The sequence below is a fragment of the Chionomys nivalis genome, chromosome 4, assembly GCF_950005125.1.
Source record: "Chionomys nivalis chromosome 4, mChiNiv1.1, whole genome shotgun sequence".
In the NCBI taxonomy this organism is placed as follows: domain Eukaryota; kingdom Metazoa; phylum Chordata; class Mammalia; order Rodentia; family Cricetidae; genus Chionomys; species Chionomys nivalis.
In genome coordinates this window covers 118,942,169-119,045,522 of record NC_080089.1, presented here as the reverse complement: position 1 = coordinate 119,045,522, position 103,354 = coordinate 118,942,169, and the positions used below count along the sequence as shown (strand labels likewise).

Below are 103,354 nucleotides of genomic sequence, written 5' to 3'. Positions count from 1 at the left end.
ACATACCAGGGACTGTCAAAGATTCGTTCTGAGCATTGGCTTCACCTGCCCTAAGGGTGACTCTTTCCTACTTGATCTAGCAAGTGAACCCTGAACCTTTAAGGTCAACTTCTGGGGGTTAAAGTGAGCAGTAGGCAACGTCCTTGGTCATTTAGCCTGCAGTACTTTGAAAGGGGTGTGTCTGTGTGCACACATTACATAGAGCTCCATGCAGGCACAAGGTTCGTACTCCATTTGTGCTGTTAAAATGCCTACTCTAGAACCAGGATCATGGGTGTCTTGGATAGGGGCTTCCTCGTGTAGGAGGTCCTTTAGTCTATGTGTTGCTTTTATTGGCTAATGAATAAAGAAACTGTCTTGGCCTGATAGGGTAGAACAGAGCTAGGGGAAACTAAATGGAATGTTGGGAGAAAGGAGGCAGAGTCAGAGAGAAGTCATGGAGTTGCCAGAGACAGACGCTGGGAATTTTACCTGGTAAGTGACAGCCATGTGGTGACATACAGATTAATAGAAATGGGTTAAATTAATATGAGTTAGTCAATAAGAAGCTAGAGCTAATGGGCCAAGCGGTGATTTAAATAATATGGTTTCTGTGTGATTATTTTGGTTCTGGGCAGCCAGGACAAACAAGCAGCCTTCCTCTTACAGCTTCCCCAGGCTTAGACCTGCTGTGTCTCTACAGAAACATCTGCACAGCTGGAGACTCCAGCTGTTTTGAGGAAACTCAATTTATCACCCAGCTTTAAACCTGTGCCCACCAGTGGCAAGTGTGTCAACCTCAGAATGTTTCAAAGCCAGGAATGATGACTCATGTCTGTAATCCCAACACTCAGGAGGCTGAAGCAGGAGGACTGCCACCTGTTTAAGGCCAGCTTAGACTGCAGAGACCCTGTCTCAAGAGAAGAATGTTTTAAAATTTCAGTCTTTGGGGGATGGCAAGACTCAGCAGGTAAAGGCAGTTGCCCCCAAGCCTGAGCACCTGACTCCCAGAACCCAAAAGGTGGAAGGAGAGGACCAACTCCCTTGGAATATCCTTTTACACACACACACACACACACACACACACACACACACACACACGAGCACAGCAATTATACCTACATATGTACATAAATATCAATCTTTATGATATTTTTATTTTGAAATGTATGTATGTATGTATGTGTTTGTAAATGTACCCATGGAGGCCAGAAGAGGGCATTAGATCTCCTAGAATTGGGAGTTATAGGTGGTTGGAAGTTGCCTGGGAACTAAACTCAGGTCCTCTGGGAGAGTGGGAAGATCTCAGAGCAATTAACCAGCAACCAGAAGGAAAAAAAAACCCAAAATCCATGTTGTGAATAGCACACCGCCCTGTGTATTTGTAACAAAATGGCATTTTGTTAAATGTAAGCATGTATCACTACTTATGTAGCCCTTGTAGTGGTTCCAATGAAGATGGCCTCCATAGGCTCATAGGGAGTGGCACTATTTATTAGGTATGGCCTTGCTAGAGGAAGTATGTCACTCGGGGTGGGCTTTCAGGTTTCAGATGCTCAAGCCAGGCCCAGTGTCGCTCTGTTCCGACTGCCTTTGGATCCAGATACCTCTCCAGCATGTCTGACTGCATGCCACCATGTTTCCCACCAAGATGACAATGGACTGAACTTTTGAACTGTAACCCAACCCCAATTAAATGTTTTCCTTTATAAGAGTTGTCATGGGCTGGGCAGTGGTACCACACGCCTTCAATCCCAGCACTTGGGAGGCAGGGGCAGATCTCTGTGAGTTCGAGGCCAGCCTGGTCTACACAGAGTTCTAGGGCAGTCAGGGCTGTTGTACAGAAAAACCCTGTCTGGAACCCCCACACCCCCTCAAAAAGAAGAAGAGCTGCCATGGTCATGGTGTCTCTTCACAGCAACAGAAACCCTAACGAGACAGCCCATTTAGCAGTTTGTCACTCTTTAATTGCTTCAGTGGATTTATGGTTTAACAGGCTGGGAGCCAGGCAATGATGGTACACTCCTTCAATCCTAGCACTCGAGAGGCAGGTGGATCTACAGAGGAAGTTCCAGGGCTGCCAGGCTATACAGAGAGAGAGAGAGAGAGAGAGAGAGAGAGAGAGAGAGAGAGAGAGAGAGAGAGGATTGGAAAATATCTCCCAGTCTGCTCTCAGTATATGGTGTCCCTGCAGGCTTGATGTTGGCCCCTAAACCGTTACTCAGTGGCCCCTGGCAGTCATTCAGGAGGCTAGCAACCGGACATCATCGTCTGTCCCTTCTTTTCTGTTCTTCCTATTATTCCTTTAAGTTTCCTGCCCCCAGTCCAACCCTTTGTAGTATTGGGCTTAAACCTGGGGCCTTGTACATTCTAGGAAAGTACTCTACACCCCAGCCCCATTTCCTGGATTGTTTTCTAACCTTTGGTAGTGCAGCAATCAGAGCAGAGACTATATATCAGGCCTCTTATGTGCAGTCTGAACTTCTGTGCAAAGCCACGGGCGCACAAGTTATAAGAGTAACCCTGGTTCACTTATTGCCCAAGCTAATCTTGGGTCTGCAAAGCATTCATATCCTCACATCCACCTCTCCCTGCCCAGGTGTGGGGCACCAGCTGCAGCTGACTCCAGAAGGCCATCTGGAACCCCCCCCCATCCCCACCAACTACAGATTTGTGGCACTGTCCCCATCACGGGTCACGGGAGAGCAGGCAGGGCTGGTTTTGGCTGGGACAGACAAATTAATGTTTCTCCAAGGAAACGTGTGCTAAGTCCTCCGCCCCCAAGGCAGTCTTTTTTTTTTTTTGCTAAATGTCCAGCGCAGAGAATAATCTTACCAAGCTTAGAGGCAGAAACCTGTGAAGAGGGTGAGGTGCACAATAACTTTCCAGGGCTAGGGTTTGTTTTTTTGTTTTTATTCAACCATATCACCCACCCACCCCCAGCTTTGAGAACTTTTAAAAGTTAAGAATTAGACCAAACAAGATCTGGGCTCCCCACCCTTATCTGCCCGAACATGAAAACTCTGGCCCAGCAAGGAACTGGCCCTCGCCCAGCCCTCACAGATGTTTCTCTTCAGCCCTGCTGGCCCTGTGTCAGCAGCAGTGCGGCCTAGCCTGAGGCCAACTTCCCAAACCCCTTCAAAGGCCAGAGCTTTCAGAGAGTGGTCCCACCCTTGGCCGAAGCCTCGGACCCTGGCTCGGGGACCTGCGGTGGTGCCTTGGGAGGACAGCAGCACGCTACAGGGCTTGGCCTCAGGTTCTCAGGGAAAGAAAACCAGGACCCCACGTCCCAGAGAGACACCTGGCTGCTTTGTCCGGGGAGACACACACACACACACACACACACACACACACACACGGACAGACAGACGGGATCATTTCAAGGGCACACGGGAGCACCTATGGGAGACAGCTGACAACCCACAAGGTTAACAGAACAAGGGTAGCGCTGAGGAGCAAGACATTTTCTCTGCTCTCCTTTACTGGGAGTTCCAGAAAAGCAAAGAGGCACACAGAGCTGACCAATGCTCCAGGTGCCCCCTCCCCTGAATCCGGTCTGTCTAAACTCACTCTTTCCCCACGCGTTCCCTTAGACTTTGGCAGGTGTGAACCCAGCAGACTGAAAACCATTACACAAGCATCAAAGGTAGCCCACATCCTAAGTCTACAAATGCCTTGGGGGAAAGACCAGGATTTTAGGCCACGCCACCTCTGTTTCCAGAGCATACGCCTTCTCTCTGAACACACTCTGCTCTTTGGGGACACTGTCTAGTGACCCAAACACATTTCTACTAGCTAAGTACTCTTTTCCCTTCATGCAAAACAAACCACCACGTGTTCTATGCTCTGGCTCCCTCACTGCTGTCCCAACATACAGAACCGATTCACCCACTAACCGGGCCTGGGTTTTCTTCTTTCAACTATTTTCCTATGGAGTCAGATGTAGGGGAGAGGTGTGTGTAAACAGGGAGGTGGCGTAAAAATCCGGGTGACCAGTTCCATGCTTGTGCCTAACCTGAATGTTCACTTTTATTACCCACGGCAAACACAAAGCACGGATTGTCATCTACCAACCCCAAAGTGACCCTTGGAACTGAAGGAACATGTGTGCACCACCACTGCCAATCGTTCCTTGTGGGTGCACTAGGCACAGGGCAGAGGATAACACCTGCCTCCTGCCCTATTGGGAATACCACGCCATGGCATCGGAAGTAGCATGCACTGGGAAAATATAAGCTAATAGCCCAGAATATAACTATGATACATCACATTATAAATATAACAACTATGCTATCAACAGGTCGGCAGCTTCCCTGGGATACACAAGTCCAGCTACTTTGCATGGATGAAGCTGGTCACACACCAGGGGAGGCGCCTACACCCGGGTGGCTGAAGGTAACGCCTATAGCTGAAGGTTACGCTATGTCCTTTCCACTACACGGTAAATTCCTATGAAGAATGCAGATGCCACTAGCTGAACATTCTCTGTAAACCAGCTACTTCGCTGCCTCCCAAGGGACCTATGAGATGGACTTAGGAGCTGTGGTTCTTCTGGAAAACATGTACATGCGCGCGCGCACACACACACACACACACACACACCTCTATCCATGGCGGCTTAATTCCACCATGCAGCACTGTTAGTAAAGTATCTTTCTTACCATCCCCAGAGAATGAAAGCTGGCCGGTATGTCAGATGACACCATTCCTTAAACAACTGATATAGTGCTGATAAAACATGGTCATCTTACGAAACATCTGGGAGGGGTTATAACACACAAAGGAAGTCAGATGGACTAGAACACGCCTGCAACCTATTCCCAAGCAGGAAGACTGGGAAGCCAAAGGCATCAAATGATGTAAAATCACATTTACTTTAAGACTCTGACTTAAAGTAAAAACAAGAAAAATCTAAGAATGTTAAGAAAGGCTGGCTAATGACCCAAATGGCCACTAAGCCCCTGACCTAAGGGAGGGTCTCCTGGATTTCTTGGCTGGCAGGACCTGGTGGACACACAGGCAGGAGCCTGGGCTCTCCTCTGTGGCCATGGCTTCCTTATTCCTGACCTGCATGGAAAATGAATTGCGTTGTGTTCTCTCTCTCTCATCTCACCACATATCCTTGGCTGGGCTGGAAGACACTACTCAGACTAGGCTGGCTTCAAACTCATAGACATCGATCTACCTCTGCCTCCCAGGTACTGGGATTAAGTGTGTGCCACCGTACCTAGACTTATAATTCTTACTATGAAAGCTTTATGAAGAAAAAATTGTTCACAAAATACTTACAAGCCTTAAATCACTTTCTGCAAGGAATCTGTTTTGGAGGCTGGGCTTTGTTAAATAGGCTCAAGATTGAACTCCTTTCCAGTGTATGCCACCATGCCTAGCTTCTACAGGGCCTTTACTTCCAGGTTTGCTATCATCCTCTTGTACCTGGGAAGCAGGCAGCTACCTGGAGGACAGAGACCCTCTTCACCTCCATTCTTGGCAGCAAATTGTTAAGTCACAGTATAAAGCTGGAGAGTTGGAGATGCTAGTAAAACCAAACCAGACCAGAAAATAGACTTTATTTTTACATGTACAAATGTTGACTTAAATTTTAACAATTAAGAAAAATATATACAAACCAGTCTCAATGCAAAAGTGAAATAACCACAGTCCGCCGGAGTGGTAGCAACTCATCCCAGGAACCCGACCTTCGGCCTCTTGGGCCCCAGGCTTTCTTCCTTGTGCAGAACGCTCTGCAAGGACATGTGCAGCACCTTGCCCACTCGCTTGCTGCTCTGCAGATGACAGGGACGGACAGAGAGTTGGAGAATATTATTCTAAGATGCGTTACGTCTGTTTATGCTGTGGAACATTTAATGATGCAAAGATGTGTTGCATTCTTTTATAGTCCATCGTTTAACTCTGTGAAGCTGTGTTGCTTTGCCTGTCTAAAACACCTGATCAGTCTAACAAAGAGTTGAACAGTCAATAGCTAGGCAGGAGAGAGAAACAGGTAGGGCTGGCGGGCACAGAGAGAGAAGATCAGGGAGTGCAAAAAGGAAAAGACACCAGGGGCCAGCCACCAAGTCACCCAGCTACACAGCCACCCAGCCACCCAGCTACACAGCCACCCAGCCACCCACCTACATAGTCACCTAGCCACCCAGCTACACAGCCACACAGCCACCCAGCCACACAGCCACCCAACTACACAGCCACCCAGCTACACAGTCACCCGGCCACACAGCCACCTGGCCACACAGCCACCCGGCCACACAGCTACACAGCCACAGTTACACAGCCACCCAGCTACACAGCCACCCAGCTACACAGTCACCCGGCCACACAGCCACCCGGCCACACAGCCACCCAGCCACACAGCTACACAGCCACACAGCTACACAGTCACCCAGCCACCCAGTTATACAGTCACACAGCAAGAGTAAGCAGTAAAGAGAGGCATACAGAATAGAGAAAGATAAAAGCCCAGAGGCAAAAGGTAGACAGAATAATTTAAGAAAAGTTGGCTAGAAACAAGCCAAGCTAAGGCCAGGCATTCGTAAGAAGAAGACTCCATGTATTCATTTGGGAGCTTGGTGATGGGCCCCCCAAAACCAAAGAGTAAAACAAAACAAAGTCTGTAAGAGAGGTCCCCACTGGTGAGGCACACACTGACCAGAAGCTCCCCTGCTTGCCAGCCTGCCCAACACACACTTGTCTGCATCACTGACATTTTTGAGCAGCTTTTCATTTTCCCCACATGTTAGACACACATTCCACTGAGCTACACCCTAGCTCACCCGAGAACTTTCAATGAATACAAAATGAACCATAAATCCCAATAGCATCATGGTTACATCTGGAGATCTTCTACACACACAAATAGAGCACAGAGGGCCAGAAAAGGCTGCCAACTGTCAATGTTCCCGCTGCCACAACAAACAGCCACACTGCCAACCAAACCTGGCTGAGGCACACTGTCTTATAATAAGGCATAGAGATCACAAAGAACTCTCCTGCTGACGAAGGAGCAGAGACCAACCAGGCCATTTGAATAAGTCATTCCTAACCCACCTGGCACCAGACCCCCAGGCACAAGTGTGGTGATATCTTGTTTGTGCTTTAACAAATAAAGCTTGCCTGAAGATCAGGGTGTGGAGCTAGCCACATTAGTTAGTCATAGATGCCAGGCAGTGGTGGCACACACTTTTAACGCAGCAATCAGGAGACAGCGGCAGATAGATCTCTATGAGTTCAAGGCCACCCTGGGCTACAGGAGATTAAATCAGTCTAAAAAAGGATTAGCCAGGGGCTGGAGAGATGGCTCAGCGGTGAAGAGCATCGCCTGCTCTTCCAAAGGTCCTGAGTTCAATTCCCAGCAACCACATAGTAGCTCACAACCATCTGTAATGAGGTCTGGTGCCCTCTTCGGGCCTGCTCGCATACAAGCAGACAGAATATTGTATAAATAATAAATCAATAAATACTTAAAAAAAGCCAGAAGGTAGTGGCTCACACCTCAGCACTAGGGAGGCGGAGACAGGAACGAGTAGGGCGGGAGGAGACAGGAGCTCAGGGAATTCAGTCTGAGGATTCAGTAGGGGTAACAACTACTGGCTGGCTGCTCTATTTCTCTGATCTTTCAGCACCTATCCTGATATCTGACTCCAGGATTTTATTATTAAGAACAATCAGAATTGGTGCTACACACAGGTGCTCAGGGGTTTGACGTGAGGTCAGACTACCCTCTAGTTCAGTAATTAGCAGTCTCACAACAGGCAGCCAAAAAAAAGACTAAATGAACACGTATAGAATGTACCAAGGTCCCCCAAACAAAATCTTTATTATCCTATCTTCAGGTTCATGAATCATTTTAAGACTTACAATGCACCAGCCAGGTGGTAGTGGCGCACACTCTTTTTTTTGTTTTGTTTTGTTTTTTGTTTTTTGAGACAGGGTTTCTCTGTAGCTTTGGAGCCTTTCCTGGAACTAGCTCATGTAGACCAGGCTGGCCTTGAACTCACAAAGATCCAACTGCCTCTGCCTCCCAAGTGCTGGGATTAAAGGCACAGCCACCACCACCCAGCAGTGCACACTCTTGATTCCAGGTAGGCAGAGGTAGGTGGACCTCTGTGAGTTCCAGGCCAGCCAGGACTACACAGAGAAACTTGTCTCCAAAAAACAAACAAAAACAACAAAGAATACTACACACCAACCCCAAACCTCCATGGCAAGCTCTGAATGCTCCCATAGCCTTTGCTCCCATAGTGACTCTGCTACTATACACTGGATCTCAGTGCCAAAGAGAGACACCAGGCGTATACCAGCCCCAGGCTGGTTACAACCCATCACAACCTTTGTGTCTATCCTGGCCCACCGTGAATATCATGCAGGGTGAGTCTCCAGGCACGACTACTTACGAAAAGTTATTGGAGACTGGAGTTCAGATTCCCAGCACCCAGTAACCATTGGGCAGATGTGGTAGCACACTTGTGATCCCAGCTCACAGGGAGCCGGACAGGGATCCCTAGAACAGCTGGATGGGCAGATGTGTAGCACACCTGCGATCTCAGCTCACAGGAGCCAGACAGGGCATCCCTAGAACAGCTGGATGGGCAGATGTGGAAGCACACCTGAGATCTCAGCTCACAGGAGCCGGACAGGCATCCCTAGAACAGCTGGATGGGCAGATGTGTAGCACACCTGCGATCTCAGTTCACAGGAGCCGGACAGGGCATCACTAGAACAGCTGGATGGGCAGATGTGGAAGCACACCTGAGATCTCAGCTCACAGGAGCCGGACAGGCATCCCTAGAACAGCTGGATGGGCAGATGTGGAAGCACACCTGAGATCTCAGCTCACAGGAGCCGGACAGGCATCCCTAGAACAGCTGGATGGGCAGATGTGGAAGCACACCTGAGATCTCAGCTCACAGGAGCCAGACAGGGCATCCCTAGAACAGCTGGATGGGCAGATGTGGAAGCACACCTGAGATCTCAGCTCACAGGAGCTGGACAGGCATCCCTAGAACAGCTGGATGGCTAGACTTCTTGGACTGATGAGCTCTGGGCTGGAGTGAGAGATTCTGCCCCTATACATGCAGTGGAGAATGGCTGAGGACTCCTTTGTCAACTGATGGAGGAAGGTCATTGGTTAAAAAATAAAGAAATTGCTTGGCCCTCATAGGTTAGAACATAGGTGGGTGGAGTAAACAGAACAGAATGCTGGGAGGAAGAGGAAGTGAGCTCAGATGCAGGGTAGCTCCTCTCAGAGACAGACGCAATGCAGCTCATCGCCAGGCCAGACGCGATGAAGCAAGCCACCAGGTCAGACATGCTGAATCTTTCCTGGTAAGACTGGTGCTACACAGATTATTAGAGATGGGTTGATCGGGATATGAGAATTAGCCAGTAAGGGCTAGAGCTAATGGGCCAAGCAGTGTTTAAAAGAATACAGTTGGTGTGTTGTTATTTCGGGGCATAAGCTAGCCAGGCGATCAGGAGCTGGGGTGGCAGGAACACAGTCAACTCTGGTCGCCACGTGAATGCACACGTTATGTGCACAAGCACCTCCCCACATGTGCGCCCACACAACATGCAAACACAAACTAGAAGGCTATCCAATTCTGTGAAATAGGAGGTCTGATTACTTATGCAAGTGAAGGTGGGAGAAAGATGAGGAGAGGTGGGAGCAAGGACAACAGGGGTGGAGAGCAGAGGCCTCAGTCTGCAGTGCTCCTCAGAGGTCCCCACTGAACCTCCAGGCAGTCAGAACAGTCACAGCCAACGGCTCCCTGAGCCAAGTTTGCAGGCCTCACTCCCAGTCAGGGAAACCTATGCTCAGCTCACTGATGGAGCTAACTTCCCAGCCACTGAAGCCCTGGCCCTAAGCTCATGGCAAAAACAGGCTGACAGTCCTGGAGGTACAGCTATAGCACTCTAAAGAGATCTGCTTTTCCTTTATAGGCCTCAGGTTCTTCATCTCAAACAGTATGAACTGTGAAGGGTAACAGATCAGGAAGAACACGAAGGACAGTCCTGGCATGCAGTGCACAATAAATCTTTGCTATTGTTTAAAACACCCAGACGAAGTGAGCCCTCTCTAAGGAAAGGTGTGAGCTCCTCTTGCCTAATGGGGTCCTTTGGAGGGAGGGGGGTCCTAACAGCATGTAGAGAAACCCAAACCCAGGCTGCTGAAAAGAGCAGAGAACAAGAGCTGATGGGCACAGACAACACGTCAGGCGAGGACACACTAGCTCTCCCCCGGCCCTTCATGTCCTCAGAGCAGCTCAGGCAGTCATCCTTCCCACCCTGGAGGAGACACCTGTCGCCCTGAGCTGGCACGCACAGCCTGGGGGACCCCTGGATGCAGAAGCCTGCGTAAGAAAGCTATGAGCTATGGATGGAGCACAGCATGGAATGTCCCCCCACAGGAGGCCTTGTGTAAAGAATAAACTATAAGTGAACGCACTTGAGAGCAAGGGCCTGAAGGGAAAGCCCTGGCACGTCCACACTGTCTCTGTGGGAGGAATATTCTCAGCTCTTTCTTTCACAAGGTGGATTCCCTCCTTGTACTGGTGTTTGCTTACGCTAACTGTAAACGTCACATCATCTTTTGTTTGCTTTAATATCAAAAGACAAGTGCTCTGTGTATACTACTCTTGAGCTCAAATGCCTGGAGTCCTGGCATGCAGGTCTTTAGAAAATCCTTTGCTCCTCAGAGACAGCCTTGCTGGCCAAGGGACAGGTTACGCCTGGGACAAGGCACACTGCCCGATATGTCCTTTCATGTGGAGGCCAGAGGTCAACATCACTCTTCCCCTTCGTTTCTGAGACAGGGCCTCTCACTGAAGGTGAAGCTCACCTAACTGGTTAGAGGAGCTGGCCAATGAGCCCCCAGATCTACCTGTCTCTGCCTCCCAGTACTAGGATTACAGACACACACCACTCTGCCCAGCTGATGTGGGTGCTGGGGATCTGAACTCAGGTCCTCATCTTGTGAGGCAACCGCTCCACTCATCGAGCCATCTTCTCACCCATCCCCAGAGAGTCTCACCTGACGCTTGCTAGCTTTCCCCAACACCCCCAGGTTGTGGAGAACCTGAGATAGGTCACTCCTTAGTGCCGCTCTCATCTACACTCTTTTTGGAAGGGACAGGAATTCAACTCCTCATCTTGTGATAATTATGTTGATTTTTTACATGGTCAAAGTCAATATTCTCAGACCAAAATGCAGCCACTGGGGATTAGAGGAGAGACTTGCTGAAGATAAAACAGTCACTGGCAGGGCCCTCTGCTCTCCCAGGTCCAGGCTGAGGTCCTGGGTGTGAATGGGGAAGACACATGGAAAATGAAGAGTGGGAAGCAGCGAGCTCCCCTAGCTGGGCTTGCCCAGCACCATGGTCTTACCTCCATCATTTCAAAGATGCTCTCAGGATCCAGGCTTCCCTTGCCCACTTTCCTCATGCATGTCACGACTCCCTTGCTGGTCACTGACACTAGCAAGCTGGCCAAGGAGCAGGCTTCCTCTTGAAGTGTGGCATCTACCACATGCCGACAGCCAATCTGCAAAATCAGGGCTTCTTAGAACACACGCAAGCGCCAGGTGGTGGTGGCGCACGCCTTTAGTCCCAGCACTCGGGAGGCAGAGGCAGGTGGATCTCCGTGAGTTCGAGGCCAGCCTAGTCTACGAGAGCTAGCTCCAGGACAGGTTCCAAAGGTACAGAGAAACCCTGTCTCAAAAAAAATCAAAAACCAAACAAACGGACAAAACAAACAAAACCAAAACACATGTGAATGCTACATCAGAGACCCCAGAGTTCCCCGACAAAAAGTCTACAAAGACTGTACATGCATGGCTCATTCCAGATCTTATTTTAAATTCTGCCCATCTGAAAATTGCTGGAACATTGTTAACTGTTAATGTGGTCCACTGTGTGAATAATATAACAAAAAGACAAAATGGAAACAAGGGAGGTGGGAGCACAGTCATCAGGACAGAGGCCACGAGGCTTTCCAACAGGGGACAGAGGTGAGAAATGCGTATGTGAGGCCATGTTACATCTTCTTCACTCCAACAGTGAATCCAGAGAGCCACGCTAAGGGACGGGCAAAATGATGCCACCCTCCAGAGCTAGGTTCAGTCCCAACACCCTGTGAACATTTCTTTTTTTTTTTTTTGGATTTTTCGAGACAGGGTTTCTCCGTAGCTTTTGGTTCCTGTCCTGGAACTAGCTCTTGTAGACCAGGCTGGCCTCGAACTCACAGAGATCCACCTGCCTCTGCCTCCCGAGTGCTGGGATTAAAGGCGTGCGCCACCACCGCCCGGCTCCTGTGAACATTTCTTTACAGTCCCAATTCTCAAAGGACTTTCAGTGGAATCAAATGACTGAAACTTGGCTTTTGCTTTGTTTTGGAACGAGGTCTTGCTGTACAGCCCTGACCAGGTACTTGTTATATAGACTAGGGTGGTCTCAAGCTGGTAGTAGTCCTCTGGTCCCCACCTACTGAGTCCCGGAATTATAAACTTGAGCCACCACACCCGGCTCAGTTTCATTTTTACATAACGAGTCTCTTGTGGAATCAGTCACAAGCCCAGCCAACACAGGCCTGAGGCTATGGTAGATGTCAGGCTCTGCAAACCTCAGGGCTCTGTGGGACCCATACCTGACATGTGACACCTAGGGCTGGCCCCAAGCCCCCAGTTCCTGTATGTGGACATCAGGGTGCCAGAGGATACTGTTTGAGAATCTACAGCGTTCAGCTGCCTTGGACTCTGGGGTAGAGGAGCTGGGGAAAATGAGTTAGCAGTGAGATTCTGCGCAGGGTCTGCAGAGGGAGCGTGGCACCCCACTGCTGATGAAGCAGCCTTCTCTGGGTACTCCTCAGATGATGCTTCTAATGTAACGGAATTATGAGATCTGGGTTAAACCTACATCTATATGGTTTGTACAACTACAACCTCTCAGCCTGTGAAGGCATCTCAACAGGCCAGGGTTGGAGGAGGCCCACCACCCCACAGAAGGCAAAAATGCTAAGAGACAAGCTCACACCTTGCACAGGGTGACGATACAGGGGACATTCTCTACACTTAGTCGTATGCAGTCATAAGGATCGTCAGACAGTTCGATGTCCTTTGCCCCCTCTTCATCCTCTAGAACGCGAACCCTTGGGATCCTGGAAACAGAGGCACAATTAAAATGTTCATCTACTGGAAGGAGGAAGCATAACCTTTTTTGAGAACAGGAGTTGAAATTCCCATCTTACAAGCAGGAGTTTCACTAACTCCATCTTGTTTTCATCCTTATCACCTGTCAAAGGCTAGAGCTTCCATGTCAGGGCCAGAGTACTAAATAATATCCTATCTGACCTGGGCGGTAAGCATTTGAAATGGGATTGCTATGTCAAAAAAGAAGCCTGTACACACACACGCACGCACGCACACATACACGCACGCACGCGCGCACACACACACACACGCATGCACACACACGCGCACACACACACTGGAGGGATGGGGAGGGGAGAAAAGAAGGGAAAGGAGGGAGGGAAAGGGAGGAAGGTATATGGAAAGACAACACAGTGGGGCAAAGGGTCGGGGAAGACAGCTGGGTGGCAAATGCTCTTTCAGACGACTCCATGTACAAAGGCCTTTCCATCCTCTAAGGGCATTGATGGAGGAAGGTCATTTGTCAATAAACAAACTGCCTTGGCCCATTTGATAGGCCATCCCTTAGGTGGGTGGAGTAGACAGAATAGAATGCTGGGAGGAAGAGGAAGTGAGCTCAGATGCAGGGCATCTGCTCTGAGAGACAGACGCCATGCTCCCCTCTCCCAGCCAGACGCGATGAAGCTCCGACCCAGGATGGACATAGGCTAGAATCTTCCTGGTAAGCGCACCTCAAGGTGCTACACACATGAATAGAAATGGGCCAGGCAGTGCTTAAAAGAATACCGTTTGTGTGCTTAAAAGAATACCGTTTGTGTGTCATTATTTTGGGGCATAAGCTAGCCAGGCAGCCATGAGCCGGGCTGTGGGAAGAGGCCCGCAGCTCCCTACTACAGGGCATCATGGCGTCACTGCTCTTTGTTGCATGGGGGTGAGACTGACAGCTGTTCAGTATCTGGGTACCTAGGCTTCACAAGCTGGCATTGATTTTCCTAGGACGCCCTCACAGCAGAACAGCTTCCCCGATGCCTTGGCACCCATGGGAACCAGCTAGTCAAGCAGACTCATCCCACTTCAAGCCGCTTCTCATGACAAGCCCCTAGCTCCTTTCCTTTTTTGACAAAACCCGGGTGCTGGCTGCTGCTGGTGGGATCTAGCACGCAGAGTCTCATCAGGGTGGAGGGCATGACAGCTCCTGGTCTTATCAAAACTCCACCTTGCAAGCTCTTATGTGAGTCTATGTTTTTACTTGTTCTGTAGTCGACACTTACAACAGAAAGGGTATAAAATCTGTGTTACACTGTTCATAACATGGGCACTGAAAACTAAAAACAGTGACCATCTGAGGTCTTCCCAGACATACCAGACACAAGAGCCAAAATCAAACTAGAACAACCGTCTAATGGGATGTGAAAGCCGCACTTAGTGCTTTTCCTTGTTAACAAGCCTCTGAAGATGCTGCTGTGTGTATTTTAATCTCCATGTTATAAGACTCAGGTTGTTCAACTTTCACCATTAAAAAAACCATGTTTCAGAATAAATATATTTGCTCACTTACTCAAAGTTTTCTCTTTCTAGCAGCTTGTGCAGATGGTGTGCACAAGTTTACACATGTGCAGAGGTCAGAGGACCTCAGGTATCTTCCTTGATCTCACCTTATTTTCCTGACAGGGTCTCTCATCAGAACCCTAAGCTTGCTGACTCCACTAGCCAGGCTGGCCGGGACTGCTATGGATCCTCTCATCTCTGCCTTCCCAGAACAGGATTACAGGTGTGTGCCCTGGGAACTGAACTAAGGTTCCTCAGCCTTTTACCAACTCAGCTACTCCAACAGCCTCAATCACTTTACCCAGGATACCTCAGGAAATGAACCCCCACCCACCCACATTTTCTCAGCTGCCAGACTCTCTTTAGACATAATAAAGAAATGTCAACACAAATTAGCTAGCTCCCTGTGTGCGTTCAGTCTTATCTAGGAAGGAAACCACAGTGGGAGAACCAATGTCCATAACACAAACCAAGTTGCTCCCCTCCTAGAACATCCATACACACCCGAGGAATGTGTGAACACCTGCTCTGTGCTAGGTGCTACGGGCAGAAGGGGGACACGAGAAACTGAAAGGCAACTTTGAGGGTCCATCCTGTAACAGGCAGAGGACCTGAAGCCAGGGTATGCGTCTCTGGTTTCCTAAAACTGTTTACATGGTACACGCTTACCAACGAAATCAATAAAGAAATAAAAAATAAACAAACAAAAATATTCATATCTTACTTAGTTTTAGTTTACAAAATCTCTTTCCTGAAGCTTAACATTTTAGACAGTATGATTCCTTGTAAGTTCTCCGCAGGCCCACAGGACTGGTCTTTAGGGAGACTCACCTTGTATTGAAGAGAGCAGCCTTCACAGCAATGGAAATAGCATCAAACAAATTCCCACCACATTCAAGTAGCTGAGAGGCACAGAGAGGAAAGAAAAAGTCAGCATTAATTATCATGAAGTATTAACCCAGCTAAGAAACAGATTCCTAGGTCATGCTGAATGCATATTTAAAAAAAAAAAAAAAAAAAAAAGACATGAACCCAGGTGTGACAGCTCGTATTTATAATCCCAGGAGGCAGTGGCAGGGGGATCTCTGTGAGTTTGAGGCCAGCCTGGTTTACAAAGTGAGTCCCAGGATAGCCAGGACTACATAATGAGACTCTTGTCTCAAAACAAACAAAACAAAAAATAAGCCACAACAAAATCCATAAATTAATCAATTAACTAAAATAAGAAGGTGGGCTGCCCTCCATGGCTAGCCCAAACAATGAGGAGCGTGAATGCCCCCTAACTACGGTGCTGCTAGTCCACAGCTGCAGTTACACAGGCACACACTCAAGGTCTAATGTTCTCACAAGCAGGAGGGTCAGCACCTCAGCAGTGGCTGACTTGCCCCAGACGGCTCCCAGCGGCACTGCCCGCCTCACTTCGGCTCTTGCTATCGGATGACTGACAAAGGACACTGCATGTATAGGGCAGGGACTCTTCCAGCATGTAAGTAACGAGACACATGCCCAGTGCTCAGACCCGTACCACTCCATGTTATACAGGATTATGAGCGCCCAGGTAGACTCTCGCAGGTGAGAGCAGAGCACACCTCACATGGAAGCGGCAAACCTGCCCTCCCAAGAGGCCTCTGTCTGAGGTTCTGAGAAAAATAGCCAATGGCCAGACTCCTCACGGAGATGGAGAAGTCACGAATCTCTTTCTGGTTTTGACGGGCATGACGTTTTATGTATTTGTGCATTATCATCCCTGCTGAGAAAAACCCTTAACAGCATCCAGCTGTACAGAAATGCCCATTGCTGGCCACACACTTAAGACCCAGAAGAAAATAAAATTCTGGAATTAAAAATTGGATCCCTTTCTCAGGTTTTTGAGCAAAACACACAGCACACATTCCCAAGAGTCAGCTCCCGCACGTAAGCCCTGGGTGAGTTCTAACAGACTACACTGAAGGTGAACCCACAGTTCTTCCTGACAATACAGTACAGCAGCTTCTAATCCCCAACAAGTCTTGTTGTTACTATTTCCTGCCATAGTTGTCTATGTGTGTTTACATAGAACCTAAAAATACCGAGCAGCAGTGATTTCAGGTGATTATTTATGTCCTAGTCAGAAAAACAGGAACAGGGTATTCAAATCCTATTGTATGTTCCAGCCTCCCTTGGAAAAACCTTCTTTCGGGCTGGAGAGATGCTCAGAGTTTAAGAGACCTGACTGCTATTCCGGAGGTCCTGAGTTCAATTCCCAGCAACTACATGATGACACACACACATCTATAATGAGATCTGGTGCCCAGAACACTATATACATAATAAATAAATTAAAAAAAAAAATAAACCTTCTTTGTAGGTGAAGCCTAGAATCTGGCTCAGCCCTCCCAGAGAGGCCAAGCACAGGCGCTAACACTGGCTGAGTTCTTTTCTCCTTCTCCTTCTTCTTTTGGTTTTGTTTTTTCAAGGCAGGGTTTCTCTGTGTAGCCCTGACTATCCTGAAATTCACTCTGTAGACCAGGTTATCCTAGAACTCAGAGACCACCTGCTTCTGCCTCCCGAGTGCTGGGGTTAAAGTGTGGCCACCACTGCCTGGCAAGGTCTTTACTTCTGTAAGTCTCTTTTTTCCACTATCAGAGACGACAGTTTGGTTTCTTTCTTCTTTAGGTCTCTAGTGTCTACTCAGAGAGCTTATCATTCCACACAAAGTGCCAACTTGCTAAACTCTGACATGTCTGGTGTCTTCCAGAAGATCTTTGTTTTTAATTCCCTGATAACTCCTATGAGTAATCTTAGGTATAACTCTGCTGTGACTACAATGTTATTGTAGAATGGTGTTATGTGTACCACTTACTAATGTTCTGTATTTATCTTGTAAATAAAAGATTACGGGAGACTACCTCTTCCCAAATAATCCGACAGTGGAGGCTGAAAACACTTCCCCACGAGGAGGAAAGAAGCAAGCAGGTCCTCAACAAGGGTGGTGGCGGGCGGGGACAGCAGGTGACTCACCAGCACATCCACGTAGAGGACCCAGCAGTGTTCCTGAGGACTGATGCAGAGGGACCCCAGGTCTATGCTACTCTTGTTGTTGAATATCCGGTACAGGGTGTTAGTGATCTCGGTGCCAAGGTCATCACCTCCTCGCCCTTCAAATTCTGGGGTAGCATTGGCTGAACTACACAAGACAGCAACAGAAAAGCTGTGTGAGTCTCTACGAACACAAGGAACTTGTTCTCTGTGGAAGGTTGGAAAGCCGGCACAAAGAATATCACCAGGGGAAAAAGGCAGAGAGCTGTCCTGTCCTGCATCAGGCGAAAGGGAAAAAAGAAGCCGCTGAGATGAGAGAAGGTATTAGCTGCTTGGGCCTACAGGTATGTGCAGTGACCTAGCCCGGTACTGGGCCCTGCATCCGTCAGTGGGTGACAGGCTTTCAGGCAGAGGCCTTCTTCAGCCAAGGAGGAAGAGACTGGGGTAATGTGAACCTTAGCTGGTAATGAGCTCTTATCTTCAGAGTAAAATGAACACTTATCTCAGGTTGGCCTGTGGAGCTGGGAAGTCTCACGACTGTGACGTATAGCTCAGAGTGGTCTCTCACCCTCCACACCCTGGCTTTCAGGGTAGCATCAGTGTCAAACCCTCTGGTACGTCTTAGAAGGGACAGATGACAGCAGGACAGAGAAGGAAGAGGAACAAAAGCAGAACACAACTGACCTGTTAAGTATCTGTATTTGATGTCATCTGGTATTTTTTAGGAGGGAAAACACTCCTTTTTGGACTCTTGATACTCACTACGCCCAATTACCTCAACAAGAGTTCACATGCACCACTCGGGCACGACTCAAAGGCATTATAGGACTTTCTGAGAGTCTTGCACCGACACAAAGCAGCCTATTAAGTCTGTGAAGTAAGTAAACACTACTCACCATGTAATAGGAAAGGTAAGGGGCAGCTGCTTCAGCACAGACTTGACAAAGTCAACTGTAGAAGTTTCCTGACTCCTGGAAATCAGCTCACGCTAGCACAGGACGCTGGAGACTGGGAAAGTTGGGTGGGGGGTGGTAGTGGGATATATGTGGATAAATATCTCTTATTCCTGGAGGGCCGAGAAGTTTCAGACCCCAGGAAAGTAGTTATCAAAGCAGCAAGAGGAAAGAGGGGCTCCGGGAAAGCTACACCAGCATGGTGGCCCAATCTGAGTCCACGTATCTACTTAATGATGAAAGGAATCTTGCTTAGTGATACAGTCTAAGAGATGTAGAACTTGGTTACCTGCTCTTTCCTTTACTATTAGCAAGCAAAAATAGCCAAATTTAAAAACATGGAGAAGTTTCACTGCTGCCATGATGGAGGAGTTACTTTCATTGGTTAATAAAGAAACTGCCTTGGCCCATTTGATAGGCCAGCCCTTAGGTGGGTGGAGTGGGCAGAACAGAATGCTGGGAGGAAGTGAGGCAATCGCCATGCCTCTCTTCTCCAGGGCAGACGCGATGAAGCTCCAGCCCAAGATGGGCTACACTAGAATCTTCCTGGTAAGACACCACCTCGTGGTGCTACACAGATTATTAGATACGGGTTAAAGCAAGATATGAGAGTTAGCCAGTAAGAGACTAGAGCTAATGGGCCAAGTAGTGTTTAAATGAATACAATTTGTGTGTTGTTATTTCTGGGGCTAAGCTAGCCGAGCGGGAGCCGGGTGGGACGAAAAGCAGGCCTGCCCACAGCTCCTTCTACACTGCCATAGCAACACAGTGATTTCTAAAACTTCTTGTCAACCTCAGCTACAGCAGTGAAAAATAGTTCTGTTGAGGAGAAACAGCCAAGACCAAGGACGGCACCTTTACACAGCCAGCAGCACCCACCCTGTTTCTAATCTCAACACCAAGCAGTCAATATCAAATCCTATGTTCCCTACGTGCACAAACCAATCAGAGATGCTTGTCCTCAGGGCTTGTTTGCCCAATGCATCAGGCACATGTCCAACTTCCCAGCCCCTGGGTAAAGCAGTAATCTACAGCCCCGGGAGCCGTTCACAGCTCCCCCAGTTCAACTGCCTATACTCACCTGATCTGCCCACAAAGCCAGGCCCCATTGTTTCTTTAGGACTAAGCTAACTTAAAGAAAACTTTACCCATTTTATTTTCGAACATTTCATTCTTTTAGCATAGTTCACAATCAGGTAGAGAAGAAGATTAGAGATTCTGCAACCATGGCCCAGTACTATCTGCATGGCCCCTAGCTGTAGGGTGATAACAGGAGGTGAAAGAGAGAGAGAGAGAGAGAGAGAGAGAGAGAGAGAGAGAGAGAGAGAGAGAGAGAGAGAAGAGTTAAGTGTTCAGCATGGGAAACACAGCACATGCTTTGGGTAGCACAGAAAAGCCAGGGAGGGCCTGGAGATGGTTCAATGGTTGAGAGCATTGGCCACTCTTCCAGAAGACTCAGGTTTAGCCAGGCATGGTGACACATGTATTTAATCCTGGCACTTGGGAGGCTGAGGCAGGCGAATCTCCAAGTTCAAGGCTAACCTGGTCTATGTTTCTACAAACTGAGAATTTTAAGACACCCGAGACTATAGAGAGAAACCCTATCTCCGAAAACAAACAAACAACAAAAAAAACCAACAGAAGGTTCTTTTCCTAGCACACACATAGCTGCTTACAAAAACTTGTAACTTCGGTCTCAGGGGATCTGACAACCTCTTCTGGTCTCCATGGAAAATACATACTCATAAAATAAAAATAAAGGGGGCAGAGACAGATTACATTCTGGCAATGAAGGACAGGCAGAGCAGAGGTGAAGGTTCTGTCCATCACTGGGGCTCCTAACACACAAGAGACCCTCTGCAACAGTTGAGCTGAGAGAAAAGGGCGACAGAGACCATCTCCAGTGAATAAAAACCAAACGCCTCACAGGTACTAGTCAGGGAATGGCATGCACCCAAACAAAGGGCCCACACAATAGTGAGCGACACATTCCACAAGAGAGACAGTAGCATTTCTCAGGTCTGACTAAAGGCATTTTAATTCTTTGGTAGTGGAGTAGGGTGGTACACACCTTTAATACCAGCACTCAAGAAGGTAGAGGCAAGTGACTGTGAATTTACGGCCAGCCTGGTTTCCAGTGGTTTCCAGACCAACCAGGGCCACACAGTAAGTAAGACCTTGTCTTTTCTTCTTCTTTTTTTCTGGTTTTTCGAGACAGGGTTTCTCAGTGTAGCCCTGGCTGTTCTTGAACTCAGAGGTCTGCCTGCCTCTGCCTCTCAAGTGCTGGATCAAAGGTGTGCCCCACCACGTCCTGGCAAGACCTTATCTTTAAAAAAAAAAAAAAAATCCTCTGGAAAAATAAAGCAGCACCACATAAAAGAAACTAGAACCTCTCAGGTGTATGTGACCTAGGGCCCAGGAGGCATTTCTCATCTAACAGGGAGGCAAACACAAACAACTTCACACGTGGCTACCATGTGCCATGTGCCACTCTGAGCACTTCAGCTGTACCGGGCCATTTCATCCTCACAGCAATCATAGGCAGGGCCAACTATCTGATCTTTTTTTTTTTTTTAATTGTGGTACTGGGAAATAAAACTGGGGTTTCACAAATGCCAGGCAAGCTCTTTACCACTGAGCTACACCCTTAACCTCTGAAACAATTTAGATAATTAGCGTCAGACATGTTGCATAACCTGCTGGAGGTCACACAGAGCCGAAAGAGGTCAGGGTCTACCTCCGGCAGGCACTGTAGGCCTTACCTTGATGTGTCACTGTGGCTCGCTGGCAGTATGATCTAAGATTGGCTTTGCCTCGGGCTTATATTTTGCCTCTGATAACGAATGGGTGTTCTAGTCATGGGACTTATTATTAGACCACAGATACAGTCAAAGAAAGCAAGTCTAATGAAAACCTCTGTTAAATTAAGACAGACAGAGAGAGTGGGTGAGAGAAAGAGAGAGAGAATACATACAGGTCATTCCAGGCCTCTGCTTACATGTATCATCACAGTAGATCATAAAATCAAATGCTATTAGTTACCAAACCAACTCAAACCCTCCATAAAGCATGTGCCAGTTCCTCTCCCAGAGCAGCTGGAAGAACATGGGTCCTCCCAGATCTCCACCCTCTGACTCATCCCCTCTACTCGGTTCCTGCTGCCGCACTTCTATCGCCTAAGTGGAGTAGGGTGAGATCGAAGCTATGTCTACTTGTAGTGAGACTCCTGACTCTGGCCCCATCGCTCCCTTGTCACTAATATAGCCTGAAAAATCTATGCGCCCTACGGACAGGACAGGCTACTGGGAGAGTGGCTGACCTTGGCTGACTCCTGTGTGTGCACACACTCATTTTTGAGACTGCAGAACCTCCCGTATACATGGGGTGGTAAGAACAGCAGCACATTCTCAACCTTGCCTTAAAATCTGTTTCTGCCGACGAGACCGAGAACAGTCGACTCAATGGCGTTCTAAGCCAATTCTCTGCTTTGTCACCGCCCCCAGCCCGTAGCCAAGAATGGGGCCCCCCCACACACAGGCAAAGAACAGACACACAGTTCTGCCCACCAGTTCCAAAGACTGGTTCTGTGCTTGGGAAAAATACACGCGGTCATACCAAAACTCAGTTACGATCCCAAAGGGAAATAACAGACACTTGGCATGCTGAACCCAGGCATGACAAACATTCTCCTGGATTCCTCAAACAAAACCCTAGCCTTTCCCAGGTCCAAAAGCTCAGATCAAAGTCAGCTGAGCAGAGTCTCAATAGGCTGCCACCTAGTGGCAGCTCAGACTGACATGCAGCCTACTGAATTCTTTCATCCTGGAAACCAACTTTTCTTAAAGTTTAAGAGTTCTCACTTGAAACGGACCTTTCTCAGTTACTACAAACAAGGCAAAGGCCCACGAAAAGGTTTGAGGTCCTTTTTGTTTCCAGATTAGTGTCAGAGCAGCCTGGCATTGCTGCAGTCGGGTTGGGTCAGGGTAGCTGGTGCCTTTCCAGTGAGCTGAGACGGACCGAGGTCTTTCACCTTGGCAGGAAGGAGCATTACCTACCCGGGTCCATACTATCATCCCAAAGAGATAAACCTGAAGAGAGTGAGTTAGCAGAAAAGCAATCTGCTTTGAGAGACCAGGACAACTGAGAACTAAAACAAGAAAAACCTGGAAGCTGCTGATAAGGAATTAAATCAAGCTGGGCCCAGAGTGGCAGGAGGGGCTCCATGCCAACACCAATTATAAATCTTTCCTCCCCATTGGGGAGCAACTGCTACAGGCTGCAGATAGGAGCTCTCCAGCAGAGCTCTTCAGTGAGGAATACATACTGCCGGGCACATCCACGGGCACCCGAGAGCCGTTTCTGTTTTCTAGGCAGCAAGAAAGGGACTGGCCTCCAGAGTCTCACGTGAGTTCTAGAACAGATGGCAGCCGCAGGGCCTGGCCGACTCCACTTCTCCATCAAATGGTTTTATGACTCTTAAGGAGCCCAGCACTGATAAGGGGGAATAAGGAACGGATTTACTTGTGTTACTGACCCTTCTCTGTTTCTGTCTTGTCTCCTCTGAGAATTTTTTTTTATTTATTTATCTATTTTGAGTGACTAGGGAAGGAACCTAGTACCTCCCATATACTAGGCAAGAGTTCTATTACTTACTGACCTACAAACCTCAGCTCCTCACTGTAGATTCTAGGCAGGCCCTCTACCACTGAGCTAAGCCCCCAACCCTCTTTTTACTTTATTTTTATTGATAGTAGAGTTGGAAGTCTTATTAAAATTATTTCAATATAGGCTTAATCATGGGAATTAGGAGAAAAAGACTAAGAGGAAAGGAAGGCACACACACCCAAGAGCACGGGTGTGACTGCCTCCAGGGCCAACCACGCTAGCAGAGCCGTGTAAATAAGCTAGGACTCACTACCATCCTGACAGGCTTCACAACTCCCTGGGAAGCGGAGCTCCGAGTGAGGTCCTCTGAGACTCAGAAAGGAGGAAAACAGACCAGCAGGCAGCCTTCACAGCCAGCCAGTGAGGCTGCATCATAAACTAAATCCTGAGAGGAAGCAGCTCAAACATGGCAGTCACCCTGCTTTGACATCTAGGATAAGGAAGGGGCCAGCACAGCGGCTAAGCAGAGCCCCTTCCTCATATTCAGACACACAGCACATAGTGAGACGAGTTCTCTGAATTCTGGCCAGAGGGATTCCACTTTGCAGCAAGTCATGGTATTTTTGCACGTCATACTTCGGGGAGAACACTGTGATTCCCATGCTAGACAGTGTTTCCTGAGACCAGCAGGATCTCTGCTAAGAGCAAGGATGGTGCACACACAGACATAACTGTTTCATTCTGTATCTAGGCTGTGTGAATCCACGGTCACCTCAACGTCAGGCATCTCTCTGGATGTATCGGTGTTGTCACAGACTTCAGTAGAGATAAAACAGGATCTCGGCAAGAACTCGGGGAAAATGCAGTCAGTCATCCACATCCTTCCAATCCCGAGGCAGGCACCATTAACTCACTTTACTAGGATGAACATGAACAAGTCGTTCTCTGGGCTGTCGCTGTGCATCCCAGGGGTAACGAGGAACAGATCATCTTACATCTCCTGGAAAAAGCCGCAAACCAAGAGTCCAGTGAAACCCTTCCTTTGCTGCACCCCAGCATGGGAGTGCAGCACTCCTTATGATGCAGCCAGCATGCCGCCCAGGACGAGGAGGGCAGAAAACACGGGAGGAAAGGAAAGCAATTACAGCTCCTCTATCTGTAAATAATGGGATTTGCAGATGAGGCCGGGAAGCCATTCTGCTTCCTGCAGCAGCAAAGCAGGCGATGGCACCACCGTCCACCTCACTGCAGGATAAGTCAGCCCCACGATAACCGACTGGAGATGGCTGGAGCTGCGGGTGGAGGAAGGGATGAAGAAAACTGGCCAGAAAGAGGAACGGACAGTATTCCTCCCAAGCTCAACATCCTTAAAGTGGCCTCTACTTTCTCTACTGCAGAAAGAGCAAGAAACAGTCACATTTCCGGCCACCTGACCCGGGCAGGCGCCTCCTCTCTAAACACGTCACTTGTCTTTTTCTCACAGGGGTCCAGCGAGGACCAAATTTGTGTTTGGAAATGAAGACAGGAAAATTAACTACCATACCAAGATGGGCCCACCTATGTGGCCACTGTGCCTAGATTTGCTAATTGGTTCTATACTTTACTTCTAGGAGTCTGAGCCTATGTGACTGCACCTACTAAAAATCCTAGGTGAAAAATCTGAGTGGGAGAAATGTCCTAAGTCAGTTGCTGCATCTGCAAAGCTAGGACAAATTCCAGCCATGCTCACAACCATGTGCTAAGTCCTATGGTCCCTCTAACCAGCCTCCACATGTGGAGGAGGTCTTAGGACCACAGGATATACAGAAACTGGGAGAATGGAGCCTAAAAACGCAATAGCTAACTTTATTTAGAACATCAGAAAATTTCTACCCTGAGGGTTAAGAAGGTCACACGAGTAAAGCTCTCGGGAGTTCAAGCTGTATATAATCACAAGGACAAGTTGCACATGGCAAAAACATGTTTTTCCATAAAGTCATATAAACAAATAACAGTCAGTGGTAATGAATAATCTGAATTAAACTCACTCCCATCTGCTACACCTGGGAGGCACTGATGCACATTTCAAGAACAATTTTGTGTTTTTGAAGAAACTGAGGTCACAAGACTCTTGTCTAGTTTTCTTAGAGTCTCCTCACAGGACTTCATTCCTGGGCTGTGTTCCGACAAAGGCCTGCTTTGGTCAACACTAGTTTCTAGAACCAAAGCAGGGGCCATACAATAAAAAGTCCCAGCCCTAGGAGCTACAGAGTTGGCCCAGTGGTTAAGAGCACTTGTTGCTGTTGCAGGACCCAAGTTCGAGTCCCAGCATCTACAACCGTTTGTAACGTCGGCTCCAGGGGTCTACCGTTCTCTTCTGGTCTCCAATGGCACCAGGTATCCAAGTGGTGCTTAGATATATACATGTGGGCAAACCACCCATACACATAAAACAAAATAAAAAATTCCCAAGTCCCAATTCTGGAAAGGGAAAAGAAATAAGGTTTCTGAATCTCACGAGAGTTGGTCACCGTCTAGGAGCTGCTCTGTTTTCACTTATCATCACGTGTAGGCCTCGCCCTTTTAGAGGAAGAGATTCAGGTACAGACTGAGGTCACACATTCTGGCCCAGGGCTGGACGCAGATACCACAGAGCCCTGGTTCTTCCCAGCACACTTGCTGCCGATACTATGGCCACTTTCCCAGCTTGCCAGGCTGTTTGGTCCCAGACCCACCTCCCAAGCAAAACAAGTGTTCTTTGCAGAGTAAGAGCAGGAAGAGACACAGGGTATTGTGGATCAAATGATCCATATTTACCCTTGCTTGGTGCTTTCCAAAGCACCTTACCATTTACAACTTCACTTAACCCTCAGCAAGAGCCAGGGGATTAGAACAAGGTCAGGTACTTCTACTGCCTAGCACTTTACAAGTGAGTAAATCCTTTCTAGGTAAATGAATGGCTGAACAAACCTGACCATCACGCCCTGAATCTTCATCTTTCAATCTTTGCTTTTCCAATGGGAGGCAGAGATTGAACCCAATGCCTCCCACGTGCTATGCATCCCCCGCACTCCTCTTCCTCTCAAACCACCTGCACGGTACTGACCAGTCAACAAAGAACTCCAAGTAGCCTTCATTTGGCTTCTCCAGCTTCGGTGTCCCCATTTCTGCTTTCACTCCCACCAAGATGTCTGTATGACCCTGTAGACACATACAAGAGTCCTTGCTCAGAAACGACCACACTCCTCTTCCAGACAAGCACGGTGTTGTGGCTTGGGCTACGGGAGTCTGAGATGAGGGGTGCTTTGGATCTGGAGAGATGTTGCTCTCCCAGTATGTCTTAAGGACTGGGTCTCCCCAGGACCAATGTCAGCAGGGTCTGTAACCGACCCTTAAGGCTTACCCACCTCTCCACCTGGGTATGAACAATGCCCACAGCACTTACCAGCTTGACTCTGGCAGACCCACTGGTGTTGGACACCACATCCGTCTCCACCTCCACACATCGGTAGTCCTCACAGCCACGGCCGTCCACCCGAAGGTCTTCCTAAGGGAACAGCAGCTTTCAGGTTGTGATCCCATCTCAGACAGACTCCCTTCCTCCCCTAGAGAAATACAGTCAATTGCCACTTTTCTCAGGGGGTCACCCCAAATTCTGCCCTCACTATTACTAACAATACTACCAGGTTAATATAAGGAAGAGACTCAGGTGACTTATCCTTCACTTAATTTTGACAAGGCAATGGTTTCATGTCAGATCTCTGACCAAAGGCCTGCCACATTGGATGTACACAGAAGCAAGCCAAATGGACAAAACAACAAAGTCACCCCACCCTCTCCAAATCCTCAAGGCTATTCATCCCAAATTCAGTTTACAAGACCTGTTATGCACACCCTGAATACTTAACCTTCTAAAACAGGGTCGACACACTAATGCAGCCATGCCTGTTCCCTCAGGCACTCTGAATGCTCTCCCAGCATTAGCTGAGGGGAACGTCCACTCGTTCCTCTATAGTAGCGCTCCATTAACCCTGCAGCACGAGATGGCACCAGAGTGGCTATGTGCTGCCTGTCCCTCTGTCCAACTATTTGTTTCCCGTTGTCTACAACAGCACAACTCATAGATGTCCATTTCATGTCGGATTCTAATGTTTGTCACTCAATGCAGGTTGGTCCCTTTAGGCTTGCTCTGTGCTCTCAACTCTTCCATATTTCTGACAATACAACATGTTGTGGCAATTGGTTAGCTTTCCCTTCCCCAAGGAGCCCTGGATCCTCTTATTGGCATAAAGAACTCAAACAGCAGGATCTGGGTGCTAAGCTCGCTGTTTCTAAACCTTCATCGCAAACAGAACTGGAAAACACACACACACTAATTAACGCATCGTCATTTAGTTCACTATCTATCAAGAAGCTAGGAGTTCAAATCAATAGCTCACTTCCATCTAATGTTCATAGTTCATTCCAGACTTCATTTTTCTTCTTTGTAAGTCTCCTCTCTGAGTTCCACTACCAAATCCCTAGAGGTGGAGGTAGGGAGCAACCTGGCTGTCATTATCTACCCCCAACTTCCATATATTCTCTCTCTCAGTATATACACTGTTTCAGGGCTGCTAACCATTCTCCCCATAGGAATAAACTTTGCAGTAGAGTACAGTTAGATACCATATTTTCTTTTGCTCTTACCTGTCTATGTCTATTGTTAGTTTTCATTTGTAACTCAAACTCATTTGTCACTATTTATATTTCAGTTTGGGTTCACTGAATGCTGGTTTCTCTTAATTACTTATTTACTCTTCCGTGTGTATGGAATACCAGTGCAACATCCTTTGTTTTATCTGCACTGTCTGCCACACACACACCTCTTCTCACCTCTTTCCCATCCACCCTTGGTCTCTCATTCAGATCTGTTTATCTTGTTTCTCTCTCTTTCTCCCTCCCTCCCTCCCTCCCTCCCTCCCTCCCTCCCTCCCTCCCTCCCTCCCTCCTTCCTTCTTTCTTTTTTCGAGACAGGGTTTCTTAGTAGCTATGGAGCCAGTCCTGGAACTTGCTCTGTAGAGCAGGCTGGTCTTGAACTCACAAAGATCCTCCTGCCTCTGCCTCCCGAGTGCTGAGATTAAAGGTGTGTGCCACCACCGCCCGGCCTTATCTTGTGTTTTATCTATTGAAATGAGCAGATAAATAATTTTTAACTGCTTTCTTTTAAAATTAAGCATTATTACAAAAAGCATACTTGTGTAAGTCTGGAATTTGGACCCCGCTATAGAAACAACTTGGCTTTCTTGTGATAATGGTCTACTTTTGGGCAATAATTCCCTTTTCATATATGAAGGGTAGTATATCATTTTACATGTTATTTTTTAAAAAAATTATTGTTACTTTACATGTATGAGTGTTTTACCTGTGTACCACATGCAAGCTTGGTGCCCAGGGATGTTAGAAGGCAGCACTGAATTCTGGGAAGTAGTTAAATATGGTTGTAAGCAGCTGTGTGAGCTCTCTAAGAGTTGCAAGTACTCTTAACTTCTGAGTCATCTTTCTAGTCCTTTAATGTTCTTTTTATACTTCTCTTTTTTCAAACACACATTGCACACAATAATACCCCAAATCATCTCATCGAGATCGTCCTCATTTTTCATAAATACCCTTGAAAGTATTTTTTATTCTGAATTTTTAAAAATTAGATTCATTCACTTTATATCTGAGTCTTTTGCCTGCATGTATGTCAGTATGTGAGCCATGTGTGTGCTTGGTGCCAGAGGAGGTCAGAAGAGGGCATCAGATCCTGGAGTTAGAGTGATGGGTGGCTGTGAACTGCCATGTAGGTGCTGGGAAGAGAACTCTGCAAGAGAAACAGGTGATCTTAATCACTGAGACATTCCTCTAGCCCACTTTAAGAAAAAAAGAAAAGAAAAGAAAAATAGTTAACAAGGGGCTGGAGAGATGGCCTGGTAATTAAGAGCACATACTGCTTCTCTAGACTGAGTAGGGTTCCCAGTACCCATGTCGGGTGGCTCACAAGGAATCCAACAATTCTGGCTTCTGCTGGCACCTGCACTCATGTATATAACCACACATATAATTAAAAATAATAATAAACTTCACCAGGTCCTCAAAGGGTTGATTCTCTCAAAAGGAGAGGGGAAAACAAAGAAAGACTATTGCTCTTAAATATATGATTATCAATTCTTTAAACTGTCAGGCTAACTGCCTATGTATCTGACTTTATTTTGAGAGGTTAAACAAACAGAAAAAAACAAAACATTGCTGCATGCTCCCACCACACAATACTACACTGACCATCCGTCATATCTGCTTCAGCGTGTTAACCCTCTCAGCAACTTCTGAGAGGAATTAAACACCTAAATCATGTGAAGTCCACGTGCAGCCATCTGACAACTCTTTCACTGGAAGAAATCCTCTTGCATCGGGAGACGTGTTTGAAGAGCAGCAGAATTTAATGTCTAGGAAAATGAGCCCTCAATGAGCTACTCTTTACTGCCACGTCTACTAACTTAGTGTCTTAAATCCCCCAGCCAGTGAGCAGCCTTTGAACTCAAGGCCAGAGTTCGTACCCACCACTCTACGCAGCCTGTACCTTCTCAAAGGGTCTCTCCGCTTAACAGTCAGCACAGACTTCCTTCCAGAGATGAGGTGGCCAGCTCTATGAGGTGGCCCTGATCAGGATGGGGCTGACTCTGAATGCAGCAGGCCGCGCCATCAATTGCAGGGCTTCAAGGGCTGCCTTTAAAATGTCATCCTGTGACTTGATTCCACGTGGGGTGGCGTGGTCATCAGAAAATGGGACCTCACTGGACCGTGCCTCTCCATCCTCTAGTAACCCTCAGCCTTCTAGGGAAGGCCAAGTGGATGAGTGAGCTGAATGAAAACTTACATGTTTTCCTTTCATGTTTAATGGACGTTCCAGTCTCTCCAAAGTAACACAAACAGAAAACAACCTGTCCATGCATGACTGAACTAAGAGCACTTTAAAAAAATGACTTTTCCTTATAAAATTCTGAGGGAAGTGTCTGGACCTGCCTGGCTTGGTTCAGCATCTGAAGCCTTACCATGCATTTTATTTATTTATTTGCAGTCTGAGAAGCAAAGGGATCAATCTATATATTGAATACCTAAGACAGTCAGTCACCCAAGACTGAAGGCTCCAGTCAACAGGGAAGGAAACAGCTTCTGGACATCATGATGGCATGGACCCTGCCCTTCTCAGCAGGGACTGAAGCACCTTAGACTGGGGGTTTTTTGGCTGCTGGGCTAGCTCCTGGAGACTTGCATAGCTATTACATTTGTCATTTTAACAACTCTGCTACCTGGATGTGATACAAGGCAATTGGTGTTACTACTTCAACATACTCAAAGGCGACCCCTTCATCTTCCTTATTTTGACATGTCCAGTACCTCATCATTTCTTAACGGAGAACTGAGATTTAAGTGTTTTCTTAGTAGAAAATAACCTTATCTGGCCCGGCTTTGCGGGACCAGGCCCAAGAAATGCCAAGTAAAACTAGATAGCAACTGTTGCTTCACTCTCCGATCCTCCTGAGCAGCTCTGCATCCCTTTGAAAAGATGTGGCCCAATAAGATCACAGGCTTTCTGTGCCATGGGTTTGTGAATAGAGAAGGCAAAGGACTAAACAGGAAATGTGCTGGGGTCTGGTTTCAGTTCTGAATGGTCAGACTGAGTAGCTGATGGCTTCTCAATCTTATCATTGAAGACCAGACACAGACATAAGCTAAAAGGTAAAGCCATAGAAAAGGAGCAGAAATACAGAAAACATCAGCCGAGCTGTCTTCCTCCGATAGCCAAGAACAAATCAGTGAAACAGCTGACAGAGCCCTAAGAGGAAAGTCTTTGAAAACCTAACCAACAGTCATGACCTAGTTTGGCTATGAGGTTACAGTTAAACCACTCAGTGGGACAGACAACGAATATCCCACGGGGCTTAGAGCTCTGGAGTGGCCACCTGAGTTACTACCCATCCTCAACAGGGCCAGCAGAGGTAGGTGTGTAATCCAAAGCATGCCACACAGAGGGTGATCAGCTCTTATTGTAACAAACCACTAGCAGCCCAGACCAATTCTTTCAGTGGAACTGGATCTCTAGAGTTGTTCGGCTAGCCCAACATGGTAGCACACACCTTTATTCCCAGCACTTAGGAGGCAGAGGCAGGTGGATCTCTATGAGTTCCAGGAGAGCCAAGGGTACATAGTGATACCCTGCCTCAAAAAAAGTAAAGAGTTGTTAGGCCATAATGTGATACAGGGAATGGAGAAGCCACGTGAAATTAAAGGCACAGGGATGGGGGGGGCGGCAGATTTCACCAAGATGGAAGGGAAGCTGGACACAAGTGGCCGCTGAGAAGGACACAGCTTGGGAAAGAAAAGCAGATGAATCACCAGGGCCAATCACTGCTTGTTATGGTTATTATCAAAGAGGGTGTTCTGCAGCTGGATGGAAGCTTTCCAACTCTTACAAGGAGCCTCCTTTTTCTTCAGGTCATTTAACAGTTCCTGTCAATTTGAAGGATTTAAATCCCAGCAGCTTTTAGCGCAGTCACCGTGAAGACTAACGATGTGGTATGAATGGTTTAGGACAAAGCCACAATTCTGACAGAAAAAACAAAAACAAACCTGAAAGGGAAGCACCATTTCCCCCCAGGGCTGACCACCTTATTTTTACATTCCCCTCACAACACCATTCTGCATATACCCCGCTGTTCCTAATCTTGAACCGAAAAGATAATGAGTGGGGGGCTTGGATTTTATTATTCAGATTTAATATGCAACCTATTGATTAAATATTGGCATTTCTACCCTATAAGGAGCACAGAAGAGAACAGAACGTCATAGGATTTTTAAAAAGACCATGGCCGTCACTTGTATTACAGAGTTTAAAAGGCGACACGTTGCTTTAATCTGCCGGCTACATCGCAAGATCAACTGCAGGGAGGAGGCTTGCATGATACCAGAGAGATGGTTGCCAGGTTAACCCTCTTCACCTCTTCCTCTTGAATGTCCAAAAGCAAGACTGAGTACACATCATGTATTCATTATAGCTACCCAGGAATCTAAGCTAAAACGACTAGACCACTGTCTACCAGTCTCGGCCAGGTGGTGATGGGACATGCCTTCCGTCAAGGCAGAAGGGCGACGTGAGTTCCTCAACAGCCTGGAATACAAAGACGCGTCTCCCATTTTGCTCCCCCAAAAAAACGAGAAAAGAAGGGCTGGGAATGGGGCTCGGTGTAGAACGCATGCATAGCACGTAGAAGACCATGACGATAAACCCCCAGCACCGCCAAAAGAAGAACAAATCACCTCCCCACTCTTCTCTATTTGTCAGCAATACACATGGGTCAGTGCGACTTTTCTTGAGACTGGGTCTTTATAGCTCAGCTGGCCTTAAATTCCTGATTCTCTTGTCTCCACTTCCCAAGTGCTGGGATTACAGGAGCCAGCCACCAACACCTTCTGCATGGTAGGGCAAGCTCTCCACTACTGAGCTGCAGTCCCTTCTCCACCCCCTCACCCCCCGCCATTCCCTTTTTGGAGTGGGGGAGTGGGAGGGTTGCTGTTAGTTTATGTTTTGAAGGCCTTTCCCCTCGGATGCATCTCTCTCCATCGCTCTCGGTGCGAAGCCTGAAGACGTTCATCCAAGGGCCGGGATTCCGGTTACTGGATCGCAGGCGCAGGCCCCTCAGCGCGTGGAGGCCATAAGGACATTCCTCCATTGAGCAGCAGCCTCAAGAGAGGCCCACCGCTCCCTGATAAGCTAGGAATGAATCTCCATCCCGAGAGCTGTGGAAATCGAGGCATGCGGGATGCACTCTCGCCGCGGACCGCAGAGGCCTCGGCGCGTCGGTCTCGGCCACGCAGCCGCCCCGCACCTCCTCCCTGAGCGCTACGGCCTGCACCCGTGGCCGCTACCACTACCTGCACTCCATGAACGATGTAGACCTTCTCAGCCTCGCTCAGCGACACCGACGCCATGCCGCTCAGCTCACCGTGTGCGCTGACGCGTCATCAGCCTGCGCCCTTCCCCACGGTGCCCGCGCGTCATTAGCCCGCGCGGCGGCCGCTCCCGCAGCCGCGGCTGCCGCCACCGCCTGGAGCTCCATGGGCCTCTCCTGCGCGCTGTCCGGTGTGAGGCCGAGTCCGGCAAGCCGCGCAACCCGGTGCCCGAGCCATCGCGGACGCTGGAGGCTGGGACCCGGGGTAGGGGCAGCGGCTGGCGGCGTGGGACTGCGAGCTGCCTTCAGATTGACGGTCAGTGCGGAGAGGAAGCCCCGGGAGGAGGGAGACGCGGGGCCCCAGCCGGGACTCAGCAAGAAGCGCGCACCCTTGCGCGCTGGGGCCGGAGTCGAAGTAGCCGAGCTCGCGCACGTGAGACGCCTCGGGAAGGCGGAAGTCGTGCTGCCCGTGAGGGACCATCTCCTAAAGTCCCTTAGTTGGTCCTTAGGATGGCTGAAGACACCATGGATCCCTCGTTAGGTCACTCTGGTTCGGAAGCCAGGAGCGGGGCGCCGGCTTCTCAGTTTGCTCACTCCGCGCTCCACTCCAGTGATCGCTCTTTCTCTGTCCTCTCCTCCCTTATCCCTTCCTCCCTTGCTGCCCGTCATCAGATAGTGACCCAGGGCTTTGTAAGTTAGTTGCTGGAGTATTGTCCCAGAGAGAGTTGGGAGAGTGTCTTGCGCTTCGAAATGCCTGGATGGAGGAGATAGCTGGGGGAGGTGTATGGGCAACTGCCTGCAAGACAACCGACCCCGGGAGGATGCGGGAATTGGATATCCAGAAAGAAATGCCTGCAAGGTGAAGCTGGGGTCATCGTGGGAGCCCTTTAAGGAAGAGTGATAGTATATGAACCGAGTTTGAAAGGAGCGATGTGGGGAAATGGGGGGAGTTGGTTGACACTTCACTTACCAGATGCTCTGCTTTTGAGGAAAGTGACCCTTCACACCTTAATCATCAAGAAATAAAAGGTGCGGGTCACACACGTCTTTAATCCCAGTGCTTGGGAGGCAGTAGTAGGCAGATCTCTTTGAGTTCAGAGCCAGTCTGCGTTACATAGTGAGTTCCAGGATTGCCAGAGCTGCGTAGTGAGACACTGTTTCAAACAACAGCAACAAAAATGGAGAGGCTTTTCTTCTCTTTGGCCTCACAACTAACTGAACAAATAAACGGAACTTCTGATCAAAGACTCTTCCAGGGCATAGCCACAGAACACGGTGATTAGAGATGTAACAGAGGATTAGCGGCTATAGTGGGTGAGGAACGCAGCAGGAAGTGCCTGACTATATTCCTAGGTACTCTTAATGGAGCCCTCAAATGGATGGTCTTTCCCACTGATAGACTGGACATGAATTTCCTGTGTGCACACATAGTACTACAGGTGCTCCTGAGAGAAGACTTCTTGCAGGGTTGAACTTTGCCCTCCAGGGTAACTGGGAAAGGCGAAACCGGAAAGGTTTTCTTCCTTTTGTGGAGGAACAGGTGCCACACTTAATACAGCACCTATACCCTATCTCTCTGTGTGTTTGATTGGACAACTAGAATCTGTATGATGAACTGGCGAAATAACAAGGACTCCTGTTTGTTAGGGTACCCTGTGCCGGAGATTATTGGGAAGACAGGCCATTTTAGTGGTATATGGTGGAAGGCGAGCTGAAGGTTGGGAAGATGAGAGAGAGAAGTTGAAAAGTCAGAAAAGAAAGACACCGGAAGAAAAGTTAAGTTTGACTACCATGGAGTCATTTTCCTGGAAGAAAAATATTTCATCATATCTTTAAAAATACATAATAGTGGTAGAACACTATTGTGTGCAAAAGGCCCTAAGTTCCCTCACCAGTACCACACACACACATACACACACACACACACCGTACCCTCACAACCAACAGCAGGTTCTTTGTGGGGAAGGGTCAGCATTACTGATTTGGTGACTAATTTTCTGGGTGGTGGCTGATAGTAGGTTCAGAAGGCCTAAGGAAACATAAGAAGTGGCATTTATAATCTCTGCTAGAACACTGGTGCTCTTCAGTTACTCCTCAGTGCCGCCAGGTCGTTTTCATTATACTTGTCAAGCTCATTAGACGTCTTTAACGCTCATCAACCCATAGCTCTTTTTTACTGAAGCAATTCAAAGAACATGTTAGAACCAAAAAAAAAAAAAAAAAGCCAAGGATGGCAGGTTTTTTGTTTGTTTCATAGTGTTTTGTTGCTGTGTCTTTTTATAAAACCCTGTGCTCTATTAATTTTCTATGGCGCTGTGTGATGCTTTTTGTGTGTCAAAAACTTTACAGAGATTCACTTCTCCAAAGAGCCTTATGAGGACAATTTTACGGTTTGGGAAACAGGCAAAGTCACAGATCACAGAACTAGTAAGTAACAGAGGCAGGATTTGAGGGGAGGCTTTGTGGCTCCCAACCTGTAGTCCTAAGTGTCAACTTCTATAGCCCCTCACAGTCTCTGTCATCCATCAGGAAACTTAATGCAGAAAGCCCATGTTTGTCTATCATTGAATTATATCCCCAGGCCACAGGTTTAATTTCTAAAGCAAGGATAGATATTCTAACATGAACTCACTTCTCTTGAATCCTCTTTAGAGAAACATGGAATGTGATGTTGATAAGTCTTGTGCCTGCTTTAGTCCACCTCTTCAGATAAAGGGAAAGGTTATAAGCAAACAGCGTAAAGCTAAACTCCACAAGCAGCTAAGACAAGAGCCCTCCAGAATCTGAGAGATTCTTAGAGAGCCAAACATTCAGGAAGTGTTCTAGTGCCTTTGAATGCCTGACAGCCTCATGGACCTAAAGACATGAAAATTCAGGCACTTGCTTAAAAGAAGTTTAGGATTTATTGTAGCTGAGGTGTTCAGGCCCTTGAGCTAGTGCATGAACCAGATGGTAAAATGAAATACTTAATTGAGCCAGTTAGTAATTAAGGCTGTAATAAGGTGCTAATTGTGCAGGCCAAGTACCAGGTACAAGAGAGAAAGAGCTGCTGCTAGCAGCAATAACATTATGTAAAGCAGAAGTAAATACGTCCCACCCACCCAGTTCATTAAAGCTATAAAAGAGCCTGGAGCACTGCTGTTAACTCTGAGAAACTCAGCCGGGGAGGGGGGGTATTTTATGTCCAGTCCTAGGCAGACCAAGGCCAGATTTTAGGTCTTTTCCTTTGTACCTTCAGCCTCACAGAAGAACACAAAGTGAGCTGCTGCTTTTCCTAAAGGTCTGCTTGCTTTGCATACTTTGCATTTGTCCCGCCTGGCTTTGTATGAATATTAGATATAAACAGTCTTTCATAATCTTGTCCTAGATTTTGTGATTTAGGATTATAGTGATAGAAAAATTGTACATGAGCATGCATATTCCCCATTAGAGGAAGGGTCTGCCATGTATAATTTTAAGAAACTGGGCTGCCTGTTTGAGTCTCATGAAGTCATGTGAGCAAATGAGTCACACATACCAATTTCCAGGTGTAGAATACACATATAAGAGCTGTGCTCGGGCTGGAGAGATGGCTCAGAGGTTGAGAGCACTGCCTGCTCTTCCACAAGTCCTGAATTCGTTTCCCAGCAACCACATAGTGGCTCACAACCATCTATAATGAGATTGGGTACTCTCTTCTGGCCTGCAGGCACACATGCAGGCAGAGCATGATACATAATAAATAAATCTTTAAAAAAAAAAAAAAGTCTGTGCTCAGAGTCTGAGGTCTAAACTGAGGGTAATACTTCAGTATTGGCCTAGAAGGGAAGAGGCTGGCACCATGCTTCTGGTAGTTACACCTTTGAAGATCGTTTGCTTTCCTCTTGGGAAATTTCCTGAGATACTTAGCCAGGTCAGGTGAGAGAGCCAGGGGCAAATATCCTTGCTTTCATCATCCCAGCACTTGAGAAAAGCTAGGAAATCATGTTTTTATAGTCTCCAAACTGTAGTCTTCAGGATGCACAAACACTTGATTGAAGTCTGGATTTTCTTTGCTGCCTGAGGACATTGTCTCACATTCAGGGCAAGGGGGCTGCTGGGATACCTTTGTGTGAGATCCATCCCTCACCTTAACAAAGTAAGACTAGTGCCCACCTGGCCACAGTCCTGCTGTCCTAAGTCTTGACCTTGGCATATAAAGTCTCTTTCTAGATCAAGTCAGTAGCAGAATCCAGAAAGACAGGTTGGTTAGAAGATACAGATCTGTTGAACAGACTCCCGGGCTGCTTCTAGTGGTGTTGACTGGGTTCGCTGCTGACTTGCTTTGTTTCTATAATCTTTTAGCATCAATTTACTCCCAAGCTAGTTTCTTGCTAGGTTGTAAAACTCAGTCTAGATCCTGGATGTACAAAGATTTAAATATCATCTAGATAGCTCAGAGGGTAGCAGTGCCAGCCACAAGCCTAACAACTTGAGTCTGACCTCCAGAACCCACATGGTAGAAGGAGAGAAATGACTTCTATGAGTTGTCCTCTTACCTTTCCATGTGTCATGTGTGACATGTGTGTACACACATGCACACACACATAAATTAATAAATGAATTAAAAAGTAAACTCTGAATAGACAGACCTGTGAGTTCAAGGCCAGTCTGATGTTCATAGTGAGTTACAGATCAGGCAGAGATAGTGAGACCCTATCTTAAAAATACCAAAAAAATGGCTCAAAATGGTGTTCAATTTAGAGTGCTTGTTTGTTTGTTTGCTTATTTAAGACAGGGTCTATTTGTGTAGCCCTGGCTGTCCTGGAACTCACTGTGGACCAAAGTGCCCTAGAACTCAGAGATTTGCCTGCTTCTGCCTCCTGGGGACTGAGATTAAAGGCATTGCCACTACACCCAGCCTAACTTTGGGTACTTAAAGACTTCTCACATTTATCATTTTGTAATATTTGATAGTTATTTTGCTGCTATTGTTTGTTAAGGTGTTTGAGGCAGTCAGGTGCAGCCCAGACTGTTCTGGAACTCACTAAGTAGCCTAGGATGATTTTCCTGCCTCTACCTCTCAAATGCTGGGATTAACAGGCTTGTGCCACCACACATGGGTTATTAGTGCTTGGGATTGAACCCAGGCCTTTCTGGATGCTAAACAAACACTCTAGCAACGGAGCTCCAACCCCTGTTCACTGTAGTTTGATAATGCTATTTATACCTGTAAAAACTAAAACTGCTTGGGAAAGTCTAACAATTACTAGTGGCTTTCTTTTGAATATTAGTGAAGGATAGGGAAGGAGGGTTAAATTTTTAGTTCAGAAAAAAAAAAATCAAGAACATGTTCAATTTGACCGTGACAAGATTTCAGAATTGAATCCCTGCAAGGACCTTTAAGTTAGCTTCATCTTTGCCCCCCCCCCTTTTTTGTGACCCTAGAACTAGTGAGGCTGAAGCAGGAGGACTGCAGGAGTTTGAAGCCAACCTCAATGTCTCTGGTCCCCCCGAAGCTGTTCTTTCTGTTTTCTTGCAGATACCTGGTATAAAGTGGGCATCAGAGACTGGAAAGCTGACCCCTGTTGGAGGCTAGTGATCCTTGAAAGCTTCTGCTTTTAGTACTTAACAAAAGTCAGGCCTTTGCTTGGGTGATGTCACAGTAGCTGTGTGTCTGCACAGGGCACAGTGTGAGGCCAGGGGCCTTGCTCAGCACCCTCAGGTGGGAACCTTTGCTTGTTTGGGCTTTCTCAGAAAAAGCTGTGTACAGATACTGGCTCCTTGGGAAGTAATTCCCAGCAGACTGTAGGGATTCAGTCTTAGCCCGACTACTGATTTTTAAGTGTCATGGCCTTCCCACGTCCGAGGTTAGAACAGGATCGGTCTTCTAGATGTTGGACCCTGCATCAGTCCAGAATGCTTTTGTTCAGTCCCGTGACTTCAAACTCTTCTGCAGGGGGCTAGCCCACACAATAGCGCCTCTTCTTCATACCATGTGAGGGCGAGATGGCAAAGCTGTAAGTAACCCAGGGCCTTGGTGCCAGTTTTGACGTCCCTCCCCTTTTCTGTTTTATTCAGTAGTTGTGGTGAGCAGCTGAAAGCCAGCTGTGGAGATGGACCCCATCTCTGCTGCTTCCCGGAGCTGTGAACTTAGCCAGAATCTCCATGCTTCAGCTTCCTCATCTCTCAGGGAAGGAGGAAAGTGGACATAGAGCCTACAGGACGGAATGCACTTGAGGATGGGGCAGCACTGGTGCTTGCTAGTTAATAAACGTTTAGTATCAGTTGGGAAGAGTCCTAGCCCCATCTCACCTTCATCAGCCCCCAACCCCACCCCAATGTAGCAGCAGTTTAGCCTTTTGGAAACTACCCTGAGAGGCAGAAGACAGTTCCTTATCAAGTAGATTATACACTTGTTTATGAAGGGCTTTTCAGATTGTGAGGTTGTCTTACCCATTGGTATATATTCTTATGTAACTAGATCAGTAACTATTTATTGTTGCCAATAGGAAGCATTTCTTTCTGCATTAGACTGCCTACAAGTTATAAATTCAGGGCAGTTGCCCTAACAGCCAGTCCAGCGGATTGCAACAGGTACTGTCGGCCAGTGTAGAGAGTGAGTCGTTTCATAGATACCCAACAACTCCTTGAGCTTCGTTTCTGAGCTCTGAACAAGCTGGCCCACCCAAGTTTGGAAGGGGCTAGCTCGTCTCAGTGGGTTTCCAGGAGGCTGTGTTTCAAAGGGCTTGTGAAATGGCTTCTGGGAGAGGGAATCATTTATTATTGTTTTGTTTTTTTTTTGCTTTTCTTTTTGTTATTATTGGGTGAAGGCAGGTGTTGAGGCCCAGGCTGACTGGAGCTTAAAGAAGTATCATCTGTGGACTGTTGGACATTTTCAGTGGTTAAGTGGAAAGAAACTCTGGCTAGGAATTAAGGCGGAGTGTGTGGTACACCTTCAGTTTTAGCACTCAGAGGAAGAGCCAGCCAGAAAGGTAGAATGAGACCTTGTCTCAAAAACAAAGAAGATGGCCAGTTGTGAGGCAGGACAGGAAACTTGGCTTACCATTTTCTGGTTTTGGTGGACTTTAATTTTGGTGTTTCCACACCTCCTCCACTTTTGTTTTTATGTTAATTGAGGGTTGAGTGTGGCAGGCAGAGGGGCAGCAATGCTGATTGTGTGGAATTCCTGTAAGGCAAGACAGCCAGGCCTGCCTGCCTGGACACCTTCTCTGGCAGATAAGATGCCTTTGCTCCAGCAGGCTGTGGCCACACCCTTACCTTTGTGGAAAGTTCAGTGAGTCATTCTGTTATGTTAATGAAATGTTTTAAGCATAGTAATTCGTTGTTCATTACTGGAATTTTGGAGTCTCATCAGAAAATGAACATACATTTCACAACATTTGGTATACTTATACAAATTTATTTATGCATGTGTATATGTTTGTACCTGATACAGGTGCTGGCAATCTAACCAAGCTTCTCTGCGAGAGCAACAAGAACCCTAACCACTGAACCGTCCCCCCAGCTTCTCCCCCAACTCCCATTCGCTTCTAAAGCATAGGACCTAGGCCGTTCACCTACCTTTAAAGCTGCTTGGCTTGCTTGTGAATAAATGCTTTTGTAGAAATCAATGATTGAGGGCTGGAAAGATGGCTCAGCCGTTAAAGCCCAGGCTCACAACCAAAAATATAAGAAATTGATGATTGACTCTAAAGTGGCCATCAAGAGTCCGATATCACATTCTTAAAACAGTTCCATTAAATGACGGAGTTATGAAAAGATGCCACAGTGTTTGAGATGACGTTCTGAATGACTGTGATGATAGACAGTCACTTAACTCCAGAAGAAACTCGTTTTAACAGGAATTAAATGTTCAACGTTGGAACTAGCCGAGAGCTTCCTGTTTAGGAGTCCTGTACCTTACTGATATGCATAGGTGGATGGAACAGAGTTATCTATATAGTTTCTACCTGTAGAGACCCAAATGGTTTAATCGTGATATTTGTTTTGTTGTTGTTGTTGTTGCATATATATTTAGGTGATCCTTGTCTGAGACTAGGGAAAAGAATTGCAAAAGGTTTGAGGCGGCCTTACCAGCTTGGCTCATTGTCTTTTGCTACCAAATGTTACTTTACACAGATCCACTTCATGCTGTTGAGGAATGCACTTGTGGGTGGAGAACTAGAGTGGGTGTAATGTTTGAGAAACAAAATCTTTCCACAGTGCTTTAAAAAGGGATTCTAAGGATTTGGTATCAGACCTGTCTGAAGCATTTCATGACTTCATGACTGCATCTTGTCCTAGGACAGCAGATGAAGCAGAAAAGGATCTGGAGTATTTGCTGGAATGAAAACTGTGGCATGTGGTTGGTTTTCTGTTTTGTTTTTGTTGTTGCTATTCAAATATAACATTTTCATTAATACCTTGAAATTGTCATACATGCTTATAGTGTACTTTGAGAATATTGTTTTATGCCTTTGACTCCTGTCCCTAAAGCATGGACTGCCAAGTAGTAGACTGAAAGGGGTTTGCCCTCATCCAGTAACCACAGCCATGGTAGCTGGACTCCGCCTGTGAGTCCAGCCAAGCCTGAGTAGTGAGTGGGTCACAGAGGGCAGGGCCTGTGGGCCTGGCCTTCACACAGCCATTCTCAGCCCTGGAGCTGCCCATCTATGAACAGATGAGCAGCTCACCTCAGGAAGCAAGCAGCATCAAGCCCCAGGAGCTCTGGGCTGCAGGCTCTGCTCCATACATGCTTGTGTCTGTCTGCCTGCCAGTCTGTGATAGAGGGGCATGCTTGCTGTCACACGTGCCTGTGTCTGTCTGTCTGTCTGTCTGTCTGTCTACCAGTCTGTGATAGAGTGTAGTAAGAGCTGCGGGCCTCTTCCCACAGCCCGGCTCCTGCATGGTTAGCTTTATACCCGAAATAACAACACACAAACTCTATTCATTTAAACACTGCTTGACCCATTTCTCTTCATGTGTGTAGCACCCCAAGGTGCGCTTACTGGGAAGATTCTAGCCTACGTCCATCCTGGGTCAGAGCTTCATCACATCTGCTCTGGAGAGGAGAGCATGGCGTCTGTCTCTCAGAGGAGCTGCCCTGCATCTGCTCACTTCTTCTTCCTCCCAGCATTCTGTTCTGTTTACTCCACCCACCTAAAGGCTGACCTATCAAATGGGCCAAAGCAGTTTCTTTATTAGCCAATGACCTTCCTCCATCATTTCCCCTTTTTCTGTTTAAACAAAAAGGAAAGGCTTTTACTTTAACATAACAAAATTACATATAACAAAACAATTATCAAGTAAAAATTACAGTATTTACATCTATTTTATCTTTATCATAACTAAGGAAAACTATAACTATCTATATATTCTTTAACTCCATCAAAGACTCCAGAAGGATATAATATTAGCTAAGCAAACAAGAAATAAGCAACTTTCAAACTCTAGAAATGACAGAGACATCTTGCTGCCTGGACAGCCTCCCAAAGTTCCTCTGTACTGTTGGGGCATCCATCTTCGGCTTACAGGTCCATAGTGTCCAGCAGACATTTCCATGAAGCAGGAAATTTCAAAGGCAGTTCAGTCACTATCTGCTGTATCCTGCAGAATGTCTTGCAGACTCTTTCATGAATCAGGAACCCCAAAAGGTCATCTCACCTTTAGGCAATTTCAGCAGTCCTCTCTCTCTGTGGGTTCTCTGTGTCCAGTTTATACAATAGTCCAGGCAAGAGCAGTTTCTTGCCCAAATGGTTATCAAACTTCATAAGGATCCTCTTCGATGCCCATCTTCTTCTTGAAGTAGATTGGTGCTGCCAGGAGCAGAGTGTCTCATTGTCATGAAAAGTCCTAAGTTATTAAAACATTTAAAATGCCGTATTTTATAATCTTTGAAAGATATGAAGAATGCCTATCTAAAATATATCTATGTACATCTAGAAAATCTAACATGACTACAAACTTGACTATTATAGATGATTATCCATTAACAACCTATATACATTACATTTTTACATGAACTACACAATCACAATACCTTAATCAATATCAGAAATACATATACATATAACAAGATTGACCTTAAATTTATATCAATAAACCAAGATTCATATCAATGCAAATTACTCACATCTATATCATTTCCCTCTTTAAATGTAAAAGAACATTTATAAACAATATTTGGGAACATGGGCGCAGTTTTTTCTCTCCAAACTGCTTCCTGCTAAATGGGGGCGCTGTTATTCAGGTCTTTTATGGGATAATCTTTCTGCTAGGTTCATCTCAGTTGGCAGTTGAGCGAAGCAATTTTTTAAGGGTGTTCACAGCAACCCTTCAGGAGGGCATGGTCTATCATACCATATTGTGATCGAAGAAGCAATCCATAGAGTCTCTTTCTCTGTGAAAACAAAAGAAGAATCTCTTTTCCAAAGTATCATATCCTTAGATCCAAATTCTGAAGTCAAGGTATTTTCAAAATATCTATGTTGGATTAGTTCAGTAGCATTTATAAACAAATATCTTTTAGCAGCTGTTGCTCCTTCCTCAGCATTAAAACAATTCAAAGAAAGCATAATACTCTGTGTATTTTCCATCTTTGTGCAACTTTATTTTAACCTCTATTTCGTTTATTTTTACTTTTATTTTTTGCTTTTTGAGACAGGTTCTCTGTATCTTTGACCTGGAATAACTCTTACAGACAGATTATAAAAATATATACAGCTTTAATGAGGAAATAGACTTACAGGACCACAGGTTCCCACGGAGAACAGGAAAGCAGAGAAAAGGGCTGCTGGGATCAAGCCCGGCAGATTTATCAGTAAACATTAGCCCGAGACGAACACGCCACCAATGGGTGGGGCTTATCCCTACATCTCCTCCTTTTGTCTAAATAAGACAGAACTAAACCAAATACAACTATATACAATAATAACAAATAATAAATATAACAAACAATATTGAGAACAAAAGTTTTGCTAAACATTCTATCTCAAGGAGTCTAAATAACATAGAGAGTAACTACGCCCCACCAATTGGGGGCGTGTTCGTCTCGGGCTAATGTTTACTGATAAATCTGCCGGGCGTGATCCCAGCAGCCCTTTTCTCTGCTTTCCTGTTCTCCGTGGGAACCTGTGGTCCTGTAAGTCTATTTTCCCATTAAAGCTGTATATATTTTTATAATCTGTCTGTATTCATTTACTTCATTACATTTTGGCGCCCAACGTGGGGCGCCATTCTGTAGTAAGAGCAGCGGGCCTCTTCCCACAGCCCGGCTCCCGCATGGTTAGCTTTATACCCGAAATAGCAACACACAAACTCTATTCATTTAAACACTGCTTGACCCATTTCTGTTCATGTGTGTAGCACCCCAAGGTGCGCTTACTGGGAAGATTCTAGCCTACGTCCATCCTGGGTCAGAGCTTCATCGCATCTGCTCTGGAGAGGAGAGCATGGCGTCTGTCTCTCAGAGGAGCTGCCCTGCATCTGCCGTATGACCTATTTATTGAGTGTGGGTTGTAGTTGATGGAATTCAGAGTTTTAGAATTTGCGGAGCACAGGTCAGTCCCCAGACACTCTTGGTCTGCAGTTTTATAGAGTTCTGTTCAGTTTTCAGAAGGTGAACTTACATCTTTTAATGATTGTATGTTGTTCAAACACCACTGAACTGCCTGCCACTCTCCTCTGGAGAGCAAGCACAAGATTGATCTAGAAAATCCTGGCTGATGACCAAAACATTGTGTTACTCTGTATGTCACAACTCTGTCCCCAGCACTGGGTACCTGCTGTAGAGCAGTCTCTCTGACTTGTTACTCCCGTGATCCTTTAGACAGGCATGTGGTGCACTCCGAGCTGCCCACCTGTCTTCAGCCTTGTACTACATTTGGAGCAGAGCTGAACTATGCATGATCAGTCTGAGCAACATTTCACTCTACGTGGCCATACTCTGTTCCGTCCAGATGTTCTTTCTCATAGAAAAAGGAGAATTAGGTTAGTTAGGGTGGGCTAACAGCCTTCAGAAGATCCTGGGGCCAGGGTCATTTCTTCTGCTGTAGAGTGACTTACTCTCCCCTGCCCACCACCTGTGCTACGCGTGACTGTCCATGGTTTCTATACCCAGGAATGCACTGAGCCATTACAGTTTCTCACTGAGAGTTCTGGTTGGTATTACGACAAGCTAGCAGCTGAGATGAACAGAGGAGATCTACTCTCTGTACTGTAGTCCATTATGGATGAAAGGTATGCAATATTGATTCTTAGTTACGTCTCTTAGTGCACGCCTTTAGTCCCAGCACTCTGGAGGCAGAGGCAGGTAGGTCTATGAATTTGAGACCAACCTGGTTTACATAGCAAGTTCCAGGACAGCCAGGTCTATTATACATAGAAACCCTGTCTCAAAAAGCAAAACAATCATAAAAATAGTGGGTTTCCTTATAGCATTCTCATGCTTGTACTTTACACTTATACTTTGTACTGTTTGTTCTGGTTCATCTCCCAGTTCTTAGTTTTCATCTCCAAAGGTCAGTGCTGTAGCTCTTAGGAAGAAAGTTGCTTACCCATCATTTTTCAAATGGAAAGAATGTCTTACCAAGAGAATGCTTGTGCGTGGCCATGAGCTATGCAGGATGTTCAACACAAGCCCCTCCCCAAAGCCCTCTAGCTCTGGAAACAACAGCCCTGGTGGGCAGTGCCTCACAGGTGAGGAAGTGGTGTCTTGTACTAGGAACCATTGAATACACTGTCACCATCTCTCCTCTTTGCCCTGTCACTCACAAGCCATTCTGGTTCAGTGCTCCTCTGTTTTACAGGAGATTGTCCCCAGCACTTGCTGTCCCAGATTTAACTGAATGGACCATTTGCCCAGAGGTGCCCTCATAGCCAAGGGGACTTAGGCTCTAGCCCCACCTCCCGTCGCTGTGCTCCTGTCTGATCTGGCTACCCTTGGGTGTGGTCTCTTTTCGTTCCCACCCCTTGGCAGCGTTTGTGCGAGATCTGTGCACACACACCATGGCTCACTTGGGGGGTCTCCTTATTGCTGAGCTAACACCATATTTCTGCTCCCTTTCCTTTCAGATGCCAGTATGGACAGAATAGCTTATGATGCTGACCCCCAACCATCACTTCCGAGACATTGAGCGGAAACCAGAATACCTCCAGCCAGAGAAGTGCGCCCCACCTCCCTTCCCTGGTCCTGCGGGAACCATGTGGTTTATCCGTGATGGCTGTGGCATCGCCTGCGCCATTGTTACCTGGTTTCTGGTCCTCTACGCGGAGTTTGTAGTCCTCTTTGTCATGCTGATTCCATCCAGAGACTACGCATACAGCATCATCAACGGAATTGTGTTCAACCTGTTGGCCTTCTTGGCGCTGGCCTCACACTGCCGGGCCATGCTGACGGACCCCGTGAGTATGTCTGTCCCTCTGGCCCTGGCATGGCCATAACCCGCAAACACCGTGGATCTTGGGAATGTGAAAGAAGGGCAGCCAGGCCTGGGTGGAAAAGTGAGCTACCTCTTGTTAGAGTTTTGGGGACTCCAACCTGGGAAGGGGGCAACACCTGTATTAAAGCGTATAGGGTAAGTTCAATGGCACTGTCTGCATACTGCTGTATGTATTTGTTGAGCCTGCTGTGTCAAGGGTCCTGCTAAACCCAGCCTCTGTTTGGGAAATGCATTCAGATAACCCTAAAGACTGGCCAGATGGTCAGAGCAGAAAGCATTCTAGGGGAAGAGAAGACAGAGAGAGAATGGAAGTGGGTCGACTTGATCGACAGCCCAGCCAGTTTCAGGGTCTGCATGCATTTAGCCTTTACTTGGCTTACACAAGATTACTCTTTTTCTAGGTTGGGTAGGGTGACACACACCTTTAGTCCCAGGGAGGCAGAAGCAGGTAGACGCCTGTGAGTTCGAGGCCAGCCAGGGCTACATAATGAGACACCTTGTAGTCAGGGAGAAGAAAGATTCCTCTTTTCGTAGAAAACTGGCCAGGCCTGTTTGGCACGACGGTAGACACCTTTGGGTATTGTGGATAAAACTTGTTCCATTTAGTGACTTAGATAAATATATCAGGTGAGGCAGAGGCCCCTGAATGTTTTCATACCCCGATATCAAGCCCTCCTGTTCTCATTGTGTCGTATGGGAAACAACCATACAGGTAACTTGGTAAAGCCCTCCTGTGGGTGGTAGCCATTACATTGGGAAAGAAAAACTTCTGTTAGTAGCCACACACAGTTTTTGTGAACCCCAGAAAAGCAAAGCACAGACCATAGGACTGAACCAGTCCCCTTCTTGAAAGTAATTGTTAATCCCTCCCAAGGAAAGGCAGTTTCCTGGCTCAGTTACCTGTGTGGCTGCTCCAGAGGGAACGGAGCCTGAGGCTCCGTGTGCTGGGGCCTGTGGACTGGTGCAAATATTACAGGACAGAGCAACATCAGCACCTGAGGAGCTGAAGTGCTTAGGTTCTTAAATGCCACAAACACAAAGGTATAAAAAAGTTTAAAAGAACTAAGGATCTGTCCAGAAGTTTGTGTGATACCCTGTGTTGGAGACAGTAGAAGAAATTACGTCTTCTGCTCAGCTCACAGTCCAGTTCCAGCTCTCCCATCAAGATGCCTCTGTTGAGAAGACAAATGAAGGCAGCCCTGGCAGAGGAAGTATAGCTTGCTGTGGACAAGCAGGGAAGGGTATCTATCGGTCAATAAGGTTGGTGGTGAGAGGCGGAGAATAGAGTCGGGAGCCTCCTATTCAGAAAAACAGGCAGTGGCTCCTCGGCATTTGGTTGTTGGGATGGGAAGACCACATAGAACATGGGTTTACCTTTGCTGTCTGTGGTTATGGAAGAAGAAGCAGAACAGTACAGAGTCTAAAGCCCCAAGAAGTTATTTTTTTGAGACAGGGCCTCATTTATGTAGTTCTAGAACTCACTGTGTAGACCAGGTTGGTCTCAAACTCACAGAGATCCATCTGCCTCTGCCTCCCTAGTGCTGAGATTGAAGGTGTGGCCACTGGGTCTGGCTGTAGGAATTTTTAACTCGAGTGACCCAGAGTCACTGGACAAGGACGGCTGTAGCAATGATGGGCAGGGCCCTGATGAACAGTCGTGTGGACTGGGTGCCAACCCTGCAGAAGATTCCTCCATGAGCAGCAGGTACAGCTGAGAATAAGACAAACAGAACCCCTGCCTTCTGGAACCTCATATTTCAGTGATAAATGAGGTGCTGACCAAAATCCCTAATTGTGTAAGGACAGCAGGACAGCAACAGGAGGTGTGGTGGGCTTTAGGAGCACCCATTAGGCCAGGATGGCCCAAGAAGGCCTCTCCGTGGTGCTGCCATTGGAGCCGGCCTGAATGGCTGAAGCTGCAGGCCAGAGCATGCAGAGGTCTGCAGGCAGATCCAGGCAGAAGAGAAAAGGGGTACCGAGGTCTGAGCTTGGAGTGAGACTACAGCATGGTGAACAGGGAGAGTGAAACGGTCCACAGAGGCAGGATCATGCCGGACCTTGTAGTTCTCAGAACCTTGGTGAGACAGGTGTAATAGCAGTGTGCTTGTGGGTGAGGTTCAGGTAGGAGCCGCAGAAGAATACGACAGGGGCATTGACAGTGGTTTAGGCAAGACATAGTGCTAGCTCGGATCATGATAGAAGCAGAAAAGCTATTGGATTTGCAGTTTATTTGAGTCACTGATTGATTCTGAAGTCTGGCTACACAGTAAGAACTCCTTAGAGAGTTTTTAAAGTACTGGTGCCTGCCTCCTGCCCTCAGGGGTTCTGCTTTAATCAGGTTAGGGGCAGAGCTCTAAGTATTGACACACTTGAAAATGCCCCTGCTCCCCGTGAATTACCAGGGCTGAGAGAAGCTAACAAATGGAGATGGGCCACAAAGAAAACCTTCAGCCTAGGAAGGAACAACTGTGGATGCTGGCACTTGTTGCTTGAGGAAGACTAGTGAGGAACAGAGGCCAAACCAAAGCTTCTTTGTGGCAAAACTGCCATGTATTAGGTGCAAACAGAGACGTTAGGTGAGCCAGGCAGGACCGGAGGGTAGAGGATGGACTCACTGTTGTCTAGAAGGCTTAGAGGGCTGAGGAGCTGGGTGTCACCAGGAACCTCCTGCTGGCACCTGGGCTGCTCTCACAAACCTACGCTTTCCTCCTTACTGCATGGAAGCCTCTCCAGGGACCTCCTCAGGCAGCCCTGCAGCAGAATTTTTCCTGATTTTTACCTTGCTTTGTGACTCAGCTTCCAATTCTTTTTTTTTTTTTTTCAGCTTCCAATTCTAAGTAGCAGCCTTAGGTTTCTTTCCTGTTGCTGTGATCAAATGCCCTGACAAGCAATTTGGGGAAGAATTTATTGTAGCTCAAAGTTCAGGTTACGCTCATCATAGCAGGAAAGTCAACGCAGGGGACTCTTGAAGCGTCCGTCTGCAGTCAGAAGCAGAGAACAATAAGTGAATGTGTGCATGCTGTGCTGAGCTCACTTTCTCCACTCTCGTACAGTTCAAGACCCAAACCCAGGGAATAATGTTGTCTGCTTTGGACGAGGTCTTTCCCTGTCAGTTAATGCAATCAAAAGTTATCCCCTCCCCCAGACATGTTAAAAGGACAATCATATACAGACTGTCCCAAATTGAGAGTCTCTTTCAGGTGATTCTAGACTGGCATTTAAAATTGCCCATTACAGTAGGCAAGATCCACAGTCCTGAGCCCCAATCACCCCCCATGGATGTAAATGGAGAATCTGTCCTGGAACTGCCATGTGTGAGACAAATGTTCAAAGCATGTGCTGTGTACAAGCCCCGTTGCAGGATCTTCATGCCTCTGCCTGAAGCACATGATGACTTAATGAAAACTTGTGTGTAACGGTGAAGTGGAGCTGTAGAAATGGGGCCTAGAGGGTACCCCCTGGCCACTCTGGCTCCTAGGAGGCGTAGTCTGGAGTCAGAACTCGGGTCAAACGCAGATCAATTGCGGGGGGGGGGGCTTGTTAATCAGCAAATGGAGTTCTGGGGAGTTTTCCTAATGGAGGGATGATGATTTATATCTCAGGAATGCATATTATCCATAATTCGGGGGGAACAGCCTATACCCTGCTTTTATAAACAATATTTGCCTTGTATGTCATTTAGGTTAGCACTGAGAGGGTGGGGAAAAAGGGGGTGAGAAGAGGAGACAGGAGAAAAAAAATGTCATGGTCTCCCACTAGATAATATTGCACCCTTCTAACTTGGACCTTTTCACTCCATATGTAACAGGAGAGCAGTTCAGCCATGGTGCTCTCTGGACCGTTCATCAGTTAGTTGACTCTGGCACAGCATTAGTTGAGTCCACACAGCCAGGGAAGAGAGAAACTGCTTCTAAGTATGTGAGAAGCAGAAATGGTACCATTTGCAGTTGGGGAAGAGAGATGCTTTTCAACAGAGAGAAAGGACAGCTAGACCAAGAGGCATGAGGACTGGAAGTGCGCGGTGAGAGCAGGCCGTGTTGGTGGTTGGTCTCACCGTGGGCTGTTATTGCCCGCTCTGAGGTTGTAATGTCACCCACAGCACTTTTCTGTGTCCTGGAAATCCACATGAACTCACCCTGAGTTATCTCCCCTTCTCCAGAGTATATCACTGCTGTAGATGGACTAAAGCTGACAGAGTTCCCACGTCGGTTCTCTAACCTGTGGAGTGAGGGCTGTTATGGTTGGAAAGGCCAAGTGGAAGCAATTGGATTCACTTCTAACAGAGAAAATAGTGAACCAAAACCAGTATTACATCTCTGGAGGAACTGCAGAAATTAGCGCTACCATCAAGGACATGAGAGATACAGGAGTGGCGGTTCCCACCGCGTTGTTCTTCGGTGCTCCTATTGGGCCTGTGCAGAAGACAGATTGTGGGGAATGACAGTTGACTATCACAGACTCGGTCAAGTAATGATTCTGATTGCAGCTGCTGTACCACATGTGGCGTCCTTACTTGAGCCAGTAACACACATGGGGTGTGGGTGTGTGTGGTATGCAGCTTTGGTCTAGCCATGCCTTCTCAGTACCTGTCTATAAGAACTAATTTGGAATTGTTGGTAGGACATATGAACATCAAAGGATAGGAAATAAATCCAGCCAGAATTCAAGAACCTTCTACATCGGTGAAATTCCTAGTAAACCAGTGGTGCAAGCATGTAGAGATATTCCTTCTAGGGTAAAGGATAATTTACTGCACCTGGCTTCTCCTACCACCAGGAAGCAAGTGTGACACTCAGTGTGCCTACTTGATTCTGGAGACAGCACATTCCCCTGTTGGTGTGGTACTAGAGCCCATATACTAAGTGACTGGGAAAGTTGCTAACTTTGAGTGGGGCCCAAAGTAGGAAAAGGCTACTGTGCTGTGCCTCGTGTGCCGTATAATCCAGTAGGGCCTATGGTAACTGAAGTGGCAGCGGCAGGGATGTTTTGTTGGAGCCTTTGGCAGACCTCTATATGTGAATCACAGGAGAGACCTCTGGGATTTGGAGCAAGGCTCTGCCATCATCTGCAGACAATTCTCCTTTTGAGAGATGGCTCTTGGCCTGTTTTTGAACCTTAGTGGAAACTGAATGTTGACAATGGGTGTGGTAGCTTGAGAGGCACTATTAGGAGGTATGACTTTGTCGGAGTAGGCATGTATGGTCTTGTTGGAAGAAGTCTGTCACTTTGAGGCAGGCTTTGAGATCTCATATATGCTCAAGGTACCACCCCGTGTTTTAGACCATTTTCTGTTACCTGCAAGATGTAGGACTCTTAGCTACTTCTTCAGTGCCACGTCTGCCTGCAGGCCTCCATGTCCCACCATCATGATAATTGACTGGACCTCTGAACTGTAAGCGAGCCACCCTAATTAAATGTTTTCCTTTATAAGAGTTGCTGTGGTTATGGTGTCTCCACAGCAATAGAAGCCCTAAGTCTGTCGTGCAACCTGAGCTGCCTATCGTGAGCTGGGTGTTCTCTGACGCACCAAGTCATAAAGTTGTCCTGCACAGCCGCACTCTGTTATCAGATGGATTGGCATATGTGTGATCAGGCCCAAGCAGGTCCTGGAGCACAAGCAAGTTGCCTATATGCCTATGGTTTCTAGAGGAGGCACCCTTGAAGACAGCCTGGACTTGGGAACCCCTCCTATCTTGGAGTCCATCCTTCCTGCCCATCACCTTGCTTTCCCCACCACTTCCTTTCCAGCTCCGGTTACATTCTGGTTCTGCATTTTGGGACAGTGTCTTTCCCAGAAGACACTGAACACTGAGGTGCAGTCCCCACCCAGGAAGTTCGACGCCCCACATCGCACAGTTGCCACAGTTGCGTGACTCCTTGTGGTTGGTTCATTTCCGCCTCTCCTTCCCCGGGCCCAGCCACTTGTTAGCCCCCTTGAAGGCGTAGAGATCCATCCACTTGTGCTGCTGCTGCTGCTGCTCTTTCTCCTCCTCCTCTTCAAGTTCAATCTCTTGTTAACGGTTTCTTATCTCCACTGCTTTCTTTCTGTGTGCCCTAATCTAGACATTGAGTCAGGCCTTCTTGTTTTAACCTTCCTATTCATGTACTGTTGATATAGTCATTGGCAGTAGAGTGTGATAGATAGCATCAAAGCAATAAAGAAAAAGAACACTTTTCCAAGTCTCTTAGTAGAACTACCTGAAAACTATGTTTGTGTCTTGACTGTTGCCTGGGCCTGGATCCGCAGTCTGCTTCCCCTGAACCACATTGTCTTAGGAGATGTCTGACTCTGATTCACTCACTTGTGTTATAAAATGAGGGAGCACCCAGTCTGTCTCACAGATTTATTGTCAGAATTAACTGGCAAAATGCTTTCAGTCACAAAGCATTTGGAACTGTGCCTGAACTGTATAAGTCTCAATAAATGTCTGTTGTATCATTATTATCTGGCTTGGGTATGTTGAATGCAGGCCTGATGCCAGGCTCTGAGCAATTTGCTAGGTTGGAAGACATTGTCTCTGTCCTCTTGGGAATTCACAGTCATGCTGGAGAGTCAGTGTGTAATCTCATGGTGTGTGTCCTGCTGTGGGCAGTGCCGTGCCTTCAGGCAGTCAGGAAGACGTCAGGGAGCCCCGGTGGCTTTGAAATGGGTACAGAGGACTTCAAATACTGGCTGCCATGCTTCCTAGAGGGCTTCAGGTGGTGCTCACATGTCGTGGAGGCAGAGGAGAAGCCTGAAGTGTATGCAGTGCCCTTGCAGGCCCAGGCATAAACAGGGCAGCACAGTCAGGAGGGGCCCAGCGCGAGAGTGGGGCCAAGGTTAGGTATGGCCTGTGTTCCCAGGCCAGGAGTTCAGACTCTGATCCATGGTCACCAGGGAGCTATTGGAGGCTTTATGCCTGGAGTCATGTGGCCATTTACAATGTAGAATGTTTGTCCTGGAAATAATCAGAGGCAGTAAGGGCTAAGAAGCCTGTGACGGTGATATGGAAGGAGCATGGGATTGAGGACAGTTTTAGGGTTCAGATTTAGATGGAAATAACGCAGCAGAGGGGAGGCAGAGTGAGAACACCAGAAGGTGGCCACTAGGTTTCTAGCCTCGATAACGTGGCATCCAGGATACCACTGAGCAGGAGGGTAAAGTGCTACGTGTGCCCGGGCCAGGAAACCTCCAGCAGCTTCTCTATGCTTCCTATGGGCTGAGTCAGCCATGTTTTATCTGACTTTGTGATGAGGCTGATGCATATTTTGTAACTGTGACTTTAAGCGTTTACAGCTTACTGTGTACCAAGAGAAAAGACTCTTAGTATATGGCTTCACAGTGTAGGTAATACTTCTCTTGGGTGACCAAATGAGGTTTCCCTATTCTTATCTATATGTCCTTTTTTAAAAACCATAAACAAGTATTTATCTCTTTGGAAAAGAGAGGAAAACTCAGTATATTTGGATAGGCAGGCTGCAGGGATCTGCAAGCTTCAGGATATTCCCATGAGATGGATAAAGGTAAGAGAGGGTGAGTGTCTCAGACACCGAGTTCCCACCCATGCCCTGCACTAACAGGGACTACACTCAACAACAACAACCACAAAAACTCCTCTCCGGGAGGGAGTAACAGTTTCTAGTTCTGAGACTGAAGCCAACAAGTGTGGAATAGCCAATTCTGGGGTGACAGGGGTGGGGAGGGGTCCTCACCAGGGGCCAGCAGCTGGTCCTTGGTTGGGACTGGCTCAGGTGTCTGGACAGCTGGGGTCTTGCCCTGATGGGAACAAGTCTTCTGGGAGGTTTGTACAGTTGGAAGCATACCAGAGAGGCACACTTTCAGGAAGGCTCTAATTACCAGCTGGCTAATAAACAATAATGAGAATAGTGCATAAGGCTCCCATTACCCTTGCAAAGTGACTTCCTCTGGCAGCCCTTTGTGGGCTCTCTAGGGTTTATAGCAAATTCTGGGGGCTGGAACCTTCACTAGGTACTCCCCTGTGCCCTACAGCTCCCATCATAGCCTCTGTTCTCAGCACAGAACTGTTGCTTACCCAGTGTCTGCGGTCCCTTTAGCCCGAGTCTGTCCCCTGTGAAATTCCTTCTCTGCAAAAGCAAACAACAATTGCATGCATCTTGGCATTTAAGTGGTTATTCCCTTCCTGACGTTCTGTTCTCTCACAGGACAGATCCTGATAACCAGTTCTTGTCCCTTCTGCCCCACTGGCTAGTTGAAGTTTGTCAGCCGTGGGGGTGGGGGGGCGGGGGGGTGCTATGCGAAGTCCCCTCCTCCACCTTCTTGGACCCTGTGGGAGTTGTTGTGCAGCACGGATGTCCAGGCTTTGTTCCTTGCTGTCTTTGCACAGCTTAGAGTCAGGGCATACCGTAGAGCTCCACAGCTTTGGTGCACAGCTTGAGTCTGGGCATACTATAGAGTGCCACAGCTTTGGTGCACAGCTTAGAGTCCGGGCGTACCGTAGAGTTCCACAGCTTAGAGTCCGGGCATACCGTAGAGCTCCACAGCTTTGGTGCAGTACTGGACTCCTGATGTGAGCACCCAGCTGTGGAAAGTGCACCCAAGGGCCTCCCGTAAGCTTCCTGTGTGCTGCAGCCCTTACCATCATTCCAGGCATTGGAAGTGGATCCTGGCTCCCTGTTAGGAAGCAAAGGCACAGCGGTGGAACTTCGGCCTAAAGCAGGCCTGGTAGCCTCTCTGGCTCCACATGGTTCCCAAGTTTACAAGCAGCTGGGAGTTCATTTATTTGTGCTTCTCTCCTCTCCTCCTATGCTCACCCAGCCACTGTTGCAGCTCGTTCTACTCTGTATGTATGCTTTGTCATGACTGGTGGGAATTTCCCTTCCACTTCTGTGGTGTCCTTAGAGAACCATCCATCGTCACTCTGTCCGTCCATTTCCTTATCTGTCTCACAGAGCTCAGGGGCCTAAGCCTCTGCCTGCAGCCTGCATGGGCTCACAGTTCCCCTTTCCCATGGCTCCACCTGGAGCATGCCCTTCCATTTCTAGCAGCCCTAGACATTAGCGTCTTAAAGCGTCTGCCTTCTGGTTATGAGTTATTGGCTGCTGCTTCCTCTGATCTCCCTCTCTCTCTTTGGGTTTTTTGAGACAGGGTTTCTCTGGGTAGCCATGGCTGTCCTGGAACTCACTCTGTAGACCAGGTTGGCCTTGAAGTCAAGAGATCCATCTCCCTTTACTTCCTGAGTGCTGGGATCAAAGGTGTGTGCCACCACAGCCCAACTTCCTCTGATCTCTTAACACAGTAACTTCTACAGTACACAAACCCTTGGACCTGTTGGGGAGGTAAGCAGGAGGGGGACATATGGGAGGAGTCCATAGTGATGAGTGTTGAGCCCGGGGCTTAGCTCCAGGTAGGTACTTGGTGGTACTGGCTATTGAGATCCTGTTCAAGTTGGTATTCTGTCTGTCCTTCTGTCCAGATTGGTGCAGAGTCCAAACAGACTCTGGAACCAGAGTGCCAAGTATTTGTGTATTGCCAGCATGAAGTAACATGTCAGATATCCAGGGGCCATGGCTTCTATTACTGAATACAGAGTGCCCATCCTTCAGAATAGTCACACAGGTAAAAATAAATAAATAGATAGATAGATAAATTAATAAAATAAAGCAAAACAACCCAATGAATGTCAAGCAGCACATTTTGGCATGGAAGAGGTGAGCTGTGAGATATGGCACTCACCAGTTGACCCTCCCAAGGTCAGAGCTCTTCCCAGATATCAGAATCGTCAGTGAGCCAAACTACTACCGTGATATTCCCAGGGGGGAAAGAACAGATCAATAAAAAACAGTGTTGGCTAATGAAAATAAGAAATTAATCATGGGGTCAGTGTGACCTAGGTGCAGTTTCTTGGGAAAATTCTGTGTATTGAGGTGATTTGGACCAAAGAGCCCATGTGTGTGCCTCCAGTAGAGTGACAGCTGACCCTGATGTCTTCCCTCTTCTCTTAGGGGGCAGTGCCCAAAGGAAATGCCACTAAAGAGTTCATCGAGAGCCTCCAGCTGAAGCCTGGGCAGGTGGTGTACAAGTGCCCCAAGTGCTGCAGCATCAAGCCCGACCGGGCCCACCACTGCAGGTACCGTGGACCCTCCTCAGCTCCAGGCCAGCACCGGGACTGCTGAGTGTCCCACCCAGTCAAGGAGTGACCGCTAGGGTGGAAAAGGCATTTGACAGCGAGGGACGCCTGGTGTAGCCTCTGTTTTCGTGTCTGTAAGGCTGAGGGACTCCTGATTTCCTGGTAACCGCACAGCTCTGACAAACCTGTGAGGTGCGGTGCTTGAGACAGACGTCTCTCAGACTTTCCTCGAAGCAACACTTGTGGAGTTGGTGACAGGAGCAGCTCCTAAGCAGAAGTCTCTTTTCCCTCTGAGCTGTTACAGGCATCCCTTTGTACCATCATGGTTCTTTGAGTCTTCTTGGTGAGAAAACATCTTGCTCAAAATTGCGTTTTTCTCATTACACGGGATCTATAAGCGGCCAGTTACAGAGACCTCCAATGTCATTTGGGCCCTTTACAACATGCTATATGTTTGGAGTGAGGAGGGCTTGGAGGATGAGCTTTGCTAGCTGAGATACTGGGAGAGAGATTGTACCTGAGCAACAGATTGTGGAGTGGTTTCCTGTGCTGCCTTATGAAACGATCTGTTTCTGTCACCCAGATCGGTCAGCTCCCCAGCCCCTGCTGTGTTCCAGGAACCTCGGTCTCTATTACCTCTATTTCCGCCTTCATGGCCACCCCTGGAGATCCGGTATTGTTGCACAGGCGATGCCCCTGATGGGGACGCTAGCCTCGTGTGTCAGCTGACTGCTTTAAGGTCACAGAGCAAGCGGATACCTGAGACAGGTGTGGATCCTGCCCGTCTGGTTCTGAGTCCTTGTGGGGCTCTAGCTTTACTTAGAACTCCAGTATGAAAGTGATTCACACAATGGCAGCTGTGTGATTGTTTGACTGAGAAGCTTTGCTTTTCCGGGGGACTTTGTCTTGGATTGCCTCTGAGGTCTGTTGAGGTTTACTTCTTGTACGTGAGATGGCATTTATTACCCTTGGCCACCCTGGAGGCCTGACTCTGAAGCTGGAGAGGTTGTGTTTTAAGCCCGTGCAAAGTCTCTCTGGGGCACACTTTTCCTCTCTAAACAGGGGTGACTGGTTCCTTCCTCATTTTAAGGATTTAATGTATGTAGCTATGGAGCGGCCAGCAGGAAGTGAAAGCTCCCCGTGAATGGAACCATGTGTGGGGTTAGAGACATGCGCAGTTTCTAAAGACTGGGCCAGAAACCAGAGGATAAACCTTATTAGGAAACAGCTTTCCTGCCACGCAGTGGTTCTGTGGTTCTTTTCTCTTTCCTCCCTATGGCCCAGCACCTGGTGTTCTTTTTCTTCCCTGCAGCTACCACGCCTCTTCACCTCCTCCCCAAAGTGACCCAAAGTGGGCACCCAAGTGCTAGCAAACAGCTGGAGCAAAGCAAGAGCTCCTGGTTTAGGGTAACCTGTGTCTGCCTCAGAAAATGTGCACTGCTCTTTCGTGATGGTGCGTGGAGGCCCAGGCTTTCCCAGAACCCTGGTTAGGGTAAGCAGGGTCCTGAAACGTGAGATAGATTGGGGTTTTTTGATGGTCTGTTAGCCCAGAGGCTGCTACCTGGTCACGGTTAGAGAGAGCTGTGTTTGTCTTGTCCTTGGGAAGAGGGCCACACGTACACCTGTTTCTGCATTCTGCTCCTGGTGGAGTTGATAATATAGTCTCTATTCCCAGAGCTCTGCTAGGGATTATAGCTGAACACAAACCTTCCGCCTAGAGTGATGGTTCTCATCCTTCCAGATTACAGCCCTTTAATACAGTTCCTCATGTTGTGGTGACACCCAACCATAAAATTATTTTCATTGCTATTTTATAACTGTAATTTTGCTCGTAATGAATCTTAACGTAAGTATCTGGTGTGCAGCCCCTGTGAAAGGGTCCTTCGACACCCCTCCAAGGGATGGCACCCCCTCCAAGGGACGACACCCCTCCAAGAGATGAAAACCACTGATCTAGAGTCTGCCTCCTAGCCGTGCTTCTGTAGGTGGGCCTTTCCCTCCAGGAGCAGCCCTATAGCCCCAGGCGACTTTATTCTGTTTGAGTCCTCCTGTTTGTTAGGACTAGGGAAGCAGGTGAAAACCCTGTGTGGGTTAATGTAGAGCCAAGGCCTTGGGCTTATGTGATCGGTTCCCAGGGGAGGCCAAGCCTGGCCTTCGTTGGGCCGCACACCCTGGGCTCCCTTTGATACACATACACTAAGGCTGAACCCTCATCAGCTTCCTAGAACCCTGAATGGATTCCTGCTGCTTAGTCTTCCAGTCCTTAGTCGCCGAACATATCTTCATGTGACCTGGTGTTCACCTGATGAACAGGGTGATGATCCGGATTTATTTGGACGGCCTGTTTCTTCACCCACACACAGAATAGAGATTGGTGTTCTGTTCTTCCCTTGCCCACACTGTCTCTTCAGAACTGTTTTGGTCTAGAGTGTAGGATGCTGTTTGTTTGCCTACAATTTTGTCAGTCAGTGAGGTGGGTAATGAAAACCTATAAATGAAACCAGGACTCCCAAGGTCTCTCACCCTGCTCCACTGTGGTTTCGCTTATTTTGTCTGAGCTCTAAGCCTTAATGCTCAGACCCAGCCAGGCTAAGCCTTGGGCTCAACCCTAGCTTGTGGTGGGCGAGAAGTAGCTCTAAGCCCATGCAGGGCAGGTGTACCTATGACAGTGTGGTAAGGGGTGCTACAAGGAGAGGTAGTTCTGGGTGACATGGTTATGTATAACTAATGTTGGTCAGCACCCAGGATAGATCAGAGAACTTATGTTGGCTGCTTAAAGGCTACACAGTGAAGATGGGTCCTTATGCCTCCCGGAGACGGAACACGACCCACGAGTGTTAATGCATAGAAGCCAAAGAGCTTGTGAATGTCTCCTCAGAGTTGGGTGTTGAAAAGTGGCAAGGAAGTGGTAGAAAGAAGGGACGAGAACCATTGGTTTTTAAAGCAGTGGTGTAAAAGATAGGAGTGAGGGAAATCTAGAGGCCACGGCACCAGGAAATACCTCCATAGAGTACATTTGATGTTTTCAGTGACTGTTGCTTCACCCTCAGCCTCCATAGCTTGGGCCCCAGAGCCCTGCCTTTCCTGTATGAAGCCTTCTAGCCCAAGAAGAGAAGTACTGCTTTGGCACTTCATGCCCTTGAGAGCAGGAAACATTGGACCCGCCCGCTTATGCAATTCTCAAGTGCTACAGTCACTTCCTGTCCCTCAAGCATGTGTTTGTGTGACCTGGTTGCCCAGTGCCCCTTAGCCCCTTGTGAAACCTAGCCTCCTGCTCGTCCACACCTGTTCTCTCTACAGTGGAGTCCTCACTGACTCGAGCATGTACTTGAAAGCCTCCCTAGAAATAAGTAGGGTGGGAGACGACCTGTTCAGGAGCCTAGACAAGAAGAGATGCTCTCAGGAGTTCGTTTCCCAGGTGAAAAGAGCATTAAGGACCCTAGAGCTCTCTTTATTGGGAAGACATGCCTGTAAGATGAGAAGTAGGTTGGAGTGGGTGATTCCATCCATGGGGTCTGCTTTAAAGTGGAGTATGAGAAGGCCAGGTATGGTGACACACAGCTTTAATCCCAGCACTCGAGAGGCAAAGGCACGTGGGTCTCTGTGTTTGAGACCAACCTGGTCTACAAGCAGGTTCCAGGAGTACACAGAAAAACCTTGTTCTGTGGGAAGTGTTCACCAATGTATCATGTACATAATTCCCATGTGTAACAGAAGAGGCAGAGCAGACAGACCAGTGGTACAGTTGCCTTCTGCATCCATGTAGGGCCTCCTTTTCCTCCCTTGCCTTCCTGCTCCCGGAGATCAGGAACCAGGCTAGCATTTCTGAATGTTGCCTGTGTCGTGAGAGGCCCTTGAAGATGGAGAAGAGCGAGAGCAGTGTGAGGCAAACTGACAGGAACCCACTAGTGTGGCTGCCAAGTCTGCCAAGCCGCTGCAGTTCCTACAGCCTGAAAAAGTGCATTCCGTCTCTGCTAGTGCTTGGTAGAGCTTCTAGAGCTCACCCCCTCCCCAATATCCTGTTCTACAGTAACATTATCCAAACTCATCGTACTTGGCCTCCTCAGGAAACCCAGCTAAGTTCCGTGAGGTTGCGGACAACCTCTTACCTGGGTCAGTTCTAGCCTGTTAATGTGTGCAGATGCCTTGGAAGAATGACTTGACGCTGGAGGTCCTCATTCTGCCTTCCAGATATATTTCTCCTGGTGCCCAGAGGTGGGAGCTGGAGTCTGGTATTGCCCAGCGCCTGCTGGTTTGTCACTGTGCAGTGCTTGTTTCAGACCGTGTATGGTGATAATTCCTGCTGAGAGTCTGAATATGGTCATTTCAGTGTCTGTAAACGGTGCATTCGCAAGATGGACCACCACTGTCCTTGGGTCAACAACTGTGTCGGCGAGAACAACCAGAAGTACTTTGTCCTGTTTACAGTAAGTCGGCTTCTGAGTTCTGCCCTGCCTCCACGAGGCAATGGGACTCTTATTCTTTGGAAAATGTCAGCACTCTGTGCGGTCTTTGCTGCTGTTGAACACTGCCTGCCCACGTGGCTGGATCTCCCTGGCTCCACAAGTGCTCTCCGCTTGTGCGTGTAGAAAGCAAGTTTGGTTTGCGTACCTGGGGGCAAGCGTCCTGTTCTGGGTATCGCTCAGGCATTAGTCCCTAAAGAAGGCAGTGTTGCTGGTGACCTCGAGCTCGGAGCCCAGGTAGGTGCAGATGGTTGGCGCTCTGACCCTTTCAGTTAGAAGGAGCAGCAGGTCGTATGTGCTCCACACAGCCTGAGTCCTGTCTGTGTTTAGGCTGTATGTCTGTTCTGGTTCCACAGATTCCTGACAAATGGCTGATGCCTTCCCACTCCAAACAGGAAAGTAGGGGGTCTGTGGGCTGGAGGAATCACAGATACTCTTCTGGCCTTAGCCTAGCAAAATGTTCCCATAGCACATGTTCAAGGAGACTGCACAGTTAGGCCGTTCTCCCAACAATGGCTCAGCCCTGCTTTCCTGTTTCAGATGTACATAGCTCTCATTTCCTTGCACGCCCTCATCATGGTGGGATTCCACTTCCTGCATTGCTTTGAAGAAGACTGGACAAGTAAGTATTGCTGGGGTTTTTCTTCCTGCTGTAGAGAAGGTGTAGAAACTGAGTGGCGTGGGGGCCTCTATCCCCTGGGCAGTACCAGGCCCAGCCTTTTTTATTAGATCTTCCGAAAACCTGCAGACTGGGCATGTCCCAGAGATGCTCGCAGGCGTAAGTGAGCAGAGGCCAGGCTCCTAAGGAGGCAGGGGGGACACAGCTTTGAGTCTGGGTCTGCAGGGCACTTGTTTCGCTCTTGACACTGCTAGGGTTGAAACCCAGGGCCACAGCAGGCAAGCACTCTTCTCCTGGGCGACACCCCAGCTCTACACAGGGCACTGTAACCAAGGACATTTTACCCCAGCCTCCCAGAGATCAGTTTTAACTTTTTGCCTAGGGCATAGAGGATTTGTGTTTGTTTTTCTTTGTGTGTGTGTGTGTTGTTGTTGTTATTTTCAGATTGCTTGTCTTGATATTTAGATTAAGATTGTAGACAGTGTCTCCGTGTTTCACGCGTATCCCATCTAAATGTGCAGATGCTGAGGAAGGGAGCTTAGCCAGAGACTGCAGGAGAAACAGGGGTGGGAGAGCAGAAAGTAACAAGCAGCTACATGCTGGGCTAGAGCTTTCACACTCAGAATCTGCAAGTCAGATGTCCCAAGCAGGAACTGCTCTCCAGTTCTGCCCTTGGTGAGTGCCCTCCTCTTTCCACGTCTCCACTCTTTGGCCCTCTCCGTGTCCATCACAATTTTGAGAGGGGGGCAGGAACAGCAAGATACCATCTTCAGAACCAAGTGAACCCAACCCATTTCTGCTCACTCAGTGAGCATTCTGCAAGTGCTTGTATTCTGCCAGCTCTGGCAATCCAGGCCAATTCAGGTATGGCCTTGGCAACTTGATAGAGGGTATCCAGTAAGGTCATTTTATCATCACAAATCTCCTGTCTGTGTCAGGCTAGTTGTGAGCAATTATTGTATAACCCAGACTGTCACAGAGGCGATGAAGTTGTAGTGGTGCTGACAGGACAGTTAGAGCCTGCTAGGAGCCAGGCAACATGCAGGGAGTATTTTGAGCATTGCTTTGTTTAGACCCTACGAGCCCCAGCTTAGGAGAGTGCTCCTCCTTTTTATATGACAAAAGCTGGGGTCAGAGTATTGAAATAGTCCTGAGACCTCTCACCTGAAAAGAGGGCCTACAGTTCAAACCTTGTCTGCTGCCTCCAGGGCACAAGGTCCTCCCAGCCAGGTTCCTAACGAAGTGGACTCCACACACCCATTCCCAGGGCAGGAAGACTAGGAAAATTGCCCATGGTTAATAGTTAATGTCATCCTTGCTTGGCTCTGGTTAAGCTGCTGAGCCATAATAGATTTTGTATAGGAGGGCTCAGGGAACTGTGTCCTAGGATGGGCACTCTGAGTTGGGGAGTTCTACACTCCTGGGGCCTGGATCCTGCCATTCCAAATCCTAATTGGAATTTTCAGAGTCTGGGGCAAGAAGGGAAGGGAATGGTGGACCTCCCTGGCTTTGCCCCGTAACAGTGCAGCTGAGAAGGGAGTGACCGCTCTTTTATATGTGTGCACACTGGCACACGCGCACGCACACACTCACACACACCCCACAGCTGAAGTAAGCTATACAGTTCTGTTTTCACTTCTTATCCATTTATCTGTACCAGGGGAACGTATATCTCAGGATGCCTGAGCTTCAGCTCAGATACCTGTGGTTAGGCAGCATTCAAAACTGATTGTATGGCAGTGAGAGAACAGTCACTTGCTGCCTGGAGTCCGACGCTGGTGTAGTGGGAGAGGTAGATGTCAGGTAAGGGAGAAAGGCTGCGGTCCATTTCCACATGGAAGGGGTGGGAAAGGCCGGCCAGTGCAGAGTGTTAGGGCCGTCAGGGAGCCCCTACCCATGACTGTCAGACTTGAGAGCCCTACTTCTTCCCAGAACCCCTCAGCACTCAGGGCCAGGAAGGTAGTAACCCACAGCCAGCTCCTCCATCTAGCGGGCTGCCAAGTCTCTTGGGGACTCCTTGAAGGAGTAAGAGGTCAAAAAGTAGGACCCGGAGGCAGGGTGGGAGCTTGGTGGGGTGGAGCAGGGAGCCGCGTAGCCATCCCTATCCCCGTGCCGCTTCCCTTGCAGAGTGCAGCTCCTTCTCGCCTCCTACCACGGTCATCCTGCTCATCCTGCTGTGCTTTGAGGCGCTGCTCTTCCTCATTTTCACTTCAGTGATGTTCGGGACCCAAGTGCACTCCATCTGCACAGATGAGACGGTAAGCAGGGGGCTTTGGGGACCTGGCCAGGTGCTGGGCCTGAGGGCTCAGGGTGTAGGGTCACATGGGACTAGTCCTGTCTGTAGTCCTAGCCAGAAGGTTGCCTTCTTTACCACATATTGTGCCCCTTCGGGCATTCTGCCAGGGTCTGCACTTCCCAGCAGGGCTCTAGGTATCAGCTTCTAGAGCTGGTGTCATGATTGGATCCAGGGGACGGATCTGCCCACCCGTTTCATGTCCTGCAGTCAGCTCCTGGCCTTGCAGAGAAGTACAGGAGCTCTGAAGTGGCTGTGAGGTAGAGTTTCTTGACTTTTGTGCTTTGGGTTCTGGAGGGTGAGGTGGACAGCACCTTAGTTGAGTATGCAAGAAAAATCGTGGGAACTTGCGTTCAGTCTCTTGCTTGCTCCTGGCTTCATGAGCGCTGCCCCCCACCTCCCCAGATAGAAACCTTCAGCTTGGTCTAGGGGCCCCGTGCTCTTCTGTAGCCGGTACTAGATGAAGAGCGGCTTCTTCACGGTTTCAGGTGCCCAGAGCATGTTGTGGGAGCAGAGGCACACTGACAGCCTGGTCCTAGCTGTTGTTCATCCAGACTGTCCCCAAAGAGAATGTGTTGAAAAGAAACAAAAGGCCTGCGGCTCGTGGGGAGAGCATCAACCTCTTTAACTGGTGTCTTCCCAGGTCCCTAGGCTGTGAGCACATGGGCTGCCCCATTTCCTCTTGACAGACAGCAGACAGACAACAGCCCCTGCTCTCTGCCGTTCCGGCAACAGCTGTTTGAAGGAGGGAAAGAAAACTCTCTTCCCCTCCCTGGTTTTTGTTTTATCTTGTATCCCCGAGACTTGGCAGGGAAAGTGGCACCGGCTGTGAGAACTGCCGCGGCCTCCCCGCTCCTCGCTCCTCCCCACTGTGACCCCTTCCTCTAACCTGCGCTAATTCCTCCTTCCTCTTGGGGTGATTGTTTTCCTCACCACCTGCCTCTCACTGTCTCTCCCCTCTCCCCAGACTGCCCAGTGGCCGCTTCCTGGACCTCTGGGCTAGTGAGACTGCACCAGAACGGTCCCTTTAGCTGCTGCTCGTCTTTATTTCTTCTTCTTCTCCCTTTTTTTTTCTGCAAAGTGGCCATTGTAGCTTCAGCTCTGCTGTTCATCTTTCCCGCACCAACAGCCACCGTTGTTGTCAGAATTTCGGGCTCCTGCACCAAAGCCTTTGCATACACAGGTGCCTCGGAGCCCTTCCTGACGCAGCAAGGACTCAGGTCTGGCATGTAAACCCTTTGACTAGCCGGTGTCAGTCTTGTTGGCAGCAGTGACCCGGGTGCCTGCTGAGAGCTCATTGCCCCTTCCTCCTTGGGAGTTGTAAATGTGTGATGCTTCTTACGAGAGACAGAAAAAAGCTGCATTATGTAGGTAGCTTCACGGCTTTGACAAAGAAGTGTTCACTCTGGTCATCGGAGGCATGTGGACGTCTCCCTTGAAGCCACAGCAGTGGGGCGCCTCACTGAAAGTGTGATTGTTCTTGTTTTCAGGGAATAGAACAATTGAAAAAGGAAGAGAGAAGATGGGCTAAAAAAACAAAGTGGATGAACATGAAAGCTGTTTTTGGCCACCCTTTCTCTCTAGGCTGGGCCAGCCCCTTTGCCACACCAGACCAAGGGAAGGCAGACCCGTACCAGTACGTGGTCTGAAGGACCCTGACCGGCATTGCCACTCAGGCCACGTCATGGCACCGTCCCATCCGCTCTCGTGAATGTTTAGGCCAAAAGCAAAACAAAGTGACTACTCTTAAAACTTTTTTATGTCTCCAGAAAAATGGCTGAGCATTGCAGAGAAAAAAAAAAGTCCCCGTGTTTTATTTTTTTTTTTAAAAAAAAAATCATCTTTTCAATGTTTTGACGAATGAAGCTGCTCTTTTCCTTTTGAAATCACTTCTCTGGCCTCTGTCTCCTCTCTGCTGTCTGTCAGCACGACTAACGTCGAGGGTGCTGCCCAGGCCCTGCCCCTTCTACTAATTGACCCCCTGATGCTGTGTGTGGATGAACTGGTCCAGTAGGGAAGCCAAGAGGGCCCTGATCGCCTCCTGCCCACCGGGCAGCACTCAGAACCTCACTGAAGATGATACTAGCCCCTAGAGGCCTAAGAATGGCAAGATTGGGGCTGAAGCCTTCAGAAGGGCCCTTCTGAAGCGGCTTCCTGCACCCAAGTGAACACAGTTCGCCTCAGTTTCAAAAGTAATTGCCAGCCTTGTACTTGATGGGCACGGATGTGCAAAATGATTTGGATGAGGTGGGAGAGGTAAGGGGGTCTCTGTATTCTGAATTAGCAGTTGTGTCCCTCTGACTTTTTGGAAGACTATGAAGGAGAGCTGTTTTCCAGTTCAAAAATGCCTTATACAATCACAAGAGGAAAAACAGTTTCAGGCAAGCTACACTTGTCTGTGTTACAACTACTTCCTGCCCCAGTTCCTGCCCTTTCCCAGCAAGTTGTCAATCAAGCTATGTTCATTCTGAGGGAAACAGACAGGCCAGCTATCAGGATCATCTCATTTTTAAGTCTGCTATGAGCATATATTTTCTGGAGTTTAAAGCCCTCTAAATATGCACAGACCTGTATCTTACTTGTGTTTCTCCTGGGAGATGGTTTGTAGATGTTAGGCAACGTTCTTAGAGTTGCCAGGTAGCCTCCCCCACACCTGCTCCTCAGCCCACCGCACAGACTAGCTTTCCCATCCAGAGGCAGTTCCCTGCTCAGTCTCACAGGACTGAGCTGGTCCTGAGCTTGGGAAGGACCAGGGGATGCAGGAGGTGCTGGGAGAAAACCCCTCTTGAACACTACATCCCACTTAGACCACGAGCACCGTGAAGTCCTCCACACTAGTGGTTTTAAAGCGCTCACCACAGAACTCCCTTTGTAGCTTTTGCTTGGGGTGGGGGTGGGATAAGGTTTTTCACTCTAGTCCTGGGTAGGAGGAAAGTCGACATAGCCCTGTGATTTTTTCAGAAGTCAGCGGGACATGCTGCCTCTTCCCAACTCTGCCAGTGCTTCCACATGGAAACAATGCAATAAACCTTTTCCAAACCTCTGTTTCTGCTCCACTGTCTCCCCAGGGTCTGTGCAGAAGGGTAGGTGGCGTCGGGCTGCAAGGTGAGGGAGTTGTTTGGTTTGTAAAGGGTATGCTGACCTTTCTGAGGTCGGTGCTGTGTGTGTGTTGAGTGGGTGCTCTGTGACTCCAGGACGCCAAGCTCTCCAGAGTCTGGGCCAGAGCCTGCCCAGCAGAGAGCAAAACTGAGCCAACCAAAAGTGCCTAGTGTCCCTGCCTACAGTTCTAGCGTGCTGCTGTGGGATTCTTGCTGATGGCCTCAAGTGTTGACAGATGATGAGACCACCCTGGGCGTTTAAGCGAGGGCTTGGCCACCTTCCCTACCTCATTTGGCTTTGACTTGCATCTGCTGTGCTGCTTAGGTGGAGATCCTGGGGGTTGGATGTGTGTGTGTGTGTGTGTGTGTGTGTGTGTGTGTGTGCGCGCGCACGCGTGTGTGTTTAATTTTGCACATAATTGTATATATTTACATATGTAGGCTTTTTTAGGTCAAGTTCATAGCATTTGTTCTCCAGACCTTTTAAATTTTATAGTTTTCTAGATATATATGAAAGAGGTATGGCCTATTCCAGGTTCAGTAGATTAGAATGCTCTAGCCTTGCTCAGATACTCAGGATGGACCCACTGAGCAGCGGGCAGCAGCACTATAGCTGTGGTTTGTTGTCATTGTCTGTCTGTCTGTCTGTCTCTCTCTCTCTCTCTCTCTCTCTCTCACACACACACACACACACACACACACACACACTTTCCCTCTCAAGATTGGAACTCAGGAAATCTCCTTTAAGGACATTTTTTGTAGGTGGCTCATTGCTTTCCCTGTGGAGTTCCTAGGGAATTCAGTAGGTGGCGCTACAGGAGCTTGGTTCCTGAAACTAACGCTCACCCTCTAAACAAGGTTGCTCTCAGCTCACATCCCAGGTCTCATTTGAGTTTGCCTCTGAATTAGTACAAGTCCCAATGCTCACACTAAAGCAAAGGGGACTCAAGGTAGGACTAGCCCAGGGTGGCCTGTGTGTGTCCTAGTTCACTTTCTCTGAGCGAGTGTACAGTGACCACGGCATGTGTGTCAGCTTCTTCAGATGTAGTAAGAGTATCTTTCTCAATGGTCCCACTGGTAAGGGAGCCTACGTATCCTGTATTTCAGAATGGGAGCTCTGGAGAGTAGGAGTGGAGAAGACCCAGTTGGGCTGGGTGATACCATGTTCTTGTCCATCTCTGATGTCATATCTGTGTGTTTACATGGGCTTGGTGACATGTATACAGGGTACAAAAGAAGAAATGTGTGCTGGGCCTCTCCTTGATGCCATCATCTCTGTGACCCTTGAACCTTACAAGAGCTAACGGATAGCCAGCCTTTGCTCAGTCTGCTCAGCCACTTCATATCCTGATGAGAAACCTTCCAAATGAGACAAACTACCAGACGTTTATTAAGGGATGCCCATGCAAGATTGGCATCACGGACTGTCCCACTCCAGGAGGATGGGCTGGAGTTCTCAAATCCAGACTAATAAGATTTCAGTTCCTCTTTTTCTAAACAGCATATCAGCTTCAAAGGTTGAACTACCCAAGGGACACAAATGATTCAGAGTTGCAGGGTTGGAGCTTCAGGTTAGCTGTGCTGCTGGTGGTGATGGGTGTTGTTGCTGCCCGCTACATGGGATGTGATATCCAAGACCAGCAGGTGCTCACACCGATCAACCACTGACCGGCGACTTCCACTCTGTTATGTGTGGCCTCTCCTACAAATGAATGCCAAGGAAACCTGAAATGTATACAACAGTCTCTGGCGATCCTTAAACATGCCATGCAAGCCTGTCTTGACCAAGGCACCTTTACTGAAGAGCCAGCAGAAGAAGGATAAAACCAAGAAACCAACCTTCCCGTGAGGAGCGTCTAGAGAGTTCTCCAGACCCACAGTGTTTGAGTAGCCCCGCCATGGGCGGGTTTTCATTTTCCACTGTGGCTTCACTCTCGTGGGGCTGATTCTTGACTATATGAATGCAAGCTTGGAGGCACACAGCTGTTAATCCCAACAGGTTCAGAAGTAGTAGCAAGAGGGTCCTTTCACGGTCATTCTTGGGTATATGCAGAGCTCAAGGTTAGCCTGTGGTATATGAGACCCTAGATCTCAAAAAAAAGAGCCAGGTATAGTGGTGTGCATCTGTGGTCCCAACACTCAGGAGGTTAGGATGGGAATGTGGCTTGAGTCAAGTTCAAGACCAACCTAGGGGGCACAGTGAAACCCTATTCCAGAGAAAAGGAAAGAAGCCACTGAGCAGCACATTCCCCAAAACCAGGACCTTCAACCTCCTTTCTCCCTCAGAAGAAAGTTGCCGCTTAAAGAAGAGAGGCCCAGATCCCTGTCTGTCCTTCACTTTTAATACACGTGAAGCAAAGGCCCCAGATCCTTTACTCTCCTCTTCCGTGGACAACGAAAACCAGGAAGAGTAATGAGTACTGCAGGGGTGGCAGCCCAGAAGCCCTCTGGGGAAAGTGGAATAAGGGACGCCTGGAATTCTTCAGCTGAGGTGACCAGACTCAGTGGCAGCACTTGTCCAACCCACACCAAAGGATGGGCGTGGGCAGTCTCCCTGAGCCTTAGTTTCTCTCTCATGGTCTCTGTGAGCACCGGATGAAAATGCAGAAGGTAGAGTGGTCTGGGGCTTGGTTTCTGGGTGTGTAACAGCTTCTCTGAAGCCGGGCTTGTCCAATCTGGGTCATCCATGTTCAGCTTGTCTTGTTGATGGGTAGGTTTGAGACAAGGTGTCTCTGTTAGTCTCAGACCTACACAGATCCACCTGCCTCTGCCTCCTGAGTGCCAGGATGCACCGCCATGCCCAGAAAAACCCATTTTTAAATACATTGCCTGCTGGATGGTGTTTGAAAGGCTTTTGGTTGTGAATGTGTGTTATGGGTCACAACAGGAAGATGTGTACTACTGTGGGCTACAGTAAGGGCATGTGAGCTCGTATCATCCGGCCAGCTCTAGAGAGCCCGCTATTGGGGTGCTGGCCAACTCATCTGCTGACACTGGATTCTTACTCCAGGAGTCTCACAAGCCTTGGGGCCTCTGCCTCCCTTGGTAGTCTTTGGCCTCCTCTTTTCATGCTGGGGTGTTGTTGAGTTCCCAGATCACACTCCCCATACGTGCAGGGGACTGCGTGAATCAGTCTTCTCTTGAGCCTGAGACATGGGCACAAGCCTGTGAGCCTTCTGGACTCTGTGACTCCTAGAAAGAGAGCCTCGGGCCTGCTTTATGCATTCTTTTATTTGGGCCATTTCCTCTCTGGACTCAACCAGCACTCCTGATGTCTGTTCTCAGCTGCTAAGGAATGTCAGCTCACAGGCCAGTTATCCTAACACACCATTGGACAGTGGCAACCCTGCTTGTCCACGTGGGCAAAGTGAGGCCTTGTCAGAGAATGGAGAAAACACCTGGTGGATAGAAAAAACCTTGGTCCTATTTCTGCATAGCCTTCCAGACAAGCTTCGGCTGCTGGCTCAGCCTGTCCGACCTCTGATGAGAATCAGTCCTGACACCTTCCTTACCAGGTGGGTGTCAAGCTTGCGCTGCTGGCTCAACCCTTCTTGACTGCAGGTGATCACCAGGCAGGGGATGCGGGGTCCCTGAAAATGAATTGTCGCTGCTGTCTGCAGGAAGGTAGCCTGTGCCTGTGAGCACGACTTGCAAGGGTCTGACCTGATTCTATAAAACTAATGTTTGCTCCATGGTGAAAACATGAAATGTGGACAGATCCATAGAAACAGACACCATTTGCTAGGGAAACAGTTCCATGGGGGGTTCCTATGCAAACTGCTCCCCTGTGATTACCGCACAGGTCGCTGGGTGACCGAGGGGTCATGTAAAGCTGCCAGCCCACATGGTTCCGATTTCTAAAATCAGCCTGCATTACTGTACACTCCAGCCCTCAACTTTTCATTATTAATTCAGTGTTCCTGGTTAGAGAACAAAATCTGCCATGAAGTTTTTGACATTTGTTTAAACTTTTCATTGTGAAATAATTTCACTTATAAAAAACCAGCAAGGGAGCCGGGCGGTGGTGGCGCACGCCTTTAATCCCCGCACTTGGGAGGCAGAGGCAGGTGAATCTATGTGAGTTCAAGACCAGCCTGGTCTACAAGAGCTAGTTCCAGGACAGGCTCCAAAGCCACAGAGAAACCCTGTCTCGAAAAACCAAAAAAAATAAAAAATAAAAAAAATAACCAGCAAGGGCTGGAGAGATAGCTCAGAGGTGAAGAGCACTGGCTACTCTTCCAGAGGTCCTGAGTTCAATTCCCAGCAACCACATGGTGGCTCACAGCCATCTATAATGAGATCTGGTGCCCTCTTCTGGCCTGTAGGAATATATGCAGGCAGAACTGTATAATAAATAAATAAATAAATAAATAAATAAATAAATAGTTTTTTTAAGATCCAGCAAAATTGTGTATCTTCTCTATGACATTCAGTGCCAAAGATAAACATCTTATAACCATAACATCAACTAACATCAACAAAATGTTTCTTTTAAGAAAATAATTTTAGGGGGCTGGAGAGATGGCTCAGAGGTTAAGAGCAGTGACTGTTCTTCCAAAAGTCCTGAGTTAAATTCCCAGCAACCACATGGTGGCTCACAACCATCTGTAATGAAATCTTGTGCCCTCTTCTGGCCTGCAGGCATACATGCAGACAGAACACTGTAAACAAAATAAATAAATATTTTAAAAATAATAATAATAATTTTAAAAGGAAAGAAACAGCTGAGCAGTGGTGGCATACGCCTTTAGTCCCAGCACTCTGGAGGCAGAGGCAGGCAGATCTCTGAGTTCGAGGCCAACCTAGTCTACAAGAGCTAATGCCAGGACGGGCTCCAAAAGCTACAGAGAAACCCTGCCTCCTTAAAAAATAAATAAATAAATGCATACATAAAAAGTAAAAAGGAGAAAGTAAAATCTTGAAGTCTGCATGTTGGCACATACCTGTAGTCAGGAGGCTACCGTGGGAAGATCACTTGAGCCTAGGAGTTTGAGACCAGCCTACACACAATAGCAGATGAAACCCGTTTTCTCTTTAAAGACAAAACTATTGAGACATACTGCCCTCTGCTTCAGGGGCTCTCTTGAAGTTCCTCTCCTTGCCCCCTTTGCCTTTGTGGACCCCCATATTCTATTGTTTGTCTCTTCACCCCATTTCCAGCAGTTCCTCACTCTTAAATTTGTCATGATCTACATTTTCTAAATTGAGGATAAATTCATATAATGTAATATGAATCATTTTAAGTGTGTCCTGTGACATCGAATTCAGAATAAACCACTTCTGTCCGATTGGCCCAGTGCAGGCTGGACCAGGTGCTCTGCAGAAGCCTTTGTCTTTGGGTTGGGCTGTGGTTTGGGGCAGGAATGGCACTGGGGTGTTTTATCTGTGGTTCTCTGTAACTGGGGACACTTGCCACTGATCCACTTCAGTCTTGGCAGTTCTGACTTTGATCATTGTGCTAAGTCCATCTCTGTAATATTCACTGCTGTAAAACTCCCGTTAGCTCCTCTGGTGATTGATGTCTCATATGAAGAGAGAATGTGAGCTCAGATTCCTATCATCTGTTTGTTTATCCCAGGCTGTCCTCTTCTTCCCAAGTGCTAGGGCTAAGGGTGTGCGGCACCACACCTGCTGAGATCAGATTCTGGAACTAATCTGAGGTGGCGTGGGAAGAGTTGGTATAGGTTACGGTCAGATGTCCGCATAACAAAGATGGTGTCCAATATGCCAGTTATGGGAGAAAATTGCATGGAAGAGAAGATGTAGAACTAGGAACATAGAGGTCTTGGTTGGAGGAAGAGGGTCTTGAGTCATATGAATGAGCACATCCATGTCTGTTGGGAAAACTCAGTGAACTCTCTTGGTTTCCAACAGAGGCTACACTGGGGTCTCAGAGCCTCTGTATGGATGTTATGGGTCTAGAGACTTGTTCTGGCTGTATCTGTAACAATTCTGGGCTTTTTCCTACCCGTCACCCTCTTTCTGTGGCCTGGTGGCCGAGTTACAGCCAGCATCCGTAGCAGGTGAGTGGTCAGCCCGGGAGAAGCCATGGGGAACCCACTGCATGAGCAGGCCTGACAAACCCTCACAACCTACAGTGGCCTTTGCGCCTTCCGGTGCCCGCTGCATGTGGCATCTGCTGCTTCCCCTCGCATGTTTGTGTCCTGTGCCGTGTCCTCAGCCCTCAGCCTTCCCGGTGCCAAGCTTGCTGGTCCTATCTTAGTGGTTTCATCAGACGGACAGGAGCCAGGGTATCCTTTGTCACTGGGTGTCCAGCAGCTGACCTCTGCCTTTGGAGGAAGGGGTCAGGGAGTCAGTGGATGACAGGCAGCTCCAAGGCCACGCCTTTTTACCGGGCTCCACCGCTTCTACTCTGCCCTGCAGCCCTATGGGCCTCCAGGGTGGCCTGGGCCACCACAGCGAGCTGTGTCATATCGGACACCCCATGCCCTGTTCTGCCAAGACAAGTCACACCACACTGACCTCTCGCCCCATTCCCCTCCAGGGTATTGAACGCCTCCAACGCAAGATGCAGCCCAGGGAGCACTCGGGCAGCTGGAAGTCGGTCCAGGAGGCTTTTGGTGGGGACTTCTCCCTGAACTGGTTCAACCCTTTCACCAGACCTTGTCAACCCGTGATACCCATTGACAAGGGTTTGGTCCGGCAAGTGTCGTCTCTGTCAGACATGGACAATATGGAGACCACTGAGAGCCAAGTGGAGGAGACAAAAGACAGGGACTCTGTGGAGGTGCTGGATGAATAGAGGCTGCCGAGAATAATACACCAACAGCAGCTGCTGACCCAATCGCACCCCCAGCTCCCAGGGCTCGCTCAGGCATTCCCGTGGGGTTACCAACTCTCTCTCTCAGGGTGGGGTGTGGGTAGAGAAGAGTAGGGACTTTCTCTGAGTTCCTCTTAGCAGCGTGTGCCAAAAGTGATGGTTAGGGACCATTCTCCAGGCCTGGGAAGGCTGCCTAGTCTCTGTCCAGCAAGGGAAATGATGACCAGAATGTTGGGGGGGGGGGGCACTTCTTCTTAAGGGCTGTCTTGGGGACGCTGAGGGCCTTGAGGAAGGATACTGACATCAGGGATGACCAGCCTGAAAGGCTGGAGAGACTGGCCATTCCTGGGGAAGGGATTCCTTGTCTGACTGGCTGTGGGAATCAGGACAAAGGAGGGGCTACTAAACCTGCCCTTGGGGCTTAAGCTTGGGCTTGGTTGAAAGAGCACCCCACCCACTTTGCATGCATGCACATGTGCAGAACCTGCGCAGAAGGAAATGAGCCTGAGTTATGACAGAGTCACCCAAAATTAGTTCTCATCCTATAGATAACTGGACTCTGCTCTGAGACAACAATGGAGCCAGCCTTTCTGTGGCCACAAATTTGCATTCATGTATTGAGCTCCTTGAAAAAGTCTAGTAAGACACGGGGACAGGTACACCCAGAAATGGTTACCTCTGCATTTTAGAACAGTTCCCAGGATGGTGCCTCTCAGACAGCTGTGTGGCTGGACATGAGGCACATGTCTTTATTCCAGCGTTTGGGGCAGGCAGCCCAGCCTGGGCTACAGAGCTCCAGGCTACATAGTGAAACCCCATGTTGAAAACAACAGAAAACTGCATGGTGGCTAGGACATGCAGACTGCTGGGTGCCTGGGTCTGGGCAGCCCCATGCACTCCCCAGTCTATTGCCATGGTTGCAGAAGCAGCAGCTTTTGCCATCTAAACAGATAGTTTCAAGAAGCACACCAGCTCCCCCACTCAGTCCTTGAGCCATTCCCCAGTGTTGCCTGCACCAACCCTGGCGGAGGATTCCGTATTATATCCCTTCTTCCATGTCCTGGACCAGAGGAACCTGTGGCCTTATGCATGAGTCAGGTTTTTCGGTTGTTTTGTTTTGTTTTGAGGCAGCGTTTCTCTGTAGCTTTAGAGCCTGTCCTGAAACTAGCTCTTGTAGACCAGGCTGGCCTCGAAATCACAGACATTTGCCTGCCTCTGCCTCCCCAGTGCTGGGATTAAAGGCAAGCGCCACCACTGCCTGACAGAGTCGGTATTATTTGAGGACACTGAGAAAGGAAGGCTGTGGGAGGCCGAGGACCGAGCAGTGGTCTTATTCCTGGGCAGTCCCTGGAGGGTGGAGTTCCGTCAGATCCTAGGGTTTGCCCCACAGAATAGCAGCAGGGATCCAGCATTAACCACTGAGCCCTACCCCACCCCGCTGCAGGCACGTTTCTTCTGAGTAGATGTGTTTTAACGTTTATCTGTACTAACATCCTAGCCCAAGTTGGCTTTACTGCTGATACTGTTTGAAGAGAGTGGTCCTCTGGCTGCAGGAGCCCTAACCCCTGGATGACCTATCAGAGACTCCACACCAAGGAAAAAGAAGGGCTAGTGACTGGGTCCCCAACGAGCAGCAGTTAAAAGAAGGAAGGAGCTTTAGAGTCAGTGTCTGCTGAGTCCAGGACCTCAAGGATGTCCTGCACGCTGGAGCTGAAGCGATCTTCCCTGGAGCCAGCTTGACTAGCAGCACAGCTTCCTCCCAGCCCCACAGCCATCGGTTTCCAGAGTACTCCCCTAGAAGAGTTGAGGTGGGCAGGCATCTGCTCCCACAGGTTTAGAGCTCCTCCTCCTTCCTCGGCAAACCCATTATCATGTTAGGGCCTCAGCTGCTTCTCTCCCAAGGAGAGATGGACAGCCAGGATCACGTAGGCAGCAGTCTGCTCAGTCTTGAGTCTTGTGCCTTCCCACCAGGACAGACACAGTGGCCTTCTCTCCTTGGTGATTCCTGAGAGTCTGCTCAGTAGTGCAGCTGATAAGAAGGGGCCCAGTGTTTCTGGGAGGGAGACGGGCTGCACACCTGCCTCTCGTCTGAATAAAAGCTCTCTGATCTACCTCTGTAGTTAGAGGTGCCTGTTTTTAGCAACCTAAAGCCCTAGACAGCATCCTTCCTCTCAGGCCCAACAAGTGTCGTACAGACATTAACAGTGGCTTCATGGGGTTACTAACTGGTCACCCCACAAGTACATGCCAGACACCTGCTGCATCCCAGGGAGGTGGACAGATACGCAGAAGGAATCAGGACTGAGGTTTTCTAGTTCTGAACAAATGAAGGTGAGATGCTGACAGTGCTCTGGGGGCTAGTTTTCTGTCAGCTTGGCACAGACTAAAGTCAATTGAGGAAATGCCTCCGTAAGATTGGCCTATAAGTGCCAGGCGGTGGTGATGCACATTTTTTTTTTCTCATCCCAGCACTTGGGAGGAAGAGGCAGGGTGATTTCAGTGAGATCGAGACCAGTTTGGTCTACAAAGTGAGTTCCAGGACAGCTAGGACTGTTAAACAGAGAAACCTTCTCAAAATAAATAAATAAATAAATAACCTGTAAGCAAGTATGTAATATATTTTCTTGATTGATGACTGATGTAGGAGGACCTGGCCCGTTGTGGGTGGGGCCACTCTGGTGATATTTTGTTTGTACTCTAACAAATAAAGCTCGCCTGGAGATCAGAATGCCGAGCCAGCCGCCAGTTAACCATAGAGGCCAGGCAGTGGAGGCACACGACTTTACTCCCAGCACCAGGGCGGAGGAAATGAAATGGCTGAGGGCCTGGCTGGGTATGACGTGGCTGTCTCTGGCTTACTCCTTTGTCTCTCTGATCTTTCAACATTTACCCCTGTATCTGACCCTGGTTTTTATTAAGACCAACTAGAATTCACTACACCACCCCTGGGCTGTGGTCCTGATCGTATGAGACAACAGATGGGTAAACCTTGAGGAGCAAGCCAGTAAGCAGCACTGCTCTGACCTCTGCGTCAGCTCCCGCCTCCAGGCTCCTGCCCTGACTGCCCTCAGAAACTGAACGCTACCTGAAGTTAGATGGCATCAGCTCTCTCCTCCCCAGGTTGCATTTGGTCACAGTCTTTTATCAGACGAAGTGTCCTCAGAATACACAAATACCCCTCATTCGGTCTACTGTGCCTCTCTGGAGTATATGTCCACTTAGAAATTGTAGCCCTTGACCGAGGCTGGCCATCATGAAGACAGCCCAGACCAAGGAGGTCAACGTGAAGTTCAGAGGCAGTGACTCCCCCAGGTTTGTTAAGCAGCATGCTGACATAACAGGAAAATTCACTCAGGAGGACACAGCCATCTTAAAGTCAGCAGTTTAATTCAAAGCATAGTGATCATCGAGAAGATCCCTGGAGGGCAGAGCAGAACACAGACTCCAGTGAGCAGAGTAGATGTTACCAGTGGCCATAGACTCCTCCTCGGAGGGATGCAGGCTGTGGGGTCTCCTCCCCTGTACCACCCAGAGGCAAGAGGGCCTCACGCCAGCGTGGGCCTGCTTCTGAGAGGACAGAGCCTTGGGAAGAGCATGTAGTGCCAGGACCAGCTCCAGGATGCTTTCCTACAGGGGTCTCAGCTCACCTCTAGGCACCCCTGGACCTGACAGAATCCGTTGCCCAAATGAAGATGCCTCCAGCACTTTCAGTCGCACAGAATAGCAGCTCTGGGTGCAGTCTATGGGTCTAAACCCAGACGGCAGTTGCTGTCTTCTGAGGCCGTGACTCCTAGATGTGTGTTTGAGATATCTGTGGTGTATACTCAGAGCTGCAGAGAGGTGCCCTGGTCCCATGGAGCTACTGCCTGAGGTTACAGTGGCCCTTGAGCTCTGTCTTTTGCTGGGCTGGCTCTTGAATCTGCCCTCCTCTGAGTAATTAAATCCAATCATCCCTGACCTGAACGCTAAGTACAATTTAGGAAATGCTAACATGCTTAGCAGAAGCTCAGAGCCAATCAGGGCTCTTGCCTCCATCTCCATGGTCCCAGCTGGGCTACTTGGTGATGAGAATGATCTTCTCGGCATCAACCTCCTTCACTTGTCTGGAAGTAAACTTGACAATAAATTTCTTGGGTCCACTTTTCACTGGGGTACACTTCATTTGGAAAGTGATGGACTGTCCAGGTGGCACTGTCCTAGAAAATTCAAATGCACACAGAATCAGCAAAGATGCCACAGAAGAAAAGTGCATTGCATGAAAAACCAGGCATCTGGTCCTGGGACAGCTCTTGGAAAATCACTGTGCTCCGGAGCCCAGTAAAGCGGACCTCCACCCGGAGGGTAGCCATTTGTCTCAGCCGCCAGACAGACGGCTGGCTGGGATGGCTACGCCCCACTTAGGACTGTCACAACCCTCCTGGGTGTCCTCAGGAGCACAGTTCCTGGTGGGTCTACAAGGTGTTCTCTAGCCCTCGGGACTCAAGATGGCATTACCTGAGAGTGTGTTGGACTCAGAGCCCCCCTCACCCGAACTGCTGAACGGATCTGTTCTTTAACAATGTTCCCGGGTGATCTGTGTGTCTGTGAAGGGTTAGGAAACCCTCGTCTCAGAATAACAGGAGATTGCTGGGATTTACCTGGGAGATCTGACACTTGGTGAGAAACAGACCGGAGGAATCTTTGAGTTAAAGTCCTGTACTGGGTATGTCGGCAAACCAAGATCAATATCTAGTTCCTCAGGCAGAAAACAGAGAGAAACTTCCCCTGCACCAAGGCAACAAAGGCTCCAACTAGGAATGTGCCCCTTACAAAGAGGACACATGGATGCGTGGAAACTTAGCCTTCATCCCGGCAAGGCCGTTTGTTTGGCACAGCACAGTTCCGGTTTAAATCCCAAATCAAGGTGATTCTAAATGTTCTATGTTAGAGAAACAGGAGAAAGCTGCCTTCCATATAGCACTGCACACTTCCCAGTACAGCCATTCAAACGGCACAGCATCACCTACAGAGACACATGGAACAGTCCAGAGACTGAGGTATATGTGGGGATTACCTGTGTTATTGACATTTCATTGATAAATTATTTGACAAAATTGGGGCTTTGGATTATTCTACCCCAAAATTAATATTCACAGTAATAATTATGTAAATAGACCATAAATTGCAGAACATTTATACTATTTCTCTTTTTTGTTTGGTTGATTTTTTTCACATTTTTTTATTTATTATTTACTTAAAAATTTCCACCTCCTCCTCTCCTCCCATTTCCCTCCCCCTCCCCGATTTTTTTTTTTTTTTTTTTTTTTGAGACAGAGTTTCTCTGTGTAACCCTAGCTATCCTGGAATTAGCTCTGTAGACCTGGCTGGCCTCAAACACGGAGATCTGCCTGCCTCTGCCTCCTGAGTGCTGGGATTAAAGGCATGCACCACCACCACCTGCAGCTATTCCTATATTCTTGCTTATGACATGAAATTCAGTATCCACAGAGAGGATTAACAAAGGCATGTTAGAACTTTAAACAGCCTAGGCTGGGATATATAGTTCTATGGGAGAGCACTTGCCTTTCATGCACAAGGCCTGGGCTCAGTTTCCAGGACAGCACCTTAGAAAACAAGACTGTGCAGAGGTGGTGCACGCCTTTAATCCCAGCACAGGAGGCAGAGGCAAATGCATCTCTGTGGGTTCAAGGCCAACTTGACCAATATAGTGAATTTTAAGCTAGCTAGGGCCATAGAGTAAGACTGTCTCAAAATAAATAAACTCCTACAAGCTAATTACACCGCTATTCCTCCTGAGTAAAGGCTGCACTCAGGTTAATAAGAAAAGTAATGACTTCCTAGGGGTAAACGGGCAAATGAAACAAATTACAGCAGAGAGTTAAGAGGATGCTTTGACATTTCTGTAGAACAATCAGATTGACAAGAAGCAGAAAGGACTACCACTGGCCGAACACTAGTGTGGTCTTTTCTGTGATTTGGTACCAGCAATGTGTGTCTGCATTTTTACTGAATCTCATGCTGAAAGTTTACGTCTCCAAAGGATGGCACATGTGTGAGAGACCCATGTACAGCACCTGTACCGTGAGAACAACTTGAGTAGACTCACCCTTGATCCCAGGACTGCATGTTCGAGAGGGCCAGGCTTTCCACGGAGAACCTGATGTTAGTCAGAGGGATAGGCAGGGTGTTCTTGAAGGAGCAGGTGATGAGAAGTGGCCAGTTGACCTTGCCCGTGTCAGGCATCTGTTAAGAGTGGGGAGTGGAGGAAGGCAGGCGTGACGAGCTGCAGATGAGAGCTTAGATGGCAGCTGGAGTCAGTAGGTCTGTGCTCCCTTGGAAGGCTCTTGTGGAGAACCTGGTCCACCTGTGTCTCTCTGAGATTCCGTGTATTTGCACATGTTTACCTCTTTAGTTTTGTCAGACATATTTTGAAGGAACTTAAGGTACATAGTACATGGTAGCCAGAGGTCCTAGTGTGAGCTACATCCTGATCTCATCCAGCTAATCAGGATGCCCCTTTGCCCAGGCTCAGGGGCTGAACAGCTGTTAGAGCCCCAAGCTATGGTATGGACATTGGTCCTCCCTTGCCAATGACCCAAAATTCCAAGTTGCCTCACAGGAAAGCCCGGAGAAACACATCCAAAAACAGGCTGTGTTCATCCTTCAGAATCTGTTCTGCCCCTCATTTGTCCAAAGCCAGAACACTTGGAACTCACACGTGCCCTGCCATACTGTTCTGGCTGGACCCTCTCCCTCAGAGCCCCATCTCCCCTGCCCAGGGTTTGGTCTCCTTCAGATGCCCAGGGTTCCAGAAGCAGTGCCTGCTCCCCACTCAAACCATGTGCTAGCTACATCCAATCACAGTATAGATGTACTAACTAGAATTTTAGTCCCTCCAATCACAGTATAGATGTACTAACTAGAATTTTAGTTCCTCCAATCACAGTATAGATGTACTAACTAGAATTTTAGTTCCTGAAGTACAGACAGTTTAGCAAAGGAAAGTAGAGTGCCCACTTCTAGGACATCTGAAGCTCCAACCACACATGGCTGGCTCCAGAGACAAGTGTTCTCTGATGCCTACAGATACCTGTGGAGCCACCTCTGGAGGAGGATGGGAGTGAGACCCCCAAGAGAAACCTATTTTAATTATGTTATCTATATGAATGTTTTGGTTGCATGTATGTACTGCACCATATGCATACCTGTACCCACAGAAGTCAGAAGAAGGCATCAGATTCCCTTAGACTGGAGTTAAAGGTGGCTGTGAACCATTATGTATGTGATGGAAACTGAACCTGGTTCCTCTGTAACAGTGCTCTTAACATCTGAGTCATTGCTCCCGCCCCTCGTTTCAGGGGAGGGTTTGAGACAGGGTTCCTCTATGTAGCCCTGGCTGTCCTGGAACTTGCTCTGTAGACCAGACTGGCCTCAAACAGAGATCCATCTGCCTCTGCCTCCCGAGTGCTGCAATTAAAGGTGTGCGCCACCACCGCCCAGCTAGAAATTCTGGATGATTGGGCCATGGTGAGTAGGCTGAACCTGCTTCCCAGCAGAGTGGATCCTGGGAAGCACTCGGTTCTGCTTCACTGAGCGGGGGCCAGGCCTGAGCCCCACCGCGGCCAAGGATGAGACTCTGACTCATGTCCAACTCAACCACACTGCCACAGAAATGTCAAAACAGTCTCCAGAGGTGGCCATATCCTCGGCCTGAGAAGTCCCAAGGGAGGTACCCTACTGAGCTGTAAACATGATGAACCCTAGGAGAGGCCAGGGCCACCAGGGAAGGACTCGGGGATGATGGGATTTCATTTGTGTTTTAATAGATAAAGCCTGCCTGAAGACCAGAGAGTAAAACAGTTCCACTGGTCAGCCTTACAGACCGGGAAGTGGTGACACACACCCTCAATCCCAGTAGCCATATTAGTTTGCCATAGAAACCAGGCAGTAGTGGTGCACGCCTTTAATACCAGCCCTAGAGAGGAACATAAAACAGAGGAGACAGCCCTCAGATAGTCTTGTTCTGAGGAGGATTCCTGGAGGCAGTTTGGACTGAGGTAGAGATAAGAGCCAGTGGTTGGCGGTTTTGCTTTTTGGTCTTCAGGCAAGCTTTATTTATTAAAATACAAATGAAATATCACTATGGAGAGCCTCTTATGTAAGCTGCGTTTGACTCCCACTTGCCTGGGAGTTGGTCTGGCACCAGCTTTATTGCACACCACACTGGGGGTGGGCCCATGGCAAGACTTGTACTTCACTGGCTTGTATCCAAAACACTTAGACACGCAAGAGGCTGATGGCAGGGATCGCTTCTGGTAAAGGAGCTGAGCATCTGAGGAGGACGGGAAGAAATTTTTATCATGCCAACTGCATCTTTAGAATGTTGTGCTGTTAACAGGTAGTCCTCATTTTTAAAAAGTTTAAATCCAGTTAGCCAAAAATAGAGAAAAGAAGCTGCTTGACACATCCCTTCTCAGAAATGCCTGTGTGGAAAACGATGTGCCATTTTCCTTAGGGGTGCAGTGGAAAACGTGCCATTTTCATTAGGGATACAGTTGGCGCAGTGGTCAGTCAACCAGGGGACCACAAAGGCCCTGAGCTCTGCCCCTTTCCTGGCCTGCAGGCAGCTCACCTCAACAGAGAAGGCAGGGTACAGGAATGACAGGGTCGTATCGGTGGCCACCTTGTCGCCAGTCTCCACTATTTCTGCAATGATGAACCCTTTGATGACCACCTCATCGTCAACCATGCCCAGTTTGTAGATGTAGGAGTTGGCATCCATGCTGAGAACCACCTCTGATTCTGTGAAAGAGTAGGGAAGAGAGGAGAGGTGAATTCTTGGCAAACATTGGGTTAGATTAACTCACGACAGAGCCACTTGGCCTTAGAGGAGTCCTGACCTCTCTTTGGAGAGCCTGCATCTAGGGACCAAATGGACTTGATGATTTACTGAGATCTCCAGGCCCATTCTGGGCCCCCATTGTCAGGGTAGTCTGCTCATGCTGAGGGTACCACAGCCCACTGATAGAATAGTAATTCCAAACAAAATCTCTGCTGTTGCAGAGACTTGGCGACACCACTAGCACCCTTAACGAGTGGCTGTGTGCTAGACCCTAGACTCCTGGCGCTCTGATCTATGTGTGCTAGACCCCAGACTCCTGGCGCTCTGATCTATGTGTGCTAGACCCCAGACTCCTGGCGCTCTGATCTATGTGTGCTAGACCCCAGACTCCTGGCGCTCACTCTGATCTATGTGGCCCATTTTTTCTACTATGCCGGGATTCCTTATCACCACCAAATATAGTGCTCAATAGATGCTGTGTCTGTTCAAACAGAAGAGCATGTATGGGAGTAGTCACAGAGAAGAAAGACATCAGATGAAGGGGATCCTGGTCTCTCTGGGGCCCGAGGCTCTGGTACCTTGACCTTGGATCTGCACCGTCCTCTGGATGATTCCCAGGTTTGCCTTCTGGCTGCCTGTATATGTCTGTAGGTCGAGGGAGCACGAAATGTTGACATTCTGTGGTGTGGCCGTTTTCCTTTTCAACACTAGGGTCAAAGTGACAGGATAGCCTAGCTCCACAGAATTCTGGAGGACATGGATCTGAAGCATGCTGTTCACTGGCCGATGGCCGGGTTTGTCCTCATCCGGGCGCTTACCGGCGGCCTTTTCCATGGCCTTCCTCTCCTCTGGGGAGCCTGCAGAGACACAGAACATTTCCTGAGGACACCTCTCTAAGGGGAACCGAATGTCTGAGCACACCCTTGGGGGCTGAGAGAGCTTTCCCTTGTTCTGGTTTGAATTTTTTTTTATCAACTTGACACAAGCCAGAGTCATCTGGGAAGAGGGGACTTCAGTTGAGACAATGGCTCCATCTCATTGGTCCATGGACAAGTCTGCAAGGCATTTTATTAATTAATGACTGATTTAGGAAGATCTATTCCACTGTAGGTCTAAAAATCCCTGGGAAAACAGACCTGGGTTGTATAAGAAAAGTTGAGTAAGACACGAGAAGCGAACCAGTAAGACGTGTTCCTCCGTGACTTCTGAGTCAGTAGGTGCCTCGAGTCCCTGTCTTGGCTTCTCTCAGTGGACTGCTATGCAGCATATATAAACCAAAAAAAACCCTTTCCTTTCTAAGTTGCTGTGATCTTTATCACAGCAATAGAAACAAATTAAACAGAATTTGGTACCAGGAGTGGGGTATTACTGTGACAAACATGACCATGTCATTTTGGGGAAGGTTATGGGAGGACTTTGGGACATTGATCTGGAAAAGCTGTTGAGTGTTCAAAGGTCAGTGGGCGCTGTTCTGTGGGAGCTGGGAAAATACAAATGTTGAGAGCAATGGAGACAATGGAATCCTGGCTTGAAAAGTTTCAAGAGAATCTTAAGAGTCCCTTAAAGAATCTATGAGAGCCATCTGTATGATACATTTGAACTAAGACTCTGTGGTATCTGGCCAGCTGGAGTTGAAGAATCAGCTGTGCACTTGAGAGGAAAAGGCAGGCAGATCTCTTTGAGGGTAGCCTGGTCTATATAGAAAGTTCTAGCCCAGACCCTGTTTCACACACAAAAAGAAAGGGCAGCTGATAATCAAGAAACCAGCACCAACTAGAGTGAAACCTTTATGAGACAATTGGTTACTGGTTAGCCGGAGTTGAGGAATCAGATTTCATGAAGAGACCAGCATCACTGAGGTGAAATCTTCTGGGAGTATTTCCTCATCGTCAGCACCCAGGAACTGTGGTTTAGAAAGGGCTAAGCCTGCATCTCATGCTAGCTGCTAAACTTGGTAGTATATGCTTCCCAGGTGGTGCTGGTTTAAAAGACATGAAGATATCATCGGTATCACCTGAAGCATGGCACTGTGAGAGGCCAGGAGAGGTCATTGATAAAGGTACAGCCATGGAGACCCAGCATATCGGAAATACAAAGACCATGGAATGACCACCAAGGGCAGAGGCAGGTGTGGCATGGACCTAACTTGAGCTTAGGAGATGAGTTCTTTGTGCTGCAGGTGGCAGAGCCCCAAAAGCGGAGCCGGGGGCCCCTTGGGAGTCCAGAGACCGGAAGTCGGTCTCAGATGTAAAGCACTGGGTGTTTAATTTTGTGTTTTATTTGATTTGACTGTAACTATGCTCTGGGTCTCCCCTCTTGGAATAAGAAATATGTAACTCATGTTTTATTTTACAGGAACCCAGTTAAGAGACTTTGGATATCTTAAAGAGACTGAATTTTAAAAGACTTTGGGACTTTCAGAATGTTTTTATATTGTGATATTGATATTAATATAGGATCTTAGGGATAAGCAAGACAGGAAAGGGTATTGTTTCATAGAGTTGTATTTCAGTGTCAAGTTGACAAAGAGTCGGTTGTCCTGGTTAGATATTTTTGTGAACTTGACACAAAGCAGGTTCATCTGGAAAGAGAGAACTTCGGTTGAGAAAATGCTTCCATTTGATCAGCCCATAGGCATTTTCTTGATAATGATCAATGTGGGAGGGGCCTGTACCACTGTGGCTCTGACACCCCAGCAGGTGTGTCTGGGTTGTATAAGAAAGCAGGTTAAGTAAGACGTGAGGAGTAAGCCGGTCAGCAGTCTTCCTCTGTGGCTTCTGACTCAGTTCCTGCCTTGAATTCCTGCTTTGGGTTCCTTCAGTGGACCATGACCTGGGATGAGTAAGCCAAATAAACCCTTTCCTTCGCAAGTTTCTTTTCTGTTTTTGGTTTTTCAAAACAGGGTTTCTCTGTGTAACAGCCCGGGCTGTCCTGGAACTAGCTCTTGTAGACCAGGCTGGCTTCGAACTCACAGAGCTCCGCCTGCCTCTGCCTTCCCAGTGCTGGGATTAAAGGTGTTTGCCACCACTGCCTGGCCCAAGTTGCTTTCCATCATGGTCTTTATCACATCAACAGAAACCAAACTAAGACACCCACTGACTAGGACTATGGAGGCTCCCAGGAGCTATGGATTCACACTGAGAACTACCCAAGGCCGCGTGCTGGGGACTTGTCTTAAGTGGTCGGCAGCAGGAAGAGCAGAGCGCCCTAGTCTCCTAAAAAGCTGTGGGAACACAAACAAAGAGTTACTCCACCTCCAACCTACCCAGGACCTTTGACATCAAACTAAGGATAATTTAATCACAATAACACACTGAGCCAGGCATGGTGACTCATACCTGTAATCCCAGCAGCACTTAGAAACCTGAGGCAGGAGAATTGCCATGACTTCAAGCCAGCCTGGACAACAGAGTGAGTTGGAGGCATTCAGAAGGCATGAGGTGATCCTGTTGCCTCCCCTCCTCCCAGACCCTTGGTCACCTGGAAAACCAGCAGTGCTGCTCACAGTGAAGTCAGAAACCTCTTTAGGTCTGGAGCATACCTACAACCTCATCACACGAACTTTATGCTCCTCTGACTTCTAGGACAGCTCCCTGGAAATGTCCACTCATAGAGCTAGCTCACTGTTACTTGAGCAGACTCGGCTCACAACCAACAGACTCTTTCCTGGTGTGCTTATTTGAAAGACAGTTTTACAAACCTGAAGAGAAGCTAGGGAAGGGAAAAGACAAGCAAGCTGTACCTCTCATCTTGAGGCTCTGTGCAAGTGAGGCTTAAGTACAGCACCAAGTCCTGCAGAAGGGCACAGCCCCCGAATGGGCACAGCCTGAGTGGGCACAGCCCCTGAGTGGGCACAGTCCCCGAGAGGACACAGCCCCCGAGTGGACACAGCCTGAGTGGGCACAGCCCCTGAGTGGGCACAGACCCCAAGAGGACACAGCCTGAGTGGGCACAGCCTGAGTGGACACAGCCTGAGTGGGCACAGCCCCCGAGTGGACACAGCCTGAGTGGGCACAGCCCCCGAGTGGGCACAGCCCCCGAGTGGACACAGCCCCCGGAGTGGACACAGCCTGAGTGGGCACAGCCCCCGAGTGGGCACAGCCCCTGAGTGGACACAGCCCCCGAGTGGACACAGCCTGAGTGGGCACAGCCCCCGAGTGGGCACAGCCCCCGAGTGGACACAGCCTGAGTGGGCACAGCCCCCGAGTGGACACAACCTGAGTGGGCACAGCCCCTGAGTGGGCACAGCCCCCGAGTGGACACAACCTGAGTGGGCACAGCCTGTGTGGGCACAGACCCTGCATGGGCACAGCCCAAGTGGACACAGCTCCCAAATGGGCACAGCGCCCAAGTGGGCACAGCACCAAGTCCTGCAGAAGGGCACAGCCCCCCAGCCAAGGTGAGTTTGTGTAGGTATCCCAGACGACCAAGGCTGCAGCACACTGGTCCCCAGCTGCTCATGAGGCAAATAGGAGGAGAAGTCAGAGGCTTCCCATGATAAAAACAGACTGTGCAGAGGTCTTCAGGGAGACAGCGCATAGCACACAGTAAGGATGGCAAACAAGATCTGGTCTCCAGACTGCCACGGCGTATCCTCCAAGCTTATCGCTTTTAACAAGGAAAACCAGGCCCTGCAGAAGCCTGATTTGGAACTTACTAGAGAAAAACTTTAAGTTCTCTATTTTAAATATAGTCAGAGGGGCTACTCCAAGTTTGGTGACCTGAGTTCAATCCTCAGGACTCACATGGCAGAATGTCCTCTGACTTCCACAGGCACACTGTGGTGTGCTCACACACACATGCACACCGCATACACTGTGGTGCGCTCACACACACATGCACACCGCATACACTGTAGTGTGCTCACACATGCACACCGTATACACTGTGGTGTGCTCACACACACATGCACACCGCACACACTGTGGTGCGCTCACACACACATGCACACCGCATACACTGTGGTGTGCTCACACACACATGCACACCACATACACAAAGTTAAATAAGTGCGAAACCATTGTAGATCTATTAAGGAACTGAAGGGACAGAGAGTGCAGCAGTAGCTCACCAAGCAGAGACTATCAATACAGAACATGTAATAGCCTAAGTCACTAACAGCTTAGAGACTACACAGGAAACCATCAGATTTGAGGTTAGGGTCATGTAATTATCCAGGCTTCAAGGCAGAAGGAAAAGGTACAAGGAAAAAGCAACAGTACACTGAACTCTCTCCCTCTCTGAGGCAGCCCTCGCTCTGATTGTTTCTTTCTTAAATCTCCTACTAGGGCAGTGAGATGGCTCGGAGGACAAGGGCACTTGCCTCCAAGCCTGACAGTCTGTTTACAGAGGGCAGACACTGTCCTGGGTCTAGGTCGGACAGGAAGACTCGGTGTCCTGCAGACTCCGCCCTCCTGTCACACTACAGTGAGCAGCTCCTGCCTTCTTTACACCGACCACCCTTCTCTTTCTTCTTGCCTCCCCCCCCCCCCCCCGGGGCCTGGCCTCACACTCACTGTGCTGCGAATGATGACCTTAAACTTCTGCTACCACTGCCTTGACCTCTTCATGGCTGGGACTATGGCATGCGTTAGTATGCCTTGTTTTCATAGAACCACACCACCATCTGAGCCGCATCTCCATCCTGCAGGGAATCGGGGATGCCCACAGATGTGGATGACTGTCTTGCTGCCCACAAGCACCCTGCCGCCACAACCGTCGTGGACATGCAAACAGGCCCTATGTGAGCACAGCAAGGCCAGACACAGGAGTAGCTGCTGTCTCGGGATGCAGGCACCACCAGGACAACCTCTGAAGCCCCATCTCTTCTGCTCACCTCCCTCAGGCTGTGCTCTAGGGAACACCTCACCATATCTGGAGCCTCTTCCTCAAGACCACCTGTTCCCACTATTGGTGGCTGAGGAACAGAAACTGCATGTCCAGCATCGGAAACCCCATGGCGTGCAGGCTATAATTCTCCAGGTAGCCTGGCTTGGTGGAATCTCGGTAGATTTACTGCACAGTGGGACAGATCTAGACACAGGAGGCAGAGACTGACTTGAGCCTGGGGTACAGTTCTGGCAGAGTGCTTGCCTAGTGTGCATAAAACCCTGGTTTCCGGCTCTAGTACTCTAAAAAACAAAGCCCTGGACCAGGATGATGGCCCACACCTTTAATCCAGTAATCCAGCACTCAGTAGGCAGAGGCAGGCAGATCTCTGTGAGTTCGAGGTCAGCCTGGTCTACAGAGCAAGTTCCAGGACAGGCTCCAAAGCTACAGAGAAACCCTGTCTTGAACTCCCCCATAACCACCAAAAAAGACTCCTTATAAGATTACCTTTCAAGATAAGTAATAAAGTAATTGGCCCTTTCTTTGTAAAGGCAAATGCAGCCAGCCAGTAAAAGCTCTGACATGAATAGCTTGCCTGCCCACACAGTTAATCTATAACAAATTGCTAAAAACAAATCTGCAACAAATAAATGTGCATGGGTTCTTGGGATAGTTTGTTTCTCACCTGTAGTGTGAGGGATATGGAAAACATGCTGTTTTTTTCTGTGTGTTTTGTATTCATTGTAATCATTCACTTGAAAAGCAGAATGAACCACATTGTAACTCCTACATTGCCTGAAAGACTTTGTTGGGATATATAAACTGTAGAAAAAAGTATACAGCAGAAAGAACATAGAAAGAACACAAGAGAACAAGGAAGAAAGCCATCGAGACTGTGTAAGAGTGTTCCTTCACTGAGACCCCTCAGACAGACAAGCTTAGCTTAGGCTGACTGGTTGGATTCCTTTCAAAGCCCTGTGCTGCTGGAGGCTGACCCCCCAGAAAGCAGTACAGTTCCCTTACCCGAACCTCCAGCTGTGTGCCACCACACCCAGCTATATCCTGCCCTGGACTGGACAAACTGTGTGTCATGCCAAGTCTGCCCCAGGACACAGTCACCCTCATCTCACCCGGCTTGGGGTAGTGCCACATTCTTGCCGAAGCGTACATGGTCGGGCTGCTGTGACAGGAACCCTATGGCCAACGATGCCCTAGGTTTCTCCCCTCAGGTCCCTGCGCAGCTACCTTCCGGGAATTTGTACTGCAAGGTGATATCTTCGCGCTTGTTCTCGCCCACCATCTTGGTGCTGATGTTCTTGCCGATGCTCGCAGTCTCCACAGCGATAAGGACGTTCTTCTCCCTGCCTTGGTTCTGCTTCACCAGCCAGATGAACTTGTCGCCGTTGACCTCGGTGAAGACAAACTTGGTGTCGTACTGGATTTCGACCTTCCCCAGGCGGATGGCACTCAGTGGAGATGGCCCGGTGCGGAAGCCTCCTGAGGGGAAGGAAGAGGGGATGGTTGCTGGGGTCTGTCCCCTAAGTTCATCACAGCAACGGTAAAAAATCCCACCCAATCAGGGAGGAGACAGGGGCTTCCCAGGCAGCCTGACTGCTATCTACCACTAAGAACACAGCCCAGCTTAGAACTGAAATGTCCAGGAATTCTCAGGTCCAGAGGGAAGGAGCCTCTATTTCCATTCATCCCAGAACATTGCCTGTTTCTGTATGGCCCTGTACCTTCATTTCCTGGATATTGGGTATAAAGGTAGTACTGACCTCATAAAGTCATCAAACATCAAACAAAGCAGTATACAATGGCACTTCCCCTCACCAGCTGTCACTATTGACCTGAACTGATAATGCTGCCTTCTAGCTCTGACATAGGAGCAGAGAGGTCTCCTTGGTCGTCACTAACAACTTAGTAAGCATTGGTCTTTCGGCTTTTCATTGTACATAGCGGTTTGATTTTGCACACTGTACTCTCAACACTGGTCTTGCCGTTTCCTTGTTTTATTTAAACCTTCAATATACACGACTCCTACCCTAGCCACTCAAAAGCAGCCAACCCTGCAATTCAGTGTAGTGAGCTAAGACTCAGAACAGCGCTTCTATCTAACACTCTTGCTTCTAACATGCAGAGGGCATCCACACTCTGCCATCACCTTATCTACAGTGTGAATGGATAGGTGGTCTTCTAAAGCCCTTTCCACCTGGGCACAAGGCTTCTGCTACCTCCCAGAGGTGGCGACTGTGGGCTGCGCGCAGCTAAGTTGCAGGCGACTGTAACCTGTGCACAGCCCAGTTGCAAGGCTACCGTCCCCACCCTGGCAGAGACAACTGGGACCCCAGAGAAAGGACCCCTTGATGAGCACCTTTCAGCACAGGCGGTGTGGGGAGGTGAGGAACAGCAGATCTCTGGAGGCCCCTGGCTGGTGCCATCAGGAGCTGTGAGGCTGTGACCCTGCCTTAGGGAGCCTTTGGGACACGCTGGTTTTTGGAATAATACAGGCACCAAAATACTTTACATTGTAATCTGAATGCCTTTGGGGACTGAGCCTCTGCCTCTGGGTACCCCTCCTCTATCCACACTATTCCCTCTGTCTGGGTGAGGACCTTGCTCCTGGAACGGCTAAAGAAGTCCCCTGCAAGGGCCTGTGTCCTGTGGAGGTCAGGGTCCCCCTGGGATGTGAAAGAGATTTAAGGGTGACAGTGTAGATGACATGCATAAGTCTAAGGCTACATAAACAAGCTGGAAACGTTTTCTGTTCGAGGCTGCTTCCCTTTGTGCATCAGCCAGAAACAGTCACACACTCTTAAAGGGCTTTCTCCTTTATTAATCTTTTAAGCGTGCAGGTCAGTTTCCCACTGGTAAGGCATTTTAACCCTGTAACAAATCCATAAGATTTCCCGTGTAACCTCAGACCAGACTTCATCTGCCCAGACACTCCCCAAGCTCCTTCCCACCCAGGACCAGATACAGGTAACCAGCCAGCTGGGACACTCCCACTCCATCCAGCTTGGGCTTTGTGGTCAGCTACTCAGGGACCTGTGGCTAAGAGTCCCATTCACCATACCTTCCTGAGCCTGGGTTTGCCAAACACAGACAGTGACCAAACTCACTTTAAAGGTGAGCTGTGGGCTAGTGAGATACGAAGTAGCCAATGGCACTTGCTAAGCCTGGCAGCCTTAATCCAACCCCTCGTACCCATGTGATGGGAGGAGAGCACCGACTCTCACAACCTGTCCTCTGGCCTTCACGTGTATACCATGATGCATGTGTGTGCACACACGAACATGTGAAAAGGTGAGTTATGCGCTGTACATCAGGAAGCGCCTGCACTTACTGTTGTGGCGTGTGACTGTCACTTGTGTCCTCTCTGTAAGGCCTTGCTCAGTGTGAGTGTCGCCACCCAAGACCCCAGACACGGCCTCCATCCCCAGCTCCTCCTGAGCCCCAAACAAACTCACCCTCACTGATCTCCTGTGGTGTAGCATCCAGGACCTGCCAGCCGTCATGGCCCTGGGGTAGATCCTGTCTTTTCATCCAGGCGTCTGTCCACACGTGGAAATTCCTGTGGCAGTGGAAACGAGCCAGCCATGCAGTTAGAGAAACTCACCACGGCCCTCTAAGGTTCTGGAGAGGGGGACCTTTGTCAACAAAGGCTAGGACGGTGGGGAGCCATGTGGAGAGCGGGGCTTAGAGCAGAGGGGCAGTGGGGGAGAAGCCCCTGAGACCCAAAGACCCCAATCACTAGCCTCTGCTGAATGAATGGGCAAACAACTGTAAACCTTTTCTCCACTCAAAGGGATTCTGATTTTATTGATGAATAATTTTATAGCTTTGTAGCTGGACAGTATTCCATATTCTTGCCTTTTTGTTTGTTTGTTTTTGAGACATGGTTTCTCTGTGTAGCCCTGGCTGTTCTGGAACTCATACTCTGTAGACTAGGCTGGTCTTGAACTCAGAGATCCACCTGCCTCTGACTCCCCAGTGCTGGGATTAAAGGTATGCGCCACCACTGTCCAGTTATTCTTGCTATTTTTAAGACAGTTGCATCATATGGATTAACAGAGCTTGGTGTCTCCAACACTTGTGCTAAAGTGAAAGACTTGGCACATCCAGCTGTGGGAGACATGACCCCAAACCTCCAGACATCCTACTTCCCTTAAAATCCCTGTGCTTTTAGCCTGCAAGGTGCTGCGCACTGGGTCAGAGAGCAGAGGAGACAGTGCCCCTGGTTGACTAGAGGTGCCAATTACATCAGTGTAGCAGACAGCAGCCTGTCTCAGTCTCCAGGGCTGGAGGCCAAAAGTAAAGACCAGTTCTTGGTCTTTGCCTCCATGGGGGCAGAGGCTGCAGCCCAGGGATCTTCGTGTTTAACAAGCCTTCCCAGGAGTTCTGCGTCACGCAATGAGGTTGGCTCTGCAAAGTGGGTTTCTGGAGTTGACACTGCTCCCAACCTGTCGACAGAGGAGGCTGAAAGCCCACAGGAGAAGAGAGGAGGAACCCTAGCCAGCCAGGAGGGAGCCTACCAGACAGAGTCTTTGGTGAGATGTGTAATTGTCTTGCCCGATTCATCCAGGTAGATATCTACTATGAGGTTCTTCCCCGTATCATGGGCTGACTCAAAGTTAGTCACGCTGCGAGCCGGGATGCCCACTGCTCTCAATGCTGAAATGAGCCCAGACAGGATGGTCAGCTTCTGCGGGGGCTGAGCGGCCCCTGCCCCGGCTGCCGCCTACCTGTGGTCAGGATCCCAGAGAAAACCCAGCACTGGCCAAAGCACACAGGCTCCTTGGTGATGAAGTGCTGCTGCAGGATGGGCACGCTGCTGGTCCACACGTAGGGGGCGGTGCCTTTGCTGTAGTCTCCTGACCAGTTCCCCACCAGCACGCCGTTGTTCACGGCACACATCTGACACGGGACAGAGCAGTGTTAGTGTGTGTGCCCTTCCCACACCCCAGAGTCTGTCAGGACAAGCAGAGCACACAGGAGGAACAAGGGACACGTTTAAGACTAGTCTTGACTACATAGGGAGACTTAGTCTCTCCTTCTGTACTCCCCCAGAGAAACCATCCCTCACTGAGCCAGAGAAGAGCATCTCTCATCACATGGAAAGGCTGTGATGCCCACGTGAGACTTCAGGGTGCAAATGCAGAGGCGGGGTGACTTTCCGGCACATAGACACTGCTTGTCAGGACACCTGTGAGTACAGACTGACACATGACTTACCTAACGGCAAAAGGAAATCAGGCTATAAATGTAGCAAGGTAATTAGAACCATGAGGGCACACGGGCATCTTAAATCCTAATGGGACAATCAGGCCCAGCACCTTACCACACACCTTCATCTGGACCCCAAGGTGAAGGACAGCTAACGTCGTAATGGTGATCTGTCACCTGAGTGTCTGGTATGGACAAGGGAACTGCCTGTCCCAGGAATCTCTGCTCAGCTCTGCTCCTACTGCTAATATGGTCTACTTAAATCGCTGTCAGTCTGGACCCTGTCCTGCTTTTCACCCGGCTGCCTCCACTGTCCCACACCTCATTTCTACAGCCTTGCTTGACCCTGAGGCTTTACCCTGCAGCACTTCCCAACAGATCTTCAGCAATGTTAGCGCTCTCTCTCTCTCTCTCTCTCTCTCTCTCTCTCTCTCTCACACACACACACACCCCTCTCTCTCTCACACACACCCCCCTCTCTCATGCACACAACTCTCTCTCTCTCTCTCTCTCTCTCTCACACACACACACATACACACCCCTCTCTCTCTCACACACACACCCCTCTCTCATGCACACAACTCTCTCTCTCTCACACACACACACACACACACATCCTTCTTGCAGCTTCTCTGCCTCTTTGAACTCCTTGGATTCTGCTGAAGTTTCTGTGATCCTTTTGTGACCATTCTATAACTTACATCTGTACACACATACATTCACACATGCATACACACATGTAGGCATATTTACTATGTGATGTGTTATCTAAGAGTGAATATTAGTAAGAACTGAAATAAAAGAACCTATGTTTGCGTCGGCTGACAAATCAGGATTACTGGATACACTGCTGCTAAGAAAGTTAGCATAGCATAGCAGCACATCATAGTGCGTGAATTTGTTGCTAGCAATGAATTCTTACATAAAACATCCCAGCTGCAGCCAGGTCTACAGGGAGGGCGAGAACCTCGAATATTTACGCCATCTTGTAGACTGGAAAAGCCATTTCCTACGATCAACTTAGAAGTGGCAAAGTTGGCCTTCTGAACTCAAATTTGAGAACCTGTCCTCAGAAGGACAATGGCAGACAACACATCCCTTGACAGTTTTAACTGCTCAGTCACAGCTCCCCGTGAGCTTCATGGAGAGCAGCTTAGTGTCTACAGGAAAACCCAACTCGGCTGAGCGGGTGTTGACTGACCACAGCAGCATTTACTCTGCAGACTTCTGGGAGCCTGGAGGTGGAGTCTGGCCTCTCCACATACCATGGTGCAGATGGTCCTGGACACAATCACCGGGCTCTGCAGTTCACTGGGCTCCAGATGGGTCAGCAGGGAGAAGCAGCATTTCAGGATGTGCTTCTCAAACTGTCGTGGAGATAGAGAGAGAGGCGTCAGGAGTCTGTCCTGTGGCAGACACTAACCAACCCCATCTGATTTGTATTTCCTTGAAGGATAACTCATCTCCAAAGTAAGGGAAATTGCCCACAGTCTCCCAAAGATCCTCCACACTCTGCAGTAGAAGCCACTAAGCAGTCAGACACATGACAACAGTTAGTACATCCAAAGGCTCACAGGGCACAACTATTGAAAAGATGAACACGGGGCTGGGAAGATGGCTCAGTGGGTAAGTGCACACATATATAAAGGACACAAAGAGGTTTTAGTTCCGCGAGGGAAATCCTTTGGTAATCAAGTTAAATCAATGAAACAAGTTGCCAAGCTGTGCACGAGAAATGTCATCTCAACTTGGTTAGTATTGGTCATAAAAAGTGGATGAGGGTGGTGATGGACATGATTCAGTGGCTAAGAGCACTCGTTGCTCTTGCAGAGGACCTGGGTTTAATTCCTACACCCACATGGTGGCTCATAGCCAGTTCCAGGAAAGCCAATGTCCTCTTTTGGCTTCCACAGGCACCAGGCAAGTACACAGTGCACAGACGTACACAGGCAAAATAAAATAAGATAAATAAATATCTTAAAAATAAAGACTAGTGTAGGCAGTTTGATTTAGTGGGAAAAGCACCTGCGTTTGATCCTCAAGATCTACCCCATGAAGAGAGCCTCCACACGCGGGGCCGCATGTGTGCATGTAGGGTCACAGGTCCAAGTCCACTTCCAGGTTGAAAACCTACCAAAACCCACCAATGCCTGAGCCTCAAAACCCACCAATCCCTGGGCTTGGTGTGAAATCCCACTAATCCCCACCCTGGAAAACTCCATCCCCAGGAAACCCCATTTAAGTCTGTCTCCTTGGTGTCCTGCTGCTTCTCACCCCAGCAAACGCAGTCACCCGCTTGCGTCTCACCCGATAAATCTCCTGTGTGAAGTTTGTTGTGCGCTGTGACTTTGTGATATTCCCTGGCTCCCGACCGCCAGGATACCTTTCCCTTCAGAGCTGCAACACTTGCATTGGAACTGCCCCCCCCCACACACACACACAGAGCTGCAACACTTGCATTGGAACCCCCCCCACACATACACACACAGAGCTGCAACACCTCCACTGGGGAAGCCTTTCCCCCGGGACTGCAACACTTACAGTGCACCACACACAATAAATGTAAAACAAGCGTTTAAGAGAATGAAATGCTCTAAACTGCAATGTCGTCACCACGGAAAGCTGACATTTTGTTTTATGTACTGTAGTTTCTTCTTTGTTCTTCCTCCTCCCCACCTGCCGATTGTTGAAGGTCTTTTTGTTTGTTTTGTTTTATTGAGCCAGGGTCTGTGCAGTCTTGGCTCTCCTGGAACCTGCTATATAGAACGGACTAGCTCCATTCTCATGGAGATCCGCCTGCCTCTGCTTCCTGAGTGCTGGGATTACAGGCTTTGGCTCCTATGCCTGGTTCACACTGGTGTACTGAGACAGTATCTTCCTACTTACCCTACACCGGCTTCAGAGTCACCCTCTCTTGTGTTTACATCACAGGCATGTGCGACCAAACCTGGCCCGTGTATTTCTAAGTCTTGTGTGATGAGCACTACTAGGGATAGAACCAGGGCCTCACACAAGCTAGGCCAGCAGTACCCAGCTCAGTGCAGGCCTGAGTTACTTTTTAAATCCTGTTTAAGCAGTTTTACTAGGCTACAAAGAACATCCCATAAGGTAGCGTGGTCAGAGTCTGTCCACGGATGTGGTATGTGCTGGTTATGCTGCTGTCCAATGGGAAACCAGCAAAGCAGAAGGAACAGCTGTGGTTCAGAAAGCAGCAGAGTTGAGCCAGTCTCTGAGAGGAGCGACTCACCTAGAATTCCAGCAAAGTCTCCCAAGAAGTCTCCCTTTGCTGTCGACCGAGTCCCACCCCTTTTCTACCGCTCTCTTGGCCTTTCAGCCACAGGACAACCTGACACCATGCTGCCCACAAAGCAGACTCCCTACTGACTGGAAGTCCCTCCTCCACTGCTCCTCCTCTGTCCTATCCTCTGTGCAGAGACCAGGGACAGGAGGCAGGTTTGAAGGGTGGGCATTTTCCAGAGTGTTTTGCTCTGTGAAATGTGGGAGGAAGACTGGCATCTTCTGATGCCATGAAGCTGGCACAGTGGACTCGTTAGCCACCAAACCTCTGTCCTATAGCTGTGCCAAGACACCATCCCTCTGTGCAGCAGAACCTTCTGCACCCAAGTCTTCCAAATGCCTCCTGGTCTGAGCTTCTTGCCACACTGTCACCTGGCACCTATATAAGGACTTGCTGAACGGTTCCTGGATAAATTCCCTGGAATATAGGAGATCGGAAAGAGCCAAGGATAAGAAAGGCCCTGGTGGGCTCTGAACAAGGGGCCTCTGGCTCAAACCGCTTCTCCTGTGGGGTCTGTGGATCTTAGTCCTCTCAGGCAGATTTCACACTTGGGGGGCCAGTTTTTCAGCTGAAGTGAACCCACTTTGCTCCACAGCCTTTGTTTGATATCACCCAAGAAAAACATGCATGGTGCAGCCAGAAGAAGACAATCCATTACCTGACCAAAGGTCCAGGGCTTCTCTTTGATTTGTTTGGCGAAACCCATGTAAATGTAGCCGGTATCATTAAGGATGTACTCTGCCCGTTCTTCCTCACTAGGCATGTAAACGCTATCATCTGAAGCAGGACAACACACATGTGGGTTACTGACTACTCGTGAGATGGAGGCAGGTTTACCATAGGGCCAGGACAACAAATACTGGGGGAATAGGTACAGGAAGCAGGAAGGGTCACAGCAATACACTGTACATTGAAAATACAAACAGCCAGACACAGTGGCTCATGCCTTTGACACAAGCACTTGGGAGGTAGAGGCAGGTGGGTCTCTATGAATTTGAGGCCAGACTAGTCGACACTGAGAGAGTTCTAAGACAACCAGAGCTACATAGGGAGACTCTGTCTCAAAGCAAAAACATAAACAAAATTAAAAAAATGAAGAACTTCCAAAAGGACATCCTGAGCCAGGTGCATGGCTCTTTCAATGGAAAAATGTGAGTAAATTTGAAAATAAGGAAATTATGATGAAGTATAATTCATAAACCGGGTGGTGGTGGCGCACGCCTTTAATCCCAGCACTCAGGAGGCAGAGGCAGGCAGATCTCTGTGAGTTCGAGGCCAGCCTGGTCTACAGAGTTAGTTCCAGGACAGCCAGTGCTGTTACACAGAGAAATTCTGTCTTGAAAAACAAAAACAAAAAACCACAGAGAGAGAGAGAGAAAGTTAAAATTAAAAAATAAAAATTTAAAATAAAAATGAGTAACATTTGTATAAAGGCTCAAGTGTAGCCAGGAAGGGATGATCTGAGAAGAGCCAGGTGTGAAGACAGAGGAGTCCCTGTGGCTCCCAGCAGCCTCTGGGCAGGGCTGTAGCAGAAGCTGGCTGGGTTTGGCAAGGTGAAATGGCAGAAAAAACAAGCGTTTGTGAGCTTGGCCACCAGAGAATCTTCTAGGCAAGCAGCAACTGTGCCTGGATCATGCCGGTCAGCGAGTCTGAGAGGGCCCTGAGAGCAAACAACAGCTTGGGGGCTCAGCACCGGGTGTGAGCACGGGCATTCCTGGTTGTGGGTGCGAGCACGGGCATTCCTGGTTGTGGGTGCGAGCACGGGCATTCCTGGTTGTGGGTGCGAGCACGGGCACTCCGTGTTGTGGGTGTGAGCACTCCTGGTTGTGTCACATGAGGTCTGTGAGTGTGTGTGGGGGACACACTCCACAGCACAGCCGAACTCCTGAGTTACCTGCACACCATGGATTGAAGAGAAGGAAGAATATTCCACCTTTACTCTCATTCACCTTCAGGTAATACTTCCCCACCATGGCGTCGGCGGCGCTGATGACAGCCAGTGTGATCTGCATGGAACATGAGACATGCAGACGCGTTCTTCCCAGACTCAGCTCTGAATCCTGGGAGCCCCCCACCCCTGGAGAATCAACAGTACCGACAAATTGCCCTCTCTAGGGCTGGCTCGGAGACCAGGCATACCCCGATGGAAGAAGATGCAACCGACAAGGCCCGAAGGTCTAGGAAGTCTACCAAAGTGGCAGATAAACTTGGGTTTGAGCCGGGTGGTGGTGGCGCACGCCTTTAATCCCAGCACTCGGGAGGCAGAGGCAGGCGGATCTCTGGGAGTTCGAGGCCAGCCTGGTCTACAAGAGCTAGTTCCAGGACAGGAACCAAAGCTACAGAGAAACCCTGTCTCGAAAAAATCCAAACAACAACAACAAAAAAAAAAACTTGGGTTTGCAGCTCCTAGGTGTATTTCAGCCCAAGTTCTGTTCCTTTCGCTCCTGTATGCAGAGAGGGCCACCTCCCAGATCATAAGGCAGATCCTGTGGCTATGACGTCAGGAGTCTGATCTAGCACCCAGGGCTCCAAGAGGCAAAGCAAATGTCAGCTCCTGCTCTCTGCGGGGCATGGGTGCTGCTCAGCAGTAGAACACTTGCCTAGCATGCTGGAAACCCTAGGTCACATTCAACCCTGCAGGGCCTGACGCATCTTCAAGGGCACCCAGACTGCCATCCAGTGCTGTAGGGTAGGTAGTGACTGGGCAGAGAACTAAGACATAGACATCACTGTACCTACAGCTGCACTAAGAATTTTATTTACCATCATTACACACAACCCAGAGGCTTCTAAACCTATGAGATGCTTTCTGTTACAAGGTGCCTTCTAGGAGCGATGGCCCTGTCTTCCGCTAGCTGAATGGCATTGACTACTTGCTCAGTTTCTCCTGTGCATAAGTTTCTTTGCTTGAAAGTTTGCTGACTCCTCCCTCTCCTGGAGGTGGTTGTGGGACTTAAACAAGCAACACAAACCAAGTCAGTAAGAAGGAGAGTGAGCCTTCTGGAAGGCAGGATGTCCTCTCTCTCAACCCCCAGTGGCATTTGGCTGCCTTGATTAGGGGCCGTTCTGTGAGAAGGTGTTCCTGAGCACCAGCAGCACAGGTGAGACAAAGTCCTCAGCTGACAGCTCTCGGCTCGTGAGGAAGGTCTTTCCTGTTGGGTCCCAGCACAGACTAGAACCCTCACCATCGTTCATTACCAAGCAACCCAGGAAGCCTAGCCTTCCATGGTACCAGTAATGTCAGACACCCTGATCTATACAGGGTCTTACATACATGTTCACATGTTTAAAGAAAGGCTGGAGAGATGGCTCATTGGTTAAAGACTTGTACTGCTTTTGCAGAGGACCCAAGTTCAATTCCCAGGACCCATGTCAGGCAGCTCACATTGCCTTTAACTCCAGCTCTAGGGGATTCAGTACCTTGGGCACCTGACTCACATATAAATATCACAGGCACGTGCGCGCACCGCGCACGCACGCGCGCGCACGCGTGCACACACACACACACACTTGATTAAAAATAAAGAAAAAATATATATACTTTTTAAAAAAAAATCCCATTTTTTAAAAAAATTTACTTCCTTCATGGGTGCTATAAAAAATAAGCAATTTTAAACAGGAAATATTAATATCTTTTGAGTGAAGAAACTTAGCCCTCCCATTCCTACCAGCTCCATGACCCAGACTGCGGTTCCTAGCCAAGGAGACTGGGCCTAGACCTCCCCTAGAGAGGCTGTCATGAGTTCCTGAAAAGCACAAAATGCTGCTGCAGAGAGGAAACTGAAGACCTGGTTCCGGCCCGGAGAGAAGGAAGGAAAAGAGGCTGGGGGTGGGGGGGGGTGCTGAAGACCAGGGCCCTCTTTAAATCTTGGCGTTAACTTAGCAGTGGAATCTGTAGGCTGTGCCTGAAGACTAGTTCAGGGGTCTAGCTAGGAGAGGGGACAGCGGGTGGTGACTGTCCAACACCGGGAGGACAGAAAGCACCACAAAAGATGCCAGAGAAGCCACCTAAGCCCTCACACCTGTGGAGGCTGCTGTGCTGGCAACCTAAACAAAGGACACTGATGATGATGATGTCACGTTCTGCTAAGAGAAGGGGGTGAGAAGCAAAAAGCTCCTTCAACTGCTTTTGAATTTAAACAAAAGGCCTGGAGGCGGAGTGGACATCTGCATCTGCAGGAAGAAGGGTTGTTATTGATCTTCCCACCTCCCCTCTCCCCTCTCCCGTCTCCGCAATGCACACAGCATCTGCAGGAAGAAGGGTTGTTATTGATCTTCTCCCCTCCCCTCCTCCCCTGTCTCCCTGCTACCTCTCTCTGAGTCAGGGTCTCTCTCCATAGCCTTGGCTGTCCTGGAACTCACTATCTATCCCAGGCTGGCAGGCCGCTCACAGAGATCACCTGCCTGTGTCTCCCAAGAGTGCTGGGAATAAAGATGTGCACCACCACGCCTGGCCCTGATGGGTTATTCTTACTCATTTTCCTCTGTTCATTTCCTCCAGCAAACATATAACTACGGAACAAGAGTTACGTAACATCTGGCTAGTTAGAGCTACTGTGCGCTATGGGTAAGCAAGACGCTGCGGTACCCAGAGTCAAGGCTACAGTGGTAAGCGGCATTGTACACTGGGAAGCAAGGAAGGGATGAATAGGATCTGCTCACTGGGGACAGGGAACTACCCAGAAGCCACCACCAGTAACCCGACACTGTGGCCCTCACCTCGCCGCCGGACTGTTTGGTAATTTTCACCTGCCAGCCCTTAGAACGGAAGGATGTCATCGGATCAAGCTCCACGAAGTGCGACATTCTCTCTCCTGGAAACATCAACAGGGAAGTGAGTCTGGACGTCAACCCCAGGACGGCCATCTTTGTCCACTCACCAAGCCCCACTGCTCCTTCCTAGTTCCTGGAGTGCAGCCCTCAATTGATAGTTAGTCCCTCTGCTTGACAGGGCTCATGGTCTTCCTCCACCTTGGCTATCTAGGTTGCCCTGTCTGCTCAAATTAGGCAAGGCTACCCCATCTCTTTCTATACCCTTGCCTATAACTCCAGAGCCCAGTCCTCTCTTCCGTCTCTCTCTCTCTGCTTTGTTAAATTGTTTAGCCCTGGCCAATACAGTCACTACAACATGCCTTAAACTAATGATCTTCCTGCCAAAAATGCAGTGTGTGTGTGTGTGCATATTTGTATGTGTGGTGTGTATATGTATGCGTGTTTGTGTGTGTATGCCATAGGTCAACACTGAATGTCTTCCTCAATCTGGAGCTCACCAATTTGTCTAAACTGGCCAATCAGTAAGCTCCAGGGATCAGCCTGTGTAAGCTCCACCAAATATTCACCCTACTGCTTGGCTTTTACGTAGGTGCTGGGGATTTAACTCGGGTCCTCCTGCTCGTGTGACAGGCACTTCACTGACTGGACTATCTCCTTGGGCCCCCAAGTGTGGGACTTTTGATAACAGAACTACAGTGTCAGCAAACAGTTTTGTGACGTATCTCCAGAAGGTGTTTCTGATCCCTTTAGAACAGTTGCCTCACTGGCTGGCCTCTGTTTGCTCTGCCCCTTCCCTGGCCATCGCTTCATCAACTGTGCCAGAGTGATTAACCCAGTTCCCAGTCCACTGTCAGCATGGGGAAGCTAAGGCTTAGGGGGCAAAATCACCCTTGGCCATTGCACAGTCATCAACCTTGTGTTCCCACCCTTCATCCCACTCCCGGGGCTGAGGCCTCACCGGTAGAAAATGTCAGCTTTAGTTCGTCCTGAGGTTGGAGAGGTCTGTTTAGCACCACCTTCATGTTGAAAATCTGTCCGCGTCTGAGCACCAGCTTCTGGGTCTGGAACTCTGACGTGTGGTGGGCAGCGGCATTCTCCTTTTTCTCCAAGTTCACAGAGTAAACCACCAGCACTGTTAGCACACAGGATGTGGGAAGACACAGGGCTGACTCTTGACTCTGACAGGCCATGATAATCTGAGATTTGGTTTCCTGCCTATAAAATGGGTGTGTGCACACTGGCCACACAGGATCACAGGGGGTAGAGCCCAGATACAAGTCATAGATAGCCTGGACCAACACTTCTACCAGTAGCTATGAGGTCACCCCCACTGCCTGTCCTCCCAGCTTTGTAAACTGGTACATGGATGCTGGAGAGGAGGAGGAGAGGGCAGTCCTCAACTGCTCCCCATTCCTGCCAGCCCATGTAGACCAGG

At 48.6% G+C, this 103,354-nt stretch overlaps 3 protein-coding genes across 4 annotated transcripts; 1 reads left to right on the top strand and 2 right to left on the bottom strand.

Moving 5' to 3' along the window:
- Positions 1-5,513: 5,513 nt before the first annotated feature.
- Positions 5,514-33,254, bottom strand: Exosc7 (exosome component 7). The gene is made up of 8 exons (XM_057769073.1): positions 33,193-33,254; positions 26,687-26,788; positions 26,348-26,442; positions 17,687-17,852; positions 15,518-15,588; positions 13,023-13,146; positions 11,380-11,535; positions 5,514-5,765 (listed from the first exon to the last, which is right to left on the bottom strand). Exons 1-8 carry the CDS (start codon positions 33,247-33,249, stop codon positions 5,661-5,663), a joined length of 876 nt encoding a protein of 291 aa, XP_057625056.1. The 5' UTR covers positions 33,250-33,254; the 3' UTR covers positions 5,514-5,660.
- A 58-nt stretch (positions 33,255-33,312) lies between these two features.
- On the top strand, positions 33,313-76,506 carry Zdhhc3 (zinc finger DHHC-type palmitoyltransferase 3). Of its 2 annotated transcripts, none has more exons than XM_057769071.1 (7): positions 33,313-33,525; positions 46,242-46,571; positions 56,573-56,697; positions 61,028-61,124; positions 61,701-61,782; positions 63,907-64,037; positions 73,676-76,506. In XM_057769071.1, exons 2-7 carry the CDS (start codon positions 46,266-46,268, stop codon positions 73,931-73,933), a joined length of 999 nt encoding a protein of 332 aa, XP_057625054.1. In that variant the 5' UTR covers positions 33,313-33,525; positions 46,242-46,265; the 3' UTR covers positions 73,934-76,506. The 2 variants fall into 2 exon arrangements, with proteins under 2 accessions (XP_057625054.1, XP_057625055.1); XM_057769072.1 differs by lacking the exon at positions 73,676-76,506 and adding an exon at positions 65,563-67,109 and having other exon boundaries at positions 33,315-33,525.
- Positions 76,507-77,466: 960 nt separating this feature from the next.
- Tgm4 (transglutaminase 4) lies at positions 77,467-103,109 on the bottom strand. Its single transcript, XM_057768433.1, has 13 exons — positions 102,878-103,109; positions 101,866-101,960; positions 99,041-99,152; positions 97,805-97,923; positions 95,114-95,215; positions 93,368-93,539; positions 93,158-93,296; positions 92,093-92,196; positions 89,868-90,119; positions 83,372-83,650; positions 82,584-82,753; positions 80,058-80,194; positions 77,467-78,147 (listed from the first exon to the last, which is right to left on the bottom strand). Exons 1-13 carry the CDS (start codon positions 103,107-103,109, stop codon positions 78,006-78,008), a joined length of 2,055 nt encoding a protein of 684 aa, XP_057624416.1. The 3' UTR covers positions 77,467-78,005.
- Between the last annotated feature and the right edge of the window lie 245 nt (positions 103,110-103,354).

Excerpts from the sequence above, each read along its gene's own strand:
- Exosc7 (XM_057769073.1), bottom strand. The coding sequence starts at position 33,249 with ATGGCGTCGGTGTCGCTGAGCGAGGCTGAGAAGGTCTACATCGTTCAT. Across the intron at positions 17,853-26,347 it reads TTGGAGTTCTTTGTTGACTG|TTCAGCCAATGCTACCCCAG; the intron begins GTCAGTACCGTG and ends TGTCTTGTGTAG. Across the intron at positions 13,147-15,517 it reads GCTGCTCTCTTCAATACAAG|GATCCCAAGGGTTCGCGTTC; the intron begins GTGAGTCTCCCT and ends CTCTGTTTCCAG.
- Zdhhc3 (XM_057769071.1), top strand. The coding sequence starts at position 46,266 with ATGATGCTGACCCCCAACCATCACTTCCGAGACATTGAGCGGAAACCA. Across the intron at positions 46,572-56,572 it reads GGGCCATGCTGACGGACCCC|GGGGCAGTGCCCAAAGGAAA; the intron begins GTGAGTATGTCT and ends CTCTTCTCTTAG. Across the intron at positions 64,038-73,675 it reads CCATCTGCACAGATGAGACG|GGTATTGAACGCCTCCAACG; the intron begins GTAAGCAGGGGG and ends ATTCCCCTCCAG.
- Tgm4 (XM_057768433.1), bottom strand. The coding sequence starts at position 103,109 with ATGGCCTGTCAGAGTCAAGAGTCAGCCCTGTGTCTTCCCACATCCTGT. Across the intron at positions 95,216-97,804 it reads AGCCCTGGACCTTTGGTCAG|TTTGAGAAGCACATCCTGAA; the intron begins GTAATGGATTGT and ends TCTCCACGACAG. Across the intron at positions 93,297-93,367 it reads CTCTGGGATCCTGACCACAG|CATTGAGAGCAGTGGGCATC; the intron begins GTAGGCGGCAGC and ends GGCTCATTTCAG.